Source organism: Aythya marila (assembly GCF_965140915.1).
Source record: "Aythya marila genome assembly, chromosome: 20".
Taxonomy (NCBI): Eukaryota; Metazoa; Chordata; class Aves; order Anseriformes; family Anatidae; genus Aythya; species Aythya marila.
Window position 1 is genome coordinate 3229519 of NC_139061.1, and position 102573 is coordinate 3332091.

The following is a 102573-nucleotide window of genomic DNA, read 5'->3' on the forward strand; positions in this document are numbered from 1 at the left end:
GGTTGACTGCAAACTTTGGCTCACCTTCGTGATAGTTCATGTGAAGTCCTCCATAAGTTATTGCCTCAGCATAGAGCTCGGCCCCAAGCTCTGGTCAGGCTAACACAAAACCAATTTGGTACAGAAATCCAGCTAATGCAGCTAAATATGGCATCCTCAGGAGCATGGCTACAGGCCTACAGCAGTAGGGCTCCTCCTGGGGGAGGTGTCGCAGGTGACAAAGTTCCTGCCACACCACTCCACGCCAAAATGCCTGAGTTTAAACACAGACTGCAAGGCAGAGCAGCCCCTCTGTGAAGTGAAATAACATTTCCATTATTAAGAAACAAAGATACAAAGACTTAATCGCTTTATTTATAACAAATGCTTGGATTTTGCAAAAATAACATTTTTAAAAATATGTTTATTATTATTATTAATTTATTTTTACAAAGCAGGAGTACCCCATACATAACTGACACAGCTATGCCTGAGGGTGGGAGCATTTCACAAGGACTGTCCCACACTTCTGTGTGAGATTTGCTGAGTGCCTGCTGCAGGCACACCCAGCTGCTGCTTCTCATCTCCTTTAGCTCACTGCATCCTAGATGAGCTTAACACAACTCCTCTGCTAAGAAGGCACCACGAAACAAGGCTGTGCCTACAGCCCGCTAAGGCTCACGCACTACAGAAGAGCCAGGCTCAGCCCAGGGGCTCTTTGCAACTCAGAGCCCCCGTAACCCCAGGGACTCCCCAAAAATCAAAGGCAGCGGTTTGTGATCAGCACACGGAGACCACTACGTGACAGTGAGTGCTGCTTATTTCCACTGCCTGAACATCAGCCCCACGTGCAGCTCAGAGGGACCTTTATGGAAGTAGGCTGGAAACAAAGATGCTGGACTGGCCCCTGCCCTTGGGCCTGTGCTTCCACAGCAGCAGCACTTTCCCCCTGCAGACAAGTTCCCACTCCCCCAGTGGGACAAACGTGTTCCCTGGATGTTCCTTGGCTATTCAGTCTGCAGTGCACACACAGAGCCTGTGGCAGGTGGCGTGCCCAGGGCTGTCTGCAGGCCCCTGGCCATGTCCAGCTTCCACAGGGAACAGCAGCCTGGGCAGAGCACAGTTGGGGGGGATGCTGAGCAGAGCTGTGCTGGACTCCAACAGCCAGAATGAGTTTTCTTCTGCATAAAAAAAATAGTAACTGTAAAGCTTTCCCTGGGGAAATAGCTTGGCTCAGTCCAATGCTGACACCCCAGAGCTGGTGACAAGGAAAGCACCTGTAAACAAACGCCCTGTGCTACAGATTTCACCTCACACCAGTCTTCCCTGAGGGAGATCTCTTCATCCTCACACACAGGATGCACCAGCTGCGGGCTGGGCCTCAGCCTCTTTGGGAGCTTGTCAGGAAGCAGCCAGAGCACTCCGTGCACTGCTGCCCTCCTCAGGGAGCATCCTTCCCTCTGGCAGCCAGGTCGGGATGTTTCAACAATGCAGAGACGAGAGCACCCCGAGGCACTGCAGGGGCTGTCCCTGCCCACAGTCACTTCTTGCCCAGCTCCATGGAGCGAGTTTTCCTTTCCCAGACGCTCATCACCGAGCTCCCCATCTTCAAGGCGCAGCGCCGAGGCCCAGCAGCATTGCTAGGTGAAAGATTTAACCATGCTCACCATGTGATCCACGCCACATGCAACGTCCACCACCTCACCGGGCACAGTCACCTGCATCAGAGCAAAAGAGCAGATTATTTCTCAAGCTGGTATCTCACACCCAGTATTTCTTTCCTATTTCTCATTCCCCCTCCTGCTTAATATACCACTTGCTTTTACAGGAACTTTCATCAATTGATATGTCAGCTTGAGAACCCAGAGAAAGCAAGATCCAGCACCAGACGTGCCTGTGCATCAAGCTGCCAAATATTCCCCTTCCCCCCTCCCAGGAGGGCACAAAGCTCTGGAAGGACAGAGAGAATCATCTCAGCAGCAGCCAGTGAGGAGACCAAAGCCTCAGCCCATCTGCTCAGCAGCAGCACAACCGACCACAGCAAAATGCAGACAAGAGGACGAGGGCCTGCCCAAGCACCATGAGGATTAGCCTCTTCTCTCATCAGCAAGGACAGGAGAGATGCAAGAGCTTGGCTTTGCCTCAGGCAGTTTTTGCCTCGACGCTAAGCAGACCCAGCTCACCAACCAGAGCAGCTGCACTTCTTGCACTTCAAGTACACTTACAGCTCAAGGAAAGCTGAAGCTACAGAGGGCAAGGTGCAAGCTTTTCCTCTGAGCTAAGGGAAAGTAGAGATGGCTCGCTCTAGAGTGGGACGTGACAGGAAAAGAGCCTGGTAACTGCCCTTGTTCTGGTACACCGCTGTACCATAATGGTACTTTGGTATCTCCTTAGGAGCTGGCTGCTGGAAGGAGAACTACCCTCAGCATCCACCCCGGGAAACGTGGACACGCCGTGCGTGGTGCAGTCAGACCCTGCTCAGCCACAGTGATGTGATTTCAGTCAGATGCTCCAGAGATGGTCTTGGGGGTTCCTTTTTAAAAGGAGCAGAGCACATGCCAAAGAAACACATCCACTGCGGGTTCAGGCACACAGAAGGGGACTGCAGGGTGGTCCAACTGGTCGCCTCCCTCCTCTCTTACGTAGCCCCTGGTGGAGGCTGGGAACATCTGTTGGGCTGAGCACTGAACTCTGAGAGCTAGACTGGGGGTGTAGAAAAGCTTGGCTCCAAAGCCAACCGAGAGAAGGGAGTGGAACTGGAAGCACTGCGGACCAGCTACAAAAACAGCTCAGTGGCTCCTGCTGTAACTCCAGGCAGCCCAGTGACCCACCGCCACAGACACATGGCTTGGAAGAGGAGCAGGGCCAGGCAGCCCGCTGCTATTTGGTCCTGCTGCCAGCACAGCCTGACTGCCATGACCAAAACACGTGTAACACAAATCTTACAGGTCACAGGTAACCAACGCTGGCAGTTTTCTTTGCAGTATGCACAGAAATAAGTGCAGGTCAGAGGGGAAGGGAAGAGGCAGTCAGGCTGGGGACATGAGGAAGAAGCCATTCCTGTGGTTCAGGAGTGATGGCACAGCACCAGGCCTTGCTTTGGGATCTGAAATCTATACTGAAAGAGCAGAACCAGAAGACTCAAGTTTACTGAACACCTCCACCCCTAGAGCACACTAGGCAAGGATCTCTGGAAAAGAAAGCAGTCCTACAGTTATCTGAGGTTTCCACTTCTTCCAAAATTACTTCAAACTATGCAGCAAATATTTCTCAGCCTCAGTATAACAAAGGTTCGCTAAGAAGTACACTCTGGGTCTTAATCCTTACCCTCCATGGGAAATACTGGTCTTCCATTCTTCCAATTCCCAGGCACCCTCTTAGATTCTTGCCCCATACAAAGAGTTCTCCTCTGTCTATGTAGAGAGAAGAGAAGAAAAAAGAATGAAAATAGTCCTTTTTTTTTTTTTTTTTTAAATGAGACTGCCCTATTTGTGATGTTGGCAAGTGTGGCTACAGTGCTGCTGGGAGTATAAAGGGTTATACACGCAGCATGAAAGCCCTGAAGTTCAGTTCCAAGCACAATAAATGTGCTTGTGCTTGGGGAAAGCGATGCCTAATGAGCAGGACAAGTAGCAAACTCTAAGCATAAGTCTGCCTTTGCCTTCCCTTCTTACAGCTCTTGCTTTGGAATTTTATTTGAAGAAAGAATGCAGCAGAAGAGATTCCAGGCAATCATTTGTAGTGAAGTGAATGAATTGCACTGGAAATTAAACAATTAGAGCTGACCCCAATAAGCTATCAGTAAGCAAGGCAGTGAAATCTGCCCCAAGCCATCACCTGGACACGGGCTGTTCAGCTGCCTGACAGAAGTGACCTTCTAATGGTAGCTGGGGAAAAGAGTCTTGTATTCAGCTGTATCGGACAGAAAGCATTTGTTAAGCCTCTCAGCACACAGATCTCAGAAGTGTGCAAATCAACTGCACAGCACAGACAGCTAAACCCAGAACACCAGTACCACCTAGAGTGTAACTCTTCCTGGCTCACAGGGGACAGCAGTTACAAGCAGCCTGTGACCAGACTCAGCATCACGCCCACAGCTTCCCCGACAAGGACCAAGCACATCGGCACCCAGCACTTCTCACCAGCAAGCTATTGCTTCTGCTAACGAGTACACGGGCTCTCTGTGTTGCTGCCCCCTGCTGCCCATCTTTAAGTGACCTTCACATTCAGAACTTCCTTTTAGAGACAGGCAAATGCACCGTGTACATACTATACTGCCCTACCCTCAGCATACTAGATGTGTAGGTCTTCCACCTGAGCTTGCTAACTGAATTGGTGAGGGGGCAAGAAACCCCAACATCTCCCCCTGATTTAGACTCAGTTTTACCTTGCCCATTTATCACATGTACTCCTCTTGCTGCTGAAGTGTAACTGACTGACTTACTCTGTACAAGGAAATTAAAAAACCTTCCTGGGTTTCCTGTTTGAGGGTGGTTTTTTTTTTTTGGTATTAGGGCTTATTTAAGAAAGTGTTATTCTTTTAAGTCAGCCCTAGAAGTGACAAGTAGGTAAGAGCCCTACGTTCACATTGTAATGAGCTCAATCACAGCAGTACCTATGCTTAGAGACCATGCTGCCAACTGAGACCATGCTGCCTGTCCCTCCTGCTGCGTTCCAGTGTGGTTTAAGAAAGACTTTTTAGCTTTCAAAGCTGCCAACAATATAGCCACGTGACTTTCTCTTGACAGCAGAAGTAGAAACTTACTTGTAAGTGCTGCAAATTGGCTGAGTCCACAGCGAACATGAGCAACGCGGATGTCCGGATTCAAGTCTGACCAGCCAAAGAGGCTGGGCGGGATCATCTCTGGCACCGCTGTTTCTGTTAGGTTTGGTCCTTTCCCAAGAATTCCGTATCCCCAGACAAAAACATTTCCTTCTTCTGCATCACAATAAGAAGGAATTCTGTAAGAACGTCTGCGCTTGTGAAATTCACACCACGACCAGAAGTTCATCAGATCCAAAGGTACGCTATCCTTTCTCCTACAGCAGACTAACTCCTTCTGAACATTTAAAAGTATAAAACAACACATTGCCATCCAAATGCCTTCATTTATTTTTTTTCTAAGCTGCGTAAGCCAGTCAAGCTTCATGGGCAAAACTTTCATGGGGGAAAAGTGCCAACATAGTGCAGACTGGATAAAATACTTCAGCTGGAGGCTGAGTGTTTTATTATCACTGCTCTCTCCTTTGAGGCACAGCCAAAGCAGCGGCAGGCTGGTCGCCCTGCCTGGCATTCTGCCTCCAGCTGGGTGCCTGGGAAAGGCAGCAGTTGGACAGCGTAAGACAGAGGAAGTTGCTACAACTGCCAGCCCCACTGCCTTCATGCTAGCAGCTCCCACGTCATCACAGCAACAGCACCGTATAGAGGAACCTCTTCATCAAGAGGATCCTTCCTCAAACTAGTAGGATCCTTTCCCTCAATCCCTTATTCAGCAACTTTCAAGCTGTGCAACACTGGCAATCCCCAAAACTATTCCATAAGAAACCTGCTGCAGTTTCACTGTCCTCAGAACCCTCTGCTTTCCAGCCTGGTTTATCAAGGTTTATTTACTTGTCAGACTTATACTGAGTCTGAAGGGATGTTCTCCCTCTCAAGTGTTGCCTTCCTTCCTATATTCATCTTCATACAGGCCACACAGGGCCCATGTGATGAGAAAACAAGGGATCAGAGCAGCAGGCAGTGACCATGCTCTCCTAGCTTGCGTAAGCACCACCAATAGCACACACACACTTTCCACCAGCACGGGCTAGAAGAGATGCTCCATGGCTTGTGCAGAGCCTCTCCAGAATGTTTTTAACCACAGTGATCTCAGTCCCCAAGCTCTCCTCGCACAGGCAGCGAGCCCTGCTTCAAGCGAGCAAGATGCCTGCTCCAGTAAGTTACAGCCCACCCACTGCAGGGCCCTGCAGTGGGCACAATTGTGGAAGCAACCTCACCTGTCAGCACAGCATTGCCCGTCCCTCCACACGCAGCCTCCTTTATCTTCCCGATCTTGAACGGCAAGTGCCTGGGAACGCTGACCTGCAGGAGGTTGCAAAGCGTCATTAGAGACAAAGTACTAAACTGGAAACAAGACATACATTTTTAACTTGTCCTCTGGTTGTGGTAAGAGCTCGCATACACTGACAACTTAAATGCAGACAGCCTTTGCTGCCTGAATAACAGAACGAATGCAAGTCCCAAGACTAAAAGAACTACATGAAATTCATTAAGGTTGAGAGTGCAGACACACCAGAAAGAGCTACCCAGCGGAAGCCTACGCAGGGCAGCAAAGCTGGGAGCACTTAAGGCCTGCTGGTGTCCCCGGCTCTGCAGGTCACACAACACCACTGTCAGTACAAGACCACCCTGCCACAGCCTCCCAGTGGGCAAAGTAGCAAAGTCACTGAAATGCTCTGCAGCAGCATTTCTGAACACACCAAGGAAAGCCACTCAAAGAATATCAGTCTTATTCAGTAGGGTTGGGTACAACAGAAACCTACAGAGCTTGCCAGGTGTCAACACTGACCTCAGACATCACAGGTAACAGCCAGCTCTGCACTTTCACAATCTGGATGTTATGTGGTACCTAAAACCCCAGCTTTGGCAGGCATGCCACTCATTTGCCTCAGACCTCCCCGACCTCAGTCGGGAGCACGCAGCAGCCAGGAAGGTGCTACGCTGCTTAACCTGGCCGCTGTCCTCAGGCCTCCTGGGTCCCAGCAATTAGCCCTACAGTAAGGGTAGGTCAGGAGTAGCAGGGGACACAAAGGTACCTATTTAATAACAGCCACACTAATGCAATTGCCCGTTCTTGGCCTTCTGCCACGAATACTGAGTATTATGAATTCCCTGACTGTTTTCTGCACTGCCTCTAGGAGACCATCTGCCTAATGACCTCAGTACCGCAACATTTAGTGTCAAGTCAGCACTACGTTCTTTCCCCATGTAAGCTGCTCCAAAAAGAAAAAAAAAAAAAAAAGTATCTTCAAAACACTGGAATTTGTTTAGGAGTCAGCTATAAACCTGCTGAAGTAGCTGGTGAAAAATTCAGGCCCACAGCACAGAGCTCAACGTTATGAAGTATGGAACTAATACAGCAGAGAAGCTGCTTTCTTTATGTGTCTCAACAAAACCTTGATCAGATTTTATTAAAGCAGCTGAAGAGCTAGAAGGACCCTCTGTGTACACTGCCTTCCATGGATTCTTCTGCAATATACTTTTTCTTCTTTCTACAGATCTTAAGAGTGCCTCAAAAATCGCTGTTCATAATTTACAAGTAGCAAGATTGTAGTCCCCATGTACACTAGCCAGCAGCCCAGTACTCCATCCTGCAAGTCACAAAAATCAAAAACCTGAAAAATTAAAAGGCAATTCCCCTTTACTTCCTTCCAATATTTATCATAAGTGCCCAAGAAACTACGACAAACAGCCACAGAACCAGTTTATAAACAGTCAATGTATTTCCCACTCAATGTTGACAGTGAGTGAGAACCAATCTAGTCTGTGGGGTTTCAATGAGCAACCTCAATCGAGTTACTACAATTCTGGGGCTGGCTATTTGTTGAGGTGCCTTTATACCTCAAGTTTTAAGTTGATGGGTACAGTTACAGCATTATTTAAGGCAGAAAGTATTGGGAATTAAATGCTGCTACGAAGCACACTTTAAGGATGTCTTGTTTCATCACCTTCCTTTTTATTATCAGTTGCTTTCTGTGGTGGGGAAGAAGTTCAGGTGCTCCTTTACCGTGTCAGACTCTGAAGAGCCACACAATCCCACCAGGGCTGGTTGGAAGGCACTTCCAAGGGTCACCTGGACCAAAACCCTGCTCAAAGCAGGGCCATTCAAAGTTCTTGATTAGCCAGCCAAAAATCCTGCTTCTTCCGTCCAGAAACCAGCACAAACACTCAAACTGGATCTCCCTTGGTGCAAAGTCAGCAGACAGGGGATGAGGTCACAGGGTGTGCTCTTCCTTTGTAACTGACAAAGTGGTGTGAGGTCAGCCAAACCTCTGCCTGTCACCAGCTAGCTAACGTACTGCCCTAAAGCTACACGACCATTTCAGACAGGTTGGCTTTATAAGCACTGGGAAAGTCAGCCTGCTACTGGTGTTAGTTCATACTGATTTATACTGCTGTCAAATAAAAAAATAAATAACAGAGCTGGGAGAAATGTGTCATTTTTAACCGCAGCATAACAAACATGTAAACCCTCCCCAGGCCAACTGACCTGCGTGGTTTCTGTGACAGATGCCAGCTGCAAGTACTCGGAATTCCCCCAGCCAAAGAGGTCTCCCTCATCTGAGACAGCCAGACAGCAGTCCCCGTAGGAAGAGACCTGGATAATGTTCACTCCAGCAATGTCACCACCTAGCTTCGTAGGAACACTGGTGATATTGTAGTGCCCAAGGCCTGAAAGGAAGAGGAAAGAGGTGATCAAGATTTTTTTTTCAGAAATACTTTAATGCCCACATTGGACCATTTTGTCACAATACAGACCATTCATCTTTGTCTGTAACAACCAGCCCCAAACACCAGATCTGCTCTCTAGTACTCTCTAGAGTACAAAGCAACTTCACACAATCACACCTGGAAAAGTCTAGGCCCTGGTCTCTCATCTGCAAGAGTATGAGAGCACTAACCAATCCAGGCAGTTACCCTGAGAGAGGCAAACTTTCATAAAGCTGCTGCACCGTGTCTTCTGCAAGAACAACCATGAGCGACAGCACACTGCAACATTTTAGACAATAGCAGGTGAAGTGGCAAAAGATGCTGGGAAGCAAGCACACTGTGTGACAGCTGCCTGGATGAGAGGCCAGAAAGCAGATGACAAACAGGATGGGCTGTGGTATGCCTGCAGGAGAAAACCACAGGAAGAATCCAGCTTCAGGAGCTGGAGAAGGACTAAACAGTAGGAAATACTCTAGAAGAGTCCTCTGACAGCAAGAACCCGCCCAAAGATCCCATACTAAGACAGCAGCAGCCACCAAAGGTCTCTGAGCAGGAAGCAAAACAGACCCTGAAATGAGAATCAAGAAGCAAGATCTGCGCAGAACCAAGGAGCTCACTTTTGTGTGCCATTTCCACATTCCCTCTAAACTGAGGTAGTAAATACAGAGTTCTCCTCAGACTGCGTGTTTGGATGCATGCTTGGATTGCCAGCATGGCATCCTATAATGAACTGGTTTGTCTCTGTGCGGCTACCCAAGAGCATTAAGAACATCTGCACACAGCTGGAGACACCAACCCCTTCGCATCCACACATGGAGACCAACATCCATCACGAGCTCTGGATGCAGACAGCTCATTAAACTCATCAATCACTAGAGCACAGCTGAGCTCAGCTCCTACCTGTTTGTCCATCAGCTCCCCAACCGCACGCAAAGACCGTGCCTTTCTCGGTTCTAAACAGACTGTGGTCCTGGCCACACACAACCTGCACACAAACAAAAAGCCAGAGCTGGTCAGGAAAGGTCCCGTGTTCAGAATTGATTTAATGAAGCATTACAGGCAGACAAATTGAGCAATGAACCTCTACAATGTCTGGCAGCACAGATTTGTGACCTTTCCCTGCACATCCAATGGCTCTACAGACAGGGAAAGCTATGAACAGCATGAGATGGCACAATAAACAGAATTTTCTTCGTGGAAAGTGATGCTGCAGCTGACTTGGTCTCAGATCCAAAACAAGGCTTGGTTAACAGAAAGCTCAATTCAGCAGTGCAACGTAACAGAGCAGTAAAGAATAAATAAGAGCTCTCCCTTCCTTCCCAGAGCACTACCACATGGCTCCCAGTTCCAGCTACAAACTGCCATTGATCCCCTGCCACGCGAGCGCTCTAAGAACACATCTGTTCTCAAATGGACATTTACATGGAACCAGCAATCATGTCTGCCACAGGCCTGGCTTAAGTTAAAGCCTACATCTTCAGGAACAGAGCCTAAACATTAGCCAATGATTGCAGGGGTTAATCCACAAATTAAGAGATTGACTACCAAGAATTTTAAACATGTAGGTGCTGTGAAAGTACGAACAGGTACCGTTTACTCAACTCCCCTTAAAAAGCCATAAAGAGCATAAACAGAAGTTTATGAGCCCAAATCTAAACATAACTAAGATGTACCACGGTGGACTCTCATAGTGCTGACCTAAATCCTTGCCTTTGAGGAGACTGCCTGGACCAGGAGCAATGTGCCCACAAAGCACTGTTACAGCTGCCCAGTCATACTAGCGAACGTCTCCTGTGCCTGGAAGTGCTGCAGCAGTGCGAAGAATCGGTGGTACATACACTGCTCTGCAATCCCTAAGCAGGTCTCGCAGTTCACTTTTGCCGTGAGGAAGGCAAAACTCAAAATAAAGCAGTTGCCAAGTGACCAGGACTCCCACAGCCTTTTCTGCCAAGCTTCTCCCCAGTCAGTCAGTCCCAGTGGCTGTTCCTCCCGAGGCAGGGCCCTGCAGGAGGCTGCTGCCAGCCCATTTCTCCAGCTTGTCTGTGGCCATCTGGATGGCAACACAACCTCTGGTGCTCCTCCCATCTTGGTGTCATCTGCAAACCTGCAGAAGGCACACCCCATCCTCCAAACCATTAACAAAGCTGGTGCACAGGATGGGGCCCATTGCCGACCCTGAAGTACACGGGGATTATCAGCCCTTGGTGCCACTGCCCACTGCCCTCCGGACCAGCCATTCAGCCAGGTTTCAACCCACCTTCAAAATTAGGTTCAGAAGTTCCTCTTACCTGGACAACTCTGCTGTCAAAATCATTCAGCTGATGAATCAAATGGCTTTCGCTGGACACCACCAAACAAACAACAACCAAGAGAAAAGGCAACACAGCAGAATTCAGAGGACTGCAACTGGTTAGCGTGAAAGCAGACCTGACTTCACTGAAAGCCACTTCACTAGGACAAGAGAGATTCTTTCACATTCTTATATATTCAGAAAGCACAGTTCCACTCTAAAATTCATTCTCCTCTTTAAGAAGTTAAGAACTGTCACTACTTAAATATAATCTTTTAGGGGAACTGGGGGTGCGAGCAGCCCTCAAACACCTTCCCTAGTCTGGAAAGAGCACAGTAATACTGCAGCGCCTATACAGCGCTACGCTGAATTACAGACTGACCAGATTTAAACCCCAGAGCACGAACAAAGCAGCGTCAGCATTCATTTACATTTTCATACAAAGAGGAATTCTGAACAACCCAACTGACTAAATTCCCGTATCCAGGTGAAAAAGAGCTGGCTAAACTACAGCTATTTTCTTAAACTCTACAGGCCAAGTCTTGAGGATTTAAGAGCAACCAGCAAGATCTCTTATAGGCCTTGCCAGGGAATCAGTAACTTTCAACATATTCCCACTACCCGCTTGCATCACTAACGTCTTATTAAGTATTTTGAGCATATGCTTTGGTGTAGCCCGCAAAAACACTACAAAGGAAAAGCAGTACAGATTCAAACAGTTACAGCAAAGAGACTCAGTAAAAGGATTCTTTCATCATTACATAGCATTTCTAATGCCCTCAGAAACAGCACTTGCGCACCCCTCTGAGAGGCTAAAGGGAAAAAGGTCTACTAACACTGACTACCTCGGGCTAGTTACAAAGGTTGGGTTTTCCTCGCTATGCCCTGTGAAAACTGTCAGATGCCGACAGCTTGTTCTATTTTATGAACATGGTCAGAAGAGCACTCGTGCCCAGCTTGGGTTTAAAGCCAGGCTCTTTGTATGATGCCTGCAGCATAAAAACCTGTTCTCAGACTCTTTAATCTTGAACAGTATCCTTGTACCACCAGACTTTTCCTACCTCCAGGTTTTACTGAAGGGTTATTTTCATGCAATAATGTTTTTAACATCAAGAAAGATCAGATTCTTTGGATTCTCACCTGTAAATTTCATCTTCAACAATCTTCCGACCACACTGTCCGTAAGAATTGTTTCCCATGGTGAAGACTGAAAAACAGTAATAAAATGCATGAGTTTTTATTATTGCCCAGCCTCATGAAAGCTTCTTTGCAGGGACACAGAATATTTTCATGAGGTTCTCAGCACAAAAGATCAAACACAGTACTGTAAAAATTGGCATAAGCTTTCTTCAAAGCAAGTCCACTTAAATTCAAGTGCCCAAAGCCATTTTAGCCAACAATATCCAGGCGGTAGTGCTGCAGGCACGGGGCAGTACCTGGAGCCCAGTGGCTGTTCTTCACTAATTGCCTCGTTCAATCTGCCGTTACCAAGGAGACTCCGAAATAGATCAGCCTCCCACAGGAGCATTCAGGCAGCCAGCTCACCCAGCGATAAGCAGCACTGGATTGCTGTGTGCGGTGCTGAAGCCGCTGCACCAGAATTACCAGAGACATGGAAAGCCAATTCACAAAGCAGATCTTCTGTACGAAGGCCTATTAATTCACGGCTTTTATAAATGCAGCACTCAGGGGCTTCATAGGGAAAGTAACACACAACTATTGGCATAGCCATCCAAAACGGAGTTCAAGAACACATCTGCCCGAACGAGACAAATAGCCTACACTTAAACGAGGCCTGGGGCTAAATAAACAAACCGTATTTTGCAATACTTGTAGCAAAAAAGCATCCAACACGTTTACAGCTTGAGCCAAACAGCATGCAGAGCTCAACACCTGGTTATCAGCTGAGGCCTCTCCCTCCTAGGAGCAATCGCACAAAGGCCAGCAGCTACCTGCACCACATTTACAGTGCAACAGCTCATCTGGGGTCTAGTTCTCGAGGATATAAGGCAATCCTTCTCAGATTTTTTTTAAATGAAAGCACAGTCAGGCATCCCTTGTCACCAGCACAGGCGATCCCATACCTCCTTCACTGTCCGTCAGGATCAGGGAATGGGCTCTCCCGCAGGACACCTGCAAGACTCGAGTCTGCTGTGGCTTCTCCAGTGGTAATGGAATTGGAGATGGTTCCAAGACATACTCGTAGCCTTTAGCTTAAGGAATAGAGAAAAATTAGGAAGTCAGTTCTATAAACCAAATTCATCAAATATTTGTTGATTACATCCTCCATACACAAACTGATCCCTATGTTGTTAAAAAGCAGACGTATTTTAGAAAGCCAGGATGCTAAACAAGTAAAATGGCAACTGATATTCACCACTGGGAGGAAGAGGTTAAAAAAACACAAAACAGTGATGACTGAAGCCAGGAATCGTAGCCTAATCAAAAATCCTAGAGACTGAACCATATTAAGGCTTCAGGTGGCCAGAACTGGGAAACTGAGTCTTTCAGACATATGTTCAACCACTTTGGTGAATAAAGCTGGATTACTAGAAAGCCTAACACTAAGCACAAACTAAAGTGCTCTGTACAACTGGGGATACTGCAAACAAGGTATAGTATCAGCAACCACAAAAAGACAGCATGAAAGGCAACCAAAAAATCTTAGGGCTTCATATTTAAAGAACAGCAGATTAAAGGCCCTTTCAGAAACAGGCACGCAAGAAACATTAACAAGCAGGGCTCCATGAGGGATAAGAGATCTAAGGTTTAAGAAAGGAAATGACAGGCTCTACTCCAAGCAGATTTAGTAACCTGAAGAATATGCAATCAGTTATGGTCAACTGGGGAAAAAAAAGAACAGCAAAACAGAATCAGTATTTGGCAAAAGGTTAAGGTGAGATAAAAAGCTTTGATATCAAAAGAAAACCACTTGAACAAGTGAAAGCAAATCCCAGAAGACCTGACGCAGCATTCTGCTCCCATGTAGCAGCATTTTAACTAGTTCTCACCGCCTTCAATTAGAAAAAGAAACAGAACACCTACACTACTCTTACAGTAGGACACTACTGGATGTGAGGAGAGGGGTCACAACTGGCTGTTTGCAAGTGGCCTGGCACACAATGCAGCAGGGAGGAAAAGACAGCAAGGTCTGTACGTGTCTAAAGAGACACGGACATCACAAAGCAAGAGAACTTTTCCTTCTCTCTCTTCCTCCCTGTTCCTTCCAGTCAAGCCAGCAAGCTACTGGGATCTGTGGTAATGAACTCAGTGCCATCACTGATGATATCTGAAGGATCTCGGAGGAAAAGGAACAACAAAGTGGCTAAGGCAGGGAATGGCTAGCATAAAATATAAGTAGTTTAGCTTAGAAACAGCTGAAGTTAGACCACGAAATACAATGGCCTGGAAGCTGGTGAGTTGTAAGTTCTCCTGGAAACAGCTCTACACAGACATGGCATTAGAACAAGCAGGTAACAAACCAGGTTTGCAAAACCAAGTAACAAGCAACTTATCCAAAAGGAAGCCTGTCTGAGAGAAGTTAAATAAGGAGCAGCAGCAATCCCACTGCTCTGCAAATCGCTTTCAACAGCTCTCAAACACTGCACATTCCCTTACTTTGGGCTTTAACTGCATAGCTATTTAACCTGTTTCTATCCTCCAGCAAAAATAATTGATACATGAGAGGAAAAACAAGAGAAAGACAGAACACTCCTGATATATGAGCAGGTGCAGGACTCAGAGTAAGAGCTAACACCTTTAAAAGCAAAACCAAATGGAGGTTCCTGTGGTCCCATCATTTTCCAGTTGCTGTTTAAGCCACACACATCTGCTGCACATGCAGACTCTTGGAAATCTATACAGGATTCTAGCAGTAATACACAGGAGGCCCACTGTAAGCTTCAGCATCCTCCATAGCAACAATCATTTTCTTTTGGTTTGCTAGAACATTTAACCTTTTGCCCGTAAAAGACACACCATACCTTGATGGATTAGGCTCTTACAAGGCATGAAAAGGAAATAAATGGTTTTCTGCACAGAAACCATCTTCTCACATATATTTGAGAGCTTGTAAGACCAAATACCTGAATAAAGTATTTTTCCTTCAAAATGCAATTTTGTATTAAAACAAAAAAAAAGAAAACCTACAGCTTTACAAGTCTCCACTGACTTTGCCAGAAGACTTTTGTGGGAGAGAGTTAGTTCAGAGATCCAAAAGCAACAGAACTGAGCAAACCATCTTGCCAGCACCATTTTATTAATGAGCCCACTATCAAACTATGGACTCAAAGCAGCACCCTAACCTGCAAACATGCACTTCTGCAGAAAAGCTGCTTCCACTTCAGTTATAGCCAAGCAAGGACACAAGTATAGTGCGTAGAACAGATGGATCTCTTAAACAGTTACAGTGAAAACAACAGCCATATTAAGAAGATATATAAATTTAAAGAGAAGTATGGCCCTGTGGTCTGCATCACCCCATGAACGTTTCCATGCCCGTGACCCACGCCACATGTATCCTGCAGTGCCACCCCATCAGTCCTTACAGGATCTCAATCCTTACTTCTGTCTCTTATGCTCCTCTGAAATCCAAGCTGGGAGTCCTTGTTCAGCCCCATGCCCCACACTTTGGTGATATCAGTGGTGTTAGAGGACAGCAGCGTGAATCCATAGCCACAGGCAGCAGAGGTGATCTTTGAAGGCAAACAAAAGCATAACCTTTATCAATAAAATACTGTTTAGGAAAACAAGCCCCAATCCAGACAGTTTTCTCATTAGCAACTCTTTAAGCCATGTCTAAATGCAGCCCAAATTCATGGCCCTTGGGAAAACGATCAAAAATCAAGTTTAGTGATTAGCATAACGGTGTAATCACAAGCCTAATGTTAGTGATTTCGTGTTTTGCTTTTGTGCTTGTACAATTGCTTCTGAACCCATTCAGACACAACAGCAAAACCTATTTGCTGACCCACATCGGGAGATTTAAATAATAAAAAGGGAAAATATTAGGGGATAACAGCCCCACGTTGCTCTTTTTGCCCGAGGCCCAGCCATTTGCCCTGCCTCCAGCCGGCCAGCAGAGCACAAGCCCTGACGCACGGAGACAAAAACACAGTAAATACAGCAGGAGCTTCTACTTTCCCTCAAAGAACCCCAAAAAGGTATCGAAACCTTCTGCTGCGACAACCAACCCCCCTCCTGCTATCAGAGGCCTGTCGGGGGCACACAGGCCCGCCCACGCCCGTATCGCCTGTCGCGACAGAGCCCCCCCGGCACCTTGCCGTCCGTCTCCAGCCGGTACGGGGTCGGCTGCACCCGCCGCGGCCGCTTCCAGCCCGCGTCCGGCCTCACGAAGCTGGGGACGCCCAGGGCGCCCGCCAGGCAGAAGCCCCAGACGAAGACGCGGCCCCGGCGCCGCGCCGCCTTCCCCGCGTACTGGAACACCGGGGCCGCCTCGTCGGCCTCCCGCAGCTGCCGGGAGCTCGGCGGCCCCGCCGGCCGGGCAAAGCCGCGGTGGGAGGGAGGAGGCGGCGGCCGCCAGGCCCCGCTCAGCGCCCGCCTCAGCGCCGCCATCGCCGCCTCAGGCGCCCGCCGCCATTTTGTCGCCCCCTCACCCGCCGCCCCTCTGCGCGTGCGCCATGAGCGGCGCTGTCCCGCCCTATGGAGGCGATGCCTGCCTTAAAGCGGCCATGGAGGCCAGCAGGGAATCCTACAATCATCAGGGTTGGAAAAGGGCTTCAAAATCGTCTGCTCCAAGCACCGCCATGCACCAATGTCACCACTAAACCATATCCCCAGGCACCATGTCCAGTCGTCCCTTGAACACCACCAGGGACGGTGACTCCACCACCTCCCCCGGCAACCCGTCCCAGTGCCTGACTGCTCTTTCTGAGCAGAAATGTCTCCTCATTTCCAACCTAAGCCTCCCCTGGCACAACTTGAGGCCATTCCTTCATGTCCTATCACTGGTTATCTGCGAGAAGCAGCCAGAACCCAGCTCCCCACCCCTTCCTTTCAGGCAGTTGTAGAGAGCAAGACCCTTCACACAGGATGGGCCCCCAGCAAAAATGGGGATCCCAAATGACATGCAAACCCAAGCTCAACATAGCTGGTACGGCTGGGTGTGGTGTCACCCACATGTAGTCCTAGTGTTGTGCTCCATGTGGTGCAGCAGTGCTGTCCCAGCACTGCTCCCTGCACTGTCAGGCCGCCGTATGATGGCTGCCAGCCCCCCAGCATGGCAGCCCCAGGGCTGTGAGGTGGACAGAGGGCTGGGCTGGGCGCTGCTGAGCAGCACCAGTGGCTGTGGGAAGCCCAGCAGCCCCGCTCTGCTGAGAGTACCATGGGTCGCCCTGTTCCCCTCACACCCCACCACCATTTGGGGCCTCCTCATCTCATGGCCTCCTCGCCTCACAGCCTCCCTGCCTCATGGCCTCCTCGCCTCATGGCATCTCCACCCCATGGCCTTGCTGCCTCATGGCCACCCCACCTCATAGCTTCCTTCAAGGCTTGGCTCGCCCCAGCAAATATCACACCCGCACCCCCAGCCCTGGTTTCCCGCTAGAGGGAGCAAAGAAAGCTTTCATCAGAGAGCTGCTGTTGTTTAACCTCCCCAACAAATTTCCTCCACATCGACATTTTGTACAATATGAGGCCCTATCCCTCTGGCCAGAGCGGGTTGGAGGCATGGGGAGAAACGCCGCCATGCAGCCCATGGGAGATGGTGCAGAAATGCTGATGAGTTTATTAATCAGCCATGCAGACAGCATGAAAGCCTTGAAATACATACATAAAGTGCCTCTTTGTGCTACACTGGTCTTTGTACACATAGTTTACATGTTAAGGTTTTCCCACAATAATTGAAGGCCCCAAAAAGCACTGTACACAATGCCGGTTATTGATGAAAACTATGAAGCCATTCAGAATACAAATATGGTACAAAAGGGAACCTAGTGATGAGGAATCTTCAGCAGACCATTGGAATGCTCAGCCCTCAAAGATGCTGATGGAAGGTGTTCACACCTCTCCTCAGGGATTCACTGGGACATCTTGGACTTGCTGTGCCGTGGAATTAACATGTGGCCCCAAGCTGCATCTCTCCAGGCACTCAGCTGCTGTGGGAGCCACGCAGATCCCCCAGTCTGTCTCTGCGTCCCCATTGCATAGGAGTCGGTGGAGATAAAGCATCTGCTCACTTGGTTTTGGGGACTGAGGGCCTCACATGATCTTTCTCCTGGTGCTCTCTGTACAGCGGTTCATGATGAGGTCTTTGCTGGGCCGGGGTGGAACAGCAGGTTGAGCCTTGGACTTGTTCTCCTCTTGCTCATTTTTCTCAGCTATGGGTAAAGCAGATGTAGAGATGGGTCAGAGCTCTGCACCACCCCACACCTCTGTGGATAAATTCAAAGCCTTCCTATGGAAGAACCACAAATCGTCCTGCAGTTAACATGCACAGTATCAGTAACAGCAATATGGGCAATGATAGGAGTGCACAGAGGAAAGCACGGGTCCTAACAGTGGGCTGACCTCCCACTAGGACCTACTGAGGGCAGACATGCCACCACTTTCCTTCATGCTCCTTCTCTGTGAGACCTATAACCAGAGGTGAGAAAATCTGTTGAAAAGAAACCCTGTACACAATTTCCCCATAGCAGGACAGGGTGGACAGGCAGTGACTACCTGCGTGGGTTGTCCTACTGAATCATCTCCCTCCTGTGATGGGGCAGAGGCTGGAGGCCGCGCTATCTTGTAATGACAGCCCAAGGCTTGGGGCATGAAGTGCAGAGGATTTTGGAGAAAAGAAGACTTGTTTCCTTTTCTCCCCACAGATCTTTCAGTCTGGCACAAAGATGCCCAGGTTTGTTTGCTCACAAAACATCTCCAGCAACCACTGCTGGAGGTCACGGGACATGTCTGCAGAACTTCAGACCCATCTAGGGCAAAGGCCCCGCTGAGACTTACAGATGATGTTGGCCTTGTTCTGCAAACTGGCCTTCACGTTCCTCCGGCTCTGGATATACTTCCTGCTGTTCCTCCTGTAGGTCTCCTGGCTGATCTGCTTCCGACTCTGCTTGTGGATGCTCTTAGCATTGCGGATGGTGGATCTGCAGTGAGTCAGAAATTAAACATTAAGTTTCCACAACAGCAGCTCTCACTCCACCACTTTCTTGCTGAGGATGTCCCCAGTCCTGCCTCTCCCAGCCCCACTGCAGCTGGATGCTGCGCTTCCCCCTCTGCCTCGCCTAAACACCCGTACCTGCTATGCCTTTTTGCTTGGCAGAAGGCAGCAGGTGAATGCCAGCCCTTGCGGGTGAGCTGCCATGTACAGAGGCAGCTAGAGAGGTGCTTTGGAAGCAGGCGCTAGTGGGTGAAGCCTGAGCACAAGCCTGGGAGGTGGAGGTGGGGATGGCAAGAGAGGTCAGGCATAATGCTGAAAGGGCGAGCCATGCATGAGGTTTTCCCTGGAGTTCAAGAAAGCCTTGGAAGCAATGTAGGGCTTTGCTCACACATGGATGGATATATGCATATGGCTGCAGAACTAAGATCCCTGGTGTGGGGTTTTAGGGGACAGAGCTTGGGACAGGTGCCTGTGCAGCCGTTTGTGCGGCACTATGCCAGCAACAGAGAAATTACAGAGAGAAGTGAAAGGCCAGGCCCTGGGGCAATGCAGAGCCACACTGCTGTGGGAAAGCCCCAGCGTGCAGGACTGTCCCCAGGCAGATGGACAGAGCCACCTCTTTGTCGTTATTACCAGGGTGAGAGGTGGCTTCAACCGCCCACGGCATCGTCCTGCTCTGCTGGAGGCACCTGCAGCCCTCTGCAGTGCCCAACTGCCTTCAGCCCCTCCCTGGTTTCAACACGTGCCCCATTTCATAGCCAAGCTCTTCCCCGCACGGGCAGGTCACAGCCTTTGCAACGGGGGTGCTCTGAGCCCAAATTCATGCTTTGGCCACTCCCTGGTGAGCACCACCCCAGCCTCCATCTTCTGCTGCTGCTGCATGCTGCCATCAGCAGTGCCATGGGGATGGCTTTCACCACAGGAGCAAGTCACTGGCCTCACCGCCTCACCTCCCCAGAGGTATCAGGCAGCGTCACTGCACTCAGATAAGATTTGTGCTATTTTACACTGGCTCACCTTCAGCCCATGCTCCAGCTGAGCTGGATTTTGAGAGATTTTATGGAAGGCTGCCTTGTTTTCTTGTAGGGAAGAAAGGATCCAGGCAAGCTCTGCCCTTCCTAGCCATTGTCATTGCATCAGAATTAATGAGCTATTATTGCTTTTTATCTTTTTAATCAATATAAAATCCCTTCCATTAGCTCAAATCCTCCCATCAGATTAGGCCATTTGGCAGCTCTGATTACTCAAATCTCTCCTCGCTTCTCAAAGATTCAGTGGATGCACTTAAGAAAAAAAAAAAAATCTAATTTGAAAATTAAACGAGATTAGCCCAGAAAAGAAACTTTGCAGAAGGACAAGGAGAAATGTGCGAGGCTGTGCTGCAGCAGAAGTGCCAGCTGCCCGTGGAAGTCAGGAGCACTATTTTTGCTGCAGCCCTCCAGGATCTGCCTCCTGATCTCTCTGCCCTGCTCACGTCTCTGCTGGGCAGTTCCTCATTGCCAGGCCGAGCAGGGGACACCACAAAACCACTGTCTGGTTTCATTTCACCCCCCTCGAAGAACAGCTTTCACCCTCCTCCCTCCCTCCCGCAGCTCTTCTCCTACCTGCGGGGGGGAACGCTCCGGTTCCTCAGCTCGCTCTTCTCAGGGGTGTTCGGCTCCCCTGATCTCTGCAGGTACATGGAGGGGTAATAACCCGTGCTCTCATCCTTCCTGCAGGGTGACACAAGGAACATTGCTTGAGCTTGTGACTCGGTGGCCACCACCTCCTCGTGCCTGACGCTAGGTGTCTCGTGCTGCTTGCAGGGATGGGGGCTTCCACTGTCCCCCCACCTTGTTTGTTTGGGGCTCTCCCTGAAACTGGGGCCTGAGTCCTAAAACCAAGTAGGCAGCAGACAGAGCAAAGCTGCACAGTTTTCAGGGTCTCATCAGCTTGTATCATTTCTATTATCTCCTGTTTTGTTTTGGTTTTTGCATGTGACACATCAGCCAGGGCTCCCCTCCCACGGTTTGTAGCTACCACGTGTCCCTGCTGCGAAGGCAGTTTGTGACTCCCCAGAGCACAAATGCCACTGGGTTCCCCCTGGGAAAGTCCAAGACTACAGAGCAGGCCAAGGCTGGGATGAAAGCTGAGGTTGTGCAAATCAGATTGTGCCAGAATGCCAAATAACTGACACATTTTTTTCCATCTGACGCCTTCTTGGATATTTCTGAGGCGCCCAGCAGAGGAAGCCCCAGCTGCAATGTGGTTGCACTTCGCGAAGCCGCAAGGCTACTAGAAAATGTCCTGCAAAGGGAAGTGTTGGGCAGCGGCACCAAACGGTCTGCAGATTTCACAGCCCTGATGGGGAGGCCTCTGCTTCGCCCCTTCCCTCTGCCCGTGGCCCTTTGCCTGGCTTCTTCTCAGCGTCTCTCACCTGACGACCCACCAGCCATCGAGGAGCTTGTGGATGACTTCGATGGTGTCGCCCTCTGTCAGCGTCAGCTCGTCCTCCTCCACGGCTGTGTAGCTTTTCTGGACCACGTACCACTCACCTGTGTGTGTGAAACGGGGACGTTTGGTGGGTGGGTTGTGCGTCACCCCCAGCCACGGGGCTCGGCCTCCCCTTCCCCTGATCCCCGGAGGCACCAGAGCACCAACCCCAAATTTTTGGCAAGACCCAGGGGGCTTCAGGTCTCCAAGCCTGGACCGAGACTTCCCCAGCCCTGACGGTGCCTGTGCCTCATCCAGGCCCCTCCAGCACCTCTCTAGGAGAAAGCTGACGAGTGCAAGTGGAAGGATATCCTTCTGTGCTGAGGAGCATGTTTATAACTTGGGTGACTAAATGAGGAACGAGGAAGTGTTGTGCTAATGGAGTCCGTTGCAGTGTTTTGAAAGCCACAAAGACGAAGCCCTGAGTGCAACCAGCATGAGTCTGCAGGATCCCTCCCTGCTCGGGGTGGTGTGGGCCCGCTCTGCACTGAGCTCATCGGCTAACCCAGCAGCTCAGCAGGCAGCCCCCGAGCTCAGGGTGGGCTCTGGATGACGATGTGCATCTCTGATGAGCCAAAACCAGCTTAGGGCACTGAGCTGCAGGTCCTGATATCAAACATGAGGCGCTGAACCATGAGCCTGATCCCTCCTGGCAGCCCCTACAGCAACGCCTCCGTGCTCCTGGGGACGCCGTGCTTTTCTGAGCGTTTTACCTGCATAGTTGGGCTCCTGCTCTTCAGACTCATCGGGACCATCCATCGGCTCCAGGTAGGCAGCTGGCACCCAGCCCCGTTTATTCTTCAACTGGCAAAACCACCAGCCTGCAATGAAACCAGAGTGGGCAAGAGCAGGGACCACAGGGACAGCCTACACCAGCTGTGTCCCCTGGGTGGTGTCCGTGCAGGTGTCCCCGTGTCCTGTCCAGAAGGGAGGGCAGTGGGGACGGTTTGTTTTTGTGCTGTGAGCGGGGAGCCCGGCCAGCTCACCCTGCTTCCTCATGGGCAGGAAACCTCGCAGGCGGAGGCGTGCGAGGAGCTTGCAGGCTTTTCTAGGATTGCCTCACACCCTCCCCAGCCAAAACCCAGCATCATGTGGCTCCATGTGAAAGTGAATCTTGCCCCAGCGGGGCAGGGAGGGCTGCGGGGCTCGGTGCTGAGCTTCTGCTCTCCATCAGGAGACCCCGAGCCAGCCTCCCACCCCTCTGTAAGGAACGCCCCGGGGATGCTGTGGGGTGCTGGGTTCAGGCATGAGGTGTGAAGGCTGACCCCAGCCCTGCCGAGGTGGTGGCCAGGCCGGGGCTGGCCCTCGGGGCACGGACACTTACCGCTCTCGCTCTTCTCCACGATGTCCACCATGTCCCCAGCTTTGAGAGCCATCTCGGACTTGGAGCTCTTCTCGTAGTCGGCGATGGCTCGGTACGTCTGCAGGATGATGGGGCCCGTGATGTCTGCAGGGGAGGAGAGAGGCGTTCCGTCCCGGCCCAGAAACACCCCATTTCAGCCAAACTCCAGGACAGCCTAAGGCAAAATCCACCTGCAGCCCTCTGAGGACTCTTACCGCTGGCGTTTTTCTTGGCGTCCTTTGGCAGGAGGAACACCTCGGGCTTCTTGATCCTAGACGGGTCAGAGCAAAGGCAGCTCAGTGCTGGCACCCTTGGACATGGCGGCAATGCCATCCCCAGCATGGAGCCAGGGGGAGCAGGATGCAAAACCCACACATATTTCTGCCTGCCTAACCTCAGGGTGGGTCCTGAGGGCTAATTATCTGGCAACTAATTGTTGCTGCACCAATCCAGCACTGCCAAGCACCAGCACCGGGGGCTGGCGATGCAGTGTGCCCTGCTGCAGCTCTACTCACTGGCTGTCGGTGACGGGGCTCGTGTCGTCGGGCCGCACCTTGAAGAAGTTGACGACGAGCAGGCAGCGGGAGATCTTGTGGGGCAGGTTCACCAGCGCGTAGCAGTACTCGGCCAGCGTGCCCTGCCTGCTCTGGGTCGATCGCTGGCCATCGAACCACCTTGGGGCTGGTGGAGAGGGGAAAGGAGTCGGGACAAGCAGGTGAGAGCTTTGGTTTTGTCACTTTCTCCAGCAGGCTGCTCTGCATCGTTAATGCTGCCCTGAAAACGAGCGGGTTTGGCCCCAGGCTGCTGTGTGAAGCTCTCCGTGGACGTGCCCCAGCCTCCTCCTTCGTGGCCAGCTCACGCGGGGCACACGTGGGGCATGTGGGGAGCCGAAGGAGCTGCAGGGAAGCTCGCTGCAGGCTGCGGCCGGTTTGCAAAGCGCTGCAGCCGCCCCTTCCTCATTTCAGCTCTGTGCGGCTGGGGACGTGAGCGCGGCCCCAGGGCCACAGGCAGCTGGAGGAGAGCTTGTGCGGCCAGGCTCAACCCTGCAGCCCTTGTGAAGCTCTTAAAAGCCTCGAAAAGACCCCATTAGACCCCATTTCAGCTCTGGGATAACCTCCATGTCCATGCTCTGACTAAGCCCAGCTGTACCAAGGGCTCTCCACCCCTGGTAGCCCCAAAACACCACCGGCAGCCCCAACCCACGTCGCAGCATTGAACCCTGCATCAGGGTGTGCGTCTGCATGGCTCACCCAGCCCCTGCCGCTGTCCCACCCCTGCCCAGCCCCTGTCTCCATCCACCCCCAGGGCTTTCGGTTCCCCAAACAGAGCGGAGCGCTGCCCCAGGCCGGCCCCGTGCCCCGGGGGAGGCTCCGAGCAGCCTGGCACAACAGCAGCATGATGGAAAGGTCCCAGCACGGCGGGGGTGTCCGGCCCCACGGGGAGCAGCCACCCTGCTGTGAGCTGTGGGTTTACTCCTCCAGGGGGGTCACAACCCATGGCTATTTTTCATGCTCCTTCTTGCCCCATTTGAAGCAGGAAATTCCAGAAAAGAGGGATGTTTGCTGAACCGCGCCTTGCCTGGGTACAAACCGCCAGCTCTTTGGATCGAGTTATTCCCTCTCCTTGAGCACACACTGACTGCTTCCCTTCCTCTTGTACAGTACGGGCACAAAAAGCCATCCAGGGGGTGGTGGCACCGAAGGAGGGCTCTGCTCAGCTGAGGCTGCCCAAAGCCACTTTCCCTTTTGCATGTCCCCGAGGTGCCCGCTATCAGGGAGGATGGATGGGGTCTGCGGCCAGCTTCTGCTGGGGGAAGCAGCCTCCGTTCAGGCAGCCCCTGCTGGGGTTTTGGTTTCAAACCCAGAAGGAAGGAACAGAAATTGCAGCGAGCACCTGCGCAAGGGCACCCACAGAGCAAGGCAGGCGGGGACTTTCCCAACCAGCTGCAGTTTCTGTCCCAACCTCGGCCCCCGGCGCTCTGCCCCTCACCTGGTAGGTGCGGGATGATCCGGTTCTCTGGGTTGATGTCGCCAGATTCGATGGGGAACATCTCCTTCAGTGTTTTCTGCGGAGCAGGGACAGGCAGGGCCGTGAGGACAGTGCAGGGACCCCTTCGTGGCACCCTGCCCGCTGCTCACCCCCTCCTGGCTGCACCCCATGGATCGACACCAGGAGAAACCTCCCCGGGGGGAATGGGGCCAGCAGCTCCCCCTTTCAAGGCATGAAGGAGATCGAAATGCTGGGACCCAGGAGCCTCTCTTGAGCCAGGTTTGTTTTGGGGGAGTTTCAGCTGGAATTTGCTTTCCTTCCTTTCCCCTTTTGCCCCCTGCCCAGCCCTGGCGCACCAGCACAGGGGCTGGTGCCCACCCCAGGACCACTCACATGGAACTCGTAAATCTCGGTAAACCGGCGGTAGACGAGCTTTTCGGTGAGGTCGTTCCACTTCACCAGGAACATGTAGACCTGCAGGGTTAGAGCAGAGGCGCTGCAGCCCCGTGGGCAGCCAGGACCCAAAACCCTGCTGTGGCCGGAGCCCCTTGGGTGTCCCACAGACGCTTTGGTTTCAAATTGCATATTTTCTGTCTGTTCCCTCCTGCACAGCAGTAGCTGTGTGCAGGCAGCAGGTGAGCTGGGAGCTGGGGACACACAGCAGGGACAGAAACACGAGGTTGGGTGGGAATCAGAAGCCAGAGCCACAACAAGTCCTTTCCAAGCCTGAGAAGCAACCGAGAACTTGCAAAGGTGGTGCCCAAAACCTTGTGTGTTTAAGACATCTCAGCCTCTGGCTGCCTCCAGCTTGTACCACCAGCTGTGGCCCCTCCACTCCCACAAAAGTGATGCTCTTAAACCCTCATCAAATTTATCTCAAGAAATGCCTTGGCCAGGCTCCTGCCCCTGCCAGTTCTCACTGCACAACTCGTACTCACGTAGTGCTGGCTGGGGAAAAACCTCTTCTCGTAGCCCAGCAGCTCGATGTGCCGGATGAAGGCGTCCCCCATGGCTGCTGCAGCTCTGCGCCGTGCTCCTGCCTCCCCTCTGCCCTCGCCCCGCGCTCGCTCGCTGTTAAAACCCCTGGGAAAGCGGAAGCAGCGCTGCAATCGCGCTGTAATTGTTTACCCGCTGTGGTTTGTATTGAGCCGGGTGCTTCCCGCTGGGAGTCTTCAGCCGAGCCCCCTCGGTGGCGCCGGGCAGAGGGGAAGCAGGGAGGTGGCCGGGCCACCAGCCCCCATGGCCCAGTGTCCCCTCCACCAGCCAAGTGTCCCCTGCATGGCCACCCTGCGAGGCACAGGCGCTGCAGAGCCCTTGCTGCAGCAGCCACGGGAAGGACAAACACCTCAGCAATGGGAGCAGGAGCCTCTCCCTGCTGCCCTGCAGAGCTGAAGGTGCCACGTGGAGCTCCCCGAGCCCAGGGACAGCAGCACCATCCTCCTGGGCACCCTCTGGGGAAGCCAGGGCACAGGACGGGGTGGCCACGGGCTGTTGTGCAAGAGGTGCTGCCCGTGCCTCGCCATCGCCTTTCTGCCACCTGCAGCTTCCCCAAAAAGCTGCCGGCAAAGGGCTGTCGAGTGGCCCTTGAGGCTGACCCTTGCCAGCAAACTGGGAGCTGGGGAGAGAGCAGGAGACCGGGCTGTAGAGGGATCAATTGATTCAATCAATCAAAGGGATTGTAATCAATCAAAGGGATTGGTGACAGCCCCCACGCGGGATTTGGGGCTGTGTCCTGCGCAGACAAAAGAGGAATCCTCACAGAAGCTGAGCAAGGTGAGCACCTTGCCCACACAGCCCAGCCCTTCCCAGCACTGAGCAGTTTTTATTTCATTATATTGAGGACTTCCCTGTACACGAGGCAAAATTATGCAACAAGTGATCTATATATAAAAACCCCACACCCAGGGCTGGTTGGATTCTGTTTCATATGCAGAACCATCAGCAATATTTGCTTGAAAGCTCATTTCATAACGATGCTTGTACTAAATTTAAAACAGAGTTACAGGCAGCGCATTACTGGAAACACTTAATTCGGATGTTTCTTGTTTCCTCATTTGTTGTCTTGTGATGTGAGAAATGGAGTTTGTAGATTTTACTGCTGGTGCCAGTTAGCTCACACCATGCACATAAGGCAGCATGACACGTTTAGTGTTTCCACTAACTGCTCTATAGTCACTAGAAAGGAAGAAACACAACTTTAGAGGAAAATTCTTGGAAGAATAATGACCCAGCTGAGAAATAAGCTGATTTACAGAGTTCATGAGGTGATCCAGGTTTTCAGATCAGGAAAAGAAGGCCAGCGCCTGAGGGCAGGACCTGATTTTTGAGAGGAACTGAGAGCTTCCACTGGCCTCCAGAGTGCCAGCAGCAGTGTCCCGCTTTTCTGTGCTGCTCCACCCAGAAGCAGTAGCAAAGCCTCCTAGAAATTAAAATCTGATGAATGGAAGGCCACCCTCGTTTTGTTCAAAATATATATTTAAATAATTTAAGCTTAATTCAAGTCAGAGTCAGGGGAGGTCACATTCATGTCACTGACAGCAAACTGCCGCATGCATGAACAGCATTAAATGCTCTAGCAGAGGCTGCGAAATCACCAAAGTGAGATGCAAATCTGTCCCCTCCCCTATTCACTTGATAAGACATAAAGAAACGAAACTGTACATGGAAAACTTCACATCGCAAAGGAAAAGCACCGGCCAACAGCTGCACAAGGACCGTGCTGGACCTCACCTGACACCTAGTGGTTACTGCTTGAGGAAACTGCGGTGCCCTACCTGCGGGACACCACGCTCCAAGATCAATGCCTCGAGCCCTTGGAACCCAAAGTCCAAGTCTGAGAGAAAGGAACGGGTCCAAGAAGCAGGCTGGGCTTTTTAGGTTCAGCAGTGTGCAGAGGAGAGAAGCTTGTCTGCTACTTCATCGCCACAAAGGTTCTCTACTGGAGGAAAAAATACCCAGAGCTCTGGTTAAGTTGTTGCAATTTTATTTATTTGCTTGTTAATTAGTACAGCCAAGGCTTTTTAGGGCATTATCAGCCAATGCCCGAAGAGTGACACACCTCATGTATTACTAGTTTGGAAACGAGTGCGATTTTCATACAAGGTCAACATATTAAAAGTCTGCTACCTGTTAGGACTATAGATATATATCATTTTTAATATAAAATTGATATTTAGAAGGTATAAATATCGGTGCAATTATTTTGTCAGTCTAATTTCTCTCTACTGGTTATAACTCAAAATGTCTGAGACCAAAAAGAGACTTCAGTGTTGATGCCAATGGGCACATTGGCACTAATCGAACCCCTCAGCAGGACGGACACGAGGCACACCACTACCCGAGCTCCCAGCATCACAGAATTACTCCAGTGCTTCCAGTTAAACCGCTGTCATCAGTTTTCATTTCATTTTTTAAGCTCTCATACGCACAGTACATGATACATCTGCAGGACATCCACGCAAGGCAGCAGTCTGAACTCCGTCATTCTCAGTTCGTTTGCTCTGATGCCTCTCCCTCCACTTGTGGCAGCACTGGTGGCTCCGGTAGCAATGTTTGGCTTTGCTGGGCAGGCAGCTGTGCAGAGTGCCTCCCGAAGGGGCTGAGAGAGAAGAAGGGACGGACCAGCCTTCTGCTTTTTCAAAAGGGGAAGTCGAGAGCCCGAGGAAGGCTGCATGAACTCATTACCCCACTCAAAATTTCTAGCAGCAATCGTGAAACTGTCTGTCACTCCGTAACAACCTATTTCTGGAGATACGTTAACTGCGTGTGTCTGGTGATGGTTCAGCGTGGAGCCAACCCTGCTCCCGCTGCCACCAACAGCACAACATACAATATTTCATGGGAGCACTGAGACCTACCCCGAGCAATCGGGAACACACCTGCATGTGGGCTGCAGCTCTGCCTTGCCTCTAGAATGGCAGAGCAGGAGCTGCTCTGAACTGATCTGCCGAGTTCCAGCTTGCTCCTGCTGGGTATTGCCAGGAACAGACAGCATGTCCAACTGCATTCATGTCTTCAAAGTTTTTCTTTCAGATGCAACAACCTCACCCACCCAGAGCTGGTTTTCTGTCTGAAGGGCATGACAGGAACTTACTTTCCTCACTGGAATTAGTAACTACACTGTAGTGTATTCTACCTGCCAACATTACTGCTAAAACGTCACATATAAACGTTTACTGCATGGACAGTCATAAAAACCATCAAAAATGTCTTTATTTCTTAATGAGGGAATAAGGTTTAGCATTTGTGCATAATGCAGTCAATCCCAAACTCATGCCAATGAAAGAGAAACCTTTACAATAATCTCTATCTTCTCTATAGAGAACCAGAACTTCACAACTTTATGGTTTGTGAAACTTCAAAAAAAAAATGCATACATGAGTCTCTTACATCATGTGCGGTGTGACCAGGACTGTAGGGGACTTAACTTTTGACATGGGAGGACTTAGAGCAGCTTGTAGTGTAAGTTTCCATAACTAGCTGTAGAAGGACAGCAGGGCTTTACCCCCCAGCCTTTGGGAGAAAAGCCCTCCCACAGGTCCATGCGAGTTTTGTCTACATTGGGACTGCAAGACCAGAGCCTTCATACACAAACCAAGATATTCTGATAAAACATGCACTTACAACTTCAAGCTAACAGAACAAACTACGGAAGGGTTCAATTGGTTCCTAATCCACACACTGAAATACTGTCCACCTCATTAATGCATACTAACGGTCAAGTGAGCCAGTTCATCTTTTATTTATGAAAACCATATGAATTGTGGTAGATAGAGGAAAAATTAGTTCAAATATACAGATACTATTGTCCAAGCAGCCGTTAAAGGAGTGATAACCAAAAATTAGTGATTTGTTTTCTCAAAGTAAAACTAACAAACTGAACTACTTGCAGGATGTTTTTCTTCATTACAAAAGCTGAGATGCATTCAGGTACAGTGAAGTTCAGGTTTTTTGGGAAACGCAGACAGCCTCTGTTAAGTCCCTGTTGATTTTAATCGTTGTCATCTCCCCAGCATTGCTGCATCAAATTTAGTCCTCATGTTATATTCCAAAGTAAAACCAGCCATTCCAAATCTACAGTCATTCTTTGCATTAAGTCAATTCACAGAACTGCTGAAAAAGTAGACATTTCTATCTAAAAGTACAAAAAGGGTTTGTATAGAAGGTACTTCTCTTATACAGTTATATTACACGGATCAGGACAGGCCTGACAAGCTCTTCGCAGAACTGGGTGCTTCTGACTAGACAAAAAAACAAATCATAAAAGTGAGTTAGTTTCATTGCAGCTCTCTATCTTATTTATCTTATTACAAATACTAGTAGATTGTTTGTGTCTTTTTTTTTGAGTTCTTTAGGCTTACAATTAGAAAGCATGCAGAAGGTGAACATTGATTTCCATAAATGAGAGATTAGAAGTATGCTTGAATACTCTCTGCAAAAGTTTAGATGGAATATTTTCTTTAGTACACGTTCTCTAGCTAGTAGAGAACGTGTAGACCATCTAGCTAGTAGATGGTCTACAGTGTCCAAAAATCCAGAGCAGTGCAGCAGCAAGCTGTGGAGCCACTGCTCAAACAAAAATTCCATGACCTTTAATGGACAAATGAGATGTCTTTTTTTATCTCTATTAGGTGAAGAGCTTCTCACTAAAAATCAAAAAAAAAAAAAAAAAAAAAAAAAGATATATTTTCTAATGATGAGCTCAGCTTTATGACAAACATTTCCAAATCAGAATTCAGCCATTTGTTAGAAAGACTACTGCCGTACTTCAAGTTCTCAGGGCACAGACAGTGGGTACGTTGACATGTCAATCTCTGCCAGTTCCTACCACTTCTTTTCTGGAGTTGTCCCTTCACTCCGTCACCCCCCTGCAGCCAGCAGCTCTGCACGTGCTTGCTCTTTGCTAACCCCTGGAAGCAGCCATACCACCCAGCCGCCTTCCAAAGACTCAGTGCTCCCAAGGATGAGGATCTCGATGATACAGCCCAGCTCCTTCCTCCAAGTTTCCAGAAGGTTAGGGACCTTCTGAGCCAAAGACCGTATCTTTTATGCTTAATAGACACAAACTAATCAGGAACTTCCCTAACCCATTTGTGAATGATTTTTCTTTTGGCCTCCTTATCATCCTCAGCGATAAAGGCTACATTTTCTACTTGTTTGTATGAAAATGTGTTTTTTTTGTTTATTGAACAGGTCAGGGTTGGCTTCTCATTCCTCACTTGTGTGCTCTCAAGACACCTTTGGATTCTTGCCTCAAACTTTACAAGCCGTGCTATCTCCCCTTCAATAAAAGGCCTGTCCGCTCCAGCCAAAAGCACTGCCCTTGTTTAGGAATGTTTAGGAATGAAGCCTGTCCTGCACGTCCTGCAGCACAAAGTATTAAGTGCCCAGGCCAAAAGGCTATGGAAACTACTAAAGGAAAGAAGAGCACGAGTCCGTGGTCAAACATCTGGCAGCCAAGATCAGTCCTGCAGCTAGCTTTGATCTCCTTTACAAAGGAGACAAGGATCTCCTAGCTCTGGAGCCAGGCTGTCCAATGCCACTGCCACACAGGGATGGTCAGACCCTACAGAAGCACAGAAATGCTGGTTGCAAGCGACCCTGGAAGCCACCCAGCCCAGCCTCCCTCCCTAAGGACTCCAGCTAGCGATAGTTAAGGTTGGCCCTGGTTTTGTCCAGTCAAATCTTAACATTCACCACAGCTAGAGCACCAGAGAGAACAAAGCTGCTTTCTCCATGCTGAAACCCATCAGTGGGGACGTCCCTTGCCCTGAGCACTAGAAATGCTAGAAGGACCAAGAGCAGACACCCAGCATCCAACAGGGAGCACCACTGCCTCCATCACCCTGTGTTTGTGCTGCCCTGACAGAGGGCCACGGCCTTGGCTGTCCTTGTCTCCAAAAAGCCAGATGGTGACAGGAGTGACTTCCACAGGCTCCCCCAGCCTGTGAACTGTGCAACAGTGAACAGCCAGGGCTTGGCTTTGCTGATTGCCTGTCTGTGCCCTTAGAGCTGGAATAGTACGCAGAATTTTCTTCTCTGTGATGAATAAAATGTCTTTTTCTTACTAAAACTAGACAGATTGCAGCTTGAGCATACCACACAAATACATCCTGTTTTATGTCTATCCAAACCAATTACTGAAGTATCAAAAATTACAAAATGAGGATCGCATTTGGTACCAAAAAATTGAAATTGGAAAAAGTAGTAAAGATCTGCGATGGCTTAAAAATGCCTTTTTCTTTGAATGAAGCATATAAACTCACACGTGTGGGGGTCAGCCCCCTTTACATTTGGTGACATAACAACATTGCTAGCACTGCTGTCCACCTCCACCAAAATGTCATTTTAGGAGTAAGTGAAGTTAAAAAAAAAAAAAAAAAAAGTTTCAGACATTTCTGTACTTGGAGTTAAGCTAAGCTTTTCATAAAGTTTACAGCAAAGAAGCAAACCTTCTCAAGTTAGTTGGTTTGTCATCATGACTAACGATTTAGCAAGTGTCTTGAGCTTAGACACTATTGCAATCACAGTGGAGAGCCTTCCTGCCCGATTACAATTTGGAAATACGTGGGCTTTACCAAGAATAATAATGCTGTTTCACACAACCATGTCAGAGCTCTTCGTAAACACTAATTCCCTAAGCTTTCATTTACTCTGCCTCTGAGGTATGTAATTACCATCACCCAATTTTATTTATAGGCTATTACAGCCCACATTTTCCTAGGAATGACTGCCACGCAAATTTGAACGCCATATGCATTCATTGTATTCTGATGAGATACTGAAAACGTCCTACATTTTATAGATGAAAACTGAGACAAAATACTTCAGAAGGCAAGTAAAGGACTGGCACCTTCTGGCATTCAGCCCTCTCTCTTAGCCTGCTTCTCCTCACTCCAAATTACTGAAGTATTATTCCTTGACAAGTGTTTATTCCTTGACAAACACTGACTTCAAGAAACGCTAAATTACTTTACCGTAGTATTGAGGTCTACCACGTTGGGTCTGGTTCTTGCTTTATTTGAGAACTTTCTTCTGTTTCCATAACATCTGTTGGAAAAGCAGTAATGAATGAAAAAAAAAACCTTCTCAACCAATTTTGTCATAATTATTGTAGTTAGTAAGTAAAAAAAATTACGAAAATATGAAAAGCATTCATTTATCCTTTTAAACTATTAACAGCAAATAACAACGTATTCACAATAATCTGATTTGGTGGAAATTACCATATCCACTCGAATGTAAAGCACCCTGAGATCTAAGAGATCTACTTTTTAAGGCACAGAAATTGCTATTGGAAGTGTATGAAACTTCAAAATGCTTTTTATGTAGCTCAAAACCTTGGTAGGAAAGGAACTTTTTTTTTCTTTAGTGGGGGACATTGGTGGGAGGGGGAAGGTTGGACCAGAGGATCTCAGAGGTCTTTTCCAACCTTAATGATTCTAGGATTCTATAACTTAATCCACAAAGAAACCACACAATTCATGGAAACACATCAGAAATATCACTGTTTTGGTCTGAACCCTACTCTTCAGTCCTTCTCCCTCTGTCAATCCCCAGCACCATTCCTTCCTCAGCCACCTTGCAGACGCTGGGTGAAGCGTTCCCATTGCTCACAGCCCATCTGCAGCCTTGTGGATGGTTTCCTTTACCTGAAGTTTTAGGGCACAACCGCTCCTTCACATCTGTTCAAATGCTGTCTAAATGCTAACAACACCTGACCATACCTGAGCTCAAGTCATGCCTTCTGTGACAGTGACCCAACATTCATCGCACAGACTTGTCCCAGCACTGACCATTTTTTGTTCCCATCTATAAAACTGCTGCTCTTCCCAACTACATACAGACATTATTCTATTTCAGTCTTATCCAAAAGAAATTTGGACCTCATCTAATTTTTCTTCTTCAATGTATTACACAGGAAGGCATTATTAGATGCTTAAAAAAAAAAAAAAGAAATTTGATCTTGTTGGGTAAAGCATTCATCATCTTTTCATATAGAATTTTTTTCAATTCCAGGAGACTTCATTACAAAATCTTTGCTTTTCTTGTTTACAGGGATGCTTGAAGGTAAATCAAAGAAATTGTGTGTCTTTATAGCACTGCCTATATGACCTGGAGCCTGATTTTGTTCTTTTCATAAGCAGAGACGATGATGTTGGAAGGAAATTCGTTTTTCACTGAAGCTGTTTGCAAGGTTTGGGGCTAGGGTAATTCATCACAGCAAAGCTGAAGTGTTTCACCACTTGATCACCTCCCAGCCTGGTTCTGAAGCAATTGTGTGTTCTTCAGCCTCGTCTCAAGATTATTTCTCCGGTAACTGGCTCTGAATGCAGTTTTGGATGGCAAATTCCAAACCACGTTTGTCTATTTCTTTTAAACAATCTCCTGAAGGGCCCATAGCTGGATTGCCCCCATGAGGAACTCTCAGCAACAAGTGTCCCACTCTATTGAACAATTTCAGCGCTCCCACATAGTTTTGGCATCATAAAGACATTTGATATTTCAGCTTTCAGTAACTGCGTGCTTAAAGTCTGCAGCTCAGCTCCTCTACAGCTCTCACACTTCTCTCCTTTTTCACAGATTTTTTTCCTCTTGCTGGTTACAAAAGGATTCATCTAGACTCCTACTCACAGCACTCAGGGTGTGCCTGTAACTGAGCTTGTAATGCGAGTTTTGGCTGAGCATGGTAGAATCACAGAATGGTTTGGCTTGGAAGGGCCCTTCAAGACCATCTAATGCCAACCCCTGCCATGGGCAGGACACGTCCCACCGCACCAGGCTGACCAAAGCCCCATCAAGCCTGGCCTTGAGCACCTCCAGGGATGGGACAGCCACAGCTTCTCTGGGCAGCCTGTTCCAGGGCCTCACCACCCTCTGAGTAAAGAATTTCCTACTGGTATCTAACCTAAACCTGCCTCTTTTAGTTTAAAGCCATTCCTCCTTGTCCTATCCCTACACCCCCTGACAGAGAGTCCCTCCCAGCTTTCCTGCAGCCCCCTGTAGGCCCTGGCAGGCCACTGTAAGACAAGTGCTGATGCCCAGCCACCTCCCTCCCAGTGCTGCAGGCTCTGCTCTGCTGCCGTCGTGCTGCTCCTGTGTCGGAGAGCCCTGCTCAGCACTGCCTGGCACACAGGGAGCTGTCCTGCAGCTGTCCCAGCACCTTCCCATCACTTCTGACCCTCACAGGGCAGCCGCCTGTGGGCCTGCTGAAAGCTGGGGCTAGCAGGGGCAGCGTTTGAGGGACCATTCACAACAGAAAACAGCATCCAAATTGTCAGGTCAGTTCCGTACTCTTAATGCTCCAAGACCATACACAAAAGCATAAGGGGGCTAGAAGTCCTACAGTCTCCTTGGTCTCACATAGGTCAATGTCCAAAAAATACAGCTCAGGTCTGTTCCTGGACAACAGGTCAGTTTGAAACTTCTCTCAGCTGAAGTTTGAGAGGAAGCACAAAAATCCTCTTCCCCCAGGAAACCCGTACGAGTATATTCAGCCCAGCGTGCTGTTCAAATTTCCTGATGATGGCAATCATTCACTTGCATAAATTGTGAAAAGGACTGTGTAGAATAACTAGATGCATCGCTCAGGATATGAGCAATCATTCAAAGCCTATATATAGTTGTGACTCACCAGCCCAGAACAACAATTCATAAAACTCTTTTGTAAAATTCTTTGAATAATAGCTTTTGCTGCAGACTATCTTTCAAACGATGCAGCAAGATATTAATACAGATGAAAAAAACTTCCTAGGAACCAATAAATGCCTTTTTTGTTGTTTTGATTGACTTGCCTTCTTTAAAAAAAAAAAAAAAAGGGAAAAGATGCAGCTTCTTTCAAAATGACTTAAAAATATTTGTTGATAGTAACTGAAGACAGACACTCACCTCCTACAGATACTTCTATTTGGCTCGGTTCAGCTGGCTCTTAAATGAAAAAAATATAGTCTAGTGAATACACATCCAATTTCAACAATATGAAACAGAAAAGTACCTTAGCAAAAGTTAGGAAATTAAGTTTACTCTGAAAAAAAAAAACCACCTAATTTTTTCCTCTTCTAATCAAACTAAATTATCTTTGTCTCAGATAACAGTCTGCAACTTCCTATAGGCTCTATAACGGAATATAAGAAATACCCAAACATTTATAACATTATACTAATTAACACTTTCTCTTTAGAGGATGGTTTACTCTAGCAGACATCGTTGAGTCCTAGCTGAACATAACGTGCACTTGCACAGAATATACCAGGTTTGGACCAACTTATTTCAAACCACTTAAATATAAATCTGGATTTCAAATAGATGTCACTACTTCTGGTTAATACTGTTCTTAGGGGTGAGTACACTTATTTTGACAGAGATGGGGGAAGCTGCAGACTAGAGGGCACAAAGTACATCTTACTTCCAGAATGCTTTTTCTATGGTCTGTGTTGATGGATTACAGGTGGATAAGTGCAGGGAAAGTTGTATAACCCTTTTAATGGTGCGGGTGAGTTGAGGACAGATACACTACAGCAACTTCACTGGACAGAAGTTTATTTTTTTCTCCCTTTTCTTGGTTTTTCTCACTCCCACCACTTCCAAATGTAAGCAGAGGGGGCAGCAGGTTCTTTTCTGTCTACCACAGAAGTGCCCCTTACTCTTGAAATGTTAATTGAATGTTTTCTCTCAGTTTGGCAGTTTCTTTGAGCAACAGCCTGTCCAGTTCATTACAAAAATCTTGCCTGCACTACAGATAACTTGATACGCGCATTTTTAGGTCTGTGAACAGTTAGAAGCCACACAATGTCAAAAGGAAGCTGTGCAATCACATTTACTTCAGCAACTCAGAGCGTAACGCTAAGTTCTCCTTTCAGACTGGAGGAGCTGATGTGCGTGCAGTCTGGGCACAGGCTAGCAGGGGGTCAGTGCTGGGTGTCAGGGACAGAAATTCCACCAGGACTTCTGTTCTAGGCTCTTGTCACTTAACTTGGCTGAACACAACCTGGTGTAGCCACGCACTTTGAGTTAAGCAGAAATCAATAAATAGATACTGAGCTGGCTTTATATATCGCCCCTAATGATGCTTCTTTTCAGCTCATTCATTATGTGCAAAAATCAAATCAAGGAACATGCCAATGACAAGACCTGAAGGAAGCAATGGTTCTATCGATTTATTAATATTTAATAGCTATAAATGTCACCGTTGCAGACCATCTGTCAAAATGAAATGGCTCATCATAAGCAGTGTGTACCCAGTGTGGACATGATTACTAATATCATCTGCCAGTAAGATCTCGAACTGCAGGCCCTACCCCTTCTGCAAGGACACGTGGCACACTCTGCATCACCTGGTAGCACGGGTGCTGCTGCCGGGGGGGCTTCTGCTTCAGCTTCTTCCATCAGCTCTAAGATTAGACATGATCACTGTTTAACTTTACAACAAAAATGGTCCCACATGTAACACAAGGGCGATCCTACCTCTTGTATCTGCAAATCCCCAAACTTGTTGTATTAACGGGTTACTAAATAGTCACTGTAACTGAGTTGTGCTTCAGTATTTTATGTTACAGAAAAAGTATTCCCTATCTGCAAGCACCAAAAGGTTTCCTCGTAAGTTCTCACATGTTCTTCAGAACAAGAATAATGCATCACCGCTGCAGTAGGCTCAGAGGCTTCCAATAATTCACCTCATACCTATCAATATCAGTTAATTTTTATCATAATTAATGGACATAGATACTGCATAAAAATCACATGTCCAATAACCAGCTTCCTGCTCCAGTGATGGAGTATGATCAGATATCCATGTTGTTCTTATTCAGCTGATTAGCTAGTGTCAATCCCATCACATGCCAGAAGTTTTGCAGAGAACAGTTAAATGGATTCTTTCATTTCTAAGTCAATTCTCTGGAAGCGTTATTACACATTTATCAGCCTGGAAGGTTCCCTCATAAAAAAGGATCTCTCACCTACCTAAGGTGTACCTAGGACTGGTGGACAGCCCGAAGTGAGTTACTAACTATAACATCTTCCTGAGAACACTTTGTCCTTGCCACTCACAGACCTCAGCACACTAGCTGGAATATACTGGTGGCTGGATGCAAATGAGGGAGTACTGGGTTGGTAAGGCTCAGTCTGGGTAAGGCCAAACTAATGACAGAGTTACCTGGTCTCTGAATTTCTAATCTGACACTGGCTCAGAAAGAACATGACACAAGGGATACTTGTAATGACAGTGTTTTGCTATTTGCTTTTTCTCTTAAATAAGATGTTAAAAAACAAGGTGACAACTATTATAGAGAACTGAAAATACTAAGACTTATTTTTCAAATAAGATTCAAGCATCACTGTCAAACTGCACTTCTGGTAATTACACTCTGCCTCTCTAAGCTGTTACAACTTCAGCAGAATGTTTTTCACTGGAACGTGGTTCTGCAGCTATTGGAAAGTTCTTGTGTAGTAAATGGTACTGTGATGGATCCGATCCTAAAATCTAGACACTCCCATCTAAGTCTGTTGCACAGTCAGGGTCCTAAATCTCTTTGGGACTCTGCAGCTGAAAAATACAGAAGCAGTACCTTGCATTTTCATATCAAAGTTAACGCCAATCTTACACTGGTCTGTAAATTCTTCACGCTGCTCTTATGTTAATTGCACATGCATTTGTAGCCAGGAATTTCGATTTTAATGACAGAGACAAGAGTGCTGTATGTAGAATTTAACCATGATGGGGCCTCCTGCCACAAAGCCAAAATGCAGAAAGCTGGTCTTGGTAAGTTACAAAAATACATTTGCTATCTGTGTCACATAATTACTTACGGTTGTTAATCACAAGTCCTGGAAATGGTCTGTAAAAAGACAGAAGAACAGAAAACATGCTGACTCTAAAACATACTGCATGGGGTCTCTCTCTCAAGACTTCCTCACCCAGCAATTTGGTAACAGAGATCACACTTTCTAACAGAAAGTAGTACAAAACAGGAGGAACAGCTCTTGAGCACAGTGGTTCGTTCACTAGCATTTTGAGAAACAACATACACAAAAAAATCAAAGTCCTTCCCCCAGTCATGACTAATAAACATGGAAATCATGTCTTCATGAGAGCTCAATGAAACAGAACGTATCTAGCAAGAGCCCTTTCAGTTTAGAACTCTTCTTGGTTAAGGGTCAAGAATTCAGACTCCAGAGTAAAATTTAAGAAATCTCTCTCTAAAGAAACTAAAGTTTTCTGTTTCTTGTGAAGCAGACTATGATTTGAGAAATGACAAAAATTAATACCTTTTTGGTTTTAGTTCCTAAACCTCTTCTTAGTATGATTTCCACATTTCATCTGTTCTGCTTCACACATACAAATATACCTTGCGTACACATGTAAATGTGTCTTTATGAATATACATATAAATTAAAATTCATTTATATTGTAATTGTATAATGCTGTATTTTTAAAATGTTGTAGATGAAGTCATTTTATAGGAAAAAAATATTTATGAAAAAGCTTACCTTAACTCAGGAATCTTAGTCCAACCAAAATACTTCAAAAATAGTAATACTACCACAAACATACTATTTACTGCCAAGAGCCAACAAATTTCAGACCAGGAAACTGCCTCAGAGCTTGGTCTTATAAATGGGACAGCAAGGCCCACAGCACTTTAGGACTCCATTATATCGTAGGAATAGATTGCATCTCAGAAGACAGCTTGCTTTAATATGCGGTAGTAGTAATATTCCCTTTGTCCTACTGCTATGAACATCTGGGCTTCATTTGACCTGATGTGTTGTTATCCAAAAGAGTCGTATCTTCCACTATTTAAAGATGCACTGCAAATTCTACTCTTTCAATCTGAATTTATTAAAGCTACGGGGCTGTCCTCACAAGGTCTGTACAATCTGATCAGTGACAACCACGTACCGAATGACTGTAAATTTGATAAACTCTGATGATTCCAAAATCTTCCTCATCGAGCTGATTTCCAGATAACTGGGAGCTTTAAATGCCACGCCAGGAGGCATCCCATCCACCACCACACAGCCAGGGTTGATGGTGATTTTCCTATATGGGACCTTCACAGGAAAATTCATACCAATGGCTTCACCTAAGCAAGAGAGGTCACATTTATTTTCAAGCTTATTCATTTATGATTACATTGAAGGAAAAGAAAACACAGATGATTAGGAAACTAAATGCAAACACAAGCTTTCTATTGGATCTGAAAATGAAAATCCACTTGACTATTAAATCATTACAGTGTCAGAAACAGATGTTTTGGATTACACTCATGAACATTACTACAAGACTATTTAAACTCCAAGTCTGACAGCTCACCATATAAAGAACTCAGATTTTCTTTTTTTCCTAAAAATGGTATAGAACAGGCTATCTAAGCAAGTAACTACGTGACAAAAACCAGTAATTTCCTGCAATGCCCACAAAAGGCAATTCAACACAGCACTAGCAAAGGAATTTCAGATAATGAAGCTCAGGTTATTATTGTACAGTGCAAATACACAGAAAAAATAAAGAAAACTATATGGAGCAAAAGGCTAACTTGTGTTTTAAAAGTTAAAATTGCTCTAGTGTCAAGTATTAATAGCTCGGGACTACGAATCCCTAACAAGAATCATGGTTTGCAAGCAAAATAACTATTTCATCCATGTTTACACAGAAAGAAACAGGATGTGGGGGGAACAAAGTTATCTGTGCTCTTGGGATTTTTTGTTCAAAACACCAGGCAATCCACTTCCCTTATAAAAGATTCTTTTTGAGGTCAGAGCACAACTTTCATACACAATTCTCAAATTTCTTACTTTTAATGATAATATATATCATCCACTGTAAGTGATGATTCAGTAGCATCCCCATGAACAACATTTGTTCCATTCACACCTATGTAAAAATGGGGGACTAAGAAGCATTTACCAAATTTCCGGCTAAACAGATCATTTACTTGCTCTCTCAACTGTCTGGCCTTTTCTACTTTTGAAAGCCGCTCACTTTCATCATCTGAAAGAAATTGTTAGAAAAGCATTAGAATTAAGCACATTTTTTGAGCATGTTTACTCAGAGCAGGCATATCCACGTGCTTCAAAACAGACCATGTCTTGTTCTTAGTTTTAGTGGTACCACAGAATTGTACAAATATACAAAAATGGATGGTTGTGAAGAAATCCATGAGAAGCTTCTACGTATTTACATGACCAACATTAGATTTATTATTTAGAGATGATTTTGTAAACCTAAACTAAAAAAAAATAATGTTTTATTTTCTTACATTGCATATAATGGTGAAGGAAAGCTAAAAGTGCAGTCAGATCCAATAGATGGCCATGGCATGCAATGTTACTTGTTTCTAATGAATGCAGTGTATGCCTGAGAAAGCAGTCATCAGTGTTGTTTAAGACAAACCAGTTCAGTCTGTAGGGTTATTCAATTTACTTCAAGTTTGGATCTCTTGAAGTTGCCAAGGAAGTTACAAATCAGTGTTTAATTTATTACATGAGATAAAAAGGGAAAAATGAGGATTCTTCTTGACTAGGGGCTGGACCAAGAATATTCTAAAGATGTCACTGAATAGATATTCATAAAAGCTAGAAAACATTTAACATCTCAGTAGAAACAGAATACTAAATTATGCTCTTTGTAGACTGTACTTGTGTCACTGTGAACCAGCTAGATTGTAGAAAAACTCCAATGGATGAAACAAATGTCATGAAGAATGTAAGCACAAGGAGTGTGATATGAAACGAGACAGTATACACACCTGGTATAGTTACTTGAATAATGTTGAGATCTTCAACACCTGCAGCTGTGTTTACCACTGTATTCGTTGTGGAGCTTGCTGTATTGGCAATATTAGATGAATTATTTTTTCCTAAAAGTAAGAGATTCAAAAAACAGTTGTAGAGCCCAAAATCTTCAAAGTCATATATAAAGCAAATACTGCAAAATAACAGAGATTTGCAAAGTTTTAAAACAGATCCAATCTCATTTGTAAAATGAGGCAATCTTCCAATGAGACATGCTTATCGAAGATGCACACCGTGTCTTTGCAATTACAAATCCAAGAGGGGAGAAAGGGCTACATTAAAAAATGTTAATCTTTACTTAATGGGTTTTATAAAAGACTATTAAGAAAAAGAAAAAAAAGACTACATGGAACATATGGAACATGTATTTTGTTACTTGTATTAACAAAAAAAAATGCAGTACTTGCAGTTAATTCAGTAACACCTACAGATCCGTGCATTCACAGAATAAATCTCTTGCAGTTGTATTTGTGAGCCACACTGTCCCATGGCACAAACTAGCACAGTTTGACTAGCTCAGTGGAATTAATCAAACTAACTGACAATTTCCTACTGGCTATCTGTGCACATCACCCCTGGAAAACTTCTGTATTGGGTTTACATGGCAAGGTAGTGGTAGCAGGGGGCTGCAGGGGTGGCCCCTGAGCAGAGCCCAGCAGCTGCCCCACGTCAGATAAGGGCCAGTTTCAGCCAGCCCCAAAGTGACCCACTGCTGATCAGAGCTGAGCCAGTAAGCCATGTTGTTTGCACCTCTGTGAGAGCACATTTAAGAAAGGGGGAAAAAAAACCTGCTGTGCAACAGCAGCTGGGAGTGTGAGGAGTGAGACACAGCCCTGCAGCCCCCAAGGTGAGTGCAGAAGGAGGGCAGGAGGTGCCCATGGGAGACCTGTGCTGGAGCAGTTTGCTTCTGATGGATGGACCCCGTGGTACAGAGCCATGTGGGAGCTCTTATTGAAGAGCTGCAGCCTGTGGACCCCCATTGTTGAGTGATCTCCCTGTCCCCATCTCAACCCTCGAGCCCTTTGCATTGTATTTTCTCCCTCTTTCCCTTTGAGGATAGGGGGTGAGAGAGAGGTTGTGGTGGAGCTTGGCTGCCCAGCTGAGTAAAACCACAACTTCTCATTTGGAATGACTTCTGTATCAGGAGCAATTAATTTATCTCTAGAGCTGAACTACTCCTGTGAATTGCACATCACCTGTTACATTTTGATGGAAGGCAATAAAGCACAGATTAGGAATGATAATTTTATTGTGGATAACACAGTTTTAATACTCTTTTGCTAAAGCTATATTCAAAGGGTAGCTGCTAAGTGCTTTTCCCATCTCATCAGGGCAATCCAGAAGCCAAGGTTTTTGACATACCACATTCTTTTGCTGAAGAGAAAGCACTGTAACATGCTTTATATAACATAAGCTATGTATTGAATGCTTTTAAGGTGTTCAATTACAAAAAGCTGCTCAGAAAACCAGACATAGACATGCCAGAAGATGAAATAATGCAAGAATTAGTGAGCTATGTAAAAACAAGTAATGCAATAGTTTGGAAATGGGTGGGGGTGGGGGAGGGGGAGGAGAGGGAGATAGAGAGAAAGAGATCTACTGTGGGTATGGACCAGTGGCACAGAACTTTAGGCTTTGCCTCAAATTCAGCTTGGATAACAATCTCCTTGCAAGTTAAAAACCAACCAACCACAATATAGAACGAATCTTTCAGGAATTCATTAACACCAAGCAGCATTCTTGATTTGTATTCAATCCTTGAAAGAGACTGTTATCTAGGACATTAAGCAGATGTGAAACTCACTCTGGGGACTTTTAGCAGAACTTTCCTTAACTGCCGCCTCAAACATCTCAGGCCTGCAAACAGATTGAACATTTCATGTGTGACAATAAAATTACATTCATTTCATCAGCATAAAAGAAAAGGCAATTTTCTAATATTCATTTTTTAAAGACATGAACTAACCGATATCATAAATACTGTTATTTCTCTAGGTCAAACAGACAGACAGGAATGCAACGGCTGAGAGGCTCCAGAACTTCCCCTGCTTGTTTCTACATGGGCACATGGATTTCTTACCTGGGATAGGTTTAGATAAAACAATTCTTATAACACCCAGTATAAATCTCCACTTCTCAGCCCTTAGTACATTGCTGATAAATTTTAGCTCTGGCTAAGTCGTAAGTCAACAGGAACTAAAACAGTGATGTCAGCACTGAAATGGGCTAAGAAATCTGGACTTGCTCTTCCTCCCTAAACAGGTCAAGTCAGAACAAAGAGAGCTGACTGTAACTCACTCCACCTCCACAAGAGCTTTCTGAATATTTGCTCATTTACTACAAATATTCCAGTGTGTATTTGAGACTGGAGAGAGTAATTCAGTAACTTGGCATCCTAAGTTTATTTTTCATTCTACAATTCTTTTCTAAAAGAATTGATTATCAAAGAGATGCAGGACTCTTACTTTTTAATAATGAATTTTATCTTAGATTTGTTTCTCAGGATCTTCTCTAGTCTTGGAATTCCAAAAGTAGACGGTCGTCGGAATGGCACTCCCTCTGGTAGGCCTTCCACATAGAAAACCTCTGGGAAGGATTCAAATAACGCAAACGGCACCTTCACTGGTTCACTCAGCCCCAGCGCTTCCCCTGAAATGCAACAGAGCCACTAATCTACCAGCTAGACAACTGATATGTTTATAGAGTGGAAAACACCTCAGGTACAAATAGCATATAATAGTTGGCACATACATACTAGGTTAGGTGGAAGAAGCAGGCTTTGATTTTTTTTGGTGACAGCTATAAGTAGGCAGGAAGAAAAACAGTCGCAAACATAACTCATTCTCTTGCAGTAGATCAGATCACAATTAGCAGTTGAAAATATTAGCTTTTATAGGCAGCTTATGCCGCTGGCTTGGCCTGCATACAAGACTATCCTTTGTACTCCACTTTGTTACAAGCAATATATTCTGCCTCTGTCTTTCCTAGAGACTAGCACCAGTGGCAGGTGACATTAGTGCTCTTGTTCTAAGAACTGCACTGGTAAGATTAATGACTTCAGATTCCAAACAACTTGTACTAAAAGAAATACTGGGATACAATGGGGCACACACCTCTCCAGATACCGCCCATAACATGTCAAGTCACGCAGAGGCTGAAGTCATAGAAATTCCCATTCATAATCAGGGTGAAGAATGCTTAAAAAGATGTGGCAGGATGTCGATTCACTGTGTCCCTGGGTCATTAAAGAAGCAGCATACAAACCACAACTTCTCCATTTCCAAACCCAAATAAAATAACCAGTGGAAATGAGACACAGAACTGCAATTAACCTGCATGAGAATGAACTAAAATGAGAGAAACTGACTAAAGTATGCAAGGATTGTAGGACCTTTGGAAGAAATAAGTGGACTTATTGCTCATATGCCTAACTGTATGCATATAAGAAAGACATCCCAGTAAACAGGAATTAATAAACTTACCACATTTTTCATTAAAAAGATTTTCAACTTTTTGCTTTAGGTCAGTAATTTTGGCATTCCATGCCTCTGTCAGAAGGAAATGGGAACAATTAAATCAACACTCACGCAGTGAATCAGTCCTTGAAGAATATTTATAAAGTAATGTCATTACAATTGAAAATAATCCCAGAGTGATCAAAATTTACAAGGCAAAAATTACACATCTCAACCAACACCCAAAATAGTGGCAGAAAACTCTTCATACATTCAGTGTAATAACCCTAAGACACATGTCCTTCTCGATGTCACTTCCAGTCCTGTCTGGCCTTTACTGATTTTCTGGAATTGGCAACCCTGGAGAGGTCTAAAGCTGATCTTGCAAAATCAACTCTGACAGAGCATGACTCACTGATGTTAGTTCAGATCCATCCTAGTTCCTACATACTCCTCGTGTACTCATGTATCCCTCTCTACACAGTGAGGTTCAGTATTTGAGATTTGTGGAGGACTTATTAAGCTTATGCACAATGTAAGATCTCAGCTCAGTTTAAACACCCTCATGGTACTGTGCACCAGACAACAAATCCAAGACCACAGTAATATGAAATAACAGAGCAGCAAAAGTCTGGAGAATTTGATTCTGAACTTAGGTTAATAAGATTTTAATGGATCCATGATGCATTTGTACAGCACTCTCCAAAAATCACCCAGGATATCTCTGAGGCATATTATTCCTGATGACTGAGAACTGAATGTACATGAAAATAAGTAGTTCAGTCATTTCTTACCTTTAGAATAAAGAATGAATTCAAAATATCCCTGATGTGAAATCACCAGTATTTTCAATAACAACGTTAATAGAACGTATGCATGCTAATTCCTACAATATTTACCAAAAGAAAATTCTCTTCCTCGTGGCTTGAAACTCATATTGGACCCATTGGTTTGAGAATTAGTTCGAACATCTGTCGTTTGTGGTTTATTGAGACCTGTAAAAAGACATTATATGCAGAGATCAGAAGTAAGCCATCACATAAAAAAACAACAAATCAAACTTGATTACTAGAGAAAGTTTAACTTCTGAATCAAAAAAAAATATCTTTTAGAACTTCTTCAAGGATTGTAATTAGGCATTTGATACAATTGCTCACATCTGTCATTTCTCTGCTCAGGACAACATTTCCCACATCTCTGCTTGGAATAAAAGGCCCAAGCAAGCTGTCAAACTTGAACATTTTATATAACCATCATCTGCACAGAATCCAGTATTATTCAGAAATGAAAGATAAAACTGTTTCCATATTGAAATGTATCTGCAGCCCTGAAATCAAACTGTTTGCCACATGAGGTGCACATAGAAGTTAATTATAGGGTATGAGAACATAGAACAGAATATTAGAAGAACAGAAAAAGATAAGAAGAGTATTTAATATTTCTTCCATACCTTCATCAACAGTAACTTCTATTTCTGGGACCTTTGAATTGCTTGCAGGACTCCGTGATCTTTTTAAACTCTTTGGACTCATTGCTAGAAAATAATATAGTAAAAGCTGTAATGCACATTCTACAATACATAGTTTGCAAAGCTAACAAAAAAAATAACTGTATTCTGAAAATCCTAACAGACTGACTAACCTGTGTCCGTACTAAGTACAGTCTACGCTCTGAAATCTGAACAATATAGTGAAGCTCATGTCCTTAAAAAACAGGTTTAATGCTCTTGAACCAAGGCAGGTATCACACCTAAAGTTTCACTTCATTATTTTAGGACAGGAGATATTTTTGGTTTTAAGTGTGAGGGAAGGCTTTGGTACTTTTTACTACCAAAAATTTAGAAGCTAGTAATTTTCTTATTTATAGAAAACAGAAGATTTTTCTTTTTTTATGAATCTTCATTGCTATTTACTTCACATAAAAGCTGTAAGTTGAACATATTTTAGACTGTTAGTAGCAAAATAGATGTTGCAGAACTTGGGTAAATTCGATTTTCTCTATTGAAATAGCCTTAAGTAAAAGAAAAAAAAAAGTTTGAGTAACTTTTAAAATAATAGCAGTTTTAGACTCTACCATGCTAATTCTCCTTAAGTAATGCCTTTTGATTGTGACACCTGTGTTTTTGAACCACAGAAGTCTTCCAACCCAAAGTATTTATGAATTGATGGCAGCAAATAATGCTTAATTATTTACCTTTAGTGTTTACTTTACTAGCCAGTCCTGGTGGCAAATAGGAAGTGACAAGCTCAGGCCTAAAAATTGAACAGAACACAATTCAATCAATTACATATGCAAAATATCACAAATTTCTTGGAATTAGACCAGATTCAAATTTAAAAAATATCATCACTCTATAATAAACTCCTGCCAGAAGCATGCGTGACTCTCCATCTACTATAACAAGAAAAAGTTAGAAAACAAAGCTATATATTCTACTCTATAATTTTCTTCTGAGTTTACTTTAAAAAAAAAAAAAAAGGAGGAAAAAGAAAGAATAAAGCTTCCAGATACAAGGCCATTTTTTCCCTAGATCCACGATGCACAGAACACACAAATTATGCATTTAAATTTTATAAGGAAGTTACATCCTTTTATGAGATGAACTTATGGGCAAAATATTCGTTCTGTTTCATGGAAACAGAACTTAGCTAGCATTTAAAACCTAAAGTTGCTGGGAAGAAAATTAATTAACTTCAAAATCAGGCGTAAAAATAACTGAATTAGAAACATACTTTTTAACAACAAATTTGATTTTGCCACTCCCACGGACAATTCTTTCAAGGCGTGGAATTCCAAACCATGTGGGACTCCGGAAGGGGATTCCTTCTGGCAAGCCTTCGACATACAAGTACTCAGGGTTTGATTCAAATACAGGATAGGGAACCTTCACTGCCTCTGAAATCCCCAGAGCTTGGGCTGAAAATAAAGATTTATTGATAGTTTACACACTCAAATGGGTGGTATTTTATCTCAAGTGATTTTAAGAAGCTTGGCTTACAGAAGCTCTTCTACTCAGAGATAACAAAAAAAAAAACAAAAAAAAACAATTGAAATATTTAAATAGATTTTCTATTATTTTCTGTAAAGTATTTTCAAGTGGGGACTTTGTCCCTTTTGCTACAGATAGATAAAATCTGTTACCTAAGCCTCCTGTACCTAATATGTTTTTCTGAGAAATTCCTTCATCCAAAAGCTTTCTGTACATTTGTCATACAATTGGAAAATTATCTCTGTCATACAATCAGAAAAACTACGGCCTAGGATGTTGCTCTAAAGTAATTCGTATCAGTTATAGGGAAGAATCAGTAAAAAGTAGGTAAGAGAAGTCAAGATTCTGTCTGACCTAGTACATTTCTGATGCCTAAATAAGTGCAGTAAAAAATAAAACTCTTTTCACAGAATTGTTTTAAAACACAGCAGCATTATATGACAGTTAATTTAACATTTAACTTACCAAATTTCATATTAAATATCTCTTCTACTTGCTTTCTTAGCTTTGTGATCCTAACGTTCCAATCTTCTTTCACTGAAAAAAGAAATGGATAAACTATTACCCAGTGTATCTAGAACTGGGTTTGAACACATTATTTTTCAGCAAAAGAACTTGTAAACTATGAACACAACCAAGTAGGAGTAGGCAGGGACATGCAATAAGTAATGACAATGGCAACTTAAATGATACACATAATTCCCTTTTGTAATGGAAAATCTGTTTAAATGTGGTTAGAAATGTCAAACATTATCCTAGGTAGGAGAACTTGTGCTTCAGAGCCTTTAGATGTAGGAAGGAATCATTCCAGTGGCTTTTACAAAGTTAGAATTAATTAATTCTAGTGCATAAGAATAACACCCTTTAGAACAGAAGACACAGATTTAAAAAGTGCTCCACTAAAAATTTTAATTAGCTTAAAAAATAACCTTCAATCCTATCTTCTACTACAAGTAGTCAATTACAGGAATGCTAGATAGAGCTGACAATTTGTAGCTTAGGTAGAGAGCAAAGGATGCTCTAGCAGCAATAAAATGCATTTCTTCACTGACAAACGGCATAATTCATTACTTCTCATCATAACCCACAAATAGCAATTAACTGTTACTGAGCAGTGAATACCATTCAGAGTTGTGGAAAGCACGCATGAAGAATTCTAAAGAGATTTTTTTCATTTATTTCCGAATGAGATGTTCAATCATATTTTTGGATTTTTACTTATTTATTTATGCATTTTAAGAATGATGACCATTGCATGTCAGTTCTTTCAAAAAGAGAATTTTATTAGATGCTTTTTTACTGCTGTATCTTTTATCTGCTGTTATTATTCTATTGACAAAGTGTTAGTTATACTGTCAAATTTGACAATAAACAGAGTTTTGGTAACAAAACAAAACTCAATGCTACCTTATACTTCTGCTCCACATTGAACAGTCTTTTCTACTGAGCTACCCTCTTTTGGAATAAGAACCTTCCCCTCAAAATTCAAACAAAGTCCATAATACTGAGTGATTATATAAGAAGACTATTGCTTACATAATTATTGAATCATATTCTTTGCCCTTTTTTCTTGCAGAGAACTCTATACAATTGTTTCTTGAAGTCACAGTTTGTTTATCCAGTGAAATATGTGGGGAAAAACCTATGAACCCCTGGGTCTCAGTTTGTGTTACTACTATAAGCCAATCCACACTTAAAAAAAAAAAAACAAAACATGTATATTTGGACTATACACTTTTGTAGCAAGAAAGGAGCATTCTATTGTCTCAGGAAATTAAAAGGTAAATTAATCTGGATCCTTTTCATGTTTTAAAGGCACTTTGTGCTTTCAAGAAGTCATTAAAATTCTTTACAAACCTGAAATTTTTTACAAGCCTGAAAAAAGTCCAACAAAATGAGCTATGAAATGCAAACGCCCAAGCCTGATATCAGACCAGGATAGCAGCTCTAGTTCTCCCGGGCCGTGTATACGATCCATCCTAGTTATTCAGACTGCACCGCAATTCAGAAATCCACCCATTTTCATGATGATTTATTTATTCTGTTAAAAACTCATGGAAAGCATGTCATGACTCTCATCACATACGGATCACCTCTTGAAAAATGTTGTATCGATCCAAATTTATTTCTGCACCGATCCCTTACATTGCCACTTGGAGACAGCACCTGTCTTACCTGGTGTGTTTGTCCTGGGCTGAATAACTTCGGTTGAACTGAGGGTTAGCAGCTCCGGCCTGCAAACACAAAGCAAATAATCTACCTATGCTTCACACTAAAGAAATAATTCATACTTTTTACTACATGAAATACAAAGTTTGGATATTACTATTGTGAATTTTGCACTTGTGAAAATGCTACAAAGATATTTTGGAAGACTCGGCTGGATTGCAAATACACACTTTAAAATGCAGAATATTTAATATTGCCTGTTGAGTAAATAAAGACTGAATGTTTCATGACTTAATGAAACTGAGTGCTTGATTACATAAATGGTGTTTGTTTGGCCTCTTTAAAAAATAAAAAAATAGGTATTAACTAATGCTTACCTTTTGATTACAAACTTTATTCTGTTGCCCACTTGAATTATTTTTTCAAGGCGAGGGATCCCATACCAGGATGGACTCCTAAAGGGAATGTTCTCTGGCAGACCTTCCACATAGAGGTCAGTCGGATGGGCCTCAAATTTCTGGTATGGAACAGCTTTAGGCTCGGTGCTCCCCAACGCCTCGGCTGTTAGAACAAAACCAAAACAGTAACTGGACCGTTTGGCCATCTCTCTATTCAAAACTAGCTTTATGAGAAGCCACAAAATCTCCATGCTATTACAAGCATGATCTTAGAACCCGGAACAATGCAGGAGACCTAAATCCAACAGAGTCCAAGTCTCAGCACATCAAGAACACAAGCATTTATCACACTGTGGCGTGCTGACAGTGAGCAGTCACAGCGCTACGCTTTGTTAATGGATTCTTCCCTGGGTATAATGCAGTGGTTTTATCCAAATTTTTAAAACTATTGTTGAGCAACATGCAACATTTTGTTCAAGTTCTTATGAAGCTGACCATTTTTTATTTTGGAGAGACCATAAAAATTCACCAAACCCAGAGATGTTCTGGTACTAGTTTTATGGTAGTGCAATGGATATAAATAAGTAAATGGTTGTTTTATTCACCATCAAAGGTGGAAAACAAAAACAAAAACAAAAACAACAACCAAAAAATAGTAATGATTTAAAAGCAATTAGAAAAGCTATACATTTAAGATTTATATATCTTTCTTTTACTATGAATGTAACTTGTATAAACAGTAAATGCTTTTGTTTTTCAGTCAACTGCCAGGATTTTTTTATTTTTTTTTAAAAGATGATGATCAAAGGTGTCATTCATGTTGACATTCAAAGGAAATAATGAAAGCAACCCTCAAGAAATACAAAGCCATAAAAGAAAAGAATAATTCTGTGCTCACCAAACTTCTTACAGAAGAGTTGATCTACCATCTTCCTCAGCTTGGTGATTCTAGCGTACCACTCCTCTTTCACTGTATTTGAGGGTAACACAAAACGAAGATAACACTCCCTAATTATTTTGGTTTTATTTTCACTTGCATAATTTATAGTAGGCGTAACCATGATGCATTATCAGGTAACCCAGAAAATACTCTGCTGGGGAAGTATGGATTCAATCCCCAATTAAGAAAATTGCTTATCAAAAATGACAGAATATTAAAGCTGTACAAATATCCACTGAACCAGAGACTTGCCCTTGCTAGAAAACACACACAGCAAATTGGCATCAAAAACTGCAATGCTTTTATCCGCCTTCAATCTGTAAATCCCTTTTGTAGATGGGATTATTTTTTTTTGCCAGTTTCATCTCCTAAAACATTATCTTGATACTCTGTGCAGAATTGAGCAAGCATATGGTATGAAAACTTGTTTCCATAGAATTTTCACTAAGCACTGAAAATCCCTAAGCAAGCTTTTACAGTAGGTGCAGCATCAGCTTGCTCCCTGCTGTACATTCATGCTGAACTGCCTGCATCTATTTCTCCCATTGTTTGTGCACAATGCTTATTAAATGGTCCCTAACAGCTATACCAAATGACTCCAGTGATTTTGTTACTCAACTTGGAATGACAAGCAGCTCAGTTCCAACTCTCTGAAATGTTTCCTTACGTTACTTAAGACATGAGTTAAGTTGTAATTTAGGCACAACCCAGCATGTGGCAGCTCAGTAGAGTAGCATATCCTGGGGAAATAAAGCAAGCTTAAATCCAATTTCTCATCATTTTATCACTTGAGCTTCTTTGTTCATTCGTTGATACATATGCTTCTTCAGTAGAGTTTGTCACAGTTTTGTACCTGAATGCTTAAGATTTGGTTCTCCAGCAGACCAACAGAGCACCATGATAATATTATTTCTGTCTGATTGGTAGCAGGAATGGTAACAGCTTTTGTTCGTGTTTTGTCATGTGTCATTTGGGATCAAAGCACAGGTAACTCTGTTTTTACCAAGAAACCAGAGAGCTGCCAAGCTGTGGCTTTGGTTTTTAGCATGCACAAACAACAACTTCTGTTGCATAACTGCATTGCACCACGCTGCGTTATCTTCAGAGGCACCTGTTCACACTTCGCTCACTTCCTGAGCCAAATCAGTCTTCTCAGGGCTTCGGGGCTAAGGCTATTTTAAGAGCCTTCCTGACCAGCCTACTTCCCCCAAGAACACAAATGCGAATCATCTTCCTCCTGCCAGTCAGAAACACGCCTTCCACACCCACCCCATTCCCCTTCTGCTGGGGACACAGCTAGCGGGGCTGTGCAGACATGGAGCAGCACGCGGCTGAGGAGATGCTGACCTACTGCGAAAGGGGGGATCCAAACAGGGAGAAAACCGAGGGAAAGGAGGGTCAGGCAACTGCTGTGTGCTGAGGTGGGGTCCCTGAGATGTTGTCAGCAGCTTTCACAGATGTTCTCGGAAGTAACGCCGAGGTCGCACGTGGATGTCAGCATCAATACAGATTTGTGAAGACAGGCACAATAACGGGGCTGCTCACAACACCGCAATCCAAAGGGATTGCCACTGGTTTTCTTAGCTACAGGGCTTTTGCAGGATATGTAACATACCTGCTTTGTCTTCATAATAACCATATTAAAAACAACAGAGAAAAGGGCTAATTCAGAAACCCACATAAAAGGACAGTTAAGTTTAAGACTCAATCATTAGCCTACCTACTATTTTATAGTCAAATTTGGTGCTCAAAGAAACAGTAGGTTATTAAGACTGAAAACACTAAGTTAACTTATACTGCAGGAAAGCTTTAATTTCTGCACATCTTAAAGAGACATCCTTCAGACATAATTTCTTTGCTTAATTTAGATCCTCAATGTTCATTTTAAGTACAGTCCTTGATATGCCTTTTATAACAGAGAACTACGAGTATGTAATGCAATATAATGGTGCTGCAGCAGTGCAGATACCACCACTTACATGCTTGTGTCCCTGTCTGAACTCTGAGTTGTTCTGGTATTACTAAAAAAATCACAGTTCAGCCAGGCTGAGGTTGTCAGCCAGTGAGCATTTTGGGGTTGGGAGCAATTTGTTACCGTTGGTTCACGCATACGAGCTTTCAACACTTGGCTTACTTGGACAATTAAAAAAAAAAACCTTGAAGCCCAAGAGACAGTGAAATACAACCGAGGAGCAAATCAAGTCCAGGCAAGTTACTTTACCAATTATTGCCTGTGCAAAGGCACAATTCTTTCAAAACATCATTTTTTCCATACTCTTTTTTTTTTTTCCCCAGCTTGTGGGGAAATGAGCTGGTGGGCTCAACTGGAACAAAAACCTTTTCTTGCAGTTTTGTTTTTACACATCCATTTTTGTTATCTTTGGATGGTGCTCAGTGGACAAAACATCTCAGAGCAGGCACCTGCTGGTGGCAAATGACTCAGGTGGCTTTGCCACTACGCTACTACTAGAAAGCAAAGTCCCATCATCCGAGCAAGTCACTATATACGTGTCTATTCTGTCTCTAGAACCAGTGCATTCATTACTGCACTCAAGTTAATCTAATTTTGGCAAATACCACGTGTAAGCAAATATTCCATGATAGAGACAGTTCCCTAGCCGTTAAACTGTATCAGCTATAGGAACTATTGGCATTTCTCTATATTTTAACAGACTAGCACTTAGCTCATTATTTTTCTTTCTGGCCAGATGAATCAAAACAGATGGCAGTGTTAGCATTAGTTATTATATTTTTAAAAGATAAAAAAGTCTTGGATATCCAGTGTTACTTTTCACATCCTAACTTGACCTTCCTGATTTTCTTCTTAAACTCTTGAAAAAGGTTTCCTTGCTGTATTCCTGTTTTCAAAATAAAAAGAAGTAACACCTAATTTTTACATAACATTTCCAAACAGCAGATCAAAGCACATTACAGGGTACCGAAACGTGCCTGTTCCCACTCATAAACATTTAAAATTTTACATATGGCATTGATTAACATGTGCCAATTTATAAATTTTGGGACAGTGCATCATCAGAAAAATTTTATATCATCCTAAGTCTAATTATTTTAACTTAGAAAAGCATTGTACTCTTGAATAAAGAACATTGGGGAAAAACTACTAGATTTCCAAAGTATTTCCAGGATCCAAAGATTTAACTGGAAAATTGCTGTCAATTTCTTTGTAGCTAAAAAAAATTCAAAACACCAGGAATTACTTGCAGTGTGTTATTAGTAAAAGCAGATGGTAGTTACCGCTAAGACTGACAGACAAACAGGAAATCACCCTGTACTCAACTCACACATTTGAAGACCTACCTCCTGCAACTGGTTTGTCCAAGGGTACGTCTTCTCTTGTCGAATTCAAAAGCTCATGCCTAGGAGATTTAAGATACATGCTTCAACAGTGACAGACTTTGACAAACCAGAAGTTAGAGCCCACAGTTACAGCCTCTGTAGCAAACACACTACGAAATACAAGTTATCACTGAAGGATCAAAAGAAAAAAAGAAAACAACCAACAAACAAGGGATGTCAAGATTCATGATGCTAAATTCCACTTAACACCTAAGTATTATAAAAACTGGTTGGAACCCTCCTGACAAAAACATTTTTCGTTCCTGATACTCATATTCACCTGAGCCATAATATTTCGTGGTAACACATATGTATCACTAAAATTATCTCTGGGGCTAAAAGCACTTCCCAGCCAAACCACTATCAGAAACGAAGATCCAAATTGAAAATTCAACCATTAAAAACAAACATAAAAACAGGTATTTCTGTTTTCCAAATACATCTGGTTTTACCCACACTAGAATAAAGACAAATTTTGAAATTCTGACATCTCTCACAGCGATGAACTAGTTTTTGAGCTATTCTGGTTACCACAGATTGCAAGACTGATGAACAACATAAATGAGTTATTGTTAGCAACTAAGAGAAATTTGACAAGAGCCAGTGTTAGTATTACATTAATATTAAAATGTAGGCATAGTGTCTGATTTTAGGTGAGACAAAAGGTAGATCTACACCTCTCCCTCTTTTCTGATTATCTGCAAGCTTTAGGATGACAGAAACTGAACATGTAACTTCTCAAATGTCAAAAACTACCATCAGTGCTAAAGGTGGCATGCACAGGCTGTCACTTCCACTGATGCTGAGCCCAACCACTGCAATCAGCAGATTCCTATCCACTTCAAAAGCTCTTGGATTAGGCACTACACCCCTGCACAAAAGAAAAATGTCAGCTGTTATTCACAGTAGCTTCATTTAAACTGTAAATGCCCATCTGTGGTGTGAAACAACACATCTGCCTAAAGTGAAGCAACAAATTGCAAAAGATAAATATCCATGCACTGCCAAATCTGTGGATCAGCCTACCAAAGTGGAACCCACATTGCTAACATCTGGAAGTGCTCTGCAGCTCTGAGACCCAGCACTCAGCATCTCTACCGTTTCTCCATGTGTATCCTGAATTCACAATAGGTTCAGGCTCCCTTCAAATCCCATCTGTCTTTCTAGCAAGTAATGTCAGGGTTCTTCTAGAAAAGACACTGAGGCCAGAGATGAGGAGAAAGAAAGAAGCCCAGAACATCTTCTGTGTCTCACATCCTCACTTTAAAGACAGATGATACATTGCCAGGGCCATAGGGCAGGCAAACAGTCTCTAAGCACATCTGAGGCCTCCCCTCACAGCAGCTATCTGATCAAGACAACCCCAAAGGGACACACGCAACTAAATCATAAGAACCTGTTGCTGTTTTGGCCTCAAGCCTGTCCTGGGTGATACTATATATGGATAACACCATAGACACATCTATACCATTTCAGCAAGAGACAAATAAAAGCACAAGCTGAAATGTAGGCCAGGATCCTCAGATAGCCTAACATGTGCCAAGGTCAATGGCTTTCAACACACATTACAGCCATTGAGATTAAATTATTACAAAGAGATCTGCCCATGATATGATAAAAGTCTGTAATGCTGAAGAGATCTATGTAGATCTTAGTCACCACTGTGGTGCTCTGGTGATGTGAGAAGCTGAATTTATCAACAAATCAATCTGAAATGAAAAATACCCATCAGCGCGGCAGTAGAACACCTCTGTGGAAATCAGTTTGGTTGAAGACAAAATGAAGTAAAGCAGACCCTGAAGAAACCAACATGTAAAAAAGGGACAAAAATGCCAAATTCCTTACTTTTTAATCACAAACCGGATTCGCTCCTTCGCTAGAAGTATCCTCTCAAGACGGGGAATGCCGTACGTGGATGGCCTTCGGAAGGGAATTCCTTCTGGCAGCCCTTCCACATACAGGTCTTCCACGTGTGACTGGAAGAGTGGGTATGGGATAGACACCGGACCTTTAGCTTTTATAGCTTGAGCTTTAAGAGAAAAGGACAATCAAATCATTAGACTAGCTTGCGGCTCTATCCAAGCTTGACACCACTCTGAAAAACATTAGAATTAGCAGACAGGCGATCAACCTCTCAGCACTTTTAAACATGAAAACATTCATATTTGTGTTCTCCCTCCCCCCAGGCAAATCACTCTAAGTCACAGCAGAGAAGGTGGAGACCTGTATACATATGCATGCATATGCAGATTTCTTCTTTTGCATTTACTCTGTAAACATTTAATAAGACATGGCATTTGTTAGAGTGAAGTTTCATAGTATTTTAGTTTTGTTTAAAAACATGATTTAAAATATGAAATTATCTAGACTTAATTATACACCAAACATGTTTCAGTTCATTAGCTCTCGTTATCATTATTTGTTATGTTTAATGGTTTACAAATGTCATCGATGCCTGGGAGGGGGCACATATCCATTCTTTTGAGTGAATTCCTAAAGCTTTGGTGTGTTTTAGAAATGCACGAAATCACCAATCAATTCAACAGTATACCTCTAACACCACCCAGAAAAGTACGTCTTTGGAGCAAATGAAAAGCAAACAACAGATTCACACACAGCTGGAGAAAAAAAATAATCAATGTATTTCTTTAAGTTATGAGGACCTTAATCACATTAATATACCTATCATGCTGGCAAACCTTGGAGAACAGCAGGATGGTTTGCAAATACTGAGGGCTAATTTCTTTAGACTCATAAGAGTAAGTTAATTTTGTAGGCCATGCAAGAAGAATTCTTTATTAGCATCTGACCGGTCCGCAAACAGTGTGCTACGTTCTGTTGTTTTGCTATGGAAATTAAATACAAGAAATGACTTGAAGAAGAAAATATTTTAACAGATCAAAGAGGTGCCCTCAATGCAACTTGTTGAATGCAATTATGGATCTGAGGGGCAGCATTCGGCCTTTAAAGCTCACAAGAAGAGCGCACTGATTTCACCAGCACTGCAAGATATTCAGCCAACTGAAGCAATAAAAAAGCTTCTCAAGGATTTGTAAATTAACAAGGACAGTGCGGTCATAACTAAGTTTCCAGCAATTTATTCCAGGTGTCTAATTCAGCTCCTCCAGCTCTCCCAGCTCTTGGGGCAGGCCAGGCTCCTACAGGGAGAAGCCAGCAAGGGCAAGGAGCAGACATGGGCTGTGCTCCCCGTACTGATCCCGCACTGCGAAACCCCACATACAGAAATGTTCTCACACTGGACAGTGTGCAAGGCACTGAAGGACAGTCCAGATGAGGTCTAACCTCTGATCACAATGTTAAACACCAAGTGAAATGACCTGAGTTAGGCCAAACCAGAACACAGTGATGTGGCACGATTTCTGAAACTACTCGAGGCAGTTCTTCAAGCCACACATGGCAAATAGCCAGTGGTTCAGACACTGGTATATGCAAAATGCTCACGTTAACTTCCAGATTCTTAAAAGCCATCGAACAATTTAGGTTTTAAAGGCGTTTGGATAACACCCTTTCCACCATGTGGAAACAGACTGGTTCTAGGTGTGTTTATCACATAAGCACCTCGAGTGCTGTGTTCAGCTTTGGGCCCCACACTGCAAGGACACTGAGGCCTTAGAGCGTGTCCAGAGCAGGGCTATGAAGCTGGGGAAGGTTCTGGAGCACAAGTCCTGTGAGGAGCGGCTGAGGGAACTGGGGGTGTTTGATCTGGGGAAGAGGAGGCTCAAGGGAGGCCTCATTGCTCTCTGCAACTGCCTGAAAGGAAAGTGTGGGGAGCTGGGGGTCGGCCTCTCCTCAGATAACTGGTGATAGGACCAGAGGGAATGGCCTCAGGTTGTGCCAGGGGAGGTTCAGGCTGGAAATGATGAGACATTTCTGCTCAGAAAGAGCAGTCAGGCACTGGGATGGGTTGCCCAGGGAGTAGAGTCACCGTTTCTGGCGGTGTTCAAGGAAAGGTTGGACATGGTGCTTGGGGACATGGTTTAGTGGTGACATTGGTGGTAGGGGGTATTGGACCAGATGATCTTGGAGGTCTCTTCCGACCTTGATGATTCTGTGATTCTATGATTCTAAAAAGGGAAGCTTTGAAGATACCGTATGAATCTTTGTCTTATATTCTGATGAGCATTACATATAAAAATTGGTAAAACTGTGACAATTGTGTTTCAAGCAGACTTGATTCCAACTGCTACGTATACCACGGCCAAAACTAGAGACAGAATATATATGTACAAAGAGAAGGACATGACTTGAAAATGTCTCTTAGGAAACAGACTAAGAAAACCTGTCCAAACACGACTGTCAGAGACAGGACAATCTCTGAATGAGCTGTTGTGTATCGTACTAGTCCTTCACTAAAGTAGATTTTTATTGCAGTCATATACCTCTTCCAAGAAATTCAAACAAAACCTGCAGCCCTGGAGGCTGTTGTGGTGAGTAGTAAAAAGTGTAACAAATCCAGCAGCCGAGTTTCAGATGGAAAGAAGTGTTTGTGAACAACAACTGGCCAGGGGGAAAAAAATCAAGTACATCACTAAAATCTAGACCATTCCAGAGCTTCAGAGTAACAAAAATCCCATTTAAATAAATACCTAACAAAGTTTTTTTGTTTTGTTTTGTTTTTTGTTTTTACAAGTGAGAGTCTATTTCACCTAAACCAGGAAATGTTTTAGCAAATACTATTCAAACAAGGAACACAATCAGCAATACAGTTTACACTGAGACGAAGTGGTGGAGTCACCATCCATGGAGGTCTTTAAAAGACGTTTAGATGTTGAACTTAGCGATATGGTTTAGTGGAGGACTTGTTAGTGTTAGGTCAGAGGTTGGACTCGATGATATTGAGGTCTCTTCCAACCAAGACGATTCTGTGATTCTGTTTTGGATTTACAAGTTTTTGCTTAGAAATCTCTTTGGATATAGATTTCATTTTTATAAATTTGCCTATATTTGTGTGATTCTCTTTTGTATTTACGCCATAAAAAGTAATAACATTAGTTTACATCTAAACACCAAAATTAGTGTATTTTCAAGAGAAGCACTCTGAGAATTCTGGACATCCATAACTCATGTCAGGAAATAGGAAATCGCATGCCTATACAATTAGAAAGAACTAGAATCAGATATGGAATTGGTTTATGAATTAATTATGTGTTGTCATCCACAGGGAAAAAGGGGGTGGTTTAATACTGTATGACCTTCTACAGAAAGTCAGGAATAGCTCTTTCAATAGACTAGACAGATTTCTAGACTGGCTATGTGTAAACAACAAAACCAAAATTAAAGCAATTCTCAGAATTCAATGATGCTCCTTTCAAGAGAAATAAGTAAATAAATACTGTGAATCAGATTCTGAGCTGCTTTTATTTGGTATGAGTTGCTTTCAGGGGGCTATTTAAATGTCAGCTAATAGTCACACCTGAAACATCTAATGGCTCTAACATATTGTAAGCTCCATCCCAAGGATGCCTCCACTTCCGATGGCAGAGGAGCACCACTATACTATATATTTTGAAATTTTTACTAATGCTGTTTTACTCTGTGACATGTGGTCACAAAATATGTCTAGGTGCAACAACTGGAGACATTCCAGAGTCTAACACGCGTGTTTCTTTTTCTCTCCAGGAACCACTAAAATGTAATTGCTGCTTCACTGCAAATCAATCAATCAGAAAGCAACAATCAATCATCGGTAACCTCTCCCCAAAGACATTTCCTAAGATTATTTCACTTAAGAACTCAATGTAATTACAGGAAAAATGCCAACTCTCTCAAATGTGCGTGCCCAAGACATGAGCACATGGAAGCTCCAGGGAATTGAGCACAACTGAAAAATGAAATCAAGTTTTGCACTAAGATGCCAAACACAGTCACACAATTTCAAAATTACTCTGCTCATCAAAAAGCTCCTGCTCCCAGTCTTAAGCCTTCTATCATTTAACCCTTTGGTGCTGTCAATCCTGGTCCACTGCAGAGAGAACAAGATGCATGCCAAAATGCTGTGGTTTCCAGTGTCAAAGGACTAGAGGCAATTGTTTGGAAAGGAGCATAACACATACCATATTTTTTCTCAAACAGTTCTTCAACTTGCTTTCTCAAGTCTGTAATTCGAGCATTCCATTTCTCTGCAAAGAAAAGAAGAGAACATGTCATACCACAGATGAAACTGAGAATCTTGTTAAATCTCTAACTACTAACTGAAATACACACTGTTTTTATTGCTCGCTTGCACACAGATGCCTGGGGAGTATAGTATAGCCTATACCTCAAAATATATTGATACATTCTGAAAGAAAAAGCACAGATTAAAATGTTTTAGATTGCCTCCCAAACTTGTGCAGATGTAAAGTCAAGTTTAAAAACCGTAAAAGGACATAACCCAGGCTAAAGTCTGTCCAAAACTGGTTTCTCTTTGATGCAGCCCTCACTATCATCAGGGGAAAAGTCAATTTGAGCTGCTGGTGATAGCTGTCCAAAGCCAGGGCCTGAAAAGCTTAATAAAGCTTACAGCGAGTACATGATCATCTTTTGTGTCAATCTGTACAACTATATGGATCAGGAGGCATCATGCCATCCTCTTCCTTAATCCAGCATTTCCCCAAATCCTGATTTTGCAAGACATCCACATAATTCCTACTTCTGAAGTGGGATCTGAAGATGCAGGTTGCAAGGCAGAAGTTACCCTACTTGAACTGTGTATTCCCTGGAGAACTGGATTAATTGGCAATATTTTAACATCTTATTTTCTGCCTGTGACAGAGAGCACACATTTTCACAGTTTTTTTGTATCATCTCTATGCTTTAAGGAAAATGCCACAAGTCTTTTGTAGATGGTACCAGATGCTTGCTGGCCTTTAAAAATGAGTTAATAAGCAAGTTTACCTGCAGCTTATTTCTTACACCGAAGATTTGAGTCTAGTAACTGCAGAGGTCAAAATATGAGGCCATTCAACCTACTACAGTTCCTGTTGTCAAAAAGCTCTTCTATCAGATGAAATGGAGGAATTTTGAGTCCATATCAAAAGAATTTTAAATATTCGTTCTCAGACCAATGTATACAACTTTGATCACCATTTTTAAGCCTGAAGTTTTTAAATGTAATTTTGTAAACATCAAGAGGACAGCATACCTCAGATGTGGGCAAGAATAAGACCTAAGGAAAGACTGTTTTGGCATGCTGCCTTGCATCCATATAAACTCTTTATTCTAGTTATCTAGCAGATCATTTACATAAACTAACCTGTTTGTATTTTAATATTGCATGCTTGTAGATAAATTGACATAATTGCTTCTGCTGCCCTTTTTACTGCTACTCCGTAGTGCACAGATTCTTAGCTGTTAAATGTCTCCAGCACAATATTCTCTACTCCAGTGTCACTTTGACCATACTGAATTTACTGGGCTGAAGGGGAAACCCTGCTCCACTGCACAGAGCTGGTGAACACACACAGACAGTCCCAGGACAAGGGTTTTGAAAGGCACTTACACAACTCTAGATTGCAACCCGGGGAGAAACTGTCACAGAGTTGAGCTCCCTTCAAGTTCATCAAGGTCTGAGTCTGACTCAGCAAAAGCCCTACTCTAAAATTCAGTCTGGTTTTCTTAAGAGGGAGAACAGCCAGAAAGAATGTAATGCTGTATTGCAAAACAGCTATATACATGTATTTAAATTATGTTGTTTTGAATATTGGTTATTACTGCAGTATTAGGAGAGGCTGCTCCCATCCAGCCTTGTCTCCCTTTGCTCATTAGCACGCACAAGAGAGCACTCTTATGTGAGCCATTAAGTTGTCAAGGGTTCATTTTTTTTCAGTTATCAAATCTTACAATCACTGTCCAAATATTCCATGTGGATCTTTTCAATCAACTACCGCCATGCCTTTCTCTCTTCAACATAAACCTTACAGAGATTAATAATCAAATATATTTCAATATGGGCATGCTTACTCAGAATGCTGGATACAGAAAAAATAAGCAACTGAAAAAAATATCATCTGGCTCACATTTTGATCAGCGCACTGGTCTTTTAGGAACTTCTGTATTTTATGAGTAAATTGCCATATTAGGCTGCAGAGTCGTTTCAAAATTCGGAAGGGCTATCAGACAGCTGGGATTGTTTTTAATCAAATTGTCAGCATCATTAACCCCTTGGATTTGGACCAATTACTGTAGAAACATTTTGTCACATAATTCATGCCCACATAGGAAGGCTGAAGACCTACCTCAAACCTAAGCTCACATTCTGTTTTGGTAAACACTCTGCCAAGTAGTTTAGGTATTCTGCATCTACCTAGATAGGTAGTGGTTTCCTTCTATCCCTGTAAATACCTTCTGAGACCTTGGAACAACACCCTAAGGAAATAACAATCCCAACAATTTCCCCAGCCTGCCCACAGTCTGTTCAGTTTAGCCCACACTCTGCTACATGGAGACAGGCTCCAGGTAACATCCAACAGACTGGGGACAACCCGCACATAGGATGCAAAATCAGACTCAGCTACCGAGCATATTCCTACTCCCACCAACATGCCGTGGAGAAATAAAATGGCCAACAAGCAGCCACCTGAAGCATGCTGTAGCCTAAGAAAATCCATATTCAACAGCATGTCAGCATGGGGAAGAGCTACACGCAGTTTCCATCAGTGTCATAGACAACACCTTGAGACAACAGCTATGGGGACTTATTTTTCCCCTAAAATGCTATGACACAACTGCACTGACGTTTTGGGTCTTTAAGCTTCTGAGCTTTTGATTGAATCTCCCAGAAAGCAAAAATGTTGTGGGAAGATATTTTTACTGACAATGACAGTTCCTTTCAGCAAAGATATTTTTAACTTTTAGTGGTTGGTTCAGAAATATTTTTGAAATCCAACCTTCCTTCCTAAAGATCATCAATTTCCACCAAGCATCTTACCAGACACTTTTCATCCTCCCTCTGGTTACAATTATCTTGTTTTCCACCAGCTTCCTGTTTGCATGAAACCAAGAGCACAGCAAATCATTCACCCTGCTTCTCTGGCCTCTTGGGGTACCTGATCTCTGGCTCAATCAAGACATACAGGAAATGTCTCCAGCTCACAGTTATCAGACATCTGGAACTCATCAATGTTATGTAAAATACTGAAAGCTCTGATCAGATAAGACAGACTACTCTCTCAAGCATCTGTACCTCCTTCCCAGTCTGCTGAGTGCACATGCCGTTGTCATTCTGCAGCTACTCACGGTGTAATTAAACACCACCTTCCTCCTGTCCAACTGAATTGTCTGAGACTTCATTAGACAAAGATGCAAAATCCTCTGAGATGTCCAAATGCCAGCACTAAAACCACCAACAGTTGCTCCTTTTTTCAGTGTAGCAAGTCTGTATGCAGCAGTCTATTCCTCCAAAGCTTCCCACGTTCATTCTGTGGTGTTCCAACAATGCAAGGTCCACTCAAGCTTTTATCACCCAAATATTTTTCTACCTTTGCTCTCCATGTCTAGTCAACCTCACTGTTTATTCTTTTCAAATACTGCTGGCCTGCCAAGCTTAGATGCTGTTTTCTACTAAGGGAATAGATTCTAGCAAAAGCTTCTGTGGTATTAGCTGCTCAATTTCCTTCTCGAACTTTGCCACTGTGTTCTCCTGATCCAACCAAAGCTAACTGATGCTACGTGGGGAATTGCCTATTCACATCAATGATCTTTTGAGAATACAGCTCTTTTCTTTTTTTCTTTTTTTTTTCCCATTTTCACTGAAATTAGCATGAAATAGCATGTTTCACACAAAACAGATGTCGCAAGAGATTCTATGGAGATTTCTCAATTGACCCCAAATCCCAGCATTCCTAATCATCATCTTAAACACTGTGCCAAATGGCATATTCCTCATTGTGCAGAACCTTACAGAAGTATACAGACTCAAGGGATATCTGCCTAGATACCAACCCAAATCAAGAAAATAAAGGAGAGGTAGAGGACTGTGACAAATCACACGGAAAGTACCTTACAGCAGGAAAAACTGCAGCGTGTGGATGTCTTTCTACAGTAAGAACTCTACATAAGGTATCGTGGAAGAACACTACCAAACCCACCTCAACTTTTTGTATATCCACAAGGATGAAGGCATGCTACTCAGCATAATGGAGTCACTGGTTGCTTTCTCAAGAGTGGCTCGTCTCAGCACATCTTCATTGTTCACACCATGTATCAAGAAAGTCCAGCTAGACAGGCTCCTGATCTAAAGCCTGCCATAGCTGAGTACACTAGTGAATTTGGTCTGATTTTCTTGCCCAAGAAATCAGCTGATAAAGATCTGGAGTTATTTTTATTAAATTATTTGCAGTGTCTGTATTTGGTGGTCACTTTGACTAATGAAAATCAACAGAGGTAGCCTAAAGATGTTTATACTGCTGCAATCCATCTACAAAATAGCCCTGGGCTCTCAAATGAATATATGCATGGGTGTCTTATTCTGCCACTATGAAAGTATCTAACACCTTTTCACAAAGCAAAACTGAGAGAAGAAATAACCTTTAATTTCTATCTTACCAAAATTGAATTCTCTCACTTTTCTTCTGCCAGTATTGGCAGTTTCATTTGCTGACTCAGTGTTTTTCGGTTTCTTGTTAGGGGGCGAGTAGTCTTCATCATCTGAAAGAAGCATGAAGATACCACTGTTTTAACATTCAGAAAACTGACAAGCAATGTTGGAACTGTTTGAATTTCAAGATCTGCAAGCATCGATCATTGATAAGAGCTTCAAATTTTGCAACAAATAACTGATCTGAGTAACTTTAGAAAGCTACTGGCCTGTGTAAGAACAATCTGTGTGAAGCACAGGAGCACAAAGCGGAACAAAGCGAAAAATCAAGGCTTCTTTTGCACTTCCCAAGGAAAACAATATTGTGTTCTGAAATGCAATTAGTCATATCATGATCATAAAATGACTATACAACAGCAAGAAAAAACAGGAAATATATTGTGTAGACAGACTAGATTTTGTATCTAATTGTAAGTAACCTTCCACTAGTAAGTCTTGAAACACAATACCTAAGTTTGATCTTGAAGAGCTTAAAGGTGCTAAAAATAATTTCAGATCAAGATACAACTGAGGTACTTAACTGAAATTCATCTAACAGAAGGTCTGCCCTATCTCAAACATATACAAGTAGGTGGAGTGCAGACCTGCAACCCTCACTCATTTTTAGTGAGGTGCTACTCAGCCAGTTAGTTCCCAATCCAAAATAATAGTTTCTCTGCTAATTCACGACTTTAAGAAAACTGATCAATTACCAGTACTTCCATTCTTAGGCAAAATAAATGGTTACATCAGACAAAGATGTTCATTTCCCATCCAGAATAGCTCATGCCCAGGTCACCAGGCACATAGTTGACTTAGGAAGTGTAACATTACATACTGGCATCTCTTGCACCTATACACTTGTATTACTTTGTGGTAAAGGCATTTACATAGACACAGAATTTAGTGACTATTCTACCTACCTCTTTTGTTAAAGTAATGTAAGAATTTTCTCATTCCCCTATTATAAAAAGATAAAAGTAATCCCAACAAGCAAGAACTCTCTCCTAAAATGCATTGCCTAATTTCTAAATTGCTAATCTGGTGGTCTTCATTTTACCTATTCCAAAAGCAAGCAATGCCAAAGTCAATCTGAGAAGTGTTTTAATGCAATTACAGAACATGTAACTCACAAATATAAGAAATACAGCTCACTTCCAACCAAAACCCTACCATGAAAGAAACTTGGATACTGGTTAGTGGCTTTAGTACTATTTTCATTGCAGCTATACTGCTGATGAAAAAGGGGAATGGTAAATGTAAAGGTTTTTATCTCGTAGTTATCAGTATCAGACATGTAAATTGAAGCTTCACTTAACACCAACTGTAAAACATCACTTCTGCTATGATGCAATTCTTCACAGAATCTAGTGGTAACTTGAAATTGGATATAACTACTATGTGCTTAGAAAAGAACATGCTCTTCAGAATGAACATTATAAAAGCTTTTAAAAATCTAAATTAATGGCTGTTAAATAATGAGTACTCTGTATTATTAATACTTGAAAAATATATGAAAAACACACCTCTATCAGGCATTATTTCCAGACTGGCCCATGAAGTCCAATATGATTCAGCATGCTGTAGTTTTTCTTATCAAACAACTGGAATAAGGATGTTTAAAAGCAGTGCACAGTGCAAACTGCAGCCAAAGGCTGGTTCATAATCCTATTTATTCAGCGCTAATATAGGCATGGTTACAGCATTTTTTTTGACTTAAAAATGTCCAATGGACTGAAATAAAGGAACTGGATGACTAACCTTCAATGGTGACCTCGACCTCAGGATCCTCACTTGTTTCTGAAGGGGTGTGCTGGGAAGAATCTGAAGGGACAGAAACACAACTGGTGAACGACTGGCACAGAAAGGATTTTTAAGCAAATGCTCAATGATTTTGTATTTTAACTAACACCTGTCAAAGAAGCTCTCTGTCTCAACAAAACATTTTGCATTCACAGTGTGCAACAAAAACAGAAGCAATGATATCTTACCCTAAGCCTTTAAGCAACTCTAGACATGGGTAAGAAGGTAGGGATTATACATGCTAAATTGTGTGTGCAGCAGTGCAGAGAGTTGTCATTAATGACAGTAGGAAATTCTTTATTCTTGGCTTAATAGGATTAATAGAGTCATAAATATTTTTCTCTTTGTTATCAAGGATTACTGAATACATAAACAAAGGCTGTGTGCCCCTACAGATGATATATTTCTTTATCATTTATACAGACTTATAGTTGTTGCTCTGCAATGATTTCCCTGACAGGCTGCAAGGCCAACAGTAAAAAATGAAAGGGATATGCATAATCACAATGCTTGTGTTAGGGCAGTCTGCACCAATATAATAAACAGGATTAGGCCTATCAGCACCCTGTAGGAGAAAGAGCAATTTGAATTTAACTCCAATAAAGTTTAAAAAAGTGAAGCCAATTATATTGGAAACTATTTCAAAATTAAGTAGTAGTGTATGAAGGAAAATAATTATTCTGGCAATATATTCAAACAGTTCGGTGTTTGTACACTTTGAAGAATGTCTTCTTTCAGGTTTCTCTGAGCTCTATCACTTGGGGGGCAAGTCTGAAGGAATGTCCCCTTTTCACTGCTCTTCACATGATGCCACCTGTGGCAGAGATTCAGAAATACCTAGTGACGTACTGCAGCTGGAGTACATTCAAACTGTGTCAGCTATCATCAGGTTCATGGAAAACACACTATGGCATTTTGATCTAACTCAGACTGAGTGCTTGGTAGGTAACGAGCAAATGCAGACCACAACAAACAGAATGAATTAATAAGCAATGGTCTTTTAGTACGTGTGAACATGAAGTATCATCATAAAAATAAGTATCATGTCAATTCATCACGTAGAGTCTTTTATATATATATATATATATATAATATATATATATATATGCACATTTGTATATATATATATACACATTTGAAAAAGAAATACAATTGTGGTAAATTTTGTGGAAGTTTATGAACAGCCAGGAAGACTGAAAATGGGCCATTTAGTGTAGTACCAAGTCCCTGAGAACTAGTCCCAGTTAAAAGAAACATGCAAAAATATCAAACCAGATGGTAACAAAGCTCTGGAAGGAAACTCCCAGAGCAGATGTTTCTTCTTAAACCACATTAAACCGACTGGTTTAAACACTGAAGTATTTTTTAAAGCGAAGTATTATCACCACTAGGTATTTTTTTGCTAAGTAGTTCTCTGCATCAGGTAATAAGGTAAATGCACACAGCTGCTAAGCAGCAGCCTTCTTTATAGTTCTACATGTCATCATTGTCTGGCACTGTCTCCAGTTTCCCAAACGTGATTTCATTTGGTTTAGAACATTTCTTCTGATGCACATAACCTTCACTTTCTGATTACTGAATTTCAACTGCACCACGCTCATCCAGCCTTACTGAGACCTCACAAGCCTTTATCAGCCACAGCTAATCTGGGCAATTCCACGCTCAAGGTAATTTTATCACTTCCTCGTTCACCATCTTGTCAAGGCTACTGGAGGAAAAAAAAAATGTGAAAACCAGTGGTGACAGACACCAGAAGATACTTTTATACATGCATCCATTTTTTTTGCTATGCAGAAAGCAGTACCTTCTGCACATCTGCTACATCATGGCCCAATTGTCAGGGCAACTTTTGGAAGAACTTCCAATGCCTATTATCTACATTTCTTTAGTAATAGCTGGCAGGGTATTTGTCAAAGACTTCATGAAATTCAAGCACATTCATTGATTTTAATTCCTTACTCCTGTTTGTGAGGAGCAGACATAAACATTTATTTTTATTTTACAGAATCCAGGCAAGACCGTCTACACTGTATGCCTATTAATGGAAAAATGAAAACAAAGTTAGACTAAAATTAAAGTTGGACAAAACTAAGTTGTTAGGTGCAATTTTTGTAACTGCCCACAGATCTGCTGATAAACACCAACCCTCACAAACAACAGATTTAATCTATGTAGCAAAATCAGGGTGTAACTTTCAGCATATCTTTTTACAGAAGCTTGCAAAGCAGAACAGATTTGAGGAAAGGATGTAGGAAAAAACATATTGTGACACAAAGGGCCACACTCAGCATCCACAGCTATTTTACAGAGGCAAAACCAAAGCAAAGTCAAGAGTTTTGGTCATTTTATAGAACACTTCCCTCAGGCTCTTTCTTCATAACCAGACACAATGGCTCATGGCAGTATGCTTAGGAAAAAAAAGCACCTAGATTTTTTAATTTCTTTTCAAAAAAGTAGTGCTAGTTGCGAAGTCAGCAAGAGCCAAAAACTATATTCTCCTTCACCAAGAGAAATGCTTTTGAATTTCATGTAATGGTACCCTTAACTATGGTGACACTTATCTTCAAAGCAAAAATAATGAGATTTGCAAGAATGAGCACTGCTGCTAGCACAACTTGGCCTAAACATCCAAAAAAAAATCATGCCTCAGGTTCAAGGGCCAGGGGCTTAGAATGAAACCAGCTGCAGAATGGTGTACTCTTAATGTCATGTCAAAGCATTAAATGGTGGGTGAGGTGACAGGCACCTCACAAATGCAATTCATGATTTACAGAAATGACAACTCCATCCCAACTTGCCTATAGTAAGCCACAGAGTGGCAAGGTTTACGAGATTAAAACAAAATAGAAAAAGAGACAACCATGTGGAAATGTGGAAAGAGAATAGCTGGAGAAGAGGTACAGCTTTAACTAAGGTGCCATCTTTCCAAGTATTTCCGTAAAAAGAAAAATCCAGTGATGTTATTTATTTTCATGAAAAACATTTTGTATCTCTAACCTTCTACCAGTATTTCCTCATCTGTTTCTTCACTACAAACAGAACCCTGGTGGCTTCCTTTAGACAAATACAAAATAAAGACATACCGTAACAAAAATATATATATATATATTTTTTTTTAACATTGAGTATTCAAAGCAAGGATTTTCAGAAGCCAAAAATCCAGAATCATAACGTTCATATGAAAACCTAAAGAAGACAACTTCTGAATCTTAAAAATTGATGACAGCACGACCACTCTGACCATATAAGGAATGTCATAGCTTGAAACACTGATCAGTTTTTTCTAATGTCAGCAAATGGGCAAAAAGGTATTTTTAATTCAAACTGGAAAAGCTGGGAGAAAAAAAAAAAAGGTAAATTCATTTCATATATTGTTGAGAGTCAGCAAGGAACTGCTTCCCCTAAACACAAACTTTCTGTATGCTTGGTTGTCTATGTGTCTGCTCACTTCACACCCGTCTAAAGGAAAGAAATGATCAAGTTCTATTCACAATACATAAGCAGAGGCTCACTGAATTTTGTAACTAATTATGAAACAGACTGATTTTCATGAGAAACATACACTTGGCACTTATAAATTACTACTGCTTTAGAGTGATCAACCTGATGCTCCTTTTCAATTTTAGAAAAGAAATAGAAGAAATAAGATTCCTTTTTGCATGTCTCTTTATTTGGATACCTGAAAATTAAGGCACCTGAAAATTTCAATTATGTTTTAAAATTTAAATTTCAACACCCTAACTCTTCAAATCAAAGAGGCAGAGCCCTGGAAAGCAAAACTCACACAACGAACTCACAAAATGGATGTGAGGAAAAAAATAGAACTATAAGGCCTACCTGTGTAACTTTTTGCAAGAGCAATTTTTTCATCCATCTCTGATGTTTCAGAAGGGCCTGCTTGGGAACAAAGAGAATGCCTTTTAAATTGTCTGTCACAACAAACACATTTTCCCAGTCCATAGAGGAATTTACCAAATGACTCTTATCTTCACATATCATATGCTCATTCAATACTTTCTGTAAAGTTAACAGGGAAGTCTGTGAAATAACAACAACCTTTAAGTCTTTACTTGTTCAGTTTAGCAAAATACTAATTTGAGGGGCTAATGGAAAGTGCTTGCATTTCCTGCACTACTAAACAGTCAGAAAGACTCACGTAGAAAAGCAGGTTTTGAATGTTTGCATTTGTGTTAATAAACTAAACTAATTTTAAAGCATCAAACACTGATGGTTTTGATTTTTTTCAATTATCTTTTAATTAGCTCAGTCTTTTCCCTGTGAGTCAAAATTTATTTCCCCAGCAAACCCTTTCTGACTCTAAAATTTCTACCTACGTTAAATAGACAAAATCAGAAAGGTTGAAAACATTTACAGCACCACAAGTTTGCCTGCTTTTAACCACAACAGCTCTTTTGACTCCACGCATGGACTGCTTTACAAAGGCTGCTGCAGAAGCCCAGAAAGTAAAATTACCACCACCAAACCCCCACTGCTGAATGCTTTGGCACTACAGCAGCCAGACTGCAAGAGGGCCCCACCGACTGAGCAAGAGATCATTTCCTACCGCAGAAACAGCACGGGTGTATAAAACTAGCCTAAGTGTGGCAGACAGGAATACCATCCCAGGACTAACTGGAAGGATTTGGAATAGTTGTTCTCATAAACTGAATCACTTTTGCGTTCATTTGCAAATACAGTCTGCAGAACATTACACAACTCCCCAGAAATGGTGGCCATTTAGAGGGAGGTCTAAGAGGATACCAGCAATCAACATTAATAGTTTAACAGGAAAGGCTACTGTTAGCTCACAAGGCAAGTGAACTATTTTAAACTCTATTTCGTCCACACAGTGAGAAAAACTAGAAAAGACTGCTGCCACAATCAGACGATGAATATTTCAGTCTACTAAAAGTACATATACAATATTAAATACTACAACAGGCAATGAAAAAAAAAAAAAGCTGGAGTACACTGCTGGTGCTCTAGGACACAGGACAAGAAATTCTCATCAAAAGAGTGGGACTTGCAACTGTTAAGGGGGAGCAGGAATAGCACGTGCACTCACTGGACATGCTAGAATATGCCTCCGTGGCCTAAATTTGCTTTTATTTGACCAAACAGTTAGTGTATGCAGGCAGACAGGTGCGTCACTTCCTACGAGTTCTTCTGGAATATGCAATTTTTGTATTTTATAGTGCACCAGCACAAAAGCATGCATCCCATTACAGGCAAAAGCATATATTTTTGTGTTTATTCTGTAACTCTTTTTTTTAAAAAAAAAAAAAAAAAAAGTGACTAACACAGATTATTTTATGGAACTTGAAGAGCTTTTCCCATCGCTAGAATAGCCAAAAACAAGTAGCGTGATAATAAGATCAAAAAGAGTTCCATCTAGGAAGAGAAGTAGGAAGAAAATCACAAAAATGAATAAAGAAGAAAACTCATGAGGTAAGAATTTAATTCCAGTGCCGCAAGGACAGTGGAGGAAGGATGATCACAAAGGTGCAAAACTTAATTGCTAACACCCCAGGAAGCAGTTACACTAGAAGTAAAATCCTGCAATAAAGTCCTAGGAGCCTAATCTATCCGATTTGTAGGCAGAGCCACGCAGTATCACCTTGCATCAGAAGAAGTGCCAAGCACAGTTACCAGCTAACAGCAACTCTCCTGTGCAACACAAGAGGCTTACAAATTCTTTAACACTCAGACTAAATCTAGGTCTTTTGTGAGCCTTCTGCTGCTTCTCCTCTTTGCTTTCACTTTCCAAAGCTAGGCTGGATGGGGCTTTGAGCAAACTGCCCTACTGGGAGGTGTCCTGCCCATGGCAGGGGCTGGATGGCTGGATGGGCTTGAAGGTCCCTTCCAACCCAAACCGTTCTGTGATCCTACGAACTTCAAGGCACCTGAAGACTTGCATCCATAAAATCCATTGGACATCACGCTTCTGTCATGAAGTGCTTGGTACTTAGTCAGCAAATCGCTCAGTGCTATAAGGGCCATGTCTCCAAAAACCCTTGTTTCAGTCTGTGCTGATGAAGAGCATGTGTTCCCGAGTAATTTTCTTACTATATCCCTGCTTCTTTGGAAATTGAAAAAAAAAAAAAGATGGATAGCTCAATTCTGTTCTCTTAATTGCTTCAGAGCTGTTCTCCTTTTGGCACTGACAGTATCTTGACCTCATTCTTTTCAATTAAAACCTTTCCAGACAGCTTGGATCTTGTGGATGGCCTTCTAGTAAAAGCTCTGGGCTTTTTACTGACCAGTACGTTTACACATCAGCTAAACAGCCTCCTGAACACAAGGAAATGGGCATGGACACAGATCATAGAATCATAGAATCATAGAATATCCTGAGTTGGAAGGGACCCTTAAGGATCATCAAGTCCAACTCTTGACACCGCACAGGTCTACCCAAAAGTTCAGACCATGTGCCTAAGTTCACAGTCCAATCTCTTCTTAAATTCAGACAGGATGTATGTACTTGTTTCAAGGACACCAAACTAAGAACAGCATTTTAACTAACATCTCCTTTCAGAAAAGCCTTAAAAAATGGTACTTACAGATCAGGTATATACAGGAATGTTATATTTGGAATGCTCCCACATGCTTTATTTAGTCCTGATTTTTTTTTTTTACTATCCTTTTCCTCATATAGTCAGTCAAAATCTGGACCTTTCTCCCAAAACATTTTGTCTCTGATGTCAGACAAAGCATTTAATACTGCAGTGACCTTCACATTTGTCCAAGATACTGGAACCAAATCACCCACTGCCACACTGCTACTGCCTACCGATGGAAAACTGCCCCCATACCCGATCAGAGCACCCACATGAAATCTCTGGTGGTTAGAAGTTCCCATTTCCTACTCTTCATACAGTGTGCTGCTAACACATCTCTAAATTTAGTAATTCAGTATTAACTCACGGCAACATCCAAATGCTGCAAGGGATTAGCAGATGATAAGAGATGAAGAGAGCGCCTGTCCCCGGCTCTAACTTTGTCCCCTTTGATTAACTGGTAATTTGTGCATGCCACTAAGGCACGCAGGCCTTTGGTGAGCATCCTGGGTTTGTGAGAGGAAGCAGACACTCAGAGAAAAACAATAACTGTGAAATTTCACCAGGAAATCATATTCTCCAGGAGGCCCCTGGCACATTGCTGTTCTCTAACAGTGAAGTTGTTTGTTCTCATAAATCGATAAAGCCAGCTCTTGCTGGAGGGTATTTTTAGTAACAACTATGACCCTAGCCATTTCCCTTTCTTTCTGCAGCATGTGTCTACAAAGGAAATGCTGGGCAGCCAGACCCCGTCCTTCAAAGACACACCTTACTATAACTGTACTTTTCTTAGGTTTACTTCTCTGCACAGCATCTTCATGCACACTCGAGCCCCTACATCCCTCTTGAATTTATATCCTTCTGCATTTTTTGTACAACTTCTGTTTCAAACCTTAGAGTTCAAAGAAACGAAGGGGAAGCTCCTTTCCTTCAGGGGAAGGTGACAACATGACACCGTAATACCTCTCCTGGCTCACAGCACCCCCATCCTTTCTAACAGCACCTTCTGTTTGGTCTCATTTTAAATGTGAGATTGGGAGCGAAGTTAGAGGGATTTATTAACTGAGCAGGTATGATGTTATGTGGCTATCTGAAAAAAAAGCATATTACTTTCCACCAATCAGAATGATTAAATTTAGAGATAGGTAGGGAAAGACGAGAGAAATCCCCCAAGAAACCCACTTTGCTATGGAACCGTACTGTACAAATGGAATTTTTTAGTTCCAGCGTGCTGCACGACAATGGGTTACTGTGCTGTAAGTGGTTTCAGCACAGACGCTCCTCAAACAGGGTCAGATTACACTCCAGGCTACTGGCCAAATTCTGACATTGTTTTTATGCATGAAATGGAAAGCCACAAGGGGATGAAAAGCAAAAGAGATGACAGGGCTTGGCTTTGGAAGTAACAGTGATTAGGATGTCTCCAAAAAGGCATCTATTATTATTGCATTATATAATGCCTGTAAACCCATGGACCTCTGAGGCGAGGCGATTTACAAACACAAAGAAAAGATAATCCTAACCCCAGAGAATTCACCTTTCAGATTCCGCACCAGAGTAGTGATATTTTGGTACACCATATGGTTAAGATCATTCTGAACAATGTTTGTTCCTACGTTACTTAAGACATGCCAGTAAGAGAACACTGATTCTGCAATCCTGTAATTAGTAATTAAAACACGTATTAAAATAATCTCAAGAATTTTTGTGTCTAAACACACAAAAATGCTGTCTCAATAATAAATATTATTACAAAATGAAAGGATGTGCTGTTTTGCCCTTTGCTGTTGAACATACAGTTATCCTTCAGAGAGGCATGACAGCTTTCCTGTTTTTGTTTTTTTTTTGTTTTTTTTTGTATTGCTCAGACAATTAACCTAACAGCAGATGCAAGCAAGCTGAAATAATACATTCAGGGTTCTACTTATTTTATATTGCCATTTCTATTTAGGTCTTCTTTCTTACTGTTTATTTCAAGCTACAGAAATAATTTCTTATGATTTTCTCTATTCACTCCTGGCTGAGATTAATGTGCAGTATTTCAACTAGATGTGTATAGATGAGGCAAAGCAGCTGAGAAAGATTTAAAAACACACAGTTTTGAAGCTGAGTCATGGACCTCATAGATGTTGCTATTCTTTGTCAACAGAAATCTATCTTGTAACTTCCAAAACATTTTTGACACATATTGGTCCTTCCATACAAGGAAAGTGATTGATACACCATATAATTTACTGAAACTGTAAAGATCCAAGAAGTGCTCTGACCAGTAACATGACATTTTCTTTACTGTTTAAAGAGGCCAGTGGAATTAGTCTGCATACTGGACTCTCAGGATGAAAACAAAGGAACACCTGAAATTTCTCCTTAAGCCCCAAACACACTTACATTGTTGTGCCAACATTGTAGTGAAGAATACTGGAAGACCTGAAGCACAACTTAAATGGAATCCAGCATGGAAATGCTGTATCCTAACAGAGCTAAGTAAGCAGTTACATGTTTAACAGCCGCCAATAAGCAAAAAGAGAGGTACAGAGAGAGCAAGACTTAAGCAATCCAACCATTCAGGAGATAAGCAGGTACAAAAGTTAGCATCATTACCTGGAATATTATACTGATAGTAGTCAGGATCCTCTGACTCCTCCTTTACTGTTACTGTTGACATTTCCAGTGAAATTCCTGCAGAAGCAACAACGGAATCAAATAAGGAGACTAATGATAACCAAATTCTTAAAAACTAATAAAGAAATTAAAAAAAAAAAATAAATCACAACAACACCAAGATTCTATCTGGTCTTTAGTCCAAAAAAAAGAAGAAAAAGAAAATACAAGTACTGACACAGAAAATAATTGTTGAGCTAAAACAACAGTAACAAATGACATGCTGATGCTTCAAGTTTCTTGTGTCTGGGTGGTTACCATCAGAAGTGATCGAGTATGAAAGGCTTCCCTACAAACAGGCATCCCTGCAAATTGCTATCTGAGATCTGAAGAATTAAAAATAATGGTCTCCTTGCTTTTTGCCCACTACCAGCAGAAAAAAAAAAAAGAAAAAAAAAGGAAAAAAAAAAAAAGGTTTTTTAATCTCTTGTGCTAAAAGTACTTCAAGTACTTCTAGACCTACTCCAAGCTCACCCCTCTGTATCCCTAGTTTCAGATAAAGTCCAAATTTTGCTGCTCAAGGCAGCAACAATGACAGGCCTCAACTGCTCTTGGCTTTATCAAAGTGAACTATTTCCCCTGTATGCCTTCCCCCGTTCCCTAAAATGCTTTCAACACACTGGGGCAAAAGAATTACTTCAAACGTCTTGAAAGCAGCACTGGAAAGAAGGTGGTGAAAAGCTCAAGTTGACTCTTCAGTTGTGTTAAGCTAAATATTAACCTTTAAGGGTTACTAAACGCCAAGCTTGAAGTTATGAAGCAAACAGAACTAAACCAAAATACAGGACTAAACAAAAAATCTTGGTTTTGTGCAAAATGCCAAGCAGTGCAGCCCAACCTAACAAAGCAGAAGGTCAGAAGCTTATCTGCAGGCAGACTGGTAGCCTCCCTGGGATCATTCGTGGTTATCTCAAAGCACACACTTCAGCACTGCCCTGCTACCAACCACTCTGCCTTGCAGCAGCCTGTCCTAAGAGCAGGGGAACTTAAGATTGCTTGATTTTAGTTTTTAAAAACAATAAATAACATGCTTTGCTATTAAGAAATTATTTTAGTCTACAAGAAGTTACAAATCTCCTCCATCTAGAAATGGAAACCTCTAGCCAAGGTAAATAAATAAATAAATAAATAAAAATACATATAAAAACTGCAACTGAAAAGTGGCCATTTTTAAGTAAAGCTTTTCTTTCTCACACATCATGGATCTTTGCTGCTTTTATTGGATTTTCCTTTCATTCCTTAATAGAACCTTCTGAACAGAAACTGATTCATCATTTTTTGCAAATGAGGACAAAATTTTGAACATACCAGAATCCTCATTTGGTTCCGTTTTCACTTGAATAGGAGGACAACTATAAAAATAAACAAAACAAACACTGACATTATAAAAAAAATATATCACATTTCTGGAAAGTTCCTTCAGCTTTACAAGCTGTCTAGTAAAATCAACCTCACTGTATTGTTTTCAAACTAGAAAAACAGAAGTAAAAAGCTTAGCATCTTGGCTTATCTGAATTATCTTTAGGGAACAGGGAGGAATCTCCCGTCCCTACATTCTCAGGATGTGCACAATATTCAGGAGCATTCACCATTTAACAAAAAGTGCACTCAGAGCCACAGAAACAACTGCCATTTTGCTCTGTTTCCACATTAACCAATTTTTGATTTATTCCACATATAATCCCTTCATTGAAGAGTAAATATATATGTACTGGGTTTTTAATTGAGGAGGGGAAGGCAGGAGCATTACAGCTGTTCCCCATCACTGCTGCAGCACACAACAGGACAAACATCCCTGACTGACAGACCATGAATTAAGAACACTCGCTGGGCTAATTAAACTGAGGGGAAACTTTGCCATCTGTTTAATTCGTAACAGCTTCCCCACAAATAATGGTCAAAAGAAAGAGAAAATTCAACTTCATGCTTTTTATAATCCCATGCAAGCAAAAGTTATCCAAAGGTCAGTTGGACAGAGAAGGCACATTAAGAGAAAGATAAACTATATGAAAACACGCAGTTGGTACCAACATCAAATCATACTACACAAGCTTGTCTGTTTCTCAGTAGATGAAATATTTAAAGACAGGCAAAAAAACTACATTATTTTAAATTCACCTTCCACCTGGAGGTATAATTGAATGTGAAGGATCTGTCATATGAGCTCCTGAAAGTTAAAAGACAACCTTTGAATTTCCTGTTCTCCATTCACCTTAAACACAAATTGAAAATGTAACATTGATTTCACGAAGCAAAAACCTGTTCAAATTTGGCAGGTATGTGCGTATGTTCTCTGTACACAGATACGAAGGATGGATCTCATTAAACTGCATTTAACACCAATATAAAATTACTTCAAATGTGCCTATCAGTATGCTTTTCAGTGCTCTCTTTCACGATTTGAAGTGAAAATCTTGGGAAACAAAGCTAAGCAAATCCTTTATCTAAACTGCTAAAAGGAGGAGGATAGCTTTATAGAGATTCCAGTTTATTCCTAAATTACAGCTACACAAATGGGTTATGTTTTCAAGAAGTCGCTTACCCATTTAAACCTACCTTGCTTTATCAATATAAATATTTAATTACTGGAATCTCTGTAATTCCCTACTCCCTAGTTTTCTTACTAGGCACAGGCAACACATTTCTGATTTTACTAATCAAGCTTCAGTTTCTAGCTGTTGCACATCAGAAAGTGAAACTTTTCTTTTTTGACTACATTCCTATAGAGATTCTGGTAAACAACATGCTTTATCCTCTTCATAAAACAAATCCTCACATGCACTTCTTGCAACTAAAGCAAAATAATTTCACAGCTGGAACAGGGGAAGGGACTTCTTCAAAGCTAGAAATGAATCTTCAGAGTTCTTAAAGAACTACGTTAGCTCAGATTTTTTAAAATGTATAGGCTTTCATAGAAACTGCAACACCTAACCACTTCAGAAGATTAAATCAATTTTTAAAATGAGATATAAATGCCAAAATCAGCTACATATTGGAATGCAGAGCACAGCAAAGACTAGGCATCTTCTAAAAATGCAACGCACAGCCTTTCATCAGTTCATTTCTCTTTTCCCTAGGATACTATCCAATTCACATTAAATTTAAATTGAGTAAAAGGACAAAGAACACAATAGAACAAATTTGTCTCTAATTAGTTGCTCCTAGCAGAAAGCATAAAGGAAAAGGTTATAGTTCCAAAAGCGAGTGAGGCAACTCACAGCCTAGGAATTTCCACGAAGTTTGCCTCTTTCTCCAAAAGACCAAATACTGCATTTATACTGCTATCCTGCCATGTACTGGAGAAAATGATGTTGCCTTTTTGAAAGTAAAATTCTAAGCTATTTTTGAACCTGAATAAGTACTAACTTACCTAGGTGTTTCTTTGGCTCTAGGAAAGGCCTGTATGGAAATAAAGGGAAAAACAAACAAACAAAACACATAGCTTTAGCCAAGACATCAGTGTTTACTTCAGAGTATATTAAAAAAAAGGCAACACTTCTGCTCAAGCAAAACAGTCTGCAATGTATTTAATTAAAAAATGAATGCAAATTTAAGTACAAAAACTTTAATGGACAGACTAAAAAGAGGAGGCAGCAAATAACCTTTTGATGATAAATGAGATCCCTGACTTGTTTTCCAAAATCCACTTCAGGGTTGAAACATCGTAATTTGCTGGATGTTTAAATGCAAGTCCTTCAGGCAGGCCCTGCACCACCACAGCAGACTGGTCTCTCTGAATCTTCTCGTATGGCACAGGTACTACTGTTGACTTTCCTAAAGCTTTACCTAAAAATAAAATGAGATTGTTACAAGGTCAGAAGGGTGCAAGTTAGCAAAAGGACCTGTGCCTCATAAAACCCACTACTACTTTGGAGAGGACTGGAGAGAAAACAAGGTGCAGATGCAAATCTCTGCAGGAAACCAAGTACCGCACACACCAATATTCAGTGGAACCCACTGAGGTACAGGGGCTTTCTTAAAACAAAACTAAGGGGACTGTACTGTGCAGTAATCCCAAATTATATCCTGCAAAACATTAGAAAAAAAAAAACAAAATCCAATGTGTACACTTTGGAATCAGCTAGTAAAAATGAGGCTGTTGTGGTTTAACCCTGCCGGCAGCTCAGCACCACACAGCCGTTCGCTCACACTCCCCACTCCCTCTCTGGGATGGGGGAGAGAAACGGGAAAGTGAAGCCCGTGAGTTGAGATAAAGACAGTTTAATAAGACAGGAAAATAATAATAACACAATAATAATAACAATGATGATAATAGTACTACTACTAATAATATGTACAAACAAGTGATGCACAATGCAATTGCTCACCACCCACTGACCAATGCCCAGCCTAACCCCGAGCAGTCCGGCCCCCTCCCCCAGCCAGCCACCCCTATATATTGTTTAGCATGACCCCAGATGGGATGGGATACCCCTTTGGCTAGTTTGGGTCAGCTGTCCTGGGTCTGTCCCCTCCCAGCTCTTGCTGTACCCCCAGCCTGCCCACTGGCAGGACAGAGCAAGAAGCTGAGGCATCCTTGGCTTGGTGTAAGCACTGCTCTGCAGCAATTAAAACATCAGCATGTTATCAGCACCCTTCTCATCCTAAGCCAAAACATAGCACCCTACCAGCTACTAGGTGGAAAATTAACTCTGTCCTAACTGAAACCAGGACAGAGGCTTCTTATTACCTTAACAGCAGTACAGCTGAAAGGCTAAGACTGTACAATACCTCCTTCCCAACTGGAATAAAAAATTAGGAATCCAGAACAGGTATTTTGAAGACTTTAAAGCACCCACCATAGCAAAAGCAGAAGAAGTCCTCCACAGACTTTCTGAGCGCTTCCAGTTCCATGATATCCACTGTCAGCCTGTTTACAGATGGTAGAGTCTTTGTTTTCTGCATCTCTGCAGCCCTCTCCTCTTCCGTAACACCTAGAGTTTGTTTATACAAACGAGACAACATAAAATAGCAAGCTATTAAAAAAAAAAACAAGTCCCCCCGGTTTAGACTACAGACACTTCAGAGTGACTCCTGCTTTGAAGCTGTAAGAACTTCTTCACCTTAGAGGCAAACACACTTACCTATGCACACAGACAATGAGTAAATTTAAACTTACACCAAAATTATTTTATTTTCCCTACAACCTTTGTAAATATCACCCTCTGAGGTATAAGAATGATTTAGAGACACAACCGAGTAGGCCTTTTTGGGAATGAAGATGTAGAAAACATTGCAAATCCCAGGAGAGTGAAATACAGTAGAAGTAAGAGGCAAAAATGCCAAGAATAAAAGGATTGATACAGTCACCAAGGAAAATTTAAAATGTCTGTGTGGAGTCTCATAGCTCTCTAGCACCGTGCTTGATGTCTCACTCAGCAGCTGTGTTATAACCTGTTTTGTTTATGCTGTTATGTGCTTAACTGGATCTTTTATGGAAGGGATCTGGCTTTTGACACAACAGCTCCTGTGCAGTGCAGCTCTCTCACCTGCTACAAGACATCCAAGCACATCTCTTATTGCTGGATGGCAGGGGCTGCAAACAAGCTGCCACCAACAGAACAGATAAAAAGGAGATTTCAGCCCTGAACCTTGTTCTGTTTTCTGAGAAAGTCATTGCAAAAGGAGCAGGGGAGTAACAACGCTTTGATCTTAAACATAAGCGATCTGTTTTAGGCTGCAGCCTCCCCTTCTTATTGCTGGATGCTTAAGATGTTTTACCAAGAATCACCCAGCAAAAAGAGGGGGAAACAACAGATAGATTCCGTGGATGAAAGAGAAAGCAAGGAAGATCTATGTTCCTACATGCAACAGACACAGATCTATGTTCCTAAGTGCAATCAATGCTGAAACTGCATCATGATTTCACCGTGAGCAAGGACGTGAAGCGTGGGGACCGGCATCACCAGCACTGCTTGCAGTGATGTGGTGAACAGGGGCAAACAAACAGCGCTTTGAACTGAGCATAAACGGTTGTGAAATGAACTGGTAGCACTTTCACGGCAAAAAATGCATTTGTCATCTTGAAAACTCATTTCTTCCTTTAAAAAAGAATCGATTCCTTCCTGCAGAGGCCAGATCCTGTGCCCTGGAAACCCATCCCCATGGGACACCGAGCAGCAGCTCAGCACTTCAGGCCCAACTTTTGCTTTCTCTGAGATGCGACAGTGCCTATCATAACAAAAATAATGCAGGAGTAGAATATTATTATTCACCCGTAACACAAGGGCTTAATTAACAACAGTTTATAAGGTTTGCCTGTGGACTAAGGGATTAAAGGTCTTAGTTTCCATGCAGCATGGCTTTTTGGCTTTTTTCACATAATGACTGATTCACTGAAATGCCTTCGTTGTCAGTAGCTCTCTAAAGGGTACTCACACCTTCAAAAAATAATAAGCAAAATAAAAATGACAACAGTGCTCAAACTCCCATTAAAATGAAAAAAAAAAAAGACAAACTTTCCTTCTTATTTGGAAAAAGATTACTGGTTCTTTTTATTACATGATTTTTATCCGATTTTCTCAGGCTGTACAGCTGTTCGCCTCCCTAATCTCTCCTATGCTTGTTGGCCAATTTCAATCAAGTTGGACAAACGAGATCAGGTCTCAAAAGACAGCAAGTTTTCGAAACCCACTGCCCATTTGCCTCCTCCTGGCAGCATGGGCAGGGGCACCTCCGCAGGTCAGAGGCTGCACAAGCTACAAGGCCCTGCAGGAGCTCTTACCGAATTACCAGGGCACAAAGGAGGTTTCGGGCTAGATTTGGGAGAGGGGATGCCTGGAACAGGACTTGGAAGGGAAGATGGATGGGCCAGCTGTATTTATAAGATAAATGGCTCCGTAAGGGTGGGGAAGGTCATGTAGTAAAGAAATGCATTCTCCCCAGCTGGGAGCATACAGCAGGATTAGCCCGTCACTTTGCAAAGTTCAGCAGGACTACACTGGTCTAAGTACAGTAATCCTCATTTTGCAGTAAGCACCTGCATGTGGCTGAGTGCCTCTTACCTCCTGGTGTTCCCCAGGTGTTTGTTACTCAGAACAACCCTCCCAGCCCTCCCTCTTCCCTGCCCAGCCTGCCACAGGGATGGCAAAGACAGCACCCTAGCAGCATGCAGCTGCCTCTACCCTCATAAGGAGAGTATATAATATCTGTATTGATTTATTTTAAGGGCTGAATAGGCTGCTTTGAAAGAAAAGCCCTCCTTTTTTCTGTGACATAGCAACAAACAGAATCTTCAAAACGATAAAATCTCAATTTGTAATTTTTTTTTGGTACTGGGAGCTGATGAAGCTTAACACTTCTCCAGCAAAGGGGCCATCAGCCCTATGGTATGTAAGGCATCTTGTAACAGCAGGAGGGTTTTAATCCCTCAAGTACAGGAAACCAGGAAAAGGCTGTAAGAAGATGAATGTCATCCATGTGCAGACAGCCTCAGAGGCAATTTAAGGCCAACCACTGCACTTTAATGACACTCAGGGACGTGTATTTTAGCGGTGGTGCTGAAGGAAAACTGTATTTTATTAGTGGTGATGAAGGAAAATTGTGCTCCAAAAGTAACTGCAAACAAGCAAAGGGAAAGTGTGTCTATGTAGCTAAAAGCAGTTTGCTTTCTTTCATCCGCCCAGTTCATGTGTGAGCTTTTTAAACCCAGCCAGTTCTACAGTTCAGGAAATTGGGCAATAACCTCAAATTAAAGAAAAATCATTTTATGTTTATCAAAGGATCTCTTCAACCACAAGAAAAGCAGATCACCTGAGGCGGAATTTAGGAGCCAGGGACTATGAAAGAGATCAGCTATCTGCAGTGACTTTGTTTGTTTGCATCTACAGGCAACGAGATGGGTGGTCTCCACCAATGTGTGGCTGTACTTTTAGCAGGTATTTTTTAATTATTTTATTTTAGAAAAGAAGAGTAGTTACTAGCTTCATAAGCCTTAACTGGCTAGCCAGAAAGAAGCATGAAAGGCTTCTGCCAATCACCCCAGCTCTAATAAGGATGCAAAAGAGGCCAGCCAAGTGCTGAAAAAAGCCAGTGAACCAGCACAGAGCTCAGGGCTGGCTAGGGCACGGCTACAGCTGGAGGTGGGGGAAAGGAAAGGTGTCCAGGCTGCCTGCGAAAATTAAAAAAAATACATTTTTAAAAACTTTTAAAATAATTAGACAAGTTATTTTTATTTTAAGAATTTGGGAAAAGGCATAAACTATTTTTTAAATTGAGGGAAACTGCCAGTACTGTAAAGCTTAGTAAAAACAGTAATCCCTAATACTGTGGAGGGAAGGGGGGGAGGCTACAAAGGAGACGATCAGAAAACACAGAGCTGGCCAGGACAGGCAGGCATCCTCTTCAGGTAAAGCCCTCCTGGCAATGTGGGAAGCTGGGGGGAAATAGGAAGAGAAGGAGAACCACAAAGGAGAAAAGTAAAACAGTAAAGCTGGCCACAGGGCAAAGCTAAAAAGGTACGAGGACTAGTCCCATGCCTTTCACAAAAACCTGGATTATTAACGCAGAGTTCAGCTAACGAACACACCAACGTTTAGGAAATGTGCGGCATGGGACAGCTCAAGAATTACATTGTGTGTGTTTCAGGAGGTTAGACAGGAAGGGAATGTGAGCCAAGCCATTTAAGTGATCTGAAACGCAGGCAGCAGTGGCAAAACAGCAGCTCTCGGTAAGGCAGGGGATGATTACTTTGGGTTTTACTGTCACCCAACAGTTGCAGTTACACGCAGTAAGTACTAGAGGAATGTTATCTTTAAATAAAGTAATCTGTTAGTGTGTGATTTATTGTGAATAAACTGCTCAAGTCTTCAGAGTTGGATGCTCTAACTCACAGCTACAATCTGAAAATACAAACCAGAAAGTGATGGAAACAAGTCTCTAAAAAGCTCTTAGGGATTCAAAGAATGAATGCAGTTCTGCTAGGTTATCAAGTAGTTAAAACTGCAACTCCTCCAAAGAATAGGGATAGGGGTGAAAACAACCAAAATGTGCACTAGTGCTTCTGATGAACAGAGTGTGATGTAAAAACCTAAGGGACTGGGAAAGCAGAAGCCCAGAGTGCTGGAAGTAGCCAAGATGCCTGCAGGAAGGCATCTCACCTTTCTGGGAGGAACATACAAGGTTTCATGCTTTTTAACGAAAAATGGAAAGGAGACCATACCATGGAACATTTAGCAACCAGGACGCTCCATGTATCATGTTCACACCCTTGGGAGACAGGGACCCCAGAACTAACCCACAGTGCTAACGTTTTACAATCACACATAATCTACCTGGGCACAAAGCAAAAGCACATCTTAGCAGAGAGCTGCCCAGAGAAGGAAAAGGAAATACACAAGAGGAAGTGAGGGGTTATCATGCCCACACCTCTCAAGCAAGAAGGATTATGAAACTGTTCCCAAATTACCTCCAGGCAGAGCCAGCCAGGTTGGCAAAACACCACTAAGAAGGCATGATGCAAAAAGGCATGATGCAACCTGGCTCACAGAGCACAAAACAAACAGGAGAGCACTCACGTGGTCCCCTCTGCCAGCAGGGAAGAGAGGTCTCAGCTCCGAGGCAGCCACACAGGAGTAAATAAGGTATCATACAGTATGGTTACCCAGCCCAGCCATAGTGGTGCTGGTAAATGCGGACGGGCTACAGCCAGTGTGGCCAGGAGCAGCTGTCAGTCTTCTCCCTTCTTGCAATTTGCAAAGTGGAAATTATTCCAAGTCAGCTGCCCAGGAAAAATAAAGGTGGGGGGAGAGTGAAATCTCAAGGACACAGCTGAGAGCTGCAAATGAATGAGCTCCCATGAAGACTGACGGGGAATTGCCTGTTCCAGCAGATATCCGAGCAGAATAAGCATTCAGCAGAGGTTGTTTTGAAGAGGCCACTCCCAAATTGCTGAAAGGAAATCTGGCATGAAAAAAAAAAAAAGAGGTCAAACGCTACAGAGGTGTAACACAGCTCTAGCGTGGTAGTAGGAAACATCCCGGTAAGTACAGCCTTAAAATTCTAGTCCAACAGCCTTTTCTGCCGCTATGCTTCCTTTGTAGCATACTAGGAAAGGCAAGAATCCTGGCAGCCCCAGCCCCAAAACCTGCATTTACAACAGGTAACAGATGAGGGATGGCATGCATGCAGCTCCACGGGTGTTTTGTCAGGATTAATCCTCAGCCCGGCTCTTACTGTTTTTCTTTCACTTAGTATTTAAGCCTACGATTTAATGATTCTTTTCTCTTCCAAAATATTCTGTAGCTTCAGGAACAGCAAAAGCCAGGGAAGTCTCAGCTGACCACAGAATAGCTTAGGGCCAAAGAAAACAACTGTGGGAAACCAGTTCCCCCACTGGCGCATCACCATCAAAAAAGAACTGGTACTTTTACATCAGCTGCATTAGTGTCAAGGGATCAGCCTCTGAGCAACACAGAAAGATGTCAGCCAGTTACAGAACGGTATTTCCACCATTTGCCCTGGCACACTGATGATTATCCTTTGCATTTTATAACAAGTATGATCGTTAGCAGTTAGAGCCACTAGTAATCTCTACTGTTAGAGGAATGCTGAAATAACGTATTAGGCTCTTTGCATACACGTCAGGGGATCCAGGCTGCACTGCAAACATTTTGCTTCGTGGCTGAAAAGCTAACTGTCCTGTTTAGAGACCGTGTCTGAAATCACAGGCATGACAAGCAAGAAATAGATAATAACAGAACATAACCAGGGGTAATCACAACTGTAAGGAAGCCACAAGTCAGCTGCATTTCTACGTGGTTTCCATCGTTGCTAGAGCACCCAGACAGAGCCACAGAAGGACTGTGCCCAGCCTGACAGCATTACACATAGCCAGCAGCAAGCTGCAGGAGCAGAGAGCACCTCGGTAGGTTTCATTAAAGATCTTTAAGCACAGGGCTAAAATTAACCCAGAGCTACTGAGTTAACAAACGTTCACGCTGCTGTAGCTTGACTCCCACCCATCATCTCCTAAATACCAGCGCTGTGCGTGCTGTCCTCACGCCTGCAGTATCATCAGCCTGTGCAGCACTGCTTACACTGAAGGTACATAACGATGCACAGACTGGATCAAACACGTAAATAGCTTCATCATTAGACACTGAAAGAAAGCAGCAAAGCTTGCCTGTCAGCTTCAGCATGTTTGAATCTTATACCGGTATCCCATGCACTTCACTCTGCTTGGTTAAAAAAAACAAAGTCACGATTTCTTACACCATACTTTTTGAATACCAGCTACGAAAGAAAAAAAACAAGGTTCGAGACAAAAATACTGATTTACAAGCTATTTAGATGCCTACAGGTAGATGGCATGGAAACATTCAAAAGCACTACTCCAGATTTTTAAAGCAGCTACGTTGCTTTGTAAATCTGGCTCTGTTGCCTCTGCTATTGCCATTATTAGAAGTAATTGCAATGACTGTGGTATAACGAACAATATTGACATGTTTTAAACCTCAATTGCAAGTATTGACTATTGTCTTTCACACAATGCTTATAGCTTGAAAAGAAAATAGTAGCCAGGCAATTTGGAGTACTGGTGCCTCTTGTCACTACCAAACAGTGCACGACAGAGAACAGGCAAACAAATGACAGGAGGAAGCTGCTACATCTAACAGTGGGGCTCGGGGCAGTACTGTCCATCTGCAATTTCCATGGGACATGACTTGAGCCAGTGCCACCAAATCCTCTGTAGGAAAGTCCTCACACAGACAGCAGCTACGGAGCTCCTACTTGCTGCCACTGAGCAGTGCCACCAGTTGTGACAAAAGCAGATCTGGAGCCTTACGATCACCTCGCAGCTGGCCAGGATCTTGGCACTGTGTCCATGATAGCTTGATGCTGGCACAAGCCCTGGTGACCTGGTGAAGTGCACTGAGCACTGCCACTCTGCTGCAGGTATCGCAGCTACAGACACACTGGGTGATTTAATTCAAACATTGAATATATGTCTGTACTCAGAACAGCAGGAGTAGAATTTCTTAAGAAGCCCTAGAAACAGATCAGGAAAGCAAGTAAAGATAGGAGGAAGAACTGAGATAAGAGTCCCAGTACTTCTACTCTGGTGTCCAGTACAGACAGCACCCAGCCTAGCCAACAAAGGGAACACAGAATGCAGACAGAAGCGAGCTGTACCTCTTGGGCATGGCTAGGAGGACACAAGGTCAGGGCGGTGACAGGTTTGCTTTAATGCTGCACAGGAATCTCCAGCCTGTGGGGATGAACAGCGAGGGGTGACGCAGGCTGATGCTCTCTGGTGTAGGCGTGATGTACAAACCGACTACTCACAGCCCAGCTTTGCACATCCATCCTTGAAGATCGAATGATTGCTCTACAGCATTTTTGTGCATTAGCCACCGTATTAGACAAAGATAAAAAGCTCATTCTCTGTAGAGGGGAGATCCTGCACAGTGAACAGCAGCTTCTGGAGAAGCCAAACCCTCAAATTACGGCAGTCACTGCATGCCTGTAACTGCAGCTACAGGATAGGAAGCCAGCAGCTTCTACTACAAGAACCCCGACACGGTGTAACTTCAGCCAGGTGTGCTCAATCCTCCTTGGACTATGGGGGCAAGTTACTACATAGCCCAGGCATGCTAATTTCAGTTATTCAGAAATCACAGCAGGCCCCTTAGGTCCAACAGTTGACAGTTCAGTTGGAGACTTGCCAGTTTTATTTAAAAAACAAAACACTAAGATCTAGCTTTCCATGGTTCTGTTAGTTTACTTCTCCTTCCCCCCAAACTGCTGATGTTTTAAATTAGTTATAAAGTCAAAGCAGCAAGAGAGCAACGGTCAGAAAACATTTCCCTGGAAATCCTAATGCATTCTACTCACTCAGAGACTGCATATTCAATGAGAGGTGCCACAGATCTTCAAGTAGGTCCACAATAGCCTAAGTTATGGGACAGGTCATTTTACCTGCCTGGAAAAGATCATGATGGATATCCAAGACGGAAGAGTAATCCACATTCCACAGATAGTGGTGAGCAAAAGCTGAGCAATCTTTCTAGTAAGACCTTTGGAGCATTGTGGGGCAATCATTCATCACAAGCAGGAGAAACACCTGTGCCCACTAAAGCATTCAGATTCTGATCATTCTTGAAGCTACAAGGAGCTTTTGTAGCCTGTGGCTAGCTGGACACAGAGGTACAGGTAAGGAGAGTGCTAGGCCAAAGTCTCCAGCAGGACCTGAAGCAGAACTCTGGCCCACACCAGAGGCATTAAGGTCAGCACGGAATCTGGGGGTCACCAGGAAGAAAAACCAAGGCTCCTAAGAATAAAGGACTTCTCATTCAGGATGAGCTACCCACAGATGTGAGATGGCCCTACCTCAGTGAGCCCAAAGCCCTAGCACCGAAGGATGAAAAGCAGCATGATGGGGACAGCTGACAGAGCTGCAGACCTAGCAGGGCCATGCTTCCATGCTCCCTACGTACCAACAGAGCAACGGTACCAGCGGTATGCCAGGGGAGGCTGCTGGGACTCCTGGAGAACAACCAGCTCCTCGGCAGGTGGGATGGCACACAGAGCGCTTTGTTGTTTCTTTCCAAGTGCAGAGCAGATGACCCAAAAGGTGTTTGAGTCAACAAGCTCTTCTTAAAGTCCGCTCTGACAGGCGAGCACAACCCAGGGATGAGCTGAGGCCTCTTCTGCTCCCCCCTCCTTCTGTTTTTTTAACCCCCCACCAGCTCCATTTCAATGAGAGTGAATTCCAAAGGGCTGGTGCCAAACCTTGACCAAACCTCAAGGGAAATCACCAAGATGACAAAGACAAACATAAGAAGGGAGCAGCACTCCTGAGGCGCCCCAGGCTTCTGTTCAGGGTGGCTGATAACCCAGAGCTCCAAGCACTCAGGCATTTCATCTCGCCATAGGCCGTACAATAAATACACTTCAGCAGGGAACAGCAACTAGAGCAAAGAGGCACTGGTAGGGCAAGAGGTGTATGAGCTTGAGTACCCAAGGCTGTCCAGATTCTGTACAAGCAGGCACTCCAAGAATATCTCCTTTTTACGCACAACAAACTTTCCTTGGCTTAGAATATCTGACACCACAGGTTACCCAAGTTCTGCACACAAGCACATGCAGTTCCGCATTAGGAGGCACACCTGAAACATCTGATTTCACTGAAACACAGGGCTTACGGATACCTTAATTAAGCACAGTTTGGAAGAGTATTATCTGACCCCAATTTAAACAATTAATACCTCTTGCCTGGCTCTTCAACATTTTAGTACACAACACATACTAATATTAAAAGGAAGCATTGCCACAGTCTGCTTCTAACACACTTTAAGGTAACAAGATACATGAGATGTGCACAGTGTTTCTTCCTTCCCCTGCCACTAAGCATTTGGGAATCCATGTGGATGAAAGTCTTTGTGAATGACAGCCGCAGGAAAACAAACTCCAGCTCTGCTGCTCAGTGAACCAGTTTTTCAGCCAGTCCCAGATTGCTAGAGAACACCGATGCTGCTTCCTTCACACCCCTCATACGTATCGCAGTTTAGCCCACTAAGTTATACTCATTACTAAGAAGTACACACACAGCAGGTTTGAAGCCTCAGCTTTCCAAATTCTGAGAACTCTTTGTATGTACGTGAACTATGCAAAGGAACTATAGGAAAAGTGGGAATGAAGCAGTACTGAGAGGCACACACTGGCTTGTCACAAGAGAGAAGTCAGACACAGCTTAGTAACTACACTTGCTTCCGTACTTCAGAAGAAAGATCCAGACAAGTCGATACCAAGTCCTTGGAACATGTGCTGCTGACAATATTGAGAATGACACCACAGCTGAAATTATACAGGTTTTACAGCAAACTAAAAAACCTCTTGGAAGCCTTTATATTAATCACAAAAGAACAAGGGCACCACTACAGCTTATTAACAGAACACAGAGAACCACAGATGGATTTTTCTGAAAAAATTAATAAAATTGAAACCACCATCATCTACTGCTAAATTCCATATTTAGCTGAAGAAACAAAGGTGTGAGGGAAAACTCACACTGTAGAACTGTTGCCTCCACAGTTTTACATCTTTGACCAACCAATCCTATACTATAAACTTCATGAAGTCTTCGAAGTTGTGAAAGGGGGTGATGGAATCAGCACCACCAGGACTATGTAATGCTACTATTCCTAAAAACTGGTGTTTTAAAGTCAGGTTTTCTGGAATTATCAACACTTTTGTCAACAGGAGAACACCATCTCCACCACTGAGATCCCCAGGAACTATGGGGGACTTGTACTTAAAACCACAAATGCAATGACCGAGGTTTGGTTGGCTTTATTCACACATATCTACCCCATGATGATCAGGAGAAAGCATAATGAACACAAAGTGGAAATTGTTTAATCTTGACTACCTAACAGTATAAACATGCTGAGTATGAATATCTTGTAACTGGAATAAAGCAAAGGATCAGGATTATCAAACTCATGTAAGCTTTCAATAAACACGTGCACCTCTATAGAAACCACAGCTGGTACAGCCACATGAGCACGGACGAGCAGGCAGTGCTCCTCGTGATACTGAACCAGAAATACAGATCTGGCCAGGGAGCCTGAGCATCAGAACCCAGTTACTCCTCTACCAGATGTGCACAGCATGCTGAGTCCCCAGCACAGCATGGCCTATGATACTGCTGTACTGGCAATAACACAAAGTATCTGAAATCTCAGGGAAACCCTTTGAAAACAAAAAAAACAGGTGAAAAAACTGAACTTCCCTCCATTACTCAGCTAACAGTTTTCATAAATACCAGCATGACACTGCTAACCCTGCAAAAATTGCAAACAAAAAAGGAATGGATTTCTCTTATCTTTGATTTCCCAGTAAGGTCATAATTCTGCATTTTCATATCAGTTCATATCTTTATTACAGTCCAACATTACAGCAACTTTTCTTAGAGTAAATATACTTAGGCCCACAGAAAGTCACTGTCCAAGTGAGTGTGACCACTGCAAATCCAGCACTCCAGCAAAAACAAATGAACTCTTTGGACAAACCCTTCAGGAGTGCTTTAGCTAGCAGCAAAAGCATTTTTAGGAGTAAATGTTTCTGTTACAGATTAAACATAGTTGCTTTGCAAACAATATTTAATTAGTGAAGCCAGAACATTTTACAGCTGTTGTTTTTAAATTCCCTCACAGACTGATTCTTCCATATCCTGCTCTCGACCTGCATTGTCTCCCTTCCCTTAGGCAGATAAAGGTACGCTGTGTTATTGATTAAGCAGTGCCTATCAAGAACACTTTGCTAAATGAGCACAAACAATCCCCAAAGAGTCGCTGAATCTTTGAAAGTGAACTAGTGAACTCAAAATATTGCCCTGTACATAGTGGAACATGCTTTATAAACAGAAGTTCCACCGCTTCACCATTAAAATAAAATTAATCAAAAAACACCCTCCTACAGATGTAAAGGAGAACAAAAGTAACACAGTGACTTACAGTGATACAAGAAAGGGATGTAAATAATGTATTTTTGTCAAAAAGGCATATCTACTGCAGTGAAACAAGTGATCTGAAGAACAGGGATCATCTAAGTAGACTGAAACAATCCCTGACCTTTTCTGTGCCCTCACTAACCTCCACAAGAGGGGGAAAAAACACTGGGTGGAGGGGGATACAAGGGAAAACTAACGTGAACTAGGAAATGCAGAAGATGTTGTAAGGCTGGATAGCACTTCCTATTGTACTAGTTTGTCATTTATCTAAGAAATGTCAGCCACAGTTGAAATAACACCGAAGACCACTGTCACCAGTGACTTTTTAGGATATGGTTTTGCCCCAGCCAGCAGTTATAAGATGTAGCCATGATTTACAGAACTTTGCTCTCAGAAGATATTGTTATCACACAATAAACATTAAGAAGCTTGTGAAATACAAAGACACAATGTTGAAACTTACAGTATTTAACAAAATCCTTCTGAAAATCTTTCCTGGAGTTGACAAAGGCTCTTCCTCTCTCAGTTCCAACTACAAACACGTCTGTTTCATATACAGCAATACAGGCAACTTCTGCCTTGGACTTGGCAAGTTCTTTGCACTGTAAAAAGAAAAAACAAGAACTGTTTATTATTATAAAGTATAGTTAATAGAACGTATGTGGAATCATTTAAAACAGTTACTACTTCTGCTGCCAGCACTCACCTCTCAGAAGGCACTGCAAGTAACATCACATCAACTATCAGCAAAGGATAACTTACACGTCTGGAGTACTTTTCACAAGGAATCTGAAAAGCACTGCAGATCCATCAGTGAAATTCAGGCCTCATCTAGACCCAGAGATTACACTGTTTTTAATTAAAATGATTTAGTCTATCCCTTGGAAATTATTACTTCACCATTGGACAATCATGTTGTCTTATACCAACTCCAGCTTTCAGCAGAGTGTACAGAAGTCTTGTTCTTTCACAGCACACCTAACACGAGTTGAGCTGGTTGGAAAGGTGTAGTTGCAAGCAGGAAGGGCTGCTCAGTCGTTGTCCTGCTGGCTGTGCTCTGGGTCAGGCGGATTCCTCCAGAGGAAGGGAAAGAGCACACCCTCCCTGCACACATATAAGTGAGAAACTGCTGGCAAGGAGGTCAGGAAACTTGCAGTGCAAGGAGATGGCAAGATCCTGAGAAAGGTAGGGTAATCATCAAGAAGTGATCATAAAAAGTCAACTTTTCCTAGGAACTCAGAGTTTGCTATAACCCAGAAAGACACAGTAGGTACTGCCTGAGACGAAGTGGCAAAACCTTTAGGAGCTGAATGTACCCCTTGGGAAAAAGGGTTTGAAACCAATTCTCTTATACAGATCCCATTCAAAGTTTTATTGCTAAAAAGAAACAAGAAAGACCACACAGCAAAAAAACAAGACAACTGCTAGCGTGAACTTCCACAAGCAAACAGAGCCACAGGAAGATAGACAGCACACGCTAAGGAAAAGATATAACATTACACTCCAGCTCCCTGGGGTGTAATTACAGCAAGATATTGCTGTAATCTTGCAGGTGCCAAGACAGAGCTGTGCCACAGCTGCTGAGCTCGCCTACTAACCATTGACTCAAGTGCCGACATGAGGAACGTAACCACCATCCTGCTTTCAGAGGGATCCTCATCATGGATGGACGCTGCTGGGGCTGTAGCTTGGGCCATTCTCCTCCTATAAAATCAAACACAAAACCTGCTCAGATACACACAGCTGTGCAAGAAATCTAACCCCTCCCTCATGCAAGAGAAGAAATAAATAAGTAAATAAATATACACACATGTATACATATATATATATTCCAAGACCCAGAACAGCCCCCATGAGCAAATATGCAGGTAAAGTAACAGGATCAAGTGTTTGCTCTTGTTTTTACACTTTCTGCTGTTTCATCTGAAGTGGAAGCCAAACGTTTCAAAGTTAAAATGCTGTGCCATGCTCAGACCAAACAGCCTCTGTGCCTAGAAAGATACTTATTAATTGATTGGACTGCTAGAGTTACAGATGTGCTTAGAGAGAAAATCAATGTAAATTCAAATAGCCAGAGATGAAAAACATTGGAATTAATGGTGTGACAACAGGAATAACAAAAAAAAAAAAAAAAACAAACAACACAGCTGTGGTACAGGTATTCGAACCCCCCTGTAACTTTCAGTACAAATTTATCACTGCCTGACTCAAAAAAAACCCTCCCAAAATCACAGCCTCAAACTACAGTGTCAGCAACCAGAACAGGACATTTTATCTGCGTATTCATCAGCTGCAGGATTAATGTCATAGCTATGAAGTCCCAATTAAGGTGCTAAAGCTAAAAACCAGATTTCAGGAGTGACAACAAAGATTTAAACCTATTTTATGTACAGCAGTCAGGACTTTCAGCTTAGTTGAGTGCTAATCAGGACTTGTTTCTGCTTTTGCTGGCAGAACTGTCTATAGACAGCAATGAATATATTGAGAAGGAAGTTTTGACAGCTGCTAAGAGCACATTTCTCTGTTGGAATGGTGCAACCGATGTTTACATGGACCTAATGCAATAAGCCGACATGCCTGCAGGAGGAGAGAATCGCAGAGATGTAGCTGCTCAGCTCCACACGCCTTGAGAAAAACACCTAGAAGCCCAGGTGAGATAAACGAGACGTTTCACAAGAGGCTGGCAGCACCTTGCTGCTCCTGCAGAACCTGGGCTCGCAGCACGGCTCGGGTCCTCCAAGGTGATGTGCATGCTGAGAAGTGTGCAGGCACGTCAGGGCAGCGTGAATAACAACCACTGCAGGTGGAAATACGCGCACGCAGTGGGAGAAGGGCACCGAGCTGTTCCTTTGAGAGGACTTACGGCACTTCAGAACTGAAATTAGGGGGTGGGGGACCCTGCAGCACCAACAGCACAAGGTAACAGGTTGGACCAGGCGATCTTGGAGATCTCTTCTAACCTAAATGATCCCACAAACATCCAGCAGCCCTCCAGCTCTCCAGACTGTCCCAGCGGGGCTTGGGACACAGAGGCAGAGGGATTACCGCCTACCAGAGGAGGGGGAGATGCTGAGGGATGGCCTAGGGGCTGTCAGAGGTGAAAGGGAGACTGATGTGACATTAAAATCCATCTTCACTGAGTTTGGGATCCAACAGAGTTCCCAAGCCCATCTTTGGAACATTTTGGGGTTAGCATGTCAATGGGATTTTGTACACCATGGTAGATTTTTGATGATGTAGGAACAATGCAATATAAAAGATGAAGCAGAACACAAGCCTGCATTTCCCTTCTCCCACGTCCACCCGCAGCCTGATGGAGTTGTTCTGGTCACTGCCACCCCCTAAGCCAGCAGGGGCACGGACACACGCACCCACCCCATCCTGCACGGGAGGGCTCAGGCTGTGCACAACCAAGGGCAAGCGCCTTCCTGCTCTGCACAGGCACCTGCTCCAGAAGAGAGGCCAAAGAATTTCCTGGGATTGCTCCTGGTCTGCAGCCATGCAGGAGGACGCTGATTATTGCAGTGACACGGAGCAGGCTGTGGTCCAGCACCCCTAACGAACCTGAACCTGGCTCCGTTTCCAAGCTTGGATCCTCGAGGCACCCCGTGCAAATGCTTTGGGGTTGGTACTGAGCAAGGTGTTGCACGTGTACGACACAAAAAGGCAGATTTAGACATCATCTGAGCGGCCAGGAGCTGGCTGCCAGAGTACTCCTATGTAATGCATCTATTAATCACGTATTACTAGCTGGTCTGGAAGATTTTTTTTAATATTGGTATAATTGCCCATAAATCCTTTGGCTTTGCCGTGCCAAGATGAGCCCCTGTCCAAATCAAGGCTTGTAAAAATGAGCAAGTCATTACAAGACACACTGGTAGAGTACCACAGATTAGCATTTAACCATTCCTGCCCAATGAGAGGGTCACTGGGACAGAGCAAATAAACCCGTGTTTCCATTTCACCAGGAAAAAGACAGACCAAACGCAGCAGCTTCCAGGAAGCCAAATCAAACCAACATGCATCCCACTCCATGTGCTTCCTGCTGGCTTCTACTTTTGAGAGCCAAAAATTAGAAATACTCAGGGCAAGAAAGAGTGAAACCGCAAGCCAATTTCCATCTTCCCTGTGCTCACACAGAGGCACGCGTGCCAATCTTGTTACAGCCACCGGTAAGGTATACTCTCTGTTAGCTGCTTGCCAGACACACAGAAAATTACAAAGTTGAGCTTTATGAAGAAAAATTGTTATTTAAGGCTATAAAGAATAGATACGGAGAATAATGGAAATACAAGCCCAGAATTGCTTTTCTTAGAAGCAAAGCCTTAACAACAGAGAAGTGGTTTTCCTTTTCAGCAGACGCAATGCACGTGGATATTCCCACAGCGATCTGCGTGTTGTTTGCTGCTCTCACTGGCTCTCACTGATCGTATCCCCTGGCTTCTCTGCCTTCTGGGCCAAGACGTGACGGCAGCACGCCGACCTGCCCCAACCCTGGCCTGCAGAGGCCGGGCAGAAGGTTCTGCCTCCCAGCTGCACACATTGATGCTCGCCAGCTATGAAGTGCAAGTGAATCTTGTTAAAAAGAACTTATCCCACCCCCCCCAAAAAAAATCTGGTATTTCTCTCCACAATATGGTTTAGTGATCCTGAAACTTACCTTTCAGAAAAAGTCAAGCCTGGTGTTTCTGAGATAACCTAGCAAAGAAGCAGTAAGGACGTGAGCTGCTGCCTCCCTGCTGTCTGCAGCTTCCCAGGCCACATCTGCCCTCGCTGCAGCACCAGATCACAGCTGAGCTACGCCAACCAGTTCGGATGACCTCTTTCTTGTTATGCCATTAATCATCTTAATATTACACAAATACTCTGTAAGCAAGAGGCTTGGGTTAACTGCAGCCACTAGGCTGCTCATCATGTGGACTGGAAACAACAACAGAAGGGCAGCCAGGCTGCGGGACACCTCTCCCTTCAGGTCCACCACTGGTTTTTGAAAGGAGATATTTCCAGCAGTACCAGGAGGGAAGGACGTGGCCACCCCACACCCAGCAGGGTGAACCTGCTCCACTGGCCTCTCCAGACTGAGGTTGGCTCCCTTGGAGGCACAGCCCTGGGGTCAGCAGCTAAAGGGCAGCATCAGGGAAATACACAATCAGCTCTTAGCTAATATCTAGCCAAGACTATTAACCACCCTAAAAAAATAAAATAAAAAATAACTCTCAAGCAGAGCCTAGCAGCGTGTCCCGCTGCAGGTAACAGCGCTGCTCGGAGTCACGCTGCTCGGAAATACCAGCTTGCTGGAAACCCAAAACGCCACCCCAAATCCCTGCTGTGGCCTTTATGGATTTAAGCTTTCGTTTCCCCTCCTCCAAGGCAGCAGAAGGGCAGGAGCAGGGCCCTGAAGAGTCCTGGATCCCAGAGAAAAGGCCAGGTGCTGAGCGCACCCAGCTCTTCAAGTGTCGGCAGCATTTTGCCAGGGCTGGGATGGGGATGTGCTTCGTTACACAGCTCCAAACCCCTCAAAACACCAGGAATTAATTTCCATTTCTCTGGGCACTTTTAAGACACCCAGCCAGGCGTGATGGCGTTTTACCAGCCCAGGAGGCTGGCTGCCTCTGCTACTCAAGAGCCATTTAGAAATGAACCAAGCCCAACACTGTGTACTTTAACTGTGCCTCTGATTCCTCACATTCACAACCCTGCAAAAAGGTACTTAAACCTGGATTTCCACCACTTCTGGAGATCCCGCTATAGACCAACGTGTAACTGTGAAGTTTCAGAAATGAAGAAGCAGCACCTGGCCCCACTGCTCGCAGGACAATCACATCACTGGGTTTGGAGTCGTTAGGAAACCACTGCCATCAGGCTCTGTTCTGTGTTAGAGCCAGGCCCAGGAGCGGTTCGTTTTGTCTTTAGGTGTGCAGTGTCCGACAGCAGCACCCAGGCGCTTGTGAATTACAGCTAAGCCACGTAAACAGCATGAAATATTAATCACAGCAGGCCTGGCCGCCTGATAATTCCTCTCTTCACCCACTTAATTGTACTTCGCCAACATGACGATGATGCTAAATAACTGCTGCTGCTTTATCTCCCTGTGTCCACCAACGGCAACCCCACGTAACGTCTGAGATGTTAATTAGTCTGAACCCCAACAGCATCGATCTCATTATAACAGAGGTGCTGGCACATCTGAAGAGAGTGAGAAGCTCACTGCAGCAGGCTGGCCAGGGGATTTCTGTGTTGCACTGTCAACAAAAGCCCCAAAATAACTTCAGGGCAAACCAAAAACCCCTTTAGCTCTTTTAGGATTCCCACAAAGAGTTATCCAACACGACACCTCCAGCTGGGCTATAACACCTTGTAAGGACCTAGAATTAGCTGGCAGCAGCACTGGCAGCTCACCATCACACAGCAATGAGTCCCTGCATTTGGCCATCAGCTCCCCCTGCACCTCCCCCTCGTTCCCATTACTGCACGTAACTGAACACCACTTTCCATGGGATAGCTCCCATTCGCCCTTCCCCTAAACAAAGCACATGTGCTAACACTGTTGGCAACCTCTCCTCGCCTTGCTCACAGGCTCTGAGCGCAGGAACACAGGGCAGAGCCATGGGGGAAGAGCTGGGGAACACCAGCAGCTTTGGGGGGGCTCCCCCAGCACAGCCCCGGCCCCATTGCCAGCAGCCCCGGCCCCATTCACTGCCCCACCTCATTTGCATGCCCCGCCCCCACACCTGCACGGCCCCGCCCCTCGCCTTCATTTGCATCCCCCCCGCCCTCGCCCAATCACCACCGCCCCTCGCGCAGCCCCGGCACGTGCGCGCCCCCCCCGCCAGCCAATGGTGGGTCCCCAGGGAGGGGGGGGGCAGGGCGCGGAGCTCCGCCCCCAGCAGCGGCGCTGAGGGGGGCGCTGAGGGGGGCGGGCGGAGGCCGCGGCCCCTCCCGGCAGCGCCCGGTGCCCCCGCGGGCAGGGGGCGGCCTCTCCCCGCTCTCCCCGCGGCCCCTCAGCCCCCCGCACGCCGCCCCGAGCCCTTCTCCGCCCGCCCGCCCGCTCGCTCCGGGGCTCTCACCGCTGCCGGGCTCGGGCAGCCCCGCTCCTGCTGCCGGTCCCGGTCCCGCCGGCTGGGAGCCAGGAGGCGGAGGCCAGCGGGCGGCTGTCCCCGGGGGTGGAGGTGGCGGCGAGGCGCTGGCCCCGCGCGTCCCCCTCACGGTGTCGGGCTGAGCCCAGCGCCGCTCCGGGGGAGGGGAGCGGAGAGGAGAAGGGGGGGGGGGGGGCGCAGGTTTTTTTGTTCCACTCGCCCACGCTGCGCATGCGCAGACCGCGCGGGGGCCGCTGGGAGTTGTAGTTTTTCCATGTGGGTTTTTCCCATCACCGCGCAGGGCGGGGGGCACGGCGGTGGACTACACCTCCCGGCGTGCCCCGCGCGGCGAGGGCCGGCCCGACCCCAGCGCCCACAGGGGGAGCGCGGCGCCGGCCGCTCGGGCAGCGCGGAGGGGTCTGGGGGGAAGATGGCGGGGGGGGGGCGCCCGGCCCCTCAGGGCAGCCCCGCTGCCAGCTTCTACCTCAGATTCTCCTAAACGCCGACGTTTTGGTTATGTTCTTGTAATTGTAATAAACACGGCTGTTGTGTGTATAAAGCTAGCAGCACTCTGCAAACGCTCACACTTCTGGTTGTGGCTGGGCACGAGCAGCCCCAAACCCTCACATTTTGGGATGTCGCCAGCCCGTTATGGCGGCCGGCAGCGCACAGCAGCGGCCTGACGGCAACAAAAAAATCACAACCCACAAGCAAAACCACCGCTTTCATCACCACCTGAACCCAAACCTGAAGGTTTTGCCCTGCGGCACTGGGGTGGTTCCTTTCTCCAGCCCTTGTGCAGGGAAGGGCATAATCGCCGGCGAAGGACTGTAATCGTGAGGGCAGGAATAACTGCCTAAACCACCACAACTATTTTCTGAGGGAATGCATCAGCTCCCTTTCCATGTGCTATGTCCTTATTAGAGGTAGCCATCACTCCAGGGTGAGAGCATGTTGGCATCTCAGCCGTACCACATTACATGCACAGCCCTGACCCGTGAGGAGACACGGGACCGTGGCTCGTTTGCTTCTGTGCAAGGTTTACTTCACCCTGATGCTGGCAATTTTAACCCTGAAAGAGGGCAGAGTAACAGGGACTTGCTCAGCAGCCCAGCTGCAGGCAGTACCATGCACCTGGGCACTGAGCTATTTTAGCTAACACAGGAGATTTTTGACAGGTAACACCTCATTTCATACAGATTTAGATGTCCTAAGAGGTCCCTTCCAACCTCAACTATTCGGTGACTATGGAAGCAATAGCTGGCAGCTGCTGCCCACCTGGCTCACTGGCTACCACATGGCCCCTCACAGGAGTGGGAATTGGGTATTTCTCAGGGACAGGATCCTTCCCCCTCCTCCCTATCCGTCTGTACCACCTGAACCAGCCACATGAGCTGTGGGGCTGGGCACCCTTCAGGAAAAGAGGGATGCATAATGAGAATTGAGTCATGCTTTATGTGGAATAATGTTTACCCATTGTGGTTACAAGCCAGCTAACTGAAAAATTAGTTCCTTAAGGCTTCTATATCCATCAGAGACATTCGCTGGATGTTGTAAATCAATGCTCAGAGTAGGAATATCTTGTGTGTTTTAGTAGCTACAGTAATTAACAACTGCAACTTATTACCATGGACCGCAAGAATTTCTCCATCAATTCAGACCCTGGAAATCCAAGCAGCTTCCTTCTGAAGAAAGACATTGAACTCAACGCACAGCCTCCATGCATTTGTACCAGCAGATTCCTGAATTGATAGTTATATAGAAACATCTGACTGGTTCATCTCGATATACTTCCCAGGCTTAAAATTCAAAGGGCAGTCTTCTGGCAGAAAATGCTTTGGTCTAAATTCCCTGGTTTAAAGCATTTTGTATCACTTTGCTTTTCCCTCTACTAGTTAACCAGCTGAGCTTCAACTACAGATTGACCAAGATTTTCACACAGCAAGGCAAGAACGACATTTCTCCTAAACAGGGCAGCCAGACTGTAAAAACAAACTGTTAGAAAAGAAGGGTAGAATCTGGAGTTATTTTATTCATAAAATATAATAATAATAATAAAATCCTATTTCAAGTTCCTAGTTTCCTTCTGAAAATAAATTGAGACCAATACCAGTTTTAGTTTGGTTGATTTTTTTTTTTAAACTTACTCATTAGTTTTGGAAATCATTCTGTTTCATCCCCAGAAACATGTATTATTCTCTTTAACACTCAAAAGAGTTAGGCTGTCTTTATCAGCAGGCTTTGCTTCAACACATACAGTGAGTTACAAATTTAACCTCCAGCTAGGCAGAGCGTAGGGGATTTCAGTCAGCTCACACTTCAGATTTCTATGGGTAAATCTAAATATTCCTGACAACTTACATCTTAACATCTAGCACCTGAGAGCGAAAACCTTTGCGTGTGCCTGTTGAAACTACCAAGTCCTTAAAACCTGGTGGAGGCGTGATGGCGAGCAAAGCCAGCCAGATCCTCGCTGCTCCCCAAAGAGCTGCTTCTCCAGGCAGACGCATCTTTCCTTGCACAACTTCTTGGGGGCTTGTTACAGATTTGATCCCAACTCTTTCCCCAGGTATTGCCGTTTATATGCCTTGGGTTATCAGCCAGGGTGTTTTGCCATCTTTCTCTCCAAACAGCTTTGTTTCAGGATTCCCAGCATAAACTTTAGG

General features: G+C 43.8%; 3 protein-coding genes across 8 annotated transcripts; all 3 read right to left on the reverse strand.

Moving 5' to 3' along the window:
- Positions 1-383: 383 nt before the first annotated feature.
- RCC1L (RCC1 like) lies at positions 384-16349 on the reverse strand. Its single transcript, XM_082776673.1, has 11 exons — positions 16038-16349; positions 15325-15454; positions 12845-12973; positions 11901-11967; positions 10759-10810; positions 9371-9455; positions 8250-8431; positions 5977-6061; positions 4745-4918; positions 3307-3392; positions 384-1697 (listed from the first exon to the last, which is right to left on the reverse strand). Exons 1-11 carry the CDS (start codon positions 16332-16334, stop codon positions 1620-1622), a joined length of 1365 nt encoding a protein of 454 aa, XP_082632799.1. The 5' UTR covers positions 16335-16349; the 3' UTR covers positions 384-1619.
- Positions 16350-17493: 1144 nt separating this feature from the next.
- On the reverse strand, positions 17494-25758 carry NCF1 (neutrophil cytosolic factor 1). Its single transcript, XM_082776652.1, has 11 exons — positions 25621-25758; positions 25076-25156; positions 24683-24758; positions 23209-23374; positions 22909-22964; positions 22676-22798; positions 22065-22172; positions 21296-21413; positions 20484-20591; positions 18723-18865; positions 17494-18097 (listed from the first exon to the last, which is right to left on the reverse strand). The coding sequence occupies exons 1-11, from the start codon at positions 25690-25692 to the stop codon at positions 17979-17981; spliced, it is 1170 nt and encodes a 389-aa protein (XP_082632778.1). The 5' UTR covers positions 25693-25758; the 3' UTR covers positions 17494-17978.
- A 1886-nt stretch (positions 25759-27644) lies between these two features.
- GTF2I (general transcription factor IIi) lies at positions 27645-100029 on the reverse strand. 6 transcript variants are annotated; one of them, XM_082776648.1, is made up of 34 exons: positions 99899-100029; positions 94430-94535; positions 93295-93433; positions 81178-81312; positions 79981-80164; positions 79749-79777; positions 78497-78545; positions 77687-77730; positions 76319-76396; positions 70998-71054; positions 67119-67181; positions 65327-65428; positions 60856-60921; positions 56627-56810; positions 54743-54801; positions 51383-51454; positions 50464-50647; positions 50093-50151; positions 48383-48454; positions 47661-47844; positions 47122-47180; positions 46379-46462; positions 45828-45923; positions 44956-45021; positions 43939-44122; positions 43278-43330; positions 41428-41538; positions 40587-40670; positions 39579-39762; positions 38486-38514; positions 37015-37071; positions 35570-35608; positions 32659-32731; positions 27645-29922 (listed from the first exon to the last, which is right to left on the reverse strand). In XM_082776648.1, the coding sequence occupies exons 2-33, from the start codon at positions 94526-94528 to the stop codon at positions 32673-32675; spliced, it is 2964 nt and encodes a 987-aa protein (XP_082632774.1). In that variant the 5' UTR covers positions 94529-94535; positions 99899-100029; the 3' UTR covers positions 27645-29922; positions 32659-32672. The 6 variants fall into 6 exon arrangements, with proteins under 6 accessions (XP_082632774.1, XP_082632773.1, XP_082632772.1 ...); XM_082776647.1 differs by having other exon boundaries at positions 27645-29918; positions 70998-71057; XM_082776646.1 differs by having other exon boundaries at positions 70998-71057.
- Positions 100030-102573: the final 2544 nt, after the last annotated feature.

Excerpts from the sequence above, each read along its gene's own strand:
- NCF1 (XM_082776652.1), bottom strand. The coding sequence starts at position 25,692 with ATGGGGGACGCCTTCATCCGGCACATCGAGCTGCTGGGCTACGAGAAG. Across the intron at positions 21,414-22,064 it reads GCAGGAGCCCAACTATGCAG|GTGAGTGGTACGTGGTCCAG; the intron begins GTAAAACGCTCA and ends TCACACACACAG. Across the intron at positions 18,866-20,483 it reads CGGAGCGTTCCCCCCCGCAG|ATCCACCATCCGCAATGCTA; the intron begins GTAGGAGAAGAG and ends GACTCACTGCAG.
- RCC1L (XM_082776673.1), bottom strand. The coding sequence starts at position 16,334 with ATGGCGGCGCTGAGGCGGGCGCTGAGCGGGGCCTGGCGGCCGCCGCCT. Across the intron at positions 15,455-16,037 it reads GGCTGGAGACGGACGGCAAG|ATCACCTCTGCTGCCTGTGG; the intron begins GTGCCGGGGGGG and ends TTGCCTTCAAAG. Across the intron at positions 4,919-5,976 it reads GGGCAATGCTGTGCTGACAG|AAGAAGGAAATGTTTTTGTC; the intron begins GTGAGGTTGCTT and ends ATTGTGATGCAG.
- GTF2I (XM_082776647.1), bottom strand. The coding sequence starts at position 94,528 with ATGGCCCAAGCTACAGCCCCAGCAGCGTCCATCCATGATGAGGATCCC. Across the intron at positions 50,648-51,382 it reads ACTCTTCTGTAAGAAGTTTG|CCGAGGCGTTGGGGAGCACC; the intron begins GTGAGCACAGAA and ends TTGTTCTAACAG. Across the intron at positions 46,463-47,121 it reads TAGTAAAGTAAACACTAAAG|CAATGAGTCCAAAGAGTTTA; the intron begins GTAAATAATTAA and ends ATTATTTTCTAG.